This window comes from Syngnathus scovelli, chromosome 8 (genome assembly GCF_024217435.2).
Source record: "Syngnathus scovelli strain Florida chromosome 8, RoL_Ssco_1.2, whole genome shotgun sequence".
Lineage (NCBI taxonomy): Eukaryota > Metazoa > Chordata > Actinopteri > Syngnathiformes > Syngnathidae > Syngnathus > Syngnathus scovelli.
The window spans coordinates 14,230,755-14,343,786 of NC_090854.1; the positions used below are offsets into that span (position 1 = coordinate 14,230,755).

Below are 113,032 nucleotides of genomic sequence, written 5' to 3' on the forward strand. Positions count from 1 at the left end.
ATTTTTTTTTTCCCCAAACACCAGACTTTACACCAAAGACATGGAATTGTTTAAACACGGTGTGAGGTCCAGTCTTTCAGTGCAAGCGTGGGAACCGTGAACCATTGTGTGTGGTGACCGCCCTGCCGTGCCTTCAATATGTCCTGCAGGTACAAGCATGACATAAGGGAATTCTCATCACGACTCCGGTCCAATGAGCTTCAGGTTTATTCTGCGGTTCAAACGTCTGATGTGGGTTAGCAGCAGTGTGGCATTACTGGGCAGCTTTTGGAACCGCAATTGTGGGCAGGTTGAATTAAGAACAGGTCTTTGGATGAATGTGATGGAGGACAATCCAATCGTATGTGTGAACTTGACAATATAAATCATGCCCACGTCTCGCTTCAATACACTGTGAAACGTAATTACAAAAGTAGTATTTTTTTATTTAAACATACACAACCATAAATAAAAAGAAAATCATACTGACAAAAATGTATCAGTTGAAATTTGGTACGCTACTATCTTGTGGAATAAACAATAAATCTACATCGCGAGTGCACACACAATTGTCAAAACGGAGATACATAAATATGGAATTAGAGCTGAAGCTCCTGTGTTTTTAATTGAAAAAAAAAAGCGTGCCTACTATTTTCTAAGTGCTGCATAATGAATGCTGTAGGCATAAAATATACATGAATTTTTTTCCTTTTTTTTTTACAGCTGAAAAGTCACTTTAACAGTGACCCGCCTCTGTACTTCTATAGCTAATAAATAAATAGTTAGTGCATATTCCCATTTACCTCACTGTCGAGCCAAATGAAAACCGAGAGAAAAATAAGTTAAAGACAAACCAAAGTCGATTTGGCTCGTCCTTTTTTAAAGAGTCTTTTCATGTCATTCAAGAACAGACAGTCCAGCTATCTGCATCGCTTGTTGACCGTCACACACAGGAAACCAACCGTGTTGCTTGTGGAAATGCAGTCAAAAATGTCATCATTTGAGACATTCAAATAAAAAAAAACAAGCCAAAGTCGCAGTTGAATCAACCAATTGTGGTTTAGAGTAAGGGATTGATGTTGACATGGACCTCAATGTTCCAATTCCAACCAAAGTGGCTATTTGTCAAAATGACACCCCGCCTCTCAGCCAAGGTGACCTGGGATAGGCTCCAGCTCACACACACGTCTTAATGATGTGAGTGAGAACATTTAGATGGGCAATAAATGTTAAATTGACATCATAGGGTTGGCATATTTCCGAGGTACAGTATCTTCATATACCCTATTGTTTGATTTGGGACAAAAACGATATCTGACATATGACGCAGGGACTGTAGCAACAAAATGGAATACTCCAGGCACAACTGTTATGGAGTCAGTGATTTGTTTGTAAACGTGGACGTCAAGAAGGCACCTCATCTGGCCCACCTCGATCATACCCTCAAAAATCTTTTTTTTTTTTTTTTTTTCAGGAAAACACTGACAGCTGCGGCCGAGGAATATTTTGGTCCGGCTGATGTTAAAATGCAAACAGATGCTGGATCAGCTTCAGTATTTCCATGATGACGCTGATGAGTTTCTTGGCCAACATCTCCTCACTTTGCGCCCTTTGTTGTCTCATCAGTGCATAAAAACAAACAACAAATTAAAATGTGAATAACATGAGTTTAAAAAAAAAAAACCTTGAAAGTATCCAGCGCTACATTGGACCGAGTCGAGCGTGGTTTTGTTTGTGGCTATGTGGTGAAACTATAAAATGCACAATATCAGTGGTTCTTTGGGGTCACTTCAGTAGCATGGCGCCGTCCCAAGCGTCAACATTTTCAGTTACCCAACTTAATGGCCCCAAAGTACGTCCCCACTCCATCGGGGTCCAGCATCCATGCGTTGGACACAGTGACGTATAAGGCGTCTCCTTGATCCAGCCAGAGGCCTCGGCCTTGCTGGGCGCAGTACATATTGTAGCTGGAGTTGTCCCAGCGCATGGTGCTGCCCGTCTTCATCAACAGGTCCGCTTTGCTGTGTTTATTAATGCGCTCGTGGTAGATGTACTGGATGAGCTGCGTGTTGCTCACGTCCATGTAGGGCCCGCCGCTTTGGCCTCCATCCCCAGGTAAATCGTAGTAGCGGAAGCAGGTTTTGGCGTAGACGTAGTAGAAGCCCGACTTGACCACCAGCAGTTTGCCCTTCTGGTAGTCCATCCTGTGACGGTACCCGTGCACCTCGTCCCAGTCGATAGGGATTGCACTCGGTTCACCCGCTGCAATGAAGGAGAGTGGTTTAGCGAGATCGTAGTTCAAAATTTGTGCCCACTGGAAAAGCTTAAATCAAAATTAAAAGAAACATTTTCCCTAATCTGCTCAGACAACTGTCAGGGCCAGCAACAGAAGATGTTAAACCTCTTCAATATCTATCATTCCAAATAATGACCAGCTTGGGTCAAGCCTCGTGATCAGTGATTGTGTTTGTCCTAAAGCAGGGATTATCAACCTGTGGTCGGCGGCATTCTAGTGGTCCGTGGTGATATTTCAGGTGGTCCGCGAAATTGGAAACGGAAAGTAATTATAACATTTTTAAAAATAAAATTGATTTATTATTTAGAGGATTTATTTTACAGCTAATTTTGTGAATCATTTACCCATCCAACTTATGTCAAATTTTGCAGAGATTCCCAAATTAGACATACAGATGCAAATAAATAGCCTTGATAGGTATATATAATAATATTCCGTCAAAGCAGTGGTCCCCGAGTTGCTTCTTGGTTATAATGGTGGTCTCTTGGACAAAACCAGTTGAAAATATTTCTACTTGGCAGCCATCAGCATAGGTTCAAAAGCTTAGTTGCCTAAATGAGTTGTAGAAAAGAGCAAAAGTGTAGGCAAGAGCTGCTTTGGGACTTTTTTTTATTGCTTCTGCTGACTAAAATTGTTTCATTTTGTTACAGTTGGCTTCAGTTCTTGTATATAAACACTTAAGCTATTGTATTTTCGCAATCTGTTTCCTTTTAGAAAAAGCCAGAAGAATCATTTTGCTGTTAGGCAATTATTGGAGCGCAAACTGTAAAATGTATTTCATAGTAGTCCAACTAGTCATTAATAACTGACACCATCTAAAAGTAATTTTTAGGAAAAAAAAAAAAGAAATAAAATGAGTCACACAATTGAGTTCCATGCACTTCTAATGAATGAAGAGGACTCACGCTTAGCCAACTGTTGATGCACCTCGATGGGAAGGTGGGCGGAGGGTGGGCTCTCCTTCTGGTTCTTCAAGCGTCGGTTTTTCTTGGGAGCTCTCAGCGCGTTCAGCACCGGCTCCGTCTGTACTTCCTACCGCAAAAAGTCAACCAGACGACAAATTGTGACAAAGGGGCAGGGAAAATGTAAAACGACAAACACCAGCAAGACACCCATTCTATGTTTCACCACAGCTGTCATTTGGAATAATCATCAAGTCTTTCAATGCGTGCACTTGACGGCAGTCGAGACAGAGCGCGCACACACACTGTCTAGTTCAGTCCAAACATGGTTTCCAAGCAAGTAAACAGTTACCGCCAACTCACAGCTGGCTTGAAAGCAACAATATTTATCCCCTTTACATCAACATAACTTCAAAATTGTCTCGTTGCTGGCTGGTGATAAGAAGAAAAATGCGGCGTTGCCATGGCGCTGAAGGAGATTCCGATATTAGTGGACGAGCCAGGAGACAGTTGTGTCCCCATTTTGAATAATGTAAAATACACAACTGTTTTTTATTTTTTTGTATGGATTGCCCCGGGCCTGATTTGATTCTGGTCTTCCTGAGAAATGGATAAAAGGAAATTAATGAGGAGGTGTGATGATTTACTGTCAATTCCTGAGAAGTGTTGGCAGGTAAATTATCTTTCTAACCACCTCCTGAAGAAAAAAAAGGTCGGTGGACTTCATCCAGTAAAAGTAACGTTGCCATAGACTTTGGAGTTCAAACCGACATATCAGTATAATTCTAGATACCCTTGCTCAGCGACCATCAAAGGATTAACTCGGTGGCCGGTTTGCGTTCTCTTTGTCTTTTTACAACCCGGACAGAACACCTGGCTCAAAGGGAATGAGGGAGCTGGCAGTGAAGGAGTGGAAAATGTTTTTCCACAACATAGAGCAAGTGCCAACGGCAAGCTTGGCGAGAGATGTGAGGTCCAAGTTCCTTGCCATGCCATCTATCACCTGGAGGTGCTGATCGCTTTGAGGAAAAAGCCATAAGTCAAAAAGCGAAGCAGCATTTAGCGGGAATCTACGCAGGTTGAGGAAGGTCATTCGTGGAGCATCAGACGACGAGAAAGCCGAGAGAGCGCCATGAAAATTTTGGAAGAGCTGAATGTCACTGCATGGACATGAAATGACAGCTAAAGAAAAAGCCAGACCGTGTCATTTTCCTAAATAGTTACTATTTTGTTTTTACATCTCAATATTGTAAGTGCTTAATTGATCATTATAAGACGGATGCACAGGATCCAGAATGAGCTCACCAGAGAGACATGAGCTCATTCCGTATCCCGTGGGGGACAAAACATCCAGGCCAGACTTGGACATATGCAAGGATGGAGTAAATATGCTGGAAATGGAGCAGCCAGGTAGGATGAAGACCCAAGAGGTGACTTATGGATAAGCTGTTGGAGACTTGGAGAGGCAGAAGATTCAAAGGACAGGAAGAGATGAAATGGAGTGATTAACTGTGGCCACCCTTGAATAGATTTCAGGAGAAGAACCCTGAAGCAACCCTGCAGTGTTGCCACAGAGAGAAGACATGCCAAATGAGGCAGACATGTTGGCACATGCTCAGTTCTGATGTTAGCATTCACTATAGCATTAAACAGTCAACGTCCATAAGATGCAACTTTGAGTTTATTTAACAGATTTGCATCTACAGTAATCACATGAAGAGAGCTCGTCTTAGGCCCAACCTGTCCGTTTTGTCTCTCCACTATGGTTTCAAAACCAGACTAACGACCAGACCACCCAGCCTAGCAATCTCATGTTGGACCTTAATTGCAACGTGGGTTGAGTGTTGAGCATAGACATTGACTCATCCTTTCAAAAGAAATTCGAAATAAACGCCCTCGTTATAAAATGACGGACTAAGCTGGAAATATCTTGTTCTAGTTTTAATCGCAAATAAAGAAGCTGGCAATATCCCTTGAGGTGGATATTAGGAATTTACTGTCTTGCATGTATGCAAAGTCACAATCGGATCATATACTTGTAGCAACAGAAATTGCCTTAGGGCTCCAGTAGAAAGGTATGAAATTCATTCCACAGAAATATCCATCATTTGATCAATCACCAGCGGCTATTGAGCATCCGGGTCCTCAAACATTCAGCGCATGTGTATATGATCTCCATTTTACAATTAGTTCAACTCTGTGGACATAATAATAAAAACTGACACTTTTGTGAGCATATCATGTCATAAAGTTGATTTTTTTTTCCTCAGCCACAGGCTACTTTCATAATAAAATGACAGAACTTTTTGGCGGGTAAAGCAAATACAGGAGCCATAAATTGTCTCATCATTTCAGGTGTCAACAACATAACCACATCCCTCCAGTTGCTGATCATGCCCTTAAGTCAATGTATTTATCTTGGGATGCTTTCAAATGCTGATTACCGCTACCTCACTTTGATTTAAGGCTGTGTTGCTTAATGCTTTTATGAAATTTAATTTAATTTGATATTTATCTGAACATTTTAAGTCTCGCCAAAAACGTAACATTTTAAGTCTCTCGAAAAAATCCCAAAAAATGTTTTTGCTTGATTTATTTAGGGTTCATAAAGAGAGTGTGCATCATTTCTTTGCATGGATTACTGGTTAAGATCGTCTTCTTTATCAGGAACTTCTTTTTTTTTTTTTTTTTTTTTTTTTTTTTTTTTTTTTTTTTTCTTTGCAAGAAATGGCTTTTTCAAGCTTTTGGTGGGCTTTTAGTGTTGCAGTATAGCATAAAGCCATTTGTTGTTTTGGAATGTACTCTCAAACAGTTTTGTTTATCTCCTTACTTGCTGTTTGTGTGTTTTCCAGTTTTTGTTTTCATTACAGTGCCTTCTCCGGAAATGACTAACAGAGTGGCTTCTGCTACCTAGTGCATTGGTATGGACTTGTTTTTTATCCTTTTGATTATATTTTTGATGACATTTTTCAATAGACAGGGCATTTTTTTTTCATTTGTACTTTTTTGGCCTACAAATATTTTCAGAGCAGTCTTTCTTCAAGCTTTTAATTTGCCTCATAGTTCAGTGTTGCGTTTCCCCCGGTTTCTTTGGCAAGTAATTACCAACCATTGGCTACCATGCAGTATGTTCTTTAAAATGAGCATGCACAAGGCGTTGGACTCACTTCAATGGGCCGACGTGGAGCAGTGGTCAGATCTACCTGGAGACAGACAGGAAGAGGAGACAGAAGTCAGTGCATCGTCACTCCTCCTCTGAGAATGTGCTTTGACATTTATGTAGTTGAATAACTCTTTAAAACATTGAGGAAGTCCAGATTGCTCGTATCAGTGTGTGTGTGCGTGTGAGCAGTTAGTTTCCAAAGTTCACCCAGCATTCCCAAGTAGCAGGCTTAAAAGTCAAAGTGATTTGGAGCGTGGTTCTTTTTACACGACTGTGTCAACAAGGCTTTGGGGCTTGCACACAATGAGGGGAAGGGAAGAAGAAAAAAAAAACACTCCTCGTAAAAAACGATGTGAATAATCAGAGCAGCATTCTTGCGCTCGTCTCCAAGATCTCTGGGAAAGTCGTGCAGGTGTTGACGGCAGATGATGGTCCAGTGCCAGACTGCGTCTTTCCTGACTCATGTAAGCATGCTCCCCCTGTCATCAGCTAGACAAAGCCTCTGCGCGTTCTTCTGCCAGAGCTCCACCTCGAGGAAGAGTCTGACTCTGACTGGTATCCCAACACCATTCCAAACCAGTCAAATTAAACACAGTCACTCTTCTTCCTCTGCTGGCCTACACCCAGCAACAAATACTATGCTTATACAAACAAAGTATCTTCAGTTTGGGTATAAATGCCAAGTGTATGTCAGAAGTACTCATATTTCTTGAATATGGCTGTCAGATGTGTTCTCTCCACCAAGCAGTCCCAACTTCCATATTGTGGTTAAGAGCAGGTCATGAACCTGTGAGCCTCACGACCCTCAGGCCCAAGCCAAGTCTTTGCAGACTGAGCTTTCAGGCCAATCCCAGTTTTGTGATTTCTCAAGTTACATGCAGGATCGCTGATTGAACCGATTAGTCGACCAGAATCAAGAACAACAGTTATGATGTAGAGCAACACGGGACTTTAGAGTAGTAATGGCAGTAATGTTTTTTTTTTTTTTTCGGAACACTTCTTTGACGGTGAAGCTACTTTAGATAATGCATGTTACATAATCTAAACGGCACAAAGCTCTATTTTCAATATTAGTAGTTTAGTACTTTTAAGTCACTCATTCATAAAACATATTACAGTAGATGACGATCAATATACGCATCAGAGGTGTGAAAACATTTGTTTGCCACATTCTCAGATGATTCACACCATGCTAACCACTATCTAGCCTTGAGGCTCATGTCGATGCTGTTTTAGTCAAAGTAAGCCAAGATTATTAAGACTATTCCAGGTCGTTAAATTAGAATTGCGTAATTTTGCCGTTTATGACGGCTGCTTTGACATCTTATTGTGCCTTTACTCTTGTATCCAAAGATTTCTAGCAATACATCTTTGACAAAAAAAAATTAAGTGGGGTAAATTACATTCCAGACGGCAACTGCTGAAAATCCGACCATAAAAAAAGTAAAGTACCCACAACAATGTATTAAAACTTAACACCTATCCTCAGTCTTTCACTGTCAGGAAACAGGAGACCATTGTATAACATCACTTAGCAAAGAAAAAATAAATAAATAAAAAGACTCTCATTTGCAGTCCATATAAGGGTCAAAGTGTGCATGCCACAAATTGTTTATTCATTACTCTCGTTTAAAGTTGACTGTATATTTGACATCTTCGTACATTAAATATTGTGTTTTTAAACATCATTTTTCCAGCCAAGCAAGCCACATATACAATTAAGTATGTTTGGATAGCGCATACCAGAAAATAATAAAAATAAAACACAACTTATTTATACAGTAAGAACTATTTACGGTCCAATCCAATGGACATGGTAACCATCCTCGCTTATTTTAGTGTCTGATATGCACACTTGCACTGCTAGAGTGAGTTTGTTTAAAGGCACTCTGCAAAGTGTTTATGCAGAAGATGAAGTGAAAGCATATCATTTCATAAACACACTGAGCGTGAGAGACCAGCAGAAAGTCATCCGGATGCTTTCCAGGTGAACCCGAAGCACCCTGACACAGCTCAAATGTGGTCTGCTCCTTTTTGGCTTGTCTCAACACGACCATCATCCAATTGCCCAAAAACCACCACAAAGTCTCCAAAAAAAGCCGATCGTGGCACAATGTAAATATTATTGTAAATGAAGCAATGGGCTTTCATAATGACCTGACAAAAACAAATGAGGCGTGAATTTATTTTGTTTATTTTTTCTGCTTTTAATGCTTTTTTTTTTGTACTTTGCATGTTGGAACATCTCAAGTTCTTCTGAACTTTAAGGAATCTTGTTTATACTGCACTGCTTATCTTGCACATATAAAATACAAATAACATCTGGCGTGCACAGTCAAGTGGAAACATCTGCGCGGTGCAAGATGATATGTTGGATATTTTTATTTATTGATTTAAGTTCCGTGTAAACGGCGGAGCATATGAAACAACAAGCTTAAAAGCATGCCGCTTCCTTTCCTTCTTGTCAGCTTTTATGACATTGTAAAATTGCGCAAGCGATTTTAACTCCACTGCACAAAACAACCGACTTAGAAACAAAAAAAAAAAAAGGGGCAGCAGCTCCTTACCTCTTGCAAATAGCCCGTCAGGTGCAGCAGGATGGCCACGCTGGACGCCACTTGGAGCAATCCCATGATCAACAAGGTGCCGAACAGGAGCGACCGGTGCGAGTGCTCCGATCCGGCCGCCGGGTGGAGGCGGTGGTGGCCGGCCTCCACGTCCACGGTCGTGCGCAGGTAGCCTCTGTACTCGTCATGAGCGGCTGCCATGCTCCCGTGCATACGTGCAGATGGGACTCAGTGGACGCGCTGAAGTGAAGCAATGAGAGAGAGTGCGCGCGTGTGTCAGTGGTGAAGTGGGTGGGCTGAAGTATACGCACAGTAAGTGCGAAGTGAAACTCCCCCTTTGCTCCTGTCTCACTGGTAAAGCCGCTGCTTTTAATCCAGGTGGAGCTCAGAGAGTGAGTGAGCGCGCTCCAGGTGGTGAGCCAGTCCTTATCGCAACCAAAGGAACACGTGACGCACCCACTCCCTTTCGCGTGTCCACACCCTTGGCAATTTTGCGCCCTAAATGCATGCAAATAGTTATTACAAAATCGGATTTCAATTTGGAGTTGGCCACATTTGGCTGCACATATAATTTACACCTAAGAGGGCAACCCAGCATCAAATCCACTCGTTGTTAGTTCTAGAGAAAATGTGTATGTTATCAGAACAATTTTATTTGGGTCAAATTCTTCTCAGAAAATTTCTTAACGATATGAAAAAGTCATATTTTCCAGAAAGGTGTACTACTCTACTACTCTCGCAAGAATAAAATAGTTTTCTGGTGGTGTGGGTTAAGAAAAAAGTAAGATATTGTTTTTTATTTTATAAAAATACTTTATTTTCGAACGAGAAATTTTCTTAATTTATGGAGTAAATCGAAGTAATCTTACAGGAATATCGTTTTTTTCTTAGGAAAATGAAAAGTAGATTTTTCAATACCTCCAGGACTCATATTTGGAGCGTGTATCAGGAATTAGTGTAGTTCAATGACATCAATCTCAAATTAATTGGCTATACCTGACCTGTTTGTTTAGGCTATACACGTACTCGTATTGGAAGTGTTTCGATTTGCTGCATATCAAAAATAAAAAAATGATATTGTATCATTAAACCATGCAACATAAAAGCAGCCTATGACAACAAGCCCAATTGCAGTAGCCTATATGTTGTTGCTATCCAACAAAAATCATGTCTGAAAACATTTTGTCCCCAAAAACAAAAGTAAGTTTTGTTGTGTGTTTGAATAGCTCACAGTTGGAGATATGTACATCATTTTAGTGGGGCAAAAACTTTACCATGCTTTTTGAAATTACTCACGTCAGCATGGACTTAAATCAGGTTTTCCAGGAACAAGTTATTTTAGGCAGAGCAGTTGACGAAACGAAGCGAGGTTCCAGACTCCCCCCACCTACAGCACAAACCCCCTCCCCACACACACACGTCTACCACTGACCAATAAACCTCAAGGCGTGATGCTCGTTTAACACTTTCTAGCTTCATCAAACCACGCACACGATTTGGGTTATATTTACATGCCCTTTTACATCACATAGAGGTCGTGATTTTTTTTTTTTTCAACAGACCACCGTTTTGGAGCTGCAAGTCCTCCTGCGCTTTGGCGAGGCCTCGGTCCTGGCACCGGCGCTGGATGTGGTGCTGTGGTGCCGTCTCCCCGTCAGGGGGTCGTTAATAACGCCGTGAGAACCCGTGTTATTTTGCATCGGGTTGCAGCTATTTACTGCCAAATCGTGTGCTGCGTCAGTGAAGAGCGGGTAGAGGGCGGGGTTGTTACTCGTTGGGTCGGCGCCGATCTTTGACACCTCGGGCTAGAAAATGGATGAGTGGAGTAGGAAGTTTGGGACAGGGATTTGGGAGTTATCACATTATCGGGCTGTCAGCATTTGCGTTGATGATCTTTTTAAGTCCGTCTACCGTGTTAAAACTACCAACTTGGTCTTGGTGGGTGGGGTTAGTGTGCTGTGATTTGTATCTGTCATGGATGTCGCATGGGTGTGCTATAAGAATGGAGAGACGCAATCGTGAGGCCACCATATCGAATCTTTTTGACTCCTCGCCTATGCCTAGAATTTCCGCCACCCTCACTGGAAATGAATCTAACACACTGCCAGCAATGCAGGCCAAACTCTGGCTCTGGTCTTTCAGGGACCAAAAGGTCCATACGTCTGGAGAGTCCACCACAGGACTCCCTGGGGAACATGGCCGAACGCTATTTCCAAATCAACAAAACACGTGTAGACTGGTTGCCGATTCACGATTGAGTGTAGTGGCACATATCTGATGACAGGATGATGTACGAGTCTTTGATGAGCTGAAAGGTTACAAAAGATAACTTCGCCAGAATAAGGACACGCTCATCTTAAAAGAAGCCCCCATTTTTTTTATCCTGCTTTTTCATCAGATGAAGAGGCTTCATAGAAGAAGTCACGGAGGCCCATAAATGTGTCTCATCCCTCACTCCCACATCCTCTGTGGTAACAGGCCCACTCCAAGTCTTCACGCTACACACACAAACACTCAAAGGATCATCTTTCGACACGCTCGAAGCTATTGCCTCCATAGCAACGCCCTTGTGCTGCCCCCTTTGTTTGGTCCTCCACCATCCCATCTCAGCAAAATATCACATGAATCTGCGGTTTAATCAAAAGGTTATATTTGAATCCAGGGGATGTTCCGCTCATTGGAGGGATTGGCTTTCGGTTCATTTGCATGGGCTGGTGAGAAAGAAAGAGCTGACATTGTCACTATAGAGGAAAACATGCCTGAATATTGTATCGCGTGTCACCAACAAAGCGACCCCAAGGACCTCATGAAGCTTATGGACCCGTTTGAAAGAACAAATCCCCAATGATAAGACAATGATTTTCTAGTACTGTAGAAATAATCAGTCGAAAATCTGATCATTTGAATCAACTGTTGGAAGAGGTAAACTTCCAAAGCAACACCTCTTGCAAATTGGTCTTCATTAAATCTCAACACAGTATTAAAATTAACAAAAATCACCAAGTCTCTAATGCATTTTAATTTAGTTCTAAAAAATACTCATGTGACCAGACAGCCACAGGGAAAGTGAACTTCATGACGTCAAGTGGAACACTGCCAATATGCCCCACCCCCTTCTGTCTCCCACATCCGCTCACCCCTCGCTACTTCCTGTTTGCTCCCCGGCTTCCTCTCACATTACGCACTTCTTTGTAACATTATTCCTCGAATTCGCTTCAAGCGCTTAGCTTCAGAGTGACTTCATTTAGTGTTTGATCATGACTTGTCGGTACTAAAGGTGATCTGTTGTCATGGAAACCAATAGAAGGAAGAATAGGAAGAGAGAGGGAAACACACACACACATAGTCCAAGTGATGACATCAGCTGGATCTCCCGGACTTGACCTCCCGCTTCCCCGCTGTCATGAAGGAGGTACGATGAGGTCATCAAAATAAAGGCTCTGTCCAGATTATTCACATTTACTGAACAGACACAACAGAGCCTTTTATTTTGATTTCTTCATTTGTTGGGTGTCATGCAATACGTTACTGATGATATCAGAGTCATAAGCAGAGGTGTCAGCCTGCCCGCCCGCCGTCCACTCTCATCATCTTCAATGATTCATCCCTTCCCTCCTGCAGGGAAACTCTTATCTCTCGCTCGCTATAACGTTCTCCACCCCGCCGCTCCCACGCTGCTCTCTTTCATAGCGCCAGGGGGTCATACACGCACACACACACACACACACAATGGAGCACAGTTGATGATAGAGTTGTAATATAAAATTGAAGTTGAAGAAGTGAACAGGATGAGCCGTGTTAAAATTGAATAAATGAATGAATAAATGAATGAATTTATCAATCAATCAATCAATCAATCAATAAAGGGTTATTATCAACAGCTCTGCTGATGGTGGCAATCCTCATGATCACCACTGACCATTTCAAGCCAAGCCATACTGTAAAAAATCTGCAACTGGCTGGTGACCAGTTCAGGGTCAGCTGGGATACGGTAGGTTCCAATTATTAATTAAATCACGAATTAAGAAATTTGCCCGAGAGAATAGTTGTGCTATTTTAAAGCAAAAACAGATTTTAAGTGGTTCCAGGTTTTTGCATACGAATAGTTTGGAATTGCAATCATGCATGGCAAAAACAAAAAATCCCTAATCCAAAAAAACAAAATACTTCCACCAGATATCGTAAAAACATCCAGTAATTAATGTTGACGAGTAAAACAAGAAAGATATGTCATACAACATTTTTGAGGTAACTGGAGTTGTAGTGCGTGCAATTTGGTACCATTTTCATCTGGTACCCCAAAAATTCCACCATGCCAAAATTTTCCACCAGACATCCAGTGATTCATGTCTTAAATACCGGAAACAAGCCTAATGATCTTCAGTGATGTGCAGTCCCAGATGTTTGCTGTACGTGAATTAAGAAATAGAAGACACATTGTTGAGATAACCACAATGACCAAACCTGAATGTCCCAGGCATGACAGTCGACATGCTTGTTATTGCTCACAACAAAACTAGCCGCTAATGCTAATATGGAGTGCTAGGCATTTTGTATCTTACCACTGATCATCAAACTTGCGCAATTTAGCATTTCAACTGCCAAGAGAAATGAGTAAATGTATTTTGAGGGGTCATTTCAGGTTCTACAAAACAGTGTGTCTGTTCTCTCAGTTTCGCAAATCTCTCCATTCATATATCCGTCAAGTTCTGAGTTAGATGATCAACGAGGTTCGCAATAGACCACAGATTTTTGGCCTATATTGTAAAAGGAAGATGCCTATTGTTTTTGAAGGGCCATAATTTTACATAAAGCACTCTGACATGTTCAATTTTCTACCAAACATCTTGAAATTGTTAAAGATTACCCGGGGCTCAAGGGAGAGGCTAACTGATCATTTTCAAAGCAAGGAGGCTATCGATTGCATGGGTGCTCACCACCGATTTTTTCCCAACTTTTACTCAGGGCTAATGGTTCTACTCCAAATCAAGATGGCTATTGATTTTGAAGTATACTTGTCAGGGAATATCATTTGAATCCTAAAACAGAAGATACAGTTATCTGATAACATTCCTCATCGCTAATGAGCGATAAAGACATTTTGCTGCGGATGAAGATGAATAATTCCCATCCTAATTTTACTCCGGGGATGAAATCTATCAGGGTGGCGGGAAGCTGAGGTCAATCCCAGCTGACTTTGGGCGGGAGCGGCAGATGTTTCAAAACACGCTTGAAGAAACATAGACCCTGGAATCCCCCCGCACAAAAAGTGTTGGGATTGAATGGAATGGGACGGAATGACGTGAGTGAGTGTTGCTTTGGTTCGTTCAGTGGACCTCCAGGAGGAGAGGAAGAGTCGTGGAGTCAAGTAATAAATGCTGAAAGTGAGTCAACTTTCAGGGATGATGTTTCCAGATGAAAGCAAGAACCATGTTCATTTCGACTGATACGCATTCCAAGATTTGTGAGGTAACTGGTTGCAACTTGGCGGTGTCTTTCTGTTATAAAAAAAAGAATTTCCACATGACAGCGTCAAACTCTCAGGGAGTGGTAAAGCAAGATTAATGGTTATCTTGCTTTTACCCTTACAAAATGTAAATGTTCGAATCCCTTATTTCTTCTAAACATAAATGTAAGAAGTGTCACAATTACATACTTTGGACATTCAAAACTCTGCTTTCTTGAAGATCCTCTTTCAAATGTCTCAAGTGTTTCCTTCTATTTTATAATATTAGTTTTTGATTTCATTATGCACTTCAAGATGTTTGGCATGAATAGAGGAAGCGTCTTGACCAAATATTTTGCTCCGAATATTTTCTGAGACTGATGTCCTTTCTGGAAACAAGAAGGCTATTGATGTAGAACAAGAGAAAATGGTGAAAATGAGTCAGCAGAAGGTCATCCTCCCCCTGCCCCTCCATCGCTGCCTCCCTCACTAATTCATCTCGATTCTCACCTATTAAGTGTGTGCTGATGAAAGGCGGAGCACATGGCACAAAACAAAGGAGAGTTTCTTCCAGGCGAGGTAAACAAAAGGCCCGGCCGGGATGATGTAGCCGGTTTTCCCCTCCGACACAAAGCCTCGCTCACAGGAATCATGGATTCCACGGACTTGACTCAACCGACACCCTCTCCTCCGCCCCCCCCCCCATCCAGTGGACTCTCCCAACAACCCAGCCGTTTGTTGCTGTTGGGTGGGAAGTGATGTCAGCAGGGGATGCACCACGCCAGAACCCTGCCTATCTGATGTCACTGCGTTCATAGACGACAAGACACAACACGGTGGGGCCTCTCCGGATTGCTGACTGATGATTTTTTTCGCTACACAAAGACTGACAAGCACCGCAAATGCATGTGCGTGTATGAAATGAGTGGAACGGCAAGATAACCTTATAGTCTGAGCGACATTCCAGTGGTTTTCAACTTGGATGTCAACTCGGATGAGAGCTTTTCTGCGGTTTCGCGATTCCGACTGACGCAACGTCAGAAGTAATAATGGTTACCGGCGAAAACACACCAACGTGATTTGTCTCGCAGAGTATCAAGGCTATGTATGCACTGATAACATAATGTGACCACATCTAAAGCCATGGGGGAGTTTGACAGGGGATTAAACCTAAACGATTACATTCCCATACGACTAGACTGAAAAATATTTTAGGAGCATTCAAGTCCTTAAAAGCTGGCGGCATCGCTTAGAACTTGTGGAGCAACAACATTAGGGGTGGGGATCTTTGGGCAAATTATGATTCAATTACGATTCAGGGACGATGATTCAATTATTGCTGCATCTTTGATTTAATGATGCACTTTTTATACAACACACATTTTTATTTCCCTCAATAGTACCAAAACTTTTCAAATGTGACGGCTGAAAAAAATAACCTATGGTCCCTGGGCTTCTTGAGATACTTCTTATGTCCACCACTATATTAGATGGAGTGGTGGTTTCCTCGCCTGACTGATAAAATTCCCAATCAGCTATCACTCATTTCAACATTTCTTTTGCAAAGTATGCTGTGATTCTTAATTTTTTTATGCATTTCTCCATCAAACTGTAGCACTTTTAAATTTGGCTGAAATCAGTTGTACTTTTTAAAAATCCATTAGTACGGTTTGGAATTCTTGGCCTAACATGGAACAACATATTGTAAGACATTAATTTTCTCTTCCACTTGACCTATTTAGGCTCTATCCATCCATCCATCCATTTTCTGAACCGCTTAGTCCCCACGGGGGTCGCGGGCGTGCTGGAGCCTATCCCAGCCGTCATCGGGCAGTAGGCGGGGGACACCCTGAACCGGTTGCCAGCCAATCACAGGGCACACAGAGACAAACAACCATTCGCACTCGCACTCACACCTAGGGACAATTTGGAGTGATCAATCGGCCTACCAAGCATGTTTTTGGGATGTGGGAGGAAACCGGAGTGCCCGGAGAAAACCCACGCGGGCTCGGGGAGAACATGCAAACTCCACACAGGGAGGGCCGGAGGTGGAATCGAACCCGCACCCTCCTAACTGTGAGGCGGACGTGCTACCCAGTGCGCCACCGAGCCGTATTTAGGCTCTAGTCAGTTCATTTATTTGCCCATTGATAATTCTAAACCAGAACAAACAACGACACCTCACAGCATTTCTGAAGGTTTTTGACAACACATTTCTGAGCTATCTTGTTTCTGGCATTAAAAATATATAGAGTTGAAAAATCGAACAAAATGGCAGAGCACTGATACTCCAGGACAAGTGATACGCTCGACAATAATCAATAAAACTATCAAAACAATGATAACGTTTCTCGAAAGACAAATTGAGTGAGGATGAGGGAAATATCACGCCCTCTCAGAATCCCGCCATCGGAAAAGTAACCTTCGCTGTCGCCGATGGGAAGCCGACGGTTTCCCGCTGCAAAGTGTTTGGAGAACAGCCTTGGAATCATAGCTCGGAACAGGGGATCAAACGGCGGTTTCCCACGGAAACGCAGGCCGCTGTTTTGTTGACCCAGCTGTGCACCCTGGCGCCCTCCCAAGCGCAAAAACCTTCTCGCCAGATTGCAGCGTCATCCGATTCCCCCGCCAGTGCTCAGACGAAACGGACTCTGGAAACTGGAGTCAGGTGTTGGGGAACCACCAAGACACTTCCAATGTACCTCAGTGAAGATTGTGTAACCATCTGGATAGTGGATCCTGAATTCTTACAACGGCAATTATACAGAACATTATTGGGGAAACAATCTTGAAAGACGCATGTAGTACGTCTTTTGTAATCATGAAACACATGTACCAACATGACCTATTGAGATTATCGGTTATAGAAAATTGATTTTGCAGGACTATATTTTTTATGCAGAAAGGAGACCGCAGTCGAGTCCTCACCTGCTCTCAAACTAGTAGTCCAAAGAAACTTTCCCAGATTTAAGCGGATAACTGGTCACAATATTGCTTAATGGAGCGCCGTTGCTCATCCCACATGAGGTTTTTGTTAGCCAACAAGTACATGACACATGTCACTGGATACGCGTTGGTCTTATAGTGGTCAGTTTAAAAGTGACTCCAAGGGAATAGATGATGACTGTTTTGGATGGTATTCAGTGGAGGACATGTTCAATTTAAATTATAATTTAAATTAACAATTCCAGTACAATTCACGATTGCTAATATCCATCCCGCTATCTTTGCAGCATGAATTTACAAGTGGTTAGCATGTCTGCCTCACAGTTTCTGTGCTTTGATTTTGGTTGCAAGTACTCAAGCTTCCTCTTTAAAATCATGAATCCTAAACAAGACAGAACAGAGCACATTTAAATATATATTGTCTTGCATTTTATGGGGGGGGGGGGACTTTTAGATCAGAACCCCCAAGCATTGTGTCACACCTGTATACACCTACTGTTATTGTACTTTATGGAATGTTGGAAGGAGACTCAAAGTCTATGCAAAAAAAAAAAAAAAACTTTAATTTGAGTTTTAGTGTATAATGCGGATGCACTGAAAGAAGTGTTGTTGCACTGATTTTTTGAGTGCATAAAAAATGTTAAGTGTCTATTCAAACACTTTTGACTGTGGAATTTAATTTTTAAATCATTATCTCATGTATGCAGTTACAGTAAGAAAAAAAAAATCAGTGCCTTGCTCTTAAGACAGTTCCAATTTTATTACTATGTGTGGGATGGAGCTTGACAGTGTGCCTTCTGTGTCACCATTTAAATTATTTGTCAGACACATTCCTCGCCTGATGCATCATCCCGAGGTAGTCTGCAATTTACCGTTTCTACCTTGTAGTCATTCTTTTTTTTTTTCTTCCTATTTCTGTCTCCCTTCCCACTTTGTCAAACAGACACTTCCATTCATCAGCGTTAGCTTTTTACACGTCGTACGGTAATTCTAGTTGTCAAATTACACAGCAACTGACATGTTGTTGCTGTCTGTTGTTGAGACCACCTTTGATATAAGATCATAATATGTTTTGGCACCTGTTGGGCAGACAACTTTCTCATCGACATACTTTTACATGCAATTACAGCATACTTGACAGCAGTGCACCAATATTAAGTGTAGTGGCTTTGGAATGACAAGCAACAACAAGCTTTGCAATAAACCACTTCACAAACGCATTCCCAACGGGATTATGTTTACATTCAGTTGGGTTCATGTCGGCAGTTAAAACTTGGCATGAATGCGGTTCATAAATTTTAACACCTTGATGGATTCATTGCCAACTATTTGATAGCATTCAACTATTCTCTTTTATTAACCCTTAGAGTATATATATATATATATATATATATATATATATATATATATATATATATATATATATATATATATATATATATATATATATATATATATATATATATATATATATATATATATATGTACATACATATACATATATATATATATATATATATATATGTATGTACATACATACATATATATATATATCACACACACACACACACACACACACACACACATCCCTGTGATTTTATCCGTTTGATAAATAAAAGCAAAACAATTGCCACATAAGAGCTTTATTGTCCGTTTTTTTTAAATAAAACACTGATGTCAAGCTTACAAATGTGAATTCACTATTCAGAATTGTCACAGAGAACACTATACCGCACTCAATGTGTGTGTACGTGTATATATATATATAATATATATATATATATATACACACACATAAAGATATATATTTTATATATACATATATGTATTATACATATACACACACGTGTATATTATATATATATATATATATATATATATATATATATATATATATATATATATATATATAATTACATACACTATATATATACACACATACATACGTATATATATTATTCATATACACATAATTTATAAGTTATTAAATATCTTTATTTGGCAGAATTTAACAAGTAAGTTGGAGTAAATACAGACTTTGTGTGTGGGTGTGTGTGTGTGTGGGGCAGGGGGGTAGTACACAGTGGATTACAACAGCAGCAGCTATTTTACAAAATTTTGCAGGTGCACACCGAGCCTCCAGCAAGCACAAACACAAGCTGGAATATTAAGGGAATAACTTTGTACACAGATATTCTGACTCAGCCTTACTGCAAGCTTAATTTATAATACTTTACGCCATCTTCATAGTAAATACAGTGTATTTTTTTTTCATAGTGCATTTTGTGTTATATTTTTGGCGTAAACAAAGACGAGACAGTTTTAGATTGATATACTTAAAAAAAAAAAAGACCATTTTGGTCAGCAGCCTATAGAGTTGAAGCAGGGACTTCAGGCGCTTTCAAAAGAATAGCTCGAGCCATGCACGTGACGACAAAACGACAGCTGCAAAGCAAGGCTTATATTACAGTGTCTCCAACAAATGTATATATTGGAAATATGTCTTCGCTGTCCGGCAGAAATCTCTTGTGTACAAATTTGATCAAGTTCACATTTTTGCACAACCCAATACTATTAGTCAGTACTCTCATAGGCCTGCCTTTTTTTAAAAATAATAAACCAATATAAAGTATTGAAATTAATTTGCTCACTTTCACTATAGGTTTGTTAAATTTCCTTAAAGTATCAGTTAAGAAGAGGATTCTGCCTGACAGCGACGTGTTGGTTAAATGATTTGGGACTTTGTGAGGTTTTACCTGTTTTTAGAATTGCACGTGGACCATATCAAATGCTCTGGGGTGGGGGGGGGGGCATACAAGGCCCACGGGCCACAGGTTGCCCATCCTTGTCATCAAAAGTGCTTCTAAGTGGTTCGGCTGTGGCTGTGCAAGCAGATGGAATCACTCGGGGAAGTTGTGGTCGTCCCTCCGTGATATGACTTATCTATTCATCCTGTGTGTGTGGTTAAGATCTACGTTATCTGCGTCAATAGACCTTCCACGATTAGGTCACAACATGGATGACCCACTCTGAGGTAAATTTGGCAACATTAAAGCCACTAATGACTTATTTAATCTTATGGCCTTGGGGGGAAAAATACTCTTAACATACTGATTCACCTGGTAAACACAATTCACACTGAGATGGGCATAATCAATTACATTTTTGATTGATCCTTAGAACTCAAGTGTGTGGAATGAATTAATTGTGCACTACATGAATGTAAGCATTTGATTCCATCTTAACTTAAAGGAGTCTCAACTAGTCTTAACAGGAGCAGGTTTGTAATCTAAATGAAGCCTTGACCGTCATCATAAGCTTCCACGTTTGCTATCTAAAGAAAGTTATATTTCTGTTTAAAGAACATCCAGCATGAGTCTGTCATCTAAATACTGTTCACTCTTGAGGTCCATCTGAAGTTTAAGCAAGTGCTATCTTAAGTCTAAAATTGTTTGCAGTCTAAAGAAATCCGAACATGACTGTCAAGAAGTCGCTTTGGCCATTTAGTCTCAACTTCGAGATTCTCCCATATAAATAATAATCAAGGAATGGAGTGATGCTCAGCCCTAATGGTGATTGTTGCAAGGCAAGCCACATATTTTAAGATTCAATTTAAATATAGGTGGAGGAACCTCCGCATTTTTGTTCCCTGTTGCTGTATGGAAACAAAATTAACAGGTTAAATTTCACCTTTGGAGGTAGCAGTAACTTGAGGCATGATCATTTATGCATCTTGAACATTGATGGCGTCCGCGTGTAAAATCACTTCTCTTGCCCTATTGTAGTGAAAGCAGCTGCTTATGCATAAAAGGCAGAGTGGCAGATCAATTCGGAGGCATTTTTTTGTGGTAGTTCTATGTGAACGAGGGTAAATGTTTCAAATAAAGGGCATGTTTGAATGGGAGTGGAGGAAGTAACAACAATAGAAATACTTCATGGAAAGAAATACAGGTTTTCAAGATGCCTCCTACACTGATAATGTTCGGGTGTGGTGTTCCTGTAGTTTGCGTGTGTTCCTCTCACATGTGGAAACACCAATGCAGCCAAGGTGAGCCGTGGATGTGATGACCTCATGGGGTCTGGCAGCCATGGGGATCCCCAAACAAAAACACACATTAGGCTTGTTCGCTCTCGGTTGCAAATCGCTGCGCCAGGAACAAACGGGATGGGTCCTTCGCCTTCCTTTTTAGGAAAGTGTGAGATCGTTTGCTAGATCAACACGTGCAAGGATACTGGAACAATCAAACAGTGGCGAAATAATACGTCATACGTGTCAGGCTCTCAATCAGCCCTGACAGCGCCCTCTGGTGGAAAACAGCGTTGGTAGCGGTTTACTCAGAGGAACACTATCTAGATATTTTAGGTGTGCTCTAGCAGCCACTTGAAGAGGGGAACGCGGTGAGACTCTCTTCCCGACTGAGGGGTCTCATCTCTGGGCTGAGCTTGGCTCTCTTCACAGTAACGCAACAGGAAGTGAAGCAGGTCTCCCACCCTCCACTTCCTCTCACGCAGCCTTTGGACCACAGCCGGCAGCTGAAACCACACCAACAATTTCACTTCACTAAGAGTCAAACACTTTGTGTTTGGAAATGTACTAATAGAAAATTCAGGAACTGGGGAGGCTCTGGGGATTTGCGAGAATTGAAATTGCATTATTTTTCCATGATGTTTTTTTGGCAGGATGCACAACACTGCTGCTCTAAAAACACATCAGGTAAGCATTAGCTGCTTTTCTTGGGGGGTAGAAATAATTGAAAGTCAGTTTTTGATAACCTATCTTTGTTACCTGCTGGAGCTCCTTGTCGGGACTCAGTTGGATCATGGGGACGCCGGCAATGGAGGCCGCCAGCCACTGCAGCAAGCTCCTCAGCTGGGTGTCGAGGGTCACGTGTTGAGGGCTCCGTCTAAGTTTGCGGATGTCTGAGTTCAGGATCATCAACAGAGTCCTGGAGGCTTGGACCTGTGTTGTGTCCACACACAGAGTTCCTGCAACATGATGAAACACCAGAAATTCTTTAAATTCATTAATATTTACCCGTCACATTAAAGTGAGGTTTAAAATGACAAGTTGGCTATTAGGGGGATCTGAGAAAAGCAACAAAATGACAGGAAAGAAAGCAGAATGGAAGAAATGATGCATGCATCAGTGTGGTGCAACCACGTCAAAGTCTTATAAATCGCTCATCATTCGACACCGTCACCTCATGACCTAAGACAAGATCATCTTTATTACTGTTCAGAGAACCTGTTTACAACACGTGGAATGACTTCACTTTTTTTTTTCATTTATTTGAGAAGTGACGATCATGTTCAACTGTATACACTTATGTTTTTCTATGGAAGATTTTAAATAGACTTGAGCGGTTAACTATTTAAGGGAGAGTCAATCTTGAAGAAATAAAACAGAACCTTAAGTTAGAAACTTAAGAGGTAACTTGAAATGTTCAGAAATCCAGGCATGGAAATGCAATTAATCTGCTCCTTATTCTGTGTATAATTTTTTTTTAATCATAAATATAAATGAGACGTCGTATCGTCATTTCCAAAATTTGCTACAAATTTCATTTGATCTTTTTTTTTTTAAATCGTTTTTCTGATTGCCTTGCTCACGCTATCACCAGCGAGTGCTTTCTCATTTGTCTTTATCTGTGCATTTCATACAGTAGGTAACTCACTCTACTTCAAATAGTCTCAAAACAACATTTAAAGGCAAAAGAATATAAGACACTTTAAAAAAAAATAACAGAAGCATTTGGATTGCACAAGCAGAAAGAAGCAACATCTCGCAAATGTTATTGGAAGAACATTTTCCGACTCCAAACGTAGGCTCTCCGGGGGTCTGTATTCAAAAGATGAGACAGACCCCATCAATTTGGAGGACGCGTAGACATTATAATCATGTGTGAGAGGAGTGCGTAGACGATGAATGAACGAACGTCAGTGTGTCTGACTTGTACTACGGGGGTGGCAAAATCCCCTGCTATGACACACTCAGACAGCATGGCAGGCTGACGTACACAGCCCAGATCGGAGTCAATGCGGATGTCAATGAACGCTGAGAGTAGACTAGACTCAAATTAGAAGCACTTGGCCCATTCATTTATCAGTGCTGCTTTTATGGCACAATGACTAATGTTTGAATGAATGAAGTGGATGAAGAGGGGACTTACCACTGGATTCCTCTTTGACCTCAGTTTCTTTGTCCTCCGTATGGTCACTGTTGGAAAAGTTACAATGAGATTGCAAACTGGTTACCATTGAGAGTGCAACATTTTTCCAGTAAGCTTCCTGTTTACTTAAGCTATGGTCATGTTTAGGAGGAAGAAGACGGTTTCTCAACTCTGAAAATTCTCAAACCACTCATTGTGTCAGAGAAAGAGATTTCAAACCGGCTTGGACTTACCAAATAATGAGACTTATTATAATGTGACTACGCTGGCTCAAAATATGAGGAGAGAGAGTTTTTGTTGTATGCATATTTTTTTTTTTGTATTGGTACTTCTTTTTAGTTTTTGGAACAGATCAAGGGACACAGAAAAGGAGCACTTACCGTAAATTTCAGACTATAAGCTGTGACTTTTTCTTTGCAAATTTTGAACCCGGAATCACGAGTTTTAGCTGGTGCAGCTTATAGTCCGGTGTGGCTTATAGTCCAAAAAATACGGTACTTCTGTTGTTTCTGGCATTTTTTTTTTAGCATTAAAATTAAACAGTTGACAATACACAAACGTTTAGCAGTCAAACAGCAATGATCTAAACAAAGCGTGATTAGGTCGAAACAGAAAATTGTTTGCTTTGACTGTCAGGCAACTGAATAAAAAGCAATTTAAAAGACGCTTCTAAAATCATACAGTAGCTACTTCAACACGTGTTCACTCAGCTGATAGTCAGCTGCGACATTTTTGAAATATATTTTTATATTTGGCCCAAAAGCACCAAAAAGAAAAGCTCAAAAGAAAGTTCCATTGTTGGGGTATGGCTGCAGACGACGACCCAACTGGCTTTAGTTACCAGAAACAAATCAAGTAACATCTGGAGCTAGTTCCAAGGGAAAGACATCAGTCTTTAATGTCGGAAATTGCAGGGGGGGAAAAAAAGCAATGTGCAATGGCCACGATGTGCGATATGTAAAAGGAAAGTCTTCATTGCGTGAGAATGTCACTGCAGTATGCAATCAAACTGTCAGCGAGTCTGTCAATAGTTGAAGAGATGGGGAAGTGCTCATGCAAAAACACCCGATTACAATTGACTTGGGATGAGTTTCGAAGGGTGACACGTCGAAAGGCCCTTTCAAAATTGAAACGAGGAATCAAAGTGCATTCTTCATGGTTTCTGAGGTTGTATCAGATGCATAACTGGGCTGTAGGGAAAGAAATAAGGCTTTCAGCCTGGAAAGGTTTAACATCCGACACTCTCTAAAACTGCTCTGTTTTGCGGGAATTCCGTGTGTGCTTAAGAAATGACGATGTGAAAAGGAAGATCAAATTATGGCAATCACAAAGCTATGACAAAAACATCTATGATCCTGTGGTGACTTGACTCTTAGCCTAATACCTCAATCCAAAGGGTGTGAAGGGTTGATGAGTATAAAAATAGTCCACACTAAACCAAACAAGGGGAAACACCCAAGAGCTATTTTGGTGTTGTCTACAAACATCATCAAAACACCAAGCGAGGGATTCCCTTTTTAGAAAAATAATGCTGAGCTGCAAACTGTCAAATCCAGGCCACTGAGGTTGTTCAAGTATCTGTGGGTGACTCGCGCTATTTTTTTCCATTCGTTTGCCACCGGTCTATTTCTGGGTTGTGATGCACCAACAGAAAAATATTTTGCTAACATTCTCCTCTAATAGGCGACATTAATCATATCTTGTTGTTGTAGCCCTCAGGCAAATACACAGCGGAAAAATCTAGACTCTTTTTTTTTTATGAGCAAATAGAGACAAGTGGGAACAATTACAAATACTGTATATGATTATAGCTTACAGTATTCCCAACTGTCAGAGTGCAGGTATATATTTAATTATTTGTGGGGTAGTAGATTGATAAGAACTTGTGCAGAAATTTAAATTCCAAAGGGGTTCACATTCTTTTTTCCTCCCTTCGTAAATATCAGAGTAATATTATAGAGCAAGTCAAGTCAAGTCAAGTCAAGTCAAGTCAAGTCAAGTCAAGTCAAGTCAAGTCAAGTCAAGTCAAGTCTATTTGTCACTGTGTTAATTCCTTTTTGCAGGAATTGCTAAATCTAAATATGACTATTTGATGGTTACTGACCTGTCTGAAGGCGAGGATGACATGTGTTCTTCAAAAGGCTCCCCCTCCAAACCAAGACTGCTCCAGCTGCTGCTGTTCCCATTGCTGCTAGAGAGAAGAGGCCAGTGATGTACCACTGTCATAAGGCTATTGACAATCTCAAGACGGGTTGTATTATAATCCTCATTATTTCATGAATATTATGTTAGTGTCTTAAATAAAAAATAATCTGTGTAGTTAGAGTGGCTACTTTAATTAAAACTGCTTCAATTAAGCTACATACTGTATTTTATTCATGTCGTTAGACTGGATGACATGGTGGGAACATTTTGATTTCGTTTATCATCATGCTCCAACACCCTTTGAGGATGAATTCTATTTTTCCTTTCATCTGCTAAGCGGAAATGGTCACAACAGGCTTTTAAAGGGAGTCTAATGAATCACACATGGTGGTGGACTTTGTTCCTGCAGAAACAGTGCCTGAAGAGACAAAAGCACTCCTTTAGACACACCTTTTGAAAATATTATGATACATTAACTCAGCCTCCTTGACAGTCAAGACACTGTGTTCCTTCGATATCTTGGGAAAGGATCTCATTGTCAGGTTTGCTTCCATAGAGATCCTTTTGACAAAAAAAAATTGGCAACTGGTGTGAGAACATGTCAAAGGACGAATAATCAAGATTGACCTGATCCCAAAATCTCTCTGGAATTTACAGACATTGCAGACCCCACCTCCCATCTAAAACCACATTTGCTTTCAGATACATAAATGCATTAGAACTACAGCGACATGAAATCTTTTAGATCTTGGACCACATATATGTTAAAATGTTCCAATATAATTGAATAATTTTAGTTAAATAACAGGAAATGGTACAGCAAAGTCCAAGCAAAACTATATATAAGATTTTGAGCTCGAAGAGGGAAAACACCCTTTTCTGTTTTGGCAAAAAAAAAAAAAATCTGGACCAAGATGAAGCCTTTTGTTAAAATGTTGAGTGCTTATCCCAATTTTCAATTCACCATTTAATACTATGATGAGTTGACAGACATGTACCGTGTGCTGCCAGACAAATCTATGCTAAGCATAATTTGGAATATACATCATTCAGAATGTATACCTGTCACTAAGGTGTAGGAAGCTGCTGTTGTCATCTTCGAAGCTCAGGTTGGACCAGCTGCCCACACTGTCGTCCCCGACACTCAACTGCTGGGATACAGTGGACTCTGCGGCTTCCCTGCCCTGAGAGCTGCATGCAAAACATGGTAAATTGATCAAAACATAAATGTCAAGGTAGATAAATATTTTATTAATCTTTAGTGAAAATATTGATGAATACGAATTATTTTACCATGAGTTCTGGAAAAATGTAACATGGGAAAAGAAGTGCTGGATGGTAGTAACGTTGACAACAAAACACAAAATGAGGGTGCTCAATTATAAAAAAAAAATTATCCTCCTTAACAAAGCCAGGTAATTAATGAAAAACAACAATAACTAATAATTTGAATTAAATTTAAATTAAATTCAGTCTTCGTACCTGACACTGGCTGATTGGCAGACGTGAAGTGCCGAAGTCATGATCTCAGCAGTGAGGCTCTCTGCGTAGCTGGTTCCATCATGGCCGATACCACTGTCCGCGTTAAGGCTTGTGTTGCTCAACTCGCGCTTTGCCTTCTCCATCGCGATAGACACCATCTGCTCTGCAAACGCCGACCTGTGTTCCAGGTCAATATGGATTTTAGGAATCTCCAGCCCAGGGACACGCTCTGGCCTAGTCTGATACTCTGGGCACTTTCTCCTCTTCTGCAATATAGACTGGTGGTGATGCCGACTAAGTTTGGTGCAGTAGGGACACTCCGAAGCTTGACAATAATGGCAGGTCTTCAGTCCATCTGAGGGACCAGGGGCAATGCCTTCAGACAGCTTTTGGGTGTGTGAGTATCTGTCTGGGTCAGGAATCCTCTGATGATCTTGGGATGAATGCCCTACCGAAGCCAGGCTCATCTTTAGAGTGTCATTAACAATTTTTCTTGCGTAGTGCTCGATGACCTGCATCATCTTATTGTTGAGGCCAGGATCAACTAAGCTTCCAGTGCTGTGGTAATGTCTCGCCTTATTGTCCTTGGAAAGTAGAGGACAGGAGAACGAGTTCCTAATCAGGCTCTCTGTCATATTTTCAAGTTTGGATTTCTTATAAAGACAAGAGTCAGTGAGAGACTTTGGGAGGCGTCCAGATGATAGACGAAGTGTTTGTGTGACATCACAAGTGATATTGTATGCCAAAGATTCTGCAAAGTTCACCAAATCAAAGCAGTCTTTGTGTCCCTGTTGTTCTCTGCAGCAACACTGTACGTCCTCACAGGAAGGACAAACGACTGAGTCCACCATGTCCTTGGAAGGTGAGACCTCACTACCCGATGACATCCATTCATCTGGTAACGACTTTGAAGGACGAAGGCGGGAGCGAGAAGATCTCTGCTTAACCTTGCGACTAGCATGAGCCAAACCTTGTTTGATTGACCGGTAGGCCAAACGACTAGCATACTGATCGAGGACTAACTCCCGACTGCCTCCCTCCTTCTTTAGCACCCTAATGAGATAGCCGGCGTATTCGTCGGTCACACTTTCGCAGCTGGGGTATGTCGAGGACAATCCTGAGCTGGAACTACTTGACATTGAGACAGGTGAGCGAAAAACAGAAGATAGCAGATTGGTGGACCATTGCTCAGCTACCCTTTCGACCCTCCAGTCCCTGTTCTGATCTGTGCCGGTAAGAGAGTTTTGTTGGTGGTGATGCAAACACGCTGATCGAGGACGATCAATACTTCTTCTGGGAGAGCCATGATATGAGCACTGTTGGACCGAGCTCACCATCTTCTTCACATCATTGATGACTTCCCCAGCCACCTCCCCTGCATACACCCACAAGGTGTTCAAAGTTTTCTCTGAGAAATGAGCCACACTGTCACGTCTTCTCTCATCCATAACGTTGGGTTCCCCAAATTCATCACCAGCTCCCAGAGTGTCCATCTCTGTTGCCATTGAAACTATGTGACAAGCCAACTGCTCTGCATAATGGAGAGCTTCCTTGCTGGAAAGCCTGCGAGAGGACAACTGTCTCACTTCCTGTGGTAGACCTTCTGACTCAACTGATTTGTTGGTGCCACTTAGACTCGGGTCTTCTGGCAATTCTTCCTCCTCCTCCTCGTCCCCATTACCATCTACCTCTTCGGAAAGAGATCTCATCAATTTTAACATAAACTCGGTCTTGTCTGCCTCTGGGCTGTTTTCCGTTGGACCAGGGCCAGTCTCAGGGTGATAGTGTGGAGTTGGAGGAGGTGTAGCTGGGGAAAATTCTTTGGCCAACTTGCTTTTTAATTTCTTGGAAAACTGCTTGATTTGTTTCTCCTTGGATACTTCACTTGGCTGCTGGGGGGTAGATGGAGGAGTGCCAGGTGTTCGACCAGGTTTTTTAACCGAGGTTGGAGATGCTTCATCCCCGGGGTGAGACATCTTCTTTTGTCCAACCTTCTCTGTATTTGGCACATGCAAAGTGTCCCTTTGACTAAGGACTGCCTTTGAAAGGAAACCAGCGCAGTCATCAAAACTTTTCTTCACTTTAGAAGAGCTTACAAGCTCACAAGCTTCAGTCACTAGCGTGTCCACCATGTTAACAGAGAAGTTTTGAAATGGTGACTTTTGATGGGAGCAGACTTTTGCAGAGGTGGTCGTTTGAGTTTCTTGGCTGCAGATGTGACTTTGCATACATGTAGTGTTATTTGAGGAAATTATTTTAGGGCTACACTGTGAGGTATCTGTTAGGCTGGAACCATGATGGTCTTCAGAATCTTTTAGACAGGAGATAGCTTTTCCAGCTTGGGGAACGGGGATGCAGCTGGCCATGCCTGACACAGTGAAAAGAGCATCCTTTACTTTGCAGGGGCCACTCTCTCCCAAGGTCATTGGAGCATCTACTGAGGTTGCATTGGAAAGCTGCTGGTTAGCAAAAGTGCTGCTGGTGTGGGCACTCAAATTCTCAGAACTAACGTAACAGATGTTGTCTGGAGAAACACTGATGGCTGCTTGGCTAGTAAAGGCAATTTCAGCCTGAGAGAGCTCGATGAACGCCTCTTGGATAACCGACTCGGACAAGTCTGAAGCATAGGAAGTAACAATCTCCTCCTCCTCTTCTTCTCCCATGTTCTCCTGGCCAAAAAACCAATCACTGGAGGTTAGAGGGGTCGACGGGTGAGAGAACTGACACACCTCCATAATACCTTCGAATATCAGCTCTTCAGCTAAATCTGCTGCAAACTGCGTAACTGTGCTATGGAAGATCTGCTTTTTTACGGTCAAGAAGTCTTTCAATGCAGCAGATACCGCCTCCCCAACCAGGAAATTTGCCAACCCATTCACCGCTCGCTCTTTCAACACATAGGCCTGCCGCATGCCGATCTCATGGAAGGCCATCTGAAATACTGAGGAGGTGAGTCTCGCAGCTAGGTGACACAACGTGGTGGTGCAAGTAGACACGCCTTTTTGAAGGTCCCGCAAAGCACTGCCCAGGCTCATATCGACAAGGTCAGCGGCAAACCGCTGAATACCGTCCTTCAGAGACTGGGATGTCTTCTGCAGCTTGGCCACCGTTACAGTCTCCTGGATTTCTGACAGCCTCATTGTGTAGCCTGAGGGGTTGGTGAATTCCTTGTGGCAAACACAACTCAGATTCTTGTTGTCATTAATGTCTATTGCGGATTGGTACCCGCAGACAGATCCAAGAATTTCTTTCGAGAGACTGCTGGCAAAGTCCGAGTAGGTCTTATACAACGAGCAGAGATCTTGAGGTTTCCTTAACTCAGTGCTGTCGCTCCCATCCTCACTTCTTTTCCAGAAATATTCCAGCACCCCACTTGAATCGACCAGAGGAATAAAGGCAGACGAGCTGATGGGACTGAAGAGTGGACCACCGTTGTCCTCAGAGGGACTCTGTACTGGCCGTGGAGAGTCAGCCATGTCAGACTGAGGTCCGTAGGGGGAGCCTGGTTTAAGAGGAGTGGGTTTTTTCACATTAGCCGGGAGAATTGGTTGATCAAAGCAGTGAGGATACATTCCCTTTGTTGAGTAGCCTTGGGATACATATTTGGATGCGGAACCACCAGTGCTAGACTCCGTGGTTTTAACGTGTGTGGTTGTCCCACTTTCATTATCCATTGGAAGCGTCAGAGTGCCACTCTCTGAACTGAAGTCGTCCAGGTCATCAAATTGGTCAAAGCTGTCAAAGAATTCACTCACTTCAGAGTCAGAGTCTTCCACCCTCTCTCTGGGACCTCCTGGCACCTGAGGGATATCCAGCTTGGCCAGCAAGCTCTTTTGGTAGCCCACCTCATCCAGGAAAATGATAGGGCTTGGGCTGGAACAGTCAGATTCTTCGGATTCACTGTTTTCAATCGTTGATGAGGACAGACGAGCTCCAGGACTGCAGTAAGTCCATTGGGTATCCATACCTGAACACCTCTGCACTGTGACAGAAACCTCTGGGCCCGGCTTGTGCTTGGCTGCAATTTTTTTTGAAGATGAACTTGTTATTATGCGGGAACCTGATAGTTCTTTTCGTCTCTTGTGGGCGGGCACCGTCTGTGATGCCACATCATGTCTTTTGGAAGGGCGATAAGCTTCAGGTGTCCACAGCAGAGAAAAGACAAAGAGGAAAAACAAAACGTAAGATTAATCCGCTATTACACCAAGGTTTTCAAACAACTTCCATTTTCTATCAGCTGCTAAGATCACATCCATCTCTATATAAATCTAAATTAAACCTTACAGGGGTTCTCTCCCATTTCATCCTCCTCGAGATTCTCCAGCGCAGTGACAAAGTCATCTTCGATGGATGAGATGGACTGATTGGTGTCGTCGTCCTCCGACTGCCCCGCCTCGCCCCTGTGGAGGCTTTGCAACTCCAGAGCGTAGCGGACGCCGGCAACGTAGCACCCTAGAAGGCCTGTCAACGATGTGACGCTGGCTGGAGGTTGCCCACTGACACCAGGGTTGTGACGTAGCACACACACGGCCTTTACCCAACACTGCATGTTGAAGGTTTCAGGGGAAAAAAAAAAGTGTTTTCTAAGTTTAAAAGGGGACTGGTACTGGATTTGGCTATTTTGCATGCAGTGACGATTCTTTTCAACCTACTTGAAGCCTAGTGTCCCTGTGCTCTGCCAGTCTAGGAGATTCTCTGAGCAACTGAACTTCATTATTTCTCAGGCCATGAATGTGGAAGGTTCTGAGCATCTCGCACAGGCCAGCGGGAAGGGATGCCAAGGCCTAAAAGAAGGACAAAACACATAGTTGTACAATAGATCTATTGACTGTCATGTGCAAACAGTTATCCCGATTACGCAACATCTCAACCAGTAGCTCCCTTTCATAGACATGTGAAATTGCTTCATCAGAGCCACAACAGAATCACACAACATTTTGTTCTGCTTTGATATCAGTTGTTAGTGTCTGACAGTTTAAGATAGATGGGTAATATAATATTTACCACAATGATCTTCATATCGCCAACAACCGAACAACATTTTGCAAATATTTGGTGGATGACATCATACGTGCCAGTGTGTGGTGTGACTTGTGTGTTAGGCCGACTTCTAAAAAAAGATGGCTTGGACAGGCAATGTGAGTTACCAATTGTAAGAAAGTATAAAAGTACCTGATCCACAGCATCGTCGCCTTCACTCTGACCAGGTAGACAGACAAAATGAATCTGAAAGAACACAAATAAAATGGTTCGTATTAGCTCAGAGCATTTAAATTTTCTGCATGTGTATGGCATGTACTATAACTGCATGGGACAAACCTCGGTAAATCTTATGCTGTCGCTGGATGGGAGGTCCAGGTTGATACTGCAAAGATCTTTTTTGCTTCGCAAGAGGCTCTTGACAAACTGAGCTCCATTGTCACGCACAGTCTGCACACATAAGTGGATGGTCGTGGTTAAGAAGTCAAATGGTGAAAGAACGAACAAAACACAAGTAGTAGTTACCAAGTCCTGATAAAGTGTGCTGGCAGGATTTATTCTATTATAGGAGTGACAGATATAATTATAGAAAATAGCCTGGGTCAACTGTACAATAAATAAACAGGTTGTTTAAATTGACTGGATAGATTGGTCAGTCTTTTTGTTTCTGTTTTTTTTTTTTAAACTCACTGATTAACGATAAGCCCTAAAATCCTGATTGTGTAAGGCCTACATTTAAGGGCATCTTAAAATGTTGAAAGCCTGCCAGTTTTCATAAACTCATTCCCCCCCCCCCCCCCCCCCTGAAAAATGGGATAAATTCTGGTCCCTCACCTCTTTTCTGACAAAGGCCTTGGACTTCAGTGGGGCTCCCCGAATACGAGCACAAGCATCCATGGCGACCAGGGGAGGGCTGCTCACCTGCAAATAAAAAGTGTCCGTCGGAGGAGGAAAATATCCCGAAGATGTGATGTGAATCAATTCTAACATCATTACATATTTCTTCTTAAAATACGTAATGATGTGTTTGAAGTTAGAATTGATTTTTGGTTTCATTTTTAAATGCAAAAACATTTACACCAAATTTTTTGGGGGCTGCAGTATTACCTTCAAATTAATTTGTTCCATTATTTATAAATATTTCAGGAATAATGGTACAAGCTGCAAAGTTGAATGTACTATTGTCTTAATTGTCTTTATTATTAATTTGGACATTGACAAAGCTATAAAAGGGATGTTGTTACACCCTGGCCTCATACTGACAGTGGATGCTGATGTTGTTTCACTATCGCTTGAAAACCTTGCATTGCTAAATAGCTGTCATTAGTCATATATACACATTACAAACAAAGTATATTTAAAAAAATAATAATCGGGTCCATCTTGGTGTTGACAGGCTGTCAATCAAGTGAGCTAGCAGGGATGATAATAATAGGCCGCAGCTAGCGAGCGCAGTGATGTCACCCCAACGCCACAATTTGCAACTTGAGAGAAGACTAGCGTCATCGCAGACGTGTCAGCAAAGATATAAACGATAGCGACAATGTGAAAAATATCGCCATGGGCATGCAAACATGTTATTTACCTCTGGAGCTCGGTGATGTTGTCAGACTACCAGCACTGCAGCACCGACGCTAACCACTGTGCAACATTTGCAAACAGAAAATGAGTTCGGTATTTTTGAATACTTCCCCTTGAAGGCCAACACGAATGAAACGTTGTCGGCAGAGTTCAGCCTTATGAGACTAGTGAAATTATTTTAACATCATAAAGTGACACAAGGTCGAACTGCAATAAATAAATGAAACGTGACATCGACGTTGTTGTTTTTTTATATAATGAACGAAAAAGTCATGTGAGAATCACTTTTACAGAGTTCTTTAAACGCAACTCAACTCCCCAGTCCCTGTGCAGAACTGTGTCTGAGACATCGTCAATCGAAGGCCGATAAATGGAGCAATGAAACCACACAGTCCCTATTAATACGTAAAATAATTTTAATTTTGTCAAAATTAACTATTTGGTACTCAGGACTTAGCTTGCGACGGTCACATGAGCAGTGATTGGTTGTTACTTGAGCACTCTAACATTTTGAGTGGACTGCAAGTGGAAAAAGGTGTAACTGCAATTGTAATGGGAAAATATTGAAAATATCAAATTAATGAAAAAATATCTTTACTTGTAAAAATAGCCAAAATGAGTAAAGTATACCTTTAACAACTTTGTAATTATTTATTCACTATAATGACATTTTTGAAAAATAATTATCACTTTGCTATGAGTAATATAACATACAAATTTATTTATTATTAATTCATCTGTTTCTTTAAAATAAATAAATAAATGTGACCCTCGAACACAAAAATCTGCCGATCCTTGCTCTAAGCCAAGGGTCACACCAATGTGGTGCCCATGGGCATCAGATAGCCCCCAAGGACCTCATGAGTAGCCAGTGGGCCTGTTAAAAAAATACCTCACCAGTGATGGAACATTGGGATTTCCTAGGAATGTTGAAGTGATTAGTTGAAAATGTGCACACTGTCAATTTACAGAAATATGTTGCATATTTATAGGTATCAATTTCCTAATTGTGAGAAAAAAATTAACATGATCAATGCATTAACATAAATAGAATTATTAATAATTGCATAAAGATTATTTGAGCAAGTGTGTACCAAACCGGTAGCCCTTCATATTAATCATTATCTAAGAAGTAGCAAAAGGTTGTTGCCCTATGCTTTTAGGTGTGATTGTGAATTATTTGCAAACAACAGTATCCCATCATCTTTCATTCCTTAATCCTTTTGTGAATGCATGAATTGAACATAAATGGCATCAAAAGAACTTGCAAACGGCAACAAATGTATTGATTTAGTCTTTTTTAATGGAAGAGAGATATGTACTGTATAGGTGGCCTCTTGTAAGGCACCCTTGCAAATTGTACAACAAATAGCTGAACCATGTATTTATATCCAGAGTACAAAAATACACATCTCAGTGACTTCAAATCCGTATATAATAAATATAACTAATCATGCATTTTCTAACCATAAAAAGGCACAAAAAACAGTCACTTAGTAGTCATAAAAAGTATTATTATTATCATTATTATTATTAATAAACTACTTTTTACCCAAATCATTCAATATAGCAATACGGGTGACAGACAACATTATATTCAAAATGTGAGATAACACAATGCACGCATATACCTTAGGCAATAAATATTTTTTAGATGATTTATACTTACAAATTAAAACCGTAAACATAATGTAAACAAATGAAACTCCCATCACTGTTTTTTTTAGCCTTATGACAGGTCCTTTTGCATGATTGGTTTGGACAAAACCAGGCAGTTTGCAGCATTATTTACAGACAATATAGAAAGATGGCAGCTTCCACATGGTGAGCGTTTGCTTGCCTTCGCATTGAGACCAAAACTCGGCAGACACTTTAAATGCATACATATGTTGAGAATTAAAGGCAACTAAACCACAGCAATGCAACATGGAAACTGAAAAAAAAGTCACATATAATTTTGTAGTTTTTATCTTTGGCCTATACTGAATAAAATCTTAATTCTGTGAGTCAGTGTTCATCACCGCACTGGTAAATTAACAACAGGAAGAAATGTCCTGTCAAAAAAAAATAAAACACCATATATGGTGTTTGTACTGTTTTAACCAGAAATCAATTTGAACGCAATTAGAATACATGGCGACCCTTTTTATGGTCTCTCTGTATCAATGACTTTCACCTTTTTGCAGGTAGATCTGGAACAAACAATAAACGATAAACGGGGGGCTCACTATGTTTGATAAAATATGAAATAAGTGAATGAGGAAAGAAAGCAAACAAACAAAACGAACAAACAAACAAAGCTGTTGGACAATTGTAATCAATTTGGCCCCATTTTAGAGGATAATTCGGAAACTAAAAATCAGAATAAAGCATATTAACATGTTTGGCAACTGTAGCAATATCTTAAAGACACAAATTACATAATATCTAAAGTGTTGAGCCTGTCCACTCTTATTGACTAACGAAATCCAAACTCGTCATGGAAGCACCGCTGGAAGAAATATGTGTGTGGGGAGGAAGCTGTTTGTGCGCCATTAAAAACGTGTCAAAATATTGCACCACCGTTCCATCACGACAGCATTATCACCATCATGCACGAGACAAGTGTCACGCAATTCATGCCATGTCAGTCACTTACTGGAGGGCAACACTTAAGAAACATGGCTTGCATACACCGGTATACTTTACTGTAGAGCTAGAGATAAACTGTATTTACAATCTTACCTACAGAAAGAAATAATAGACCCTGTAATGCCATCTGTTCTAAAGAAACTAACATTGGTTTAAAAATAAAAAAAGGAAAATGCCTACCCACGGTGTTCTGCAGGATAACTTATAAACTTTCTTTGTAATAAAAAAAAAGTATTTGCATTAGTGTTTCACAATTTGCAAAAAGTTGAGGTGAGCTGTTAATCATAGAGCATAAGAATTTGCACTTGCATTAGAATAAAAAAATAAATACTGCATTTCCTCATATAGAGACCGGGGGCAATCGTTTTACTTAATTGGAGAAGGTACCACACATCTAGGGGTGATTTTAGAAATATTAAATACTAAATGTTAAAAAAATCTATATGCACATTACATTACAAAATACATATTTTTTTGTTTGGCTTTAAGATGAAATACAAAGCACCAATTAGAACTCGATGTTTGTGGTATGCCTGGCGAAGAGACAATTTGGTGACAGAAAGTTGATCAAAACTTAGGGTTTGCTCAGACAACGTCAAAGTGCAGGCTCAAGGTTTAACGTGAATTTCCTTGGGGCGCAGACATGCCATGGTACAGATGTGCGCTTTGTCATTTTAAGGCAGTTACGACAGCGTGACTAGCGCGTCCCATTTAATGAAAATGAGAGGAGCTGATTTGATTGGCTGTGATAGAGGACAGCTGTGACCATTCCCACATCGGCGCAGACCTTCAGATACAGCTTGAGAAATTACAAACACAGAGTCTACGATCTGATTTTTTTTTTTTGGTCATGATTGACAAATTCTTAATTCTGATGCCATGTCTGTTCTGTCGGGTTCATCTTATTCAAGCAGAATTGGCAATTAATTCGGGCACGGTGTCTATTTGAGGAAATACGGTAACGAGCAAATTGTTCCCCCATCTTTAATGAAAAAGGAAACCTACTGGTGAGCGCCTGTAAAAAAAAAAACTGTTGACTTTTTCTGTAACATTCGCTTTGGTTTCCCATATTTTCCTCCATGGCAAACCATGTGGACTTTTGTCCCTAATAGCTTTAAAACCTCCAAACGATATCCTCCTATAAAGCACTGTTGAAGCTAAAAATAGTCAAAAGATATGGCACTCAACGCAGAACTTTGACACATCATCGTCATGCAAGCGAAATAAACGAAAATATCCCTCACTCAGTAGTCACAAATGGCACCGCTAATACTGACTTGTAGAGTTAATTTGTTCAAGTGTTACGACAAAACTTGAAAACACTAAATCATGCAATTAAACCTTAAACGAGCAAGCGTGGAACATGCCGTTGTTGAACGAAGCACCGGGGCTCCGAAAACTTTTTTTTTTAAAACAATATCACCCAGAATGACATCCCCACTCATGGAAGTCCCGCTTTTGCTACAAATTTGTTATCACAAGTCGAACAACAAATCTGTTCAATTGCATACCTGTGTGTGTGTTTGTGTGTGAGACATATGGTTATTGTCAAGGAAATGGCTTTTTGTGAAATTCTTCACACCCTTCCTTCCTCTTCCTCAACCGTGGCAACATGCTTCACGGATGCGATTGCCATCTTGCCCAGTGAAGTGAGGGGGAACATCCCCTTTTGAGAAGCTTCTGCTTCCAGGTTAAAGATCGACCATGGAGGCCTTGGCCAGGTCCTTAGTTCCCTGGAGGATTCTCTTCATATGACCCACTTTCGATATCCCCAGATCCTGCAGGATCAAAAAAAGAAAAAAAAAACAGCTGTAAAAACTAAATTGTAAACAAAATAATACATTTGGATTAAACATGTACAAAAATGACTTTGACAGGTGGGTGGTGCTAAACTGCAAAACATTGAGTCATTATGTGTGGATGGAGCATGACAGCAAAATTTGACGACTTTTCTTAAATCAAATCAAATCAAATCAAAGATTTTACTGTTTATCTGTTTATTACCGCCCCCTACTGGCAGAAGTGTGTCATTCACTCCTGACACTTGACACTTGGATTATTATCCAGGGGAGCTTGGGAGTCCTTAAATTAAACATAATGTTGACAGAGTGGGTTATAATAGTTTGGTATTACAGTTCATTAGAGTTCATTTTTGTTTAAATTACTTTTTAAAATGTGTTTGTTAGTTCTTATTTTTGTGTTTGTCTTCAAAGGCCTTTTTTCTTATTTTTTTAACAGCCACTACTTTAGTCACTGGTCAACGTACATGAGTATAATATTGCCGTTTGATTATGATTTTTTTTTTTTAATGGGGGGGTATTTTATGCACAAATTATGCACAGGATTTTACAGTATTTGTATGCCAGCAGAGGAAACACTGTGGGTGAAGCAATGTACGCAAATAAACTAAGCCTAAAGATATATTTTTGGAGTTCTCAGAAAGAGTACACACTTGGTCCCCCTACGAGAAATTTACCGAGCATTTAGTTCTCAGAATCATCACAGAGCTATAGCGGTTAGTATGCCTGCTTCACAATCACGGCACTCGGTTCTAATTTTGACTTTGGTTTTCCTGTGTGGAGTTTGCATCACTTCCCCTTATTTGCGTGGGTTTCTCTGGTTTTCTTTCATGGCCAGGTACAGAAGATGCTTCTGTTTATTCAACAATTCATTAATTATTGCAGATGAATCAATGTTCAGTTGAAGGTTGTTATTTTTTTTTTTTTACAATACTGAGCCTTTCTTGTGGCGTTAGATTTCGCATAGGCATCGATTAGAATTCACTTAAAAAAGTGAAAAACATTTGTTGATAATTGTGTTTGTATTCCAATTTAAAAACAATAGAAAACAATGCAACATTTTATAAAGATTGCCCAAAATTCAGCTTTTTTTTTTTGGTCTGCAACAATCTACTCCCCCAACATTAGCATGATACTGACATCAGAATAAAAAAAAATCCTGAAAATCTTTGTTGAAGTCTGAATTTGACTTTCACAGTTACATTGTACAAAGCAACACCATTCAGCATTCAACCGACACCCTGCAGAGGAGCAAACAATTTTAGGTCGAATAAATCTATGAGGAACGGCCACACCCCTAAAATAGATTTACAACTGTCTGAGATGTCAGCAAAGGACTACTGTAGTTCCTCTAGCCTGAGTACAACAGCAAATAGGTGAGTTTCAGTGACTAATAGGGGACAGTTAAAAAAAAAAAGTCTTAACTCCTGACTGAATCCTGTACTTCCTCTTAGTCCAGTCCTTTTTTTTTCCCCTCTCGTAAAACTTGAAATGTCTTTTCCACCAAGCGACAGTAAAACAGAGAAAAGCCAGGCAGAGCAATGCAATGCAGCGGGACAGGGGAGCCATTAAAGAAACACAACAGGAGTACAGAGGAGTGTTGGTCAGAGGACAGAACAGGCTGAGGATGCGTGTGTGTGTGTGCACGTGTGTGTGTGTGTACCTTCAGGTCCCTCCTCTCCAAGTGCAGCAGCTCCGAGCCTCGGATGTCGTGTCGGATGAAGGTATCCCGGTACTCTCCCAGACTCAGCTGCTCCAGCCACACACCCACTTCGTCTGTGCCCCATCTCTCCACTACACACACATGCATGCACACCCACACATACACACAAGCACAGACCAGAGCAAAGAGAAGCTCAGAGTGCCTCCCAAATATGCAAAAAAACTGCACAAATGTCCCCCCCCCCACACACACACACACAAACATGTATTTCCTCAATCAGTGGCTCCTACTTGATGACGCAATATTTAAGAAGAAATAAACGCCTTCCACAAACAGATACCTTGAACTTCACCATCGAAATCACGTTATAAGCATCATTCCGAACTTATATTGTTCATGCCGACAATAAAGAGTTAACGGCTGAGCCCGTTTGTCCTACATTGCTAACCAAAACAGCAACATGTCTCTTAGCATGTCAACAACCTTGCAGAAATTTTTACGCCAACGTGCAAATTAGGTCAGTGCGACGCATTTGTAATTTCCAACTGAATTGTCATTTTTGTTTTAATAAAGGACCGTCTATATGAGGAAATACAATATTTCATCTCACACACTTAAACAACACACACACTGTGGTGTATCACTGAAGGGGAAAAAAGGAATCATATGAACAGAGCATGGGAACAAGCATTCAAAATGACAGAGCAAGAGTAGCGGCTGCTGGGAGGAAAGAGGGGCTTCCAAGTGGGGCCCGTGGGCAAACATGCAGAGGCTCAACACAGAGGAGGAAAAAGTAGAGAGGTGGAAATACAGCCGAAACAATTCATCAATACAAGTGGCAAAAGCTAATCTGAGCTGTCTTTCAGCTTCTTCCTCGTCTGCGACTTTATACTTCTGCTGATGACGTTACACTCGGAGTAGGAGCAAGGCATCACCTTTGAGTTTGGATGTAAACAAAGAGCAAAATCGACTTCTACACAGATCGCGTAGAACAAGGAGCTGTGACGGAACATTTATCAGCTTTTGTCGTTTACACAGAATCCAGGAAAAATGTCAGTGAGAGAGTCTTGTGAATTCATTAGCTCACCCGATGTACCTGTAAAGCCAAAAAAAAAAAAGACTACCTCGCCTCATGAAGGGCTTTAATGTGGACTCTTGACACAATTTTAATGACCTGTCAAATCTGGGGTTCAAACCTGGTCTCCACCCTCCCTGTTTATCACTGAGGTACAACTTAATGGGGAGAACGATATCTCCGCCCCTTCTTTGAGTGCCGCCTTACCTGACTGCGGGCTGGTCTTTTTGGCCGCCTTCTCCTTCTTGAATTTGGGCACTATGCGAAAGACGCCACCGCGACTGTTCCTCTTGCCATAACCCAGAGAGTGGTCCTGGTACACAAGCACAGTCAACCTATAGCCTTTCATTGAGCTCCTCTGCTCTCCCACAACACGGAGCCATCTACTGTTTTCACGCTGTGCTACATTTTGTTATCAGGATTGTGTGTGATGCTCACCTCTTCATCATTGGGCTGCAGAATGTGGTAGAGCCACGAGATCTCTTCTAATTTTCCCAGCTCCAACTCCACACTCTGTAGGGCACCGGAAAGCTGTTCCTCTTCTGGTGGGTCCAATTGCTACCAGAAGTAGATGTATAAAAATATTTAAATATAAAAATATATGTATACATATTTATATTAGATGTCAACCAATAAGCCTTACGTAATAATAAAAAAATAAATAAAAATAAAAATAAAAATAAAAATAAAAATAAAAATAAAAATAAAAATAATAAAAATAATAATAACAAGAAGAAGTAAGCCTTGTTTACACACCAGTGAGACACGACCCACGAGAAGTGATTCAGTCTCGTTGTACAAAGCCTTGACGGTGCTGGCCACCTCTATTGCTGTGTTCCTGGACAGACTCTGTAATGTGCATAAACACCACACTTGAAATTTACAACAGAATTTGAAAAAATTAAAGTTTACCAAAAAAACTATAAATTTAAATTAAATAGTTTTATTTAATCTTCTTAATCTTCTTTAATTTAATATTTACATTTTCTTAAAGGCCATTTTTTACCTCTGGGAATTTAGGATGTGTTTTGTTGATGGCGTGTGATGCTGCGTTCACGGCGTGTGCCAACTCCTGCTCCAAGAGCTCGTTGGTTTTTGCAGCCTCGCATATTCTGTAATAAAACGAAGAATATGACTGAAAGTTAAAAAAAAAAAAGCAAACTTTTGATATGAGCTGTACTGTATTATATCATTTGTGTATAACTACCGCGTGATGAGCTCTTCTGCGGCCCGGGCGCACAGCTGCAAGATGGCGGCCTCTTCTTCCGAGGCGAGGTCGACAGATTGCTGCGGGTAGAGGTGAGGCCGCAGAGGCGGCTTGTCATACTTCAGCTTGTCCTCCCACGACTTCAGCGTATTCTCAAAGGCCTGCATAGGTGAAGAGAGGACACCGTTAGAAGACAAACTTCGACAGCCATCCAACCCTTGTGAGTTTCCTCACCCGGTCTCTGGTGAGCATCTGCGCTCTGTTCTTGTGCTGGATTTTGATGACCCCTGGTGGCTGGATCCACGCCTCACCATCAACTTGGATGGGAACGCCCTCGTCACCCAAGATGGTGATCTTCACTGTTCGGCACTGATTTGAAAAGAGTACTTTATACAGACATTCACTTTTGAACCACATATGTAACATCATTGATTTCTAAACGATCAAATACCTTAAGTGGTGTGAAACTTTCATTTGATTAATTCATGCACATATCTTCTTACACTTTGAGTCTCACCTGTGCTATGCGGTGGTGTTGCAACTTGATGACCCTGGAAACAGCCATCTGCATGCTTCCAAACACAGCCACCACCTCCAGGATTTTATCATCAAATGATGGAGCACAGAAGATCTGCATGGTGTGAGGGATTAACAAACATTGACAGTCGGTCAAAAATATACAGAAGGCGCGGCTTGGCGTTCTCACCAGACATTGTCCATCAAAACTAAAGGCACATATATATTATATACATTTACATAGTTGTATTTCTTGTCCTATTTGTTTGTGTACTGGGAAGCCATGACCACTAGATGGCGCCATAACACATAGCATTTGCACTGCATCTAAGCGCCTTAAAGATGATAAAATATCTTAATTCATATTTTTTATTCATTATACTTTTTATACTCAGGAAAAATGCATTCCCTTTACTTCCATCAACTAAAAGTAAGCATGTTATATGCATGTTAGGTTAATTGAATACTCTTGGTTGTCCAGAGGTGCGAATGTCAACCAGTCAAGGACAATCACGCTTCTTGCCGAAGGAAAATGGATGAAAGGATATACTAAATAAAACGTGAATTTTGTATTTGAATATTTCCTCACCACTTTTTCCACAACAGCAGTTACATAACTCCAAATGTTATAGAATGTGTGTGTGAGTGGGTCCAAGGTTGACATGTACGGGGGCTCACTCAAGGGTATGTACGAGTTTGTGTGTATGTGTGTGCAAACAGACACTCTAGAATAAATAAATTTGACTTGACTTGAAATGCTAGGAGCTTTAAAAAGACAAACATGCCTATGCTGTGACTCTCTTCAATGCTATCAGGGTCACATTAATGCAAGAGCATGGGAGTCCTGCCAGATTTTGACAACTTCCCTGACAGATTTTCCATTTTCTCCTCAGTGGAACATTATTTGGAGTGGACTCACGTCATCCTCCTTGGTGCCGCCCCAGAAGTTGGTCCCGCCGGCATAGCTGGGAATGTTCAACACAGCGATGCCCTGAAGACTGGGCAGAGGGATGTATTGGCCGTCACACTGGGGGAAATAAATTCATTTCAGGCAGAGGTTTTAAAGATGTCGGGAGCAATAGCACTAAATGTTCTTCTGTGTCTGACCTCCAGCTGGACCTTCTGCTCAAGGTTCTTGTAGGTCCTCTGCAGAAGCTCCTTGGTTCCCAAGACGCCGTACCACATCATGTTCTTCGTGCGACTCCTGTGACGTAAAACTATCTTTACAACATTCCTCTGAAGACAATATGACATTCTAGTGTTTGAATCATAAATCTGAAAATTAATCAATGCTTTTGGACTGCAGTTGAGAACACGGCCATGGAACTTCCAATCAGTTTCATGCTGGAGAGTCACAAGTGTGTCCAATATTACAAAATATATAGAATTTGCTCACACCTGCATTTTTCTGGATGTTCCTCTCTCTTGTTGTTGAACTCCAAGGAGATCTTAGCGTCAAGTCCGATGCCAAAGTAGTTGTTCATCACACATTTCTCCATGTAGCCCTCTCTGATGGAGTCAGATAGTGAACTTCTCATATTTATTCACACACGTATGAGAATGAGATTGAGTACTTACAGTGAATCCAGGTCAGGGTCAATAAAGGGGGTGGCACCGAAGGGGTCAATGTTGGCCAGCAGCATCTTGCTAATGATGGAACTTCCGGCAATCGAGGCGGCCAGGCCAGCCCTAAGCCCTACACACACAACGAGGAAAAATATAAATAAATCTGTTAGCACTGATTTGTTAGTAGGTGTTCGTGCATGTTAGCATCTACCTATGTTATGTCTAATGTTTTTTGTTTTTTTTAAAATACTTAAGTACAGGAGTTGAATAAGTATTGAATATTTGTAATTTTTGTAAATTTTAAAAAGTGAATTTCAGTTTCTACATAGGCATATTTTTGTGTGATTATAGGTAAATTTATAGTTAACTGCAGATGCAATCCAGGTTAGCATATTTAAATTAGTGCAGAGCATTTACATATTCGTGCATGTGTGTGTACCTTTGTGTTTTTATTTGTGTTCATTGCTTATATAAGTGTGAATGCTTCCATCTAAACAGTTTATACGCATGCGTGGTGTGTGTGTGTGTGCATACCAGGACAGATAATCCGTGTGTTGAGCACGGGTAGGTTCTCCTTGCTGGTGGTGAAAGGTGTAATGCTGAAGGAACTGTACGACTGTGTACTGCGACTCACCCTCCTCTCTGTGGGAGAACACACACTCTTGACCGCTATTGGCACACACACAAATGCACACAAGCACATACACAAAGGGGGTCACACTTCTCTTTACATCTCCAGCACTTAGACACCTGCATTTAACAAAATAGATTAAAATGTGCTTCAAAAGTCCCACAAAAAATCCAAGAATATTTTACGAGACTTTCATAGGGGACTTAACAAAGACATAGTTTGTTTTTAATATTTCTATATAAATACTTCTGACTGTTAAGGATATTATTATGTTACTTAAAGCATTACCTATAAAGATAATAAAGCTTATTATGACAGTTTGGAAGCGATTCGTTTTATTTAGATGTACCGTTTCCCTTTGAGGAAGAAAAAAAAGGAGACAAAGGTTTGCCTGATTCCCTTTCTCGCATTCTACTGGCTGCAAAATGAGTGGAAGGAAGGAAGGAAGGAGGGAAGCAGCTGTATGATAAACAGGAAGAACTTCTGCCCCAAAGACAATAACACATCCTTTGGGCCACACAACGGCGTGAACGTGCATGCACTTATTTATATTTACAACTTAATATATGATTCTCTTGCTTGATAATAGATGAAAGTGTCGCTTGATGTTTAATGTTCTCCTTAGTCTGTTCCATCATGAATTGTGAGTGCAACGTAAAGAATGTTGCTCAGAAGTGTTTTCACGGTGTTGAATACAGATGGCATTAAAGTTTAAAACGTTACAGTAGGTGCGACAGGAAAACGCAACCTGCGTCAGCTTTGGAGATGATCGGAACTCATTCCATCCACGAGAGGGAAATGCTAAATGCTGTTATTTCCTACTGAACCTCACACAATGTTTTATGGTGTTATTGTGACGAACATCTTGCATATGTCTTAAAAAAAGAGAGATGTTTTTTACGGTGACAATAAAAAATCTTACGTGCTAGGGCTTCCAGCTCCTTGGTGTCCTCATCCTTCTCGCTGTCACGGTTCTCCTCCTCACTGTCCTTACGGAATTCCAGCGGGGAAGTAGGCTCGGATTCGTCCGTGTTGGCATTCTGCTCATCCACCACTGAAGATACAAAATATTTTTGGTTGATATTACTACAAAAAAAGTAACATTAATATGATATTTTCAGCAAGTAAAAGTGTGATGATAACCATAGAATCTGATGTTAAATTTAAGGAATTGGCTGCTCACTGCAATATAGCAGGCACACAATTTGTTTTGCTCTCAGATGCTATCCAGTGATGCCTATTCCAACAATAGTGCCAATAAAACACCACTAGATGGCAGTATCGATCACTTCTCACACAATTACCCGCCTATTACTTTATTTCAGTTACATTTTAGGTGAACTCAACTTGTGTACGATAGTTAAAAATATTTCAACGTTACCTCTCTCGGCCTGTTCTATGATCTGCCGCAAGGCTTTCTTTAGACTGTTGGCCCTCAACATCAGCTGCTCCCGACTTTTGAAGAGTGCCTGCGGGAAAGCGCCACCATTTCCACCTTTCTCCGTTTCCTCCTCTTCCAGCTTCTCCTTCAGCGCCGTCAGGCTGTCCTCGCTGGCTGTCTCCTCTTCCGGTTTCTTCTCATCGCTTTCCGCCACTTCCTCCTCTTCCCGTTCTTCCTCCACGATAGGAGGAGTAGCGTGAGGCAGTGGAGGCAGGGCTTGACACTCACTGTTGAGCGTTTGGAGGAGGGAGTCCAGTTTCTCGTTCAGGACGGCACACTAGAAGAAAGCGGCATACGAGCAAAGTGAATGTAACCGATGTAGGTGTACCTAATGTTATGAATTTTTTCTTGACGCACCTTGAGAGACATGGAGTCACACTCCTCCGCGTTTTCTGTGCTTTTTTCGTAGGCTTTCCCAACTTTGGTGACAAAATCTTTCACTGTTTCACACAAGATCCTGAAAAAGAAACCTCTGCATCAAAAAAGCTGAAAATCAAGATACACTGGCATACAAAGTGAAATAAATTATTCAGACAGTATGGACTGTTTAAATATTGAATAAAGAAAATGTGGGGGGTTACTTACAACTTTAGGTTGCCAAATTTGATTAGTTGCCTTAAACTTATCCCTCTTAAAAAGAGTACTAAAAAAATACGTTCAAAGGTAAACCAAAAGAATATTTGTTTTGGTTTGCACAACGACTGCACTACAAATTACATAATAATAAAGAGCTCCAGTTGCACCATGCTCATCACGACCTAATGGTCGCTGGCGCCGACCTGGACGTCTCAGTAAATCACTTACTTGGCAGAGGAGATGACCACAGAGTGCTGCTCCGAGTTGAGGATCTTGGTGAGATGAGCTGCCACGGAATCTTCGTAAGCTGAAATGTGAAACTGGAGTACACGTAGATGATCATGTGTAATGTCTTCCATTTGCGTACATTTTTTTTTTAGTAATGCCGCATCGTACACTACCTGGCAGCCGTCCGCACCCTCGGGCGTGGTGGGGCAGCTGTGCTTGGGAGGTATCTTGATCTCGTAGGTCATGATGCTCCAGCGGTCCAGCATTTTGGTGCTGGCGCGCTCTAACTTCTCCAGGGTCTGCGGTAACTGCGTGTCGTCATCGCATGACGGGCCCCAACCCAACACACGCGCCAGGTCGTTGCCCGTGCCCAGCGGCAGAACTCCCAGCTGGCACTGGAAGGCATCGCAACAGTGATGAGTTGACGAATCACAGCACAATTTTGTGCAACTTTGCGTTTATTTATTCAGAGCCTTAATTGTGTAATAAAACTGTCTCATGGCTGCCACAAAAATAAGAGAGCAGCCCAACACTTTTATAATTGAAGTAAGTTGGCAACAAAGCACTTTTTTATATTGGATTAGGCAATTGTGTGACTAAATGAAGCTTCTCCCTCATTTCAAGATAGTTATTTGGCGTCGAGATGCTACAAGATAGTGCCAAAGCAATTATTTTATATTAGACATGGCTTCAGCGCAAAATTATTAAAATTTTGAGTGGATAACAAGAACTGAGGACGGCCAATAAGTGGGCTTCATTGAACTCTTGAGGCTATAACTAAAGGCAAGTGAAAGCAAGGCAGATTTTTTTTTATACGGAAAAATTGAAATAATTGGGAGTTTTCTGGTTGGCTAAAATGGATTAATAGCATCTCACTTAATTTTGGAAAAATGACATTTTTGAAGGATCCAAAGACATCCATCAGGGAGCGACCTTACTTAGGGGCTTTTATTTGCACAAACACATCTTTCGTGTTCAACAAAATTGAAGTTAGGTCAAATGAAAGTAGAGTTTAAAAAAGTGGAGTTTAAAGAAAACTACAAATATTTTGGAGTGAAGCATAAATAAGCCACGTCATCTGAGAGACTGCTGACGTGGCTCTTTAGGTGCTGCTGTTTTGTTTAGCAACAGTATTCAGCAGTTAATTACACCTTTTATACTCCCTACTGGGAAAATCAATCAATCTTATGATGACAATTATTTCATTACCTGCTTGTGTAGGTTGAGCTTGTCAATCTCAGACAGCACCCAACCAACGCTGCCGTCACCGCCGCATACGAGTATTCGGAAGTTGTCAAACTTCTGAAACAGACGGAGACTGACAAAACAGAGTATGATCATATTATTAGAAATAGGATTCTTTTTTTTTATTTGATAAATATTTAATGTTATATTTAATACCTTTTGACAAATAGTAAACCGTAGTTTTGATAGACACTTTTATTATTGGATTCTATCATGTGCCGGTGTAAACTTAAAGAAGGGGTCTTTGTCATACTCACCCAAGGTGCGGGCCGCCATTAACCAGGTCAAAGACTTGTGCTGGATTGAGCAGCTGCTTAAAGCGCCGCAGGAACTTGACTCCTTGGTTGTCACCACTTTTGGAGTTCACAAAGACCAAGAGGGGACTAGCGCAGGACGGCGGACAGGTGGCCTTCCAAAAGCCTGGTAGAAAATATGTAGAATAGATGAAAAAAAAAAAAACAACACTTCATTTTACTATTCTTATTTAAACTCTTGAAAATAGCAAAAAATGAAACAGTGATGTTGAAAAACATAACTTTTATAAAGACAGTATGTTTATATTTAATTTTAGTATCATGATGTGTAAATGTATAATACAATCAATGTGTATATACTTCAGTAAAATCTTGGAATTGTAAAACATCAAATATAAAGTATACTTGGACAGTACACGTGCACACACACACACACACACACACACACAACCGCAATGCAACGTGAATGGTAAAATCAAACCATCCATAAATGCGCATTGTCCCGTGCAGAGCATCCCGAAACATCACATCCCTAATATTTAGACTTCCACAATAAGCACTCCACTGCTGGTGCTTTGGCATCACTTCACTCAAGGATGGATGGATGGAGGTGGGGCTGAGAGCAGAGGGAACGAGGGAGGGAAGGGGAAGTCACGATGCTCCAGCACGTGCTGCCCGTTTCCCCCGCCAGCCAATTACGAGCAATCCCCCCTGCATCGGGGCACACGGGGGCCCTGGCACGTGAGAATGTGAAGCGAGAGAGAGAGCGAGCGAGAAGGGATTCAAAGTGACTCACCCACTTATATCCCCTTTTACCCTCCTTCCATTCATCCCATCATTCCTATCTCTGTCGCTATCGAGCAATTAGCTGATGCTCGGCTTGTGCGTGTGTGTGTCTTTGTCTGTGTGTTAGACGGTAATTCAATCTCATTCTATCAGGTGGTGATTCCCATTGAGAAGGGCTTTGCTTAATGTACGCTCACACACACACACAGACACACACACACACCTTTAGACAGACCGACAACACCCACATTGTATTATTGTGTGTTATTGTATTAGCAATAAGGACAGCATTTAATTTTATTAATTTATTAGTTAGCTAGTACATCTTTTTCTTAAACTTATCAACAAATAACCATATTGGCTCAATTTATTTGTGCTGCTTAACATTAGTTCATTCAACAGCAGAATTTTTATTCCTGATTTTATTATTTTTTTGTATTAAAATGTTTTTGATGCGTGCAATTGTATTTACTGTTGAGTGTACTGTATTTGTGACAGAGAAAACTCTAGAAATGTCCACACACTACTCACAAAGAAAAATTACTTTGATAAAACCCCCCCAAAAAAAAAGAAACATGAGAAGGATGTGTTAAACTTGTGCATGCGTGCATTGCCTACCATCTGAGTCGATACTGTTGAGGGCAGTTGGAGGGATGATGGAGACTTTGCATTGACCTAGGGGACACTTGCGAGGGTAGAGGTCCATGCAGGCCGTGTGAACCTGGAATCACACACGGATATGTTTTAAAATCAGAATATTGATTTGAAAAAATATGGAGGACTGCGCTTGTTCGGATATATCATGTGTGGTATAAGCTCGGTCTGGGAGGACACGTCTCTGGAGGATCTAGATGAAGTGGCTGGGGAGAAAGAAATCTCAGGATTCCCTGCTTAAGCTGCCGCCCTTGCGACCCAACCCCGTATCTGCCACTTCATTTATTCATGATTTTTTTCACGTATTTTTCCCGTGTGACAGATGTCTTACCATGGCTTTGCACCAGAGGCAGCGCCAGTCCTGCAGTCTCAACACACTGCCACATGTCTTGTCGCACACGGCACACTTGGCACTGACGGGCAGGTTGCCCTCCAGCCATTGGTGAGGCATCGCAATCTGTTGGTCACACATCCACATTTTACTACCACTGCTGAATATTAGCATGTGGTCAGCATTTTCAAATAACTTACTATACTGTAATGTTATTTTTGTTTTATAATGACTGATCAGTGGATTTCACACATCCACACTTACCCCGTCCTCATCTTCAATAATGTCCTTGCCAATGGAGGCCAGCGTGGTCCATTTGCAGTTGTTAGTGGCTCTAACGGCGCAGCGTTTATGGGCCTTGAATTTACACACTGAAATGACCCCAAAAAGTACTATCATCGCAATGTGAAATACATATCAAATCAGGGTTGTGCATTCTTTTGCATCTGCTCCGAAATTTTCAATGCAATAATAGGCCACGTCATTAGGTACACACACAGAATCTAAAAGCATCCAAAGCATGAGAGAGATTTAAGATTATATTTATTATTGTGGTTGTAGTTTTCAGCGGTGTACATTTTGTATGTGACCTTCGCAAGCGGAGCCCTGAGCAGATGTGATGTCAACAGCAAGTGGCAAAATACATTTTTAGAGGGTGAGCTATAATTTCCATAACCTTTTTTTTTTTTACTTGGCAATTGTTTTTAACTCGTTCAAATTCGGCAGGCTTGCTATCAATATTCTTTTCTTTGTATGTCAAATGTACATGACTTTTTGTTGTCTCTTTAGAGGGCACTTAATTAAAAAAAGTATGAAACCCTACGGTGAGATGCAGTTAAGAAAAATATTCTCATCAATTGTTTTATGCATGAAGAGATTGCGCAACACAAGTTGAATGTGCACACCCCAGGCTGAAATAGTCATGAAATATTCATAGAATGTTTCTCATAATTTCTCATACAGTTAAGCTGTATGAATGGAACACTGACCCCCCCACCCCCCACCCCCCACCCCCCCACCCCCACCACCACTTCCCAAACACACATATGCTGGTCATTAAGTAAACTCAAACAAATCTCGTCATATCTGGTAACAGTAATCAATGTTTCAGTCTAGTCAAATGCTAAACAATGTTAGGAAGCATTAGCTGAGCATTAAGGCAATAAACAGAACATGATAGCCAAGGCATCCTTTCTGTGTGGCACTGAAATGGAGACGTGCTTGCATGCGTGTGTGGTTGTGAGTGTGTGCATACACAAGCGTGTTTGTGGCTGAGGAGCACAAATCAATCTCTGCCTTGACAGCCGGCCAAAAAAATCGAAAGGAAATCCGAGTCGATGATTGCTGCGAGACTTGTGTTTTATGTGCTCCTGTCACTCTCTCTTTCTAATTCTCTTTCTCTTCCTCCCTCCCGCGGTGCGCACACACACACACACACACACATACACACACACGTAAAGAGCTGCTTTCAATCCATTACCCTACAACACAATGAATGACAGTAAATAGTAAATAACAATAATAATAAAAGCTGAATCAAATGTGTTTTTATCTTTTTGGCCCAAATGAAGTTATACTAACCATATGAAAAGGCGCATAGATAAAATACTGATGGATGACTGACTGACCAGTACCCGCCATGTGAACCAAATCTAAGGGGAGATCTTATTGTGCTCATTAAGTTCTGCTTCCTGTCACTGACACTTTACACCAGTGAGGAATATGGCGTCACTGACGTTATTGTCTCCTGGCGGGTTGTGTTAACGCAAAGAGACGTGTGAAAATCACATGTCGGCGCTCATTTGGCTCATGGTGGCCAGCGTAGAGACAAGAGTTTACTGCAGGTCACATTATTTTTAACTTCAAGACAAACGTTTTAAACGGTACGTGCAGTAAACCGCATTGGAAGAGCAGGCGCAAAAAGTCCAATCGAGGGGCAACACAGCGTTTTGGGAAATTGGGACAGAGTCCTTCCGCCAACTAGTGAGTAATGGATGGCCCCGAAAACGCTTTAGAATTGCGTATAGATGTCACAAGATAGAATTCCTTGAATGAATGGCAACACTCAATATGTAAATGTACTCAAATGTCAGGCACATGTCAAAATGACCCCATGAGCATTCTTCTATTTATTTATTTATTTATTTATTTATTTATTTATTTATTTATTTATTTATTTATTTATTTATCATATTCTCCTAATTTTTATTTATTTATTTATTTATTTATTTATTTATCATATTTCTATTTTTTTCTTTTCATTCGTATCTTTGTAAATGAAGAATTCATTGCTTAGGTTGCGCATGTGTACCTAATGAAGCAAGTTTTTATCGTTCACAAAAACACATCGTTTTTGGTGGCTTACTTGACAGTAAACGTGTATTTTGGCATATGTTTACATACCTTCGCAGGAGAGGCCGTGAGACGTGACCCCAGACAAGCTATCTTTGCAGACGTTGCAAAAGGTGGGCCGTGCGTGCGAGCAGGCGTACCAGTTGTGCATCCCTGAGAAATGTTCCACATTAAACTGAGCCGTCTGGCAAAGAAGAGGTTAGAATAGGTTGGCAGCACCGGGATAGCGAGTCCAAACAAACAACAAGGCAAGCACAATGCACATCATTGTCCAAGTTTATAAGTGAGAACACGGGATGGGCATCAATCGTCAATTAACTGATCATTAAGAAGTTTGTCTCGACGGTAATATGAAATTTGATGTCTACAAGTCACTACAGGGTCAAAACCGGCAGAGACACTGTTGATCCACTGTCAATTAATTTGCTGTGGAAAATAAAACAACATGATATCATCCGTGGGAAGCTGAGCTGAATCCATGCCGCGCTTAACTCATTATTCTGCTCAATACGATGCCAGTACGGAGAAAATAGCTCAGAAAAATAAAAATGGATTCACTAACTGTTAATTTTCCACATAGGCAATTGTGAAAATGTAGTCAAATCGTTCATCTTAAAATTATTTCAAAGAATAGAAATACAGATGTTGCAAAAAAGAAAAAAAAATTGTTTAAAATGTTTAAGAAAAATAAGAAAATTTGCCATTTTGGACCAAATCTATTCACTACAGACAGACAGCACTCTAGTCTTTTTACATAATTAGAGTTCCAATTAAAGACTAGGTATCAATAAAATCCATTAACCTTGTGTGTCACTAAATCATGGTGATTGGATGAGTTGAAAAATAATTTCTGATATAGTTTATGCATCTGCTTTATTGCTATTCATTTTGCAAACTGGATTTTTAGATGTCATAGCTGTGTACAACTTCAGCAAAATCAAAGAGAGTGATTCAATTCCAAAGTAGACACCCTGATTTCCTAATAAATCAAATCAAATTAGTGAGTGTCGCCATGCTCGGCGACGATTTAACAAAATGGACACCTGTTCAGAAGCGCATCCTCCACTGGGCATCCTCAAATTGCATTCACTTGAAACTCGCTTTGTCGCACACAGTCACAATTCATCACTGTTGACATCTTGTGTGTGCATGTGTACCCCCTGTGCAAGCTCTGGGGGGGGTTCAGCTGCATTGCAGTACAGAAAACAGAGTAGGATGCAGGAGGGGGGGGGGGTGCCCTTATATAAGATTTCCCTCCAAAAAACACAGCGCTTTTATTTTTTGCACTGTGCTTCGCCAACACTTTCATTTATTATTCAAAACAAAAAAAACTGCCTCATCAACAGTGTCCCGCAATGAGTATTAAAAGTTATTGTGAGTTGTGGAACATGGCGTATTATAGTCATCATGTGCGTTTCGATAGATGTGCGATTGTGTCATGCTGTTATGTCTGTGTCAATAAAAGTAGAGCCCACTGGATAGCATGAATAAATTCTCCTTACCTCGTAATGCTCTCTGGACTGGACGGACTTGAGCGAGCTGATCCAGTCCTCCATCTCTTTCCGGTTCTCGGCACAGAGAATGAGCCTACGGAAGGGGGTGATCACCTGGAAGAGAGGAGGAGATGAGGAGACGGATGCTTCCCTCTCCGCCGGTGCGACTGAGCGGGGAGAGCGTTCGTCTCTGTCTTTAAGGCAGGGAAAAAGATGAGGAGCCCCCACCTCCCTCTCTCTATCCACCTCACCATCTCCCTCTCTCTCCCTCATTAAGGCGTGTTCTCTCATCCCCTAACACCTTCTTGAGTTTGCTCCAGCACTTTCCCGCCCTCCCTCTCTCCTTGCTCTTAGCGGTTCACATCGCTCTCGGCTAGATATGTGCTGACAGGCGAAGAAATGCAGTAAAGGCTAAGAGCTTCCACCCAGCCCCTTGTGTGTGTGTCCGTGTGTGTGTGTTTAAAAGTCTCCCCGACAGATACGCTACACAACCTCTCAGCTCTACATCACTTATTAATGTGCTCCCTCATCCCATCACCTTCTTCATCTTCTCAAAAAGTAAACAACACAATGCCATAAACAAAAAAGAAAGAAATTCTAGAGTAGCTGATTTTAAATTCCCTTTGTAGTGAATTCAGCTGAATTGAAAAGGATTTGAAATCCTTGCATTTGGATTTCATTTGTTGAACTCAACGTCCCAACTTCACTGGAATTGCTGTATCAATAATACTTTTGACGTTCATAAAGATTTCATATGTTGTTTTTTTTCCGCCCCCAAGAACAAGATGGTTGTACGTCAACTCAGTGGACTGTGTCTGGATGTTTGTCATGCATTTTAAATAAGTAGATGAAAGCACAACGGGAAAAGTTGCTCAAACTACCGCAGATGTAACACAAAATCATGTCAAATCATCACAATTTGCAATATACTCTTGAAAAGTAATTTTTGCACTCATGAACAAAACACAACGATACACTTCTGTCGTTTAATCACCGTTAGCAAACCAGGCTACGACTGTCCCCCTGAAGTGCCTGATTCTGCACTGATGAATAAGCGCTGCCACGGTCAGAAAAAACAGCCACTCATCAATCACCGAAATCACGATTGCAATCTATCTGGCCCAGGAGCTCCAATCAATATCCACTTACATCTGGAAACAACCTGTATGTTCTATGTCTGTGTGTGTTTGTGTTCTCATTGCCCTTTAATTGCCCTCCAAGCTAACCGTGTTAGCATTTTCTATTGTTTATTGGGTAAGTGGAGACCACGACTTGCGAATTACAGAAAGTGCATGGTTTTGCATTTGGACGATATCCCACATCAGCCGTTTTCACAATATCGACTATTCAAACTATTAAAAATGAGACCATTTCAAAAAAGCGTCAATATAATACTTGTGGTTGTATCACTGACCATCAAATCCCCTCAATTTTGGTTAATGATAGGGTTGGATTAGAAATCCTCCATTTTTGTGGACTTCACCGAAGTCCCTTTTTTTATCCATCCATAAGTGAATATTTAACAAAAACAGTGTCGTGTAACCAAGAGAAAATTAATCAGCCACAAGTTTCCTCTGGAAATGCACTCTATTCATTTTCTGTTAAAGCTGACCTCAACTCTTCTTTGCCGCAAGAATATGGAGTAAACCATCGGTCTGAATAATTGTGCAAACATTTCTGCAGACACATTTTCAACATAGTTCCTGTAGCGATAATAGTAAAGTGCCTGAATTCTTTTGTCCACATAGCGTTCATGATTTTCCATGGGACAACACGATCCAAAATCACTCAGACACACTTTAGTCTGGTGTTCCTCAAGGAAGTGTTTTAAGTCCAATCATTTTCTATAAGGGTTGGACCTTCCTTTTCCACTTAGTAAGAACATCAAGTAAAAATCGTTATATTGGTACACGATTGCATGATTGTTACAACAAACATTTCCACACACTAAAATATTTGAGAAATTCTTCACAATAGTAGTTGCAAAAGGGGGGCCCCACTCTACATTTCGTAACTTTTTATTTACTGTCCGAATACATATGTTCTGTTGTGATGTTTACTGTTAGGCAAAGGCATGCATTATGTCATTGTGTGTGTGTGTGTGTGTGTGTCCTGTTTTCCCTGCTGGTGTTGGGTTTAAGAGCCGGTGATTGGTTGCCGGGGGAAACAAGAACAGCCGTTTCCTAACTTGGCTGCAGGCATCCCTCAAATGAGGAGAACCTCCCTTGATGGCTGACCTTCACAACTGCAAGTGTATTTGTATATTTGCGTGTGAGAGAGAGTGTGTGTGTGTGTGTCTGTGTGATAATGTGATGAGGAGCCTCATTACTATCGACGGCGAGAAACTACACAACACTGATGCACGTGCACAAGCCTTAAGGTGCATTTCAAGAGGGTGATGGGAGCAGCCCACGCTTATCCAATCAGAACGAGTGAGTCAGTGAGAGGAGGCGGATCTTCCATGTCGACTTTGTGATGGGGATTCGGGTTTGGAGGGTTGGGAGGGGGCGTGAGCCCTCCTTCTCACATGGACTGCAAGGTGCTTCGTCTCGGCGCCGCAGCAATGCTGCTTCATTAAGTATTCACACCTCATCCTCCTTCTACAAGGCTCCCCGTTGGGCGCTGATTTACATATTTAGGGGCTAGAATAATCCGAGACACTTCTAAATATTTCAATATCATGTACAGTATATCGGGGAGAGATATCAGAGGACTCCAGTGGGTTTCTTTTTTAATTCTATATATAAAGTGCTGCTGAAGGAAACGGGTTGGTGTTTGAAGCTTGAATTTGGACTTCCTGTGTGGAGTTTGCATGTTGACCCTGTGCGTGCGTGGATTTCCTCCAGCTACTCACTGTTACACCCACATTCCAAAAACATGCATGTTAGGGTAGTAGACTGTTCTTAGGTGTGAATGTGAGTTTGAATAGTTGACTATATTTGTCCAAATAATATGTGCCGTGTGATTGGCTGGCGACCAACCCAGAGTATTCCCCGCCTCTCGCCCGAAGATAGCCGGGATATGTTCCAGGACATCAATAACCCAAATGAATAGAAACGAGATAAAAATTAATGTACGTGTATGTATGTAAATGAACAGACCAATGTTGTGTGTGTAGGTAGAAGTTTACATCGCTTCTACATCTATAATTGGCCATTTGGAGACTGTAATTATCGACCACCACATTTAAAGGTAATGAAAGAAGCTGCTTTGAGTAACCATGATTGAAGTTAGCTGTGACCACTCCCACAGATGCTCAGCCCTCCCTTGCACAGATCCGAAATTACTAATTTTGGCTCTGTTCAATCTCCACCCAGAGATCACACGTTCACAGACTGGTCAAAAAAAGAGAGAAGAAAGAAGTAAGCTGGCCATGAAAAGCAAAAACATGGTCTTTTGTTGCACAAGCATGGACAGCAGAAGCAATGTTTGGTGCATACTAAATTAAAATAAACATAAATTTCTTCCTGCCCATTGCAATCAAATCAGTCATACAAATCAGTGCCCTTCATTCAAAAGACTTTAAGGGAAAAAAAATTGAAACATTTTTCTAATGCCTTTAGCTCTGACACATGCAGCACATCATCCTAAATATTTTCATGGCACCTTCCAACCATCTCATGACTCCAGGCAGCACCCACCTGCACGGCAAACGCCGGTACTCATCATCACAGGAACGATAGACGAACAGACAGACCACAAGCAGGAGATCTTTCTTGGTCCAGTCTCTGAAGTCTCACACTCACCACTGCCCCCACCTAGCGTGACTCTTGATGCACGTGTCTTCGACCCCCGCTCGGCACGCCGTGTTACCTTTCCACAGCTCAGGCAGCCACACACTGCAGGATTTCCCACCCTTACTCATCCCGCCTTCCCCCTCAGTTGTAGCCCCCACCAATCACACTTTATGTCCTCACACTGGAAACTGCCTTCTGTTCTATTTTGGGCTTCATCATTATCTCCCACCCATTTTAACGAGACTCTGATGGTGAGCCGTCCATCTCGATACTCTTTGGCACGCAGGAATTTTTATTAAGCCTACCGCACACATTTGAAGACACCCTCACACGTGCCGCAGCTACTGTTAATCTCATTTACGGATACAGTCGAGGATAGGTCATTCCCATGCAGACATTTCAAGGCGCATGAATGCTAAAAATAGCAGCACGCTCTCCTCGGGGTACTGTTCTCCTAACAACAACTCCTCCTTACCCCCGTCCTTGTTTCTTAATATAGCATCACCCAGGATGAGTGAAGACATTTTTAGAAGCTGTTTTTTTTTTTTTTTTCTCACTGCTGATATTTTAGGTTTGTTACATCATACACAGTGCTTGCTTCCAGGAAATGTCAGCTGTGATTTCCCCAAGTGAAGATGCCATGAATAATCAAAATATCTAAAAATATGCCGGTAATATTCAAACCCTTTTAGCGTAGGAATATTTTGATGGTCTTCATTTGCATTATCAAGCTGAAATTCATAAAATTCTCTGGTCTACACAAATTTATTATCATATTACAGTGATCCCTCGCTACTTCGCGTTTCGTTTATCAAGGTTTCACGATATCGCAGATTTTTTTTTCAAATTAAAAAAACATTTAAAAGTCAAAATAAATCTTCTAAATTGAGGAAACGTGTCTAACCTTTAGGACAATGTAGTGATACTCCATATGTTCGTTTACATTCCTTAAGAAGTCCGTTTTCGCGTGTTAGCACGATCACGAATTAGTATCTTTCCGCTATTTTAACAATAACCAAAATTCTGAAGGCAACCTTCCAAATCTAGACATAATCTCCCATTCAGAGGATGTGGCATGAGAAGAAGGTGAACTCACCGTGAAACTGTTGTTGACATTCTTGGTACTGGACTCCGCAACGCTGGCATCTGACAGGTCCACCTCATCAAAGATAAGTGACTGCAGGAAAGGTGAAGACAAGGGTTAGCATCTATTTTCTTACTCAATGCATTGAATTTAACATTTTGACAGTGATTTCTACGGCAACAATGAAATGTCTTATCATGGGTAAAGCAAGGCAGACCTGGAATGGGGTGAGAATGAAAGCATTTTTAGATGTGCACTTTGTCAACTAATCCAGACAAAAAATGGATGGCACTATTTTGGAGGTGCTATGTGGCACTTCTAATGGCAATAGCACCTTCTGTAGGGGTGCCATAAAAATAGATGCAGCGCGCAGCCGAGCGTCTTCACTGTGATTTCCGAGCGAAAATAACTCATTTGAGCAACAAACAGTCAAATATGATAAAGGGCTTGCCATGGTTGGGTAATGTCTCATTTTTTTAGACTCTAGGGAAGAACAAGGACTTTGGTGGAATTCGTCGAGAGATTCACTCTGGCACGGATCCACACAAAACTTTGGGTTGCGAAATGGTTCATAACAATATATTACTGTATATGAAAACAATGCATTGAAAACAAAACTACAATGACAGTAGAGCAAAAATCTCCATCACGTCTCTCTAACTAGTTAGATACAAAAAAAATATATATGTCCCATGCCAGTATAGCGAGAATATATTTATGGCTGCAATGAATGATTATTTTATTAATTTATTAATTTATTAATCAATCCAGTTAAATCGGGTAAACCAGATAACGCATGTTTCTTTTTTTTAATTGCTCAATTATTGCTCATTTATCGTTGCGACTCTACAAAAATATATACTATATATATTTGGATATAAACTGTGTTTTGCAGTTTAAGTTCATTTGCATATCAATATCAAATTGAGAGTCTTGGTTTTAGGTTTTCACTGCACCATTACCTTAAAGCAAGACCAAACTGTGTGTGTGTGCGTGTGTGTGTGTGTGTGTGTACCAAGCTTCCTTCCGCAAAATAAAAAAAACACCCGGTGTTACATTTCATGGCAGGCGCTCAGTTTCCTCAGGTTTGTCAAAACAGTGTGTGACGGGGGTTGTAAGGCACTGTAAGGACACCAAGGGCCGACCACATTCATTCATATAGCTCCAAATAAGACCAAATGATCTGGACCTTTTAAGCGATAACTCACTTTGTTTGTCAGACAGGAAATGCGCTTGACCACATAATAGCCGTACAGCAAATCCACTATGTTTTTTTTCTCTGTGGTTGCGGCAGCAAAAAGCATGTATTAAACACCAAGGACATATTGGCAAGCATCCATTCTCAACACCGCTTATCCTGTTCAGAGTCGAAGGGGGTTGCTGGAACCTGTCCCAGCAAACGAAAGGTGGACTACACCCTGAACTGGTCAGCAGCCAGTTCGCAGGGCACACATAGAAACCAATAACCATTCACAACCACATGCACACCATCAGAGACAAGCAATAACGTGTATTTGGCTGATAAGGTGGTGTCCATCAAAGCAGCAGCTGGACATCAAGCAGGACTAGGAGATGACGTCCTAATGTGTGTGTATGCATGTGTGTTGGCCAAAAAGTGCCAACCCAAACACCCCGTTACGCCGGCTCATGGTTGCGTCATACTTAAGTGTATTTGTATGTGTTTTATGGCTTTTTACAGTCCCTTTGACACTCCCAGTCACACACAAACTTGTTTCCACACTAATAACACACACGAGCACACAAAACTGTCTTGAGGGAAGCTGTAATGAAAGCTGACAGCAATAGTGGACAAAAGCAAAGTGTTCCAGACCCTCTATAGCACCAACATATGCAAAATTCGGAGGCCACCATGTTATTTTAGACATGCTATAATGATGGTGCAATATTGAGTAAGATTGAACGGGCTTCAGAACACGATGTTCGACTTCCGATCTAAAACTGAAGATGGCTGCCGGATAAGCAACATAGCGCACAAACAATGGAAGCCTTAACTTATTTTGACTAAAGATTATGTGTATTTCCTACCGAAACTGGAATTAGAGCTCGACTGATACTGATTCAGAATATCCAGTGCAAAAAAAAATTCAATAATTGAAGTTGAATCAACCATAAATATATTTTAGTTACTCATGTATTGAATGTAAATAGATGGATGGCACTGGTTAGTATATTTGCCTTACAGTTGGTGTAGGATTTGAGTCCAGCGCTGAAACTTCCTGGGTGGGTTTTCTCCAAAGACATGCATGGGAGGCCGACTGACCATTTTAAATTGTCCGTAGATGTGATTGTGAACGACTGTGCCCTGGCGACCAGCTCTGGGGGTACCCCACCTACTGCCCAAAGACTTCAGCGCACCCGAGACCCTCGTGAGGCTAAGCGGTTCGGAAAAATGAATGAATTTATGAATGTATTAAATGTTGCATTTTTTTGTTTTTTCTTTGCATGCATAAAAAAATGATGCTGTATTAAATTCTAAGGAAACACAATTCCTTTCATTAAAAATAAAATGTATTTGTGAATGTATGGTTTATGGGAGGGCAAAGTTCTTGCAGAAAAAAATGTAATGCAAAGTACGGTTGTTTGTATTTGAATTTCTTACTGTGCAAAGTGAAGGACTGTGATACAGATTGTGGTTTTATGCATGCAAAAAAATGTTGCCGGAAAAAATCTAATTCTAAAAAAAAATATAGTGCTTTAGTTTTCATATGGTTCCAACTAAATGTTGAACATCAAGTAAATATTTGATGTATCAGCCAGGCTCTAATTATGATGCATTAATGTCATATGGAAACACATTGAAGCCATGATTAATCAAAGGTGGACCCCATGATGTAACTACACGGCACTAGTGCATCTCTACAGGTGATGAGCTTAAGGCTGTACTGTGCTGACCCGAATTCTCACTAGGCCCTCCTCAGATCCGCTGGCACCCAGAGGTGGGGGTGAGCGCCGCGCGCCAGTCCAGCACACGGACAGAGCTCGCCAGCATATGCGGCTCCGGGACGCCCGGCGCAGCGCTCGCTCTTGCCAGCGGGCCAACGCGCTGCCGGACTAGCACGCGCATGTACATGGACCGGGAAGTGGTGGAAGGTAAAAGTAAAAGAACATAAGAATATTGTGATGTGATGTTCTATTCAAAAAAAAAGTTCATGTGATTTAGATCAAAATAATAATTGTAAATGTAGTATATACACAAATTAATACATTCAGGATAAACGTATGATTACAAATAAATACATGTGAAATAATAAAAATAAATGACTATCATAGCAATTGTAAAATTGACAAAATAAAACTCGCAATTGAGTAAAATACATTGGAAATTCTCTAAAACATCCACACATCCATTCGTGCTTTAACTTCTGGGTTATTAAAAATACATACTAATTAATTTCAAATATATGCCCACAATAATAATACAAAAACATATATTCGTACAGCCTATCATCCACAAGGTTGATCTCAAAATTACAATTTGCAAATCTGGGACTTCTGAATTCACTGCAATGTGTCACATAGGAGCCAGAAGTCTGTGTTAATCTAAAAATATTTTCTTTAGCTGAGGTTGGACTATTACCAGACTAAACAGATTGTTTAGACTTTACCAGACTAAACAGATAGTCTAAAAAGCTATTTATTGAAACAACAAAGATAGAATGTGTTAATGTTTGTGAGCCTGCAGGTACTGGAAGTGCTGATAATTTTTTAAAATATTTTTTTCCTCAATATGAAAAGAAAAAAAATAGCCAAACTACTATTATTTGCATTCTCTCATCCAAATGGTGGTTTGACGATTATTTGTTTATTAATTCAAATGTACATTACCTTTGCATCTTTGGCATAGTAGAGTGTCCGGCCTCTCAGCTTGAAGTAACGCTTCTTCCACCGCTGGAAGGAGCTGGTCTGTTTCAGCAACAATCCTTCCTTTATGCTCGTCTACAGGAAGGGAGTGGAAAGAAAAAAAACACAGAAATAAAAAACTGTTTTAAGGTCCCATGTGGTGCAAAAGTGCATCTTGCAAAACTCTAACAAATATTAATATATTAGTATTCAATACTGATGATGTAAAATTTATGCAAAGGCACTAAAGAGGAACATACATTGTTGAATGAATGAATTTGAAACACAATTTGGAGTCAGATACATTTTTTCAAGTGACAGATCTATATAATGTGTTTTTTGGCAGTCAAACATCTGAAACGTCATCAATTAGGTTCGCTTAAAATACATTCGAGTCAGCTTCCGTCAGACAGAGCTTAGTTTTTTTTATTTTTGCCATCATCGCCAAAATGACGGGCCTTCCATTAGCCTGACGGAATGCCTCTGGGCTTGTGTTCTTATCTCATATCTGCAGTGGAGCAATTTTGGGGAAATGAGGTGAGGCTTTTCCATCTCATTTCATGGAGACGTTACATGGCTGAATTACTATCACCACAAATGTCCACTTTATGTTTCAAGTGGGATTAAATCAAAGTCAAATATTCCTTACAAGAACATTAAAAACATCATCACGTTCTTCTGCTAACTAAACCACAAAAGATTTTTCCACCAGTCAGAAGCCATCATCACATTTTCACCACAAGCATTTATTAGTGGCTTCCATGTTGGAAGGGGTGGACGATTGTTAAGATGAAAACAGACGGGAAGACGGAAAGCTTCCACAATGGCAAAAATACGAGATCCTGTCCTCAGCAATCAAACCGTCTTTGAAATTCACAACCTTGTTATGTGATGCCGGCGACATGCACTGCAAACACATGGCTGCACGTGGAAACGATAAAACATGCACACTGACTCAGGCATACACATACGCTGCAGAAACACACACACACACACACACACACACACACACACACACACACACACACACACACACACAGAGGCTATTTATAGCGCAGGAAGGCTGTTCTTGGAGGGGGGAATTACAAACAGAGACGCAGGCCTGAAGCTGACATCCTGCCCACCAGCTGTGTCAACTTAAACAGAAACACTGCAAGCAGATGCACAAGTTAGCATGCATCCAGCAAGCTTTCGTGTAATATGAAAATTACTACCATTCATTTCACAAAGATTGTGAATATTATTTTAAAATTGATCATTTGTTTATTTATTGTTTCGGTAAGGGCACATCTTACCGAAGTCTGCATTCTAAAAACCTCTCACGCAGAGCTCCATGTTGACACAACTGATTAGACGACGTCAGTTCCAGCATCTGGTCACGGTCTAACGTATAGAAAAAAGGACTGACATTTGCTTTTAATGCAATGGAGTGGGAGAAGTTAAATTGTGTAATTATTTCCCAACATGAAAGCATAACTGTGGAGAAGTAAAATTGTGTAATTATTACCCAACATGAAAGCAAAACTTTGTGGTACAACCAATGTTATTCCTTCAATTAACTTTGCGTCTCAAAATAAGAAATTTGACTTTTGATTAATATTTGACATTGAATATCACCATTATAAGTCAGAGCCGATTTTCTTCAAACTTATTTGTGACTGTAGTTAAAACTGGTCACTCGTAGTCAACCTTCTCAAAAAAAAAAGCTTCAATGATGTCACAAAAGAAAATGATCAAAGAAGCTATAATAAAATGTTAAGATAATCTTAATAATTATATTAATAAAACTTCTTAATAATTAATTAAGATTTTAAAAATTCAGTTGGTTTTGACAATCCTCTCGATCGGTTTCATAATTTAACAACTGTATCAATTAACAATTGTCGTGTCAATTTCTATTCAACATTATCTTACAATTTCCAAAAAGTGGGTCAATTTTAAAAGATCTTTGGCACAAGAGATCATATGCTGAACTTTTATAGGACCCAAAAGGCGATGAAGGTAAAACGACACAAATTTTCTTCCATGGATTGCTTCATGTTCTATTTTTAACAGATCTCGCTGGCAAGTTGCAAAACCATTCGGCCAAGAGCCGCAAGGCCTGTGATGTTGTCTTGTTTTGTCAGAAAGAAAGAAAGAAAGTGAAAACAGTGCAACGGTTGTCAGCCAATGTTATGGTAATTCCCCTGCTCTGTTTTCCATTAGCACTGTTGATGGCCAAATTCCTGGATTAAGGTGAAATACCTCCAATGTGGACTTCCCTATAAGGCCTTCTTTCCCGCTCACTTGCAACCACAATCAAAGCAGGACCGAGGCGCTCTCGTGGCATATGAAGTCATCGCCCAATTTAGAGCCCAATGAAAAATACTATAAATCCTAAATCTGTTTTTTTTTAAGAGTTGCTGCCTGAGTTTTCGCTGTCCTATTCGAAATTTTCGATTGTATATTCTATTGTCCAAATTTGAAAGACTCATCTGGGATTATTTCAGTTTAGTGAGCAACTGAGATTTATTTAATTTGCCTGAACAGTACAAAGTAGTAGATATTTACCTGTTTTTGTTATTTTCAATGAGAAAATCTGTGCTTTCAAGTTCAACACACATCATGAGAAATATTTAACCAGTTGGAAATGAAATAAAACCTAATTATGCCATCAAAGCCCAAAACTTTTCATTCTGACCAGTCAGAGCCACACAAATGACTTTAGCTCTAATTGGATGTTCTACTTTCCCCTTTTGTCACTCCTTGGCCTCCATAGTTCCTTTCCTTGTCTCCATCTACTTCCTCTCGCCAAGTAGGCCACAAGTGATCTTTAAATAGCGCTACCGCTCTCCTCCGTCCGCTGGCTCGCTCTTCTGCTAAATTGTGATACAGAGCTCAAGTCCTGTTGCAGAATAGAAATGAGTAACCTGAGTGCTGCGCAGCTTCCGCCCACACACACCGCTTGGCTACCGACAGCTCAACAACACACACACACACACAAGTTTGCACACAAACAACCCTGCACAATGGACAAAGGCAATGGCGGCTCAAATGGATCCAGCAGCTGTGGTTGGTCAACGGAAAGCTAAGTGGACCAGAGAAGCTCGTGTTCCTTTTTGACAAAACGCAGACAGTCAGTTTAACGAGGTCGTCGCATACACGGGACTTGACCATCTATGAACTTCAGCTTGGCCAAGCCACAGTCAACAACAGACTCCATTACGCTAATGGTCCCAACTGTCTTACCTTAAAGCTCCCCGAGCTTTGTGTGCTAAGCCAATTACGATTCCCTGTGGTCCCTATCTGATTAATGAGTTTGCTTTAAGAAAAAAAAAAAACCCTATCCTAATCTAGCCACTCATCTCTCAGTAGGGAAAAACAGAGCAGAGACTCTTAACTGCCTCTGAATCACTATCGCTGAGAAGATCCCGATTTATCAAACGGATCAAAAGAATATTAGGACACCTACAAGAACCAAATAGGTGCCTCCACCTCCAGCACTTTCCAGGAGACCCCAAAATCTGCATATTTGTTCAAGCATTAACAAAGTGAGAAAGCAATTTTTGACAATCATTTGCAACGATAATATCCACACACGTGGATTGACCAATTTAGATCTGTGAAATATTCACCTTCCCCGGTGGTGAAAGGAAGTTCTTGCATAATCCAGTAAAGTATAAAAAAAAGTTTAAAGAGGAGCAATCATTCGAAAGGGCAGTTGTCTCATAAATGAACAAAAGGACGATTTAGTTGCGGAGTATCAAAGGCTCAGAGAAAGACCCCATTTTCTTTCCTGTTAACTAATATTTGCAAGAGGCCTGCAGGAATCTGGAATAATAAACAGCAGGACGTGCACAAACGCACATATTCAAGCTACAGTTAAGTACATTTATGTATGGATCCCAGCCTCAAATCACATCCTACCCATTTTTCCAGACGTACTGTATACAAAACTGCAACTGTGGCAAAGAAGACAGTTTACTCATCTGTCCCTCAGATTATTGGCCATGTGGAGAAGAAGACACTCAGTCATCATTCCATGCAGTTAAGACTCCATTATGCATCCATTATGGACTCATTTGGTTGGCGAGAATGCTGCGTTTGTCAAGGCAGAACAATCAAGTCTTTTACAGATTTGCACTCTTAATCTGCTCACTTTCCTCAGGCATCTCCTGTGGCTATCTACGTATACACACGCTGTCCTTCCCGATGGAAGCAATTGCAACTGTGTACCCCGTACTCCCACGACATACTAAAATGTCGCCATGGTGATGAGAAAATTACAACAGTGTCGCCGCGAGGGGGTAATTCCTCTGTCTCCAACGTCTTTTGTGTAATATTATATGTGTACGTCTGTCAAGAAGCTATTTGGATTTGTTGGCGTCGCCAAGGCCAGCAATTTACTCGCAATTACCTCAATCGGATTCACCACCAGCTTTGGAAGGGGTCATTGCTTCAACGACAAACTGATTGTATGACACCACGACTTTGGAGAAGGGTGAGAAACTGACACATTTCTGCATTCAGTTGTGAGGTCTTTTCTTTTCTCAGATTCAAGCGCCTGTGCATCTAACACATGGAAACAACACTAGTCTATAGCACAGGTATCAAACTCAAGGCCCGGGGGCCAGATACGGCCCGTCACATCATTTTATGTGGCCCACGAAGACAAATTGTGCATCAAATTCATTAGAATTGCAAATTATCTTTACTTTTAATAATATACTTTTTTTTGAAATATTTGACCAGTTTTTACTTGTCTGATTTGAAAACGAATTATTTATCAGTTTTGTAGCTTTTACTGTATATAATATGAGTTGCTCATACATTTATTTGGGTTGACAGTCATAATGGCTCTCCGAAAGAAGCTATGACTACAATGTGGCCCGCCAAAAAAATGAGTTTGACACCCCTGGTCTATAGCATAGGTGTCAAACTCAAGTACCAGGGGCCAGATACAGCCCGCCACATCATTTTATATGGCCCCATAGACAAATTGTGCATCAACTTCATGTGTCAAGTTATTGTCTTCACTTTTTAAAAAAATACAGATATTCCTAGCAACTTTTGTTACCATTGATCTTTTAAAAATATGATCTAATAACAATATCTCTGCTTTGAAACGTATTCATCAGTTTCTTGACGGTCATAATGGCCCTCTAAAGGAAACTATGACTACGATGCGGCCCGCGACAAAGATGAGTTTGACACCCTTGGTCTATAGCCACGTTTCCACCAAGCAGGTCACCAGAAGTCATCATGCCTGTGGAGCCCAAACACAGAAATTGTGCGGTCAAAGGGGCATAAACAATCAGCCTTTGTAGCCTGCCTTTTGCCCAAAGTTAGCTGGAATACATCCCAGATCCCTAGCACACTTAACAAGATAATAGCCTAGCCAATAATTGGGCGAAAGGTCTCCTACAAAACAACAACAGTGATCACAAAGCTAAAATTTTATGTGGGAGAAGGATTTTTGGGGTTTGTCTTAAACACAAGACCATTTGATTGTGACTAGAGGACATTGTAGAACAGTGGAATGAACCCAGAATTTGAATGAAATATGCGGGGGAGGTGCAGCTGGGTTAGTCTCGGGAGACGTGGCAATAACGGGTGTGGTTGACATTCATCAACAGATGTTGAAGGGTCTGGACATTGTTGGCACTGACAGTTGTTGCATGACAAATTGGGGAACGTGTCCTTCTAAGGTAAAGGTTGTATTTTATTAAAGTGCTGTAGAACAGTGGAACGTCTTTAACCTTCTTGCAATGCTCGGGGACCAGATCTCTCTGGTTAAGGTTTGGAATTTTTTGGACTGAAGGGGGACTCGAAATACCAAAAGACAGCACACAATAGGACAGGAATACCAGACACAGACCCCAGAGAGTTTTGTTCTTAATTTATAGTGGTTGACAAAAGTTAACAACTAACCAATCTGGATTAATATAGCATCTTATCAGCATGATCCCAGTCCCCAATGTGTGTTTATGTTCTCAGTGTGCCACTCCAAAGTAAGGTACAGGAAATGCACTATATTTGTCAAATGAGGTACATCTAGGACACAGGTGTCAAACTCAAGGCCTGGGGGCCAGATACGTCCCGCCACATCATTTTGTGTGGCCTGCGAAGACAAATTGTGCATCAAATTTGTGTGTCATTATTAGAATTGCAAATTGTCTTCACTTTTATATCTTTTTTTTAATATTTGACCAGTTTTTACTCATCTGATTTGAAAACCAGTTATTTGTCAGTTTGTTTTGAAGCTTTTACTGTATATAATATGAGGTGCTCATATATTTATTTGGGTTGACAGTCATAATGGCCCTCCGAAAAAAGCTACGACTACAATGCGGCCCGTGAAAAAAATTAGTTTGACACCTCTGATCTAAGACCATGTGACTGAGGAGAAGTTGGTAGGAAACAATCGCATAAAATACAGCTTCATGGCCAAGAGAGCTTGCTGGAAACTAATCGTAAGTGTTTTTGTATTTTGGGGGGATAAAAGCCACATAAGAATGGTGGGGAACGTGCAAACAATACATAAGGATGATTGTAAAGCGGGTAAACAACAGGGGGAAAAACATTTTTTATAACTTTGTTTTCCAGTTCGCATATGCAATGGTTTTGTAGCATTCTCAAAATTTGAACCAAATGTCCCCACAGAGAAGACATATCAAGATAATTACTAGAGGAGCCCCACTGTGCCATGTGTTCCCATTCACCCGAAACAGCTGTCTTAATGACGCCAACAGCAGCTACCAAGGACATGGTTGTCTGCGGCAACCGAAGAACCGGAAGACGGACGTACAGTGGACAGCAACATGGGGAAAAATGGACACATGCATGTGCACCAACACACACATGCACACATACTGTCCAGAGCTGAGCAAACAATCCAGTGGAACAACACTCTCTTGAGCGTACAGACACATGATCCATTAGCAACTCTCACACACACACACCTAAAACAACCCCACTGACCCATACAACGTTGTGTTAGCACAACGTACCAGCAAAGACTTTGCATATTAGCATCATTTAAAAATTGTAAATTCTCACACTTCTTGAGCTGGTCCTTAAATTTCTTTTTGGGGATTAGAAGATGACATCTTTTTAAATTTTAAAATTAAAAATATTGGAGCCATTGATAATTTTGATTTATAGAGTAATGATTATGTTGTGCAATTGGACATTATGTAGAATCATTTTAATTGTACGGCAAAATATATTGGAATAACTGTTCCACAGCAGTGTTCTTTATAAAATTTTGAAAAATATGAATATTCAGACAAATTGATCTGGAAGTATTCTGTTGGTTGGAAGCTCTGCAACTGGTCGTTTGTTATTATTCGTTATCAAATGTCATATTTTCGTCTTCCAAATCAGAATTGCTCTTTAACCAAGCAAAAAAGTAATATATCCAAGTACTCCATCATTCTTCAGAATTTTCAGGATCCCAAATCCTAGAATATTTCTTAGCTGGAACCCTACAATCAACTCTCCCGTTCAATAGTCGTAATTTTATTTTGGAGTCAAATCCTTGCTTCAGAATAAACAGGCAAAAAATGCTCCTCAAAATCAGAAAGTTTCAGATTTAGCAAAAACATTCCTCAAAGAAAAACATTGTTTCAAGCCTTGATTTTAAATCAAAGGTCAACCAGCATCCTGAACCAGATGTGTCCTCAAATTGAGAGGCTGTACAGTATATATTGCAAAATGATTGATTTCAATGTAGAACTGTTTAATTAGCAAATCAAAAAAGCTTTCCAACAGGTCCCAATTGCAATGACGACATTCATGCAACTTTTTTTTATTCCACACGTAAAATTTAATATGCACCTCTTCCGATGTTAAATAATGTAAATGGCTTGAAGTGGAACAGTCAATAATTAAGTGGATCCATTGGCGTGGGAGTGCAGCGCTCCATTTCAGTGTAGAAGATAAGTGGGCCAAGGAAGCTTAGGTGACCATGCGGAAGAATTAGTAACGCATTTGCTTACCAATGTCTGCGTCGTGTCACACACACACGCACGCACACACAAAGTAATAACTCTCCCATATAAACATGAAACTAATGCAGCACAATACATGCCTCTATCTTTTTTTAAGGTCATTTTTTCATTGTAATAAATAATTATTATTTATAATTAAGAAGACTTTTGCGCATGATAAATGCTGCGCAACTTGTCACACATTTTTCTGCGCATTTAACCGAAAACATTGATATCATATTGTGACCAGCCACATTATTAAATACAGTACACATCAACAAATTCTTATACAAACGCATCTGTCTTTAGAAATGGAATAAATTCTCTAATTTTATTGCCACGCTTGAAAAAATATGATCCTATTTGATTTCAGAGCATCTAATGTAATAAAATGATTTGCAATTTGAATCATGATCATTTCACAACAGGCATCATAATTAAAATATTTTTTTATACATTTATTTATTTATATTATATTTTATATCACTCTTATCATGCTACTTACTGTAAATATGTTTGTACATCCAAGCCTGTAGTAGCCTATAGTTTAAAGTAAATATAGCCCAAATTATGCTTGACTGAAGTTAGTACATGGCAGCTACCGTAATTTATGTTTACATTGAGGTTACAGTGCTTGAATCGAATAAAATAAAATAACTAATAAACAATTTTAGAGTAACTGTGCACATTCCTCTATTGGTAGCCAAGCACATAATGACACCCAATGCAAAAAAAAAAAAAATCTGCCTTTACAAAGATAACTGTTGATTTGAATGGCGGCTGAGATACCAATTGTATATCAATTTGAGATATCAATTGTTTATAATTTAATTTATTTTATGTTTGCACGCTGATTTGCCTCGTACCTTGCTTCTGATCTGTCCTGAGGTGGACACTTTCCGGATGAGTTTCTGCGGACCCTCCTGCTCCACCTCGCTGTCAGACGATTCGTCCGCAGCAACGGACACCGAGACTGCGCCCACCTCATGGGGATGGATCCTTACCGCAGACGCGGGTCCTTTATCCGGCTCCTGTGTGGGGTGACAAGAGGAGCCGAGGTTATGACCAAGTGGCTTCGGCTCGCTCCGCCGCTCCCTTCCGGATTCGGGGGAGTCTCAAGCCTGTCATCGCTGTGGAGGCTGGTGCGAGGGAAGACCGACACCAGTCAAGAGGAAACACCGTTATTGATCATGCAAGGCACTCTCCACGCAACACCATGATAACACGAGCCCGGTTGTCATTGTTATTTTCATTTTTGGCAGCGAAATAATAAAATGATCACTTATAGAGCCACAACTGGTTCGATGGGCTCCGTTAAGTCTTCAAGCTGAAAAATCAGGCGAAAAGCAAACAGAAAAGTATTTTAAAGTGTGACATAATCACAGTTATTTGTTATTACTTGAGCAATTGTCGCAGCACTGAATGAATAAAAGTTTTTTTTTTTTTTTTGAAAATACAAAATATCGCTTGCTTGACTAACCAGCTCCTCCCAGGCAGGGCTGCGGGTGTAATGGCAGGCATCCTCCATATCCGCGTCTCTCTCTGTCGGTCCTCTACTGGGAGACAACACGCCAAGCTCGCTCAGGAGGAGGACGACTTTACGCTGCTTGGACGGCGCTCATACGCGCACCGAGTGGATCGAACGACAGATTTCCTACCTCCTACCTCCGCTCCTCCGCCCTCCTCTTCCAAGGAACCTCCACAGGCACCACGTGACCCACGTCAAGCGCGCACGTTCGGGGCGAAGTGCGTGTTTTTATGACGTCATATGGCTTGACGTCCTTTCCATATCTGCGGACTGTAAAGATAAAGTTGTTATCGTGATATCATTGAAATATATTTCCTAACATCTGAGTCTAGAAAAATGTAACTTTTTAGTTCTGAGATTGTTACACATTTCAGGGGACTTGTCATACTAGGGTAAAAAAGATAATCACCTGTTTTGTATTAAAATATTTTTGGTTGTTACATTGAGTCTTAAGTTTTTTTTTTAACAGATATTGTCATTGTCATTGTCTGTCTTTGTGTATTTGTTATTTATGATTATGTAAGTGAACTGAATAGTTCTGATTGCCACATTTATATTGAAAAAACAGTATGTGCTGTATTGTCAACCTAAATGGCGTTTCAATTAAAAATATGTTTACAGATAGAATTTATATATAAATAATATAATGGATTAAACATTTACTTTGTTGTAAATGTTAAATTTATTTTTGATACCCAATTTACATAGGCCTGTAAATGTATGTGTTTTTTATATTTTAGGGAAAAAAATCCGGTTAACATTTCAATCTCACATCGTGACAGTGACGAATACTCGGAACTGTCTAATGTTATCATCTTGTTTCTACACGAACCTCAAAACCCACGGACATTTTAGTCCGACCTCAAAATCATACCGTCTTGCGTAAACAATGAGGTGACATGTAACAATCCTGTCTAGGGCAAACAGCAGTTGCTCACCTTAGTTTATTCATCTGTGAATGTCAACTTTGTATGACAGCGGCGGCTGCAACATCGATTAAATATAAATATGCACCCGCAGTTGTTGTGCAGCGGCACAGCTGCGGCTGTTGCTGCCAGGAGGATGAGGACTATATTGGGTGCCGTATTGGGGAAAGATGGCTGGATGTGGAGAAGCCATGAGATCAAACTCCTTAACACGTCCTCAGGTAAAGTTCTCAGACAAAAACCAAACACATATAAACGTCTTTAGATGTTAATAGCAAACCAACGACAGTTTGGCAGTCACTGTTATTACGTTAGCAATGCTGTACATAGCCCAACCGCTTAACCTTATAGATATTTTAATTATCAAAGCATGCCAAAAGTGGAATTAACTCAATAGATGGAAGATGTGTTTGCTTTATTGCAGTAATTGTGTCTGTGCGTGTGTGTGCGACAATGCTGCCAGTTGTGTTGACATTGTGTCTTTGCAGGTGACATTGTGAAGATAGGGGATATTTCCTACAATCTCAAAACCCCTCGCAATCCTGAACTGGTTCCTGTCAAACACAGTATGTAAACTTTTGAATGAATACGAGGCAATGCAAGAAACAAGATTGATAAGTTTGCCTCAATGTTGGTTGTTAGTTGCAGACGTCCTACCCCAGGCTGTTGCGCAGCATCTGCGATGGATCATGCAGAAAGATCTTTTGGGTCAGGACGTTTTTCTCATCGGACCCCCAGGACCCTTGAGGAGGACCATAGCAATGCAATATCTTGTGAGTATGCTTGTACAAATAAATACAGTAGAGTCTTTCAAGTTTAATGCTCAAGTCTCTAGCCTGGAAATCCAGACTCAGTGCTGTACCACGATTAAGTCTGGTGAGTTGACTCATCAAGCGCATCGCCGAGGCAGGGCAACCCTGAGCAAACAGTGAAATAAACCAATCAGCGAGGAGCGGACATGACATTGGAACCTGTCAACCAATGTCTCCTTTTGAGAAAATTGCTTCCTGTGCATATAAAAATGTAATTTTGGCTATTTAAAACTGAGTAATGCCAAACTATCCTCTCTCACGCAAACTATTTTGAATGAGGATGGCCACCGAAGACGTTGCATACATCACAGCAAATAAAAAACTTTCCTTGTTCTTGAAAGGAGTTGACCAAACGAGAAGTGGAGTATGTCGCGCTGTCCAGGGACACCACAGAGACCGACTTGAAACAAAGGAGAGAGATCCGAGCGGGAACCGCCTTCTACGTTGACCAGGTAGGCCGATGCTAGTTTTGTTACCGTCGTGAGTATGGTGACACCCAATGACTCTACTAAATTCACAAACACGGCGAATTAAACTATTTCTCAGGCTCGAAAATGATGAAGGGCCTGTTTGTGGGCCATAAGACGCTTGACTAGACTTGCTTTGGCAAATAAAGTTTGGCCCGTATTTACACATTTCTTACTTGCAATATCTTTCTATTCATGACACAATAATGAAACTGGAAAATACAATCAATAAATACAAATAATCAGCTGTCATTTTTGGCTTGTTCCAAAACCATGTCGTGCGTGAGATTCATGTCAACTTCTATATCGCACTGTGCAATAGGAAGTGATGCAAAATTTTTGATTCTGCACATCCGGAAGTGATGCAAAAGAATACCACAAACAGACAGAACTAATTTACTTGAATTACCATGTGAAGAGCCCGCTATGTCCCTAGGCCCTCCTAATCTCATGGAGGGAGAGGAGGAAATTACAAACTGTCCACTATTTACTCACAAATAACATGAGAAAATACAGCTCACTTTCTGAACCACAAGCACTTGAAGTTTCTCATAAAGTGTGCATAAAATGATAAAGTACATGCAATAGACAGTTCAACAACTTGCAGTCAAGTGTCTGCCTTTTAGACAAGAATAAGTTGCATACTGTGGTGAGACCGCATGAATCGACTTTTTCTCAACTAAGTGATATGCTTCTCTGACTTCCTTCCTGGTTGGCTCTTTGGAACCGCATAATGTGTTCTGGTGTATTGAACCTTAACGTTGGACCCAATAAAAATAGTAAAGTGTTTGCTTTTTATTTTTTTTATATCTTTTCCTCCTGCTTGTGATGTATTGCTCTCACCTCCACAACATATTATGTGTGCATAATTTTAAGATAACAATAATCAGCAATTACTAATCTGAAGTGAAAACTCCCTTTTTAGCATCATCAAGACCCAGTGTGACCAAAGTGGTTTCCTCTTTAAGAGCACTGCGGAAAATCTAAAGTGAAGTAAAATTGTTCTGTATCGGATGCTTTTCACAATCTTGATACTTGGTTTCACATTCACTGAATTGATTTAGCTATAGTGTTTTTGTGCATTTCACAACATAGTTTTATTGATTCAACCACATAATGGTGTGATTGACTGTGGCCAAAACTTCCCTCAAAGAAAACCAAATCAAATTGACTTGTACTAATGTACTGTGTGTATTTTTAACACACACACACACACACATGCAAAGTTTGTAAAGTTGTCATATTGAATGCTTAAAAGAGTTTAAATTGAAGCGCTAGTAATACAGACACATTTATCAAAAAGGGCAAAATCACAATTAAGTTTACTGAACCTTTATTTTCAAACTAGTGTGTCACGTTTGTTAGCTGGTGGCCTACATTTTCTGAATAAAATTTACAAGTCTGCTTTCTGAGAGGACAATGAGACGATGTAACATTTGAATGAGATTTTGTTTTTTAATCCTAACTTTTCCGCAACACTCTCATCTCTTAGCTGTTGTGTTTTGTCACAGCAGTGTTAGTCTCATTCAATTTTGGACTTTTTTTTTTTTTTTGTCATATGGGACAGAATCGTCAAAAGAAGAAGTGCATGTAGAGTTTGAGGCAGTCTTTGTTTTGGAGTGAATTGCATTTCAGGCGGTGAACCAAATTAGCGGGGCTCCGTTTCCACCCTCCTTTTCCCACTGATGTGTATATCACGTGTTGGTTTATAATTAAAACAGAAAAATGGCGTGTTCATCTCGCGAATATCTTCACCTTCCTCCCACGTTTGCCTCCTGATGAAACCACCTGTCTATGCTTGTTGCCAGGGAAACAGCCCATGATAATTATTTTTGGTCTCTGAAGCTACCAAGAAGTTTCACACCCATCATGAGTGTGTTGATCAGAATTAAATCAAATGCGTGTGAGGAATTGTTGATGTTTTACCAGAGGGTGTGTTAAGTGCACATTCCAGGACGTGTTCTAAGATGTAGGCGCAATTTCGAAAGGAATTGTAGCATGTGAAATCATGTGAACTAGAAGATCTAGTCCTCAGAGATCCGTGCTCATTTGGAAGTCCTACATTCACCCGGAATGGGTCAATCCCTGTGCTACCGCTCGTACGTTCTTTTCTAGCAGCACCCCCAACTCGCTAGTTGGTAGTTATTAGCCGCAAGGATAGAATCGTTTTTCTTTTTTGGACTCCTCCAATCACTGCTCACCACTTAGCAGCCACTTATGTTGGGCATTCACCCTGCACTCAATTACAGTAATAAAAAGCTTGCCATCGCCACTACCGGTTTCATTGGAAAGGAAGGCATCTTGAAGTTAATGGCTGGCCGGGTGTTTATATGGATTTATTGGATACACTTGGCTGTTGTTAGTGTAACCCACGCAACCTGCAATAAGCCTCTGCGCTCCACGCTGACCCTGTGTTAAGTGACTCTGAATGAATGCCACACTCAACACGAAGAAAAGTGTCATAAAATAAAATGTCATCCTGGTTTAAGTGACATTACAATAACAATTTTCTCACAGATAATAAAACAGATTTATATATATTTTAATATTGTGTTGTTCCAATGGCTGGGGCTACTAAAAGGTCCATGCACGAGGCGTTTGAGAAGTTCCAGGACTGATGTCTCAAAGGCATTTCAAATGGAATGGAAAAATAATTTATAAGAAATAAACATTTGGATTTGAGTTTTTCTGGGGATATGTTTCACGAGCATCAGGCGGAATAATTGCATTTCCTCAACCTTACCTTACAAAGTAAAAGAAGTATCTTTCTGCTGATAAAAGCATGGAATACTATTTTTACTTGTGAAAGGAATTAAAACTCTCTGGACTTTCCAAGAAAATCATCATACCCTTAGATAAGGTTTTTGTGCTGCAGAAAAGATCAGGTTTGTTCCGATAAAAGGAAAATCAAATAGAAGAGAAGAGTTTCGGTGATGCATTGTATTAAGAGAGCTAGGAATGGGCAAGTACCGATACTAGGTATCAGTATAGCCTTATCGTATTAGGACTCGTGACATATCAGCCGCCCTTTTGCAAATGTTTTACGATCAGGAACCAGAAATTAAAAAAATGAAATATAAAATTGCCTTTATGAAAATCATTAGATTGCAATATATAGTGTTTCTTTATCGTTTTCGGTATCGGTCCTCGTGTTTGGTATCGGTGCTCCGTATTTGTATCGGGTGTATCAGTCAGTCCTCAAGAATTGAGTTCTCGCTCTAGTATCGCTCTAAAAAAAAAGTGGTATCCCTAAAGTAGCAATTGATGAGCATCTGCTGGTGTCTCTGTAGTCCCAAAAACCTCTCAATGCAGTATCCCTCAAGGGATACACTACTTTGGCTACCCCAAATCGCTTGAAGATTTTCCAGGACAGTATCTCGAATTGGTCTTAGCAGTCATTCCTGCATTGGACCCATAAAGGTTCCCACTAGTTTTATCCTAGTTTCAAAGCCAGTCTCGTGTCATGTGTCATTTTAGATTACCAAATAATGGTCTCATTACAGTGCTGAAAATGGACTCGGAGTTAAATTTAGAACATCCTGGCCTCGCTATAGTCGCTTTTATGGCTCAGCTCCGTATGTGCATTACACGCACACCTAATTATATGCGTGCTAGCTCTGCGGTGATCCCAGACTGCTTAAATTTCCTGCCTGCTGACGTCAAGAGGCGCTTTTGGTTTTTTTTTTTGTTTCCAGCTGAAAATGTGCCCACACACACGCAATGTAAACAAAGAGTTGACCTACAGCCTACATTTGGTGGCAAAAAAAAAAAATAACTTCTTGAGAGCACATTCGGGTTTGATGTTTATCTACATTCCTGGTGACCAAAAGGGAATGACATCATCTTCATTCATTTCGTCTTAGTGCGCCGTCAGGGCAGCCACTCAAGGGCGAGTTCTGCTTCTGGAAGGTTTGGAGAAAGCCGAAAGGAATGTTCTGCCTGTCCTCAACAACCTGCTGGAGAACAGAGAGATGCAGCTGGAGGACGGACGCTTCCTCATGGCAGCTGAGCGCTATGACAAGCTGCTGCAGGTCAGAACACCAGCACACTTAAAACATTGTATATTATGTATGTTATGTTGTCATACATTATGATACGGAAACTTAAAATCAATTCACAAACCCATCTTAATTAACTTTTATTTATATTAGGAATGTTTGATGTTTCCCCAACCTGTAGGACCACACAAAAGAAGAGCTTGACAACTGGAAGATTGTCCGCGTTAGCGAGGACTTTCGAGTCATCGCCCTCGGTCTACCTGTCCCCAAATACAAAGGTAACCCGCTGGATCCTCCCCTCCGCTCTCGCTTCCAGGCCAGAGACATCTACTATCTCCCTTTTAAGGTACGTTCATGCATTCTTATTTTTAAATTAAGACCAAAGGTAAATGGTACCCATAACAAAACTTTATTTGTCTTCAGGACCAGTTGGAGCTGTTGTACACGGCAGGACCAAACATAGCGGCAGAGAGGTGAACGTTCTTAAAATAACTTTAAAATGTAGTTTGATCGAAAACCACATTCCACTGGAATTCAACATAATTGTTAACAAAGTCGAAGATTACGGAGGATTTTTATTTTTTGGAGGGATTGGTCTCTCTCTAGTCGTTTCATTTCCAGTATTTATTATGAATTAAGGCTGCCCAAGGATGGCGATGGAATCAGCAGGTTGCCGCCACTCTATTTTGTCTTTAAGGAATCAAGACATATTGTTAATCAACATCATCACCTCCACCTAAGGCTCGAAATAAGCGGATTTGCTTCACATAATGCGACGCAAAATTAGCAAAACTGAAGATCAACCGCCAAGACGTCCCATGAAGCTCATACATATGACACACACACATACGCGCTATTGAACTGTACTCACTACTCCCTCACTTTGTTTATGTGTCAGGGTGTCCCAGCTTCTATCACTTGCCACCACACTGTGCTCCCAGGAATCATCTAACCTTGGCCTTCCTGACTTTCCCGTGGACAACCTCCTTTATGGCCTTAATTTATTGGTAAAGGCCTATTTATTAAACCTCTGCTGTCCACCTCTCTGAGAAAAGTGTAAATGAGTATTTGTCTTCTGTTGGTATAGAACGTTTTCCCCATGATGTCATCGCAGCAGCTGGTCCAGAGACTTTATCCTTACCATAGCATGTTGGGCAAGGACGGGTACAGCGCTGTGGAGACTGTGCTCAGTGTAAGATATGCGTCTCTTTCGATCTTTCTGTCTCTATGTAATGTTTTAGGCTTGTTTGTCAGACTGATGCCTGCACGAGTCGTGAATTTTCTGGCTTTTCCACAGAAATTTGAGCTTCTGGATGGCCGCGGCAAGACATCGAGCAGCTCGGTTATCAGTGCGTCCAGAACAGCAGGCTTGGAGCACTATGCAGATGTCACCTTGCGCGTTGCAGATAAAGATGTTACGATTCAGGTTGATATATATATATATATATTTTTACAGTACAGTTTTTGTGGGAAAGGAGAGCCTCCATCGCCACACACTTGTCAGATGTACTTAAATTTGAAATGTAAATGTTCTGCAGACACACACAAAAATCTCCCATTACAAATCCTAATTTGAATTTTTCCCAATTATTTTCCTATTGTCTTTGTAGCGTAGAACTGGATTGCGTAATGATGACATTAATCATGACTTATTTTTACCTTAATGATGAATTGTATAAAATGGATATCGTTTGTATTCATATTATGCCACTGTTGTAAAACAATATGAAAGCGATATTCTGTATTTGTTGTAAATAAATCATCAGGTCCCTGCTGGCACCAAGGAGCCACGACCACCCAACAGTAGCCCCGCCTTCATCAGCACCCCCAGCCACTCTCAGCTCATTGCTGACATGGTGCAGTCGCACATGGTGAAGGACATGTGTCTCATAGGAACCAAGGTACTCCACGCACACAAACAAAACTGGGATTTATTCCGAACAGAAGCCTCAGCGTGATCTTGTGTGTGTTCCAGGGTTGTGGCAAGTCAGTGATTGCGAAAGAGTTTGCCGAGATGCTGGGTTATATCATCGAGCCTGTAATGCTCTATCAGGTAAAAAAAATACAACAGTGGGGAAAGGGGTTTCAAAACTTGGAGGCAGTACATAGTGGGACAGAATTTGTTTTTGTGCATGTAACAGGACATGACGGCCAGGGACCTCCTCCAGCAGAGGTTCACGCTCCCCAACGGCGACACGGCGTGGCGTCCGTCTCCGCTGGTCACTGCTGCCATGGAGGGCAAGCTGTTGCTGCTGGATGGTATACACAGGGTCAACCTTGGCACACTGGCTGTCCTTTCGAGGTAAGACCAACATTTATCACTCACGTCTGTATTGCAGAGAGAGCAAACCTTCATCAATGATGTGTGCTGCAGGTTACTTCATGAGAGGGAGTTGGATCTATATGATGGCACCAGGCTGCTGAGGTGGGATAGATACCAGGCACTAAAAGAAGAACAAAACTTTACAGATGAGCAGCTTAAAGAGAGGTAAACGCATCCACAGATGAAGAACAAAAAAATTTGCGTGTATGCATGCAATTGCACATTTCTGGATGCAGCGCAGGTGGAAGCCCAGGAATAACTGTTAGCTTCAAACTCATCTCTGGCGTGATGATGCTCAGTGCCCGCTTATAACGCTCCTCCCCCACCAGTGTAAATATAGTCCAGTGCTGCGTGGGTGTCTCTCTGGGATTACAGTCACGGTCCTCTCTGTCTTCTTGAATCAGAGGCTTATGCAGCCAACTGTCGAAAGCCATACTCTTCTTCATGACATTGATTGGCTGTGGCACACATGCACGCACACACGTTCTACCTCAACACAGCAGCCAAAGTGTCATTGGTATTTGTCCTTCCAGGTCAATCTTTGCCATCCACCCGTCGTTCCGAGTGCTTGCCTTGGCCGAGCCTCCTTTTGTGGGCGCCGGTGCAAGCAGCAGTAGCAGCAAAGGTCAGCAGTGGTTGGGGCCTGAGTTGCTCACCATGTTCATGTACCACACTGTCAGCCCGCTGGCCCGAGCCGAGGAGGTCGACCTCCTGCAGGGACTGGTGAGATACACTTAGCAGTTGTCCTCTGCAAGAATTATTTGGATTCGGAAGTATGTGGGATTATTACACTTATTTTAGAAATGACTATAGATTTTTTTTCGGCTGATTAAAGCTCCTATTCACGTGACCTCTTGTTTTTATTTCACTTGGCAGTCTCCTAATGTTCCTAAGGAGGCTGCTGAACAGCTCCTACACCTCACGCACACTCTGCGACAAACAAATGACCCCACGGTAAGTGTGTTTGTGTGAGTGTGTGTGCTCGCATGTGCCAATGTGATCTGCGTCACTTATTTGCATATGTCACCAGGCACAGTCTCTGGCCTCCTCCCTCTCCACCAGACAGCTGCTGCGGATTTGTCGCCGAATCTCTCGCTACCCCGAGGAGAGCATCGCCCACGCTGTCAACAAGGCTTGCCTCTCGAGGTGTGCTCAGGTTTCATGCACCAACCCGTTTGTGCACTTTAATTCCTATAAAATGCAGATTACCAATTTAGTTGTGTGTTTTTAGGTTTCTTCCCAGTTTGGCTCGCGGCTCTCTCCAGAAAAGCCTTGCCAACTGCTCCATAGAAGAGACTCCAGAATCTGAACACACACGTGACTTTACTTGTGCGTTGCAGTTTTTACATGCAAAACGTTATACTAGGCTGTTGAGATGTCATTCTTTTTTTTTTCTTCAGGTATGGTCAAAGATGGTACGCTCACTATCGGCAAGGTTTCTGCTCCTGTATACAAACCCAATGAGAAAATGAAGGTTCCAGATGTGCTCTTCTATGATAATCCCCAGGTAGTTTCACAGTCACCACTCCAGCATTGATAGATAATCCTGGCTATTAATTCATTGATTGCAATTTTTGGCTAATTAAAAGACTGAAATCATTGGTGTGAAAGTTCCACGAAGGAACAAGCTGGATTGATATGTCCTTAGGCCTAGATTCCCCTCTTAGTAATACTTGTTCTCTCTCTCTGTACTTGTTCCACATAATTTGGTGCCATGTTGAGAATTGAATTGAGAGTGGTTGTTGGCATCATGTGTGAGAGCCAGGAGTGGATGTCCTACTTTTTTCATCAGTGACCTACTTTCGTCCTGTCTTCAGAAAAGAACAAAAAGATCACAAAGCAACATATTCATTTTTTCGTAGCAATTTATTTTAAGAACTCATAATGTCCTAGTTTTTGTTTTGTTGTTATTTAACAGTCTGTTCTGTGTCTGCAGCACATCATGGTGATGGAGGATATGTTAAAAGACTTTCTATTAGGAGAGCATCTCCTCTTGGTCGGTAATCAGGTAAGCTTTATTCCTGATGAAGACAATTGTTGCTAATTCAATAACATCTTCAATATTAACTTCACATTGAGAAGCCACTTCTGAAGATTCTTTGTGACAATGATTGTCAGTTATGTGAGAGGCAGTTTGGCATGGACAGAAGACTTGCAAAACTCCTCTGACCCTTAAGGAAACCTTGAACAGCGAGCACTTCCTCTGGGAGACTTTGTTCTGTCAGTTTAGCTTTCGTGGGCCGGGTTAAAGGAAAGAAGAGGAGATGGCAGCCAAAATATGGCGGCTTGTGTTAGCGCAATAATAACATGCGGCAGCGAGTGGGTGAATGTGTCCCAAGCTTCGACATTAGCGGCTGTCAGAGTGCCGTGCAAGACTTCTGACAGGCAGGTCACTGTGGGAAGACAGTGGGACTCCCAGAGAGGAGAGGAGCCCCCGTCACAATCTGTTACCATCAAATCAGAGGGATGCCTGCATTTTTTTTGCATTGCATGGAATAGAAAATATATATATATTTTTGTTGTCCCTTTTCTTTCTTAGGGTGTAGGTAAAAACAAAATAGTGGACCGGTTCCTGCACCTTCTGAACCGACCCAGAGAATACCTACAATTGCACAGGTCAGTAAGAACAAGGTCTACTGGCATCACAACTATCCATAAGCTACTGGGATGCCACCTGACTGAAAGAAAACGTTTCCTACTTTTACCACCAAAATGCCACAGCGGAAACAAGATGTTTTAATGACGCAAGCGAAAAGTCCCCCGCTGCAGTAGCTAGCCATTGGCTCGGGGCAATAAGGCTGCTTGGCCATCAAGGACTACCTCTCTGGTGGCTGCAGAAATGCCATGTGTTGCGTTGCAGGAAAGTCAACATTTTTCCTGGGAGAATAAGCTACCATGATGAGCAATAGATTAACTTCTCTATAAGGACCACGACACGTAATTGGCTGACATGAGGATTTTGAAATGTGAACAATTTCATGAGGATCTGATTAGTCCAGTACCCCAGTTTCATTTGATTCGGCATAATCACTTCATGCAGTCGAACACGTGTTGCAATACAGGAATTGATGAAACATCTCAATTGAATTCAATGAGATTGATGGATTTGCTGATTTCTCATTTGTTGTTAGTTTCTCTACGCAGCAGAGGTCAAAATTTTTTGAAAGTCAAAACGGACAACTTAGTGGATGGACATGATGACCCGGTTAGTCAAACTGACTGTAGAAGCTAATATTAGATCAAAGCAGCAAGGGTAAGAGGATGTGTGTGTTTGTGTGTGTGTTTGCCTTTGGAAATTGGGAATACAAAAATATGTGCGTGAGTATGGGTGTATACTGTGTACTGTATATTTATTGTGCGCGTGTGTGTACGAGCGTGTGTGCGTGCCTGCTTTTGGGAGACTGAATCTCTTCAGAGATGTGGCTCAGAAAATGTAAAAACCATCCAAAAAGGAAAGTAGGACAGCCTCCGGGTCAGCTAGAAGAGAAAGAGGCGGGCAAACTTAATTTTGGAATGCCCATCGGGAATTAAGGTGGTCGGGTTGTAATTTGATGTAATATTTTTAGCTTCCTGACCTGATGGACTCAAATGTAGTAGTGGCCAACTTAATGAGCTAGAGGGAAAAAAAAGTTGAGAATGAACGGAATGTAATACTCATTTTTAGACAAAACAAAACTATTAAGAATATAAATTGAGGTACTGTATTTTTTAGACTATCTGGAGCTTAATATGGTCAAAAATTGCGTCATAGGGGAAATTTAATTGACAAAAAAATCGAGACAGTAAGAACAGTAAACTCAGACTCTCATTCAAAATCCCCACGACAGCCAACAAGTTCTGTTTGGATTCAAAACGTCCACTTCAAATAAGCTAGAAGACTGAAAGTATTCTGGATGTATTATATTATATTGTGTGATACATATGTTTACTGCAGAGATACGACGGTGCAGACACTGACACTGCAGCCTTCAGTCCGAGATGGTATCATCACATATGAGGACTCGCCGCTGGTCTGTTCCTGAGGACTTTTTTTTTTTCCAGTCTGATACGTCTTATGTACTGTTGAATTTCCGGAATGCTTAAGTGACTCTAACATGGGTGTGCAGGTCAAGGCCGTGAAGATGGGGCACATTTTGGTGATCGACGAGGCCGACAAAGCTCCCACGAACGTGACCTGCATCCTCAAAACCCTGGTGGAGAGCGGAGAGATGATTCTGGCTGACGGACGCAGAATTATCTCGGGTATCTCAAATACATTCTACACGTCACAAGCTGGGGCGCATTCTTGACCCAGTGACATCAATGTTTGCTACCGGTTCATTGAGTTGATCTCCTTAGATCCACTTGAAGCCAAGGGGAGAGCAAACACCATCGCCATGCATCCAGACTTCAGAATGATGGTGCTGGCTAACCGACCGGGCTTTCCCTTCCTGGGCAACGACTTTTTTGGAGCTCTTGGTAGACACGAGTGCATTGCAATTCCACACTGATCTATTTGTTTGGGGATTCCACAGTACAATATACGTTCACATTTTTATAGGCGACATTTTCAGCTGCCATGCTGTCGACAACCCCAAACCCAGAGCTGAGCTGGCTATGTTGAAGCAGTACGGCCCCGATGTTCCTGATACTACTCTGGAGAAGCTAGTCGCTGCCTTCGGAGAGCTCCGATCCATGGCTGACCAGGGCACAATTGCCTACCCCTACTCTACACGCGAGGTGGTCAACATTGTCAAGCATCTCCAGGTAGGAAGATCCCCCAAAAACATTTTCCCCGTCCATCATTTGTAAAGCTTGATGTGACCTTATTGCTCTGTTTGTGAGCTGCTACAACCATTATTATTTATATTATTAATATCATGTTGTTCAGATACACCCCCACCTTCAGCATGATAGGACATGGGAATGTCTTTTGCTCACAAAAGTGCAGCTTTAGACACTGTTATGTGAGGACAGTCTGAACAGATATGGGTTGTTCAGTCTAGAAATGCTTATTTTCTCTCCCTCAGCTTGTCAGGAGGTGTAAATAATGCACATTATTTCAGCTTGAGAGACCACAGAAAGTACCAGAAGAGCCAGTGGGATCAATAATTCAGTGCAAAAGATTTCCCCACTGGCCTTGTGTGGCATCAGACTCACAATCATTTGATGCTCTTTAATTAGCACTTCATTGTTTGACATCTATGTAGACTGCCCCCGAGTCAATATGTGCTTTGCTTCTATGCTTTCAGGTATTATTGATCGAGCATCCACTATGTCTAGGCCCAGTATTGTAAATAAATACGTAGAGATGTGAGCTATGGTCCAATTATTGCCCCCCCAGAAGCAGAGTTGTCGCACTGGTTTAGTTTTAATGAAAGAAAATGACTCTGGTTTGCGAACATGAGTCTCCAATCTATTTTAGACAATGTCATCGTTAAATTGGGGGGGGCAGCAGCACATACCAAAGCTTGAAATCGAAGACGAACACAATTTGAGTATGTGCAATCTTGTAGATGTTTTGCAATCTTATGCTCCCAAGTGGTTTCCTTCAAAATATTAGAAACGCCTTTCACAATACAAAGTGCAGCCCAACTTGTCAAGACAGAATTTATGATAGTCGTGTGTTTGTCCAACAGAAATTCCCCAATGAGGGTCTGGCTAACGTGGTGCGGAACGTCTTTGACTTCGACTCATATAACAAAGACACACGCGACGTCCTGATCGAGGCACTGCACAAGCACGGCATCCCCATCGGAGCCAAGCCCAACGCGGTTCAGCTGGCCAAGGAGTAAGGCATCGGGAATGCGCTCGCTGTTCATGACACTATTTACACTCGCATGCTCGTAGTGCCATTCTACCACTGCAATAACAAATATTACATGGTGGGAATTTATAGCGTCTCTCCAACACACTTGCGACCCAAATAAGAATAAGCGGTATAGAAAATGAATCGACGGATAGATGCAAATCATCTCTTCACGTGCGGTGGAAGAATTTCCTATTTATTGTCCTTCCACTTTGATAGCGCAGTCGAAAAAGATGTTCAAAATTCTGCAAGACCTTTATTCGCCTTTTTAATCATATTCCCTTACTGCACATTCAGAAATTAAAAAGAAAAAAAATCTATTAAGGCAACTGAATAATTTTGTTCAATACGCTAATCATCATGGTGGACTAGTAAAATCACTAAGTCGACTAATTTGTCACAAACTCTATCGTTTGGTGTGTATAGATCGGATTGTAGATAAAAACAAAGAATACGCTGCGTGGTTATTTATTTCAACCCATGATGATTCTCAACTGTAGAAATGTATAACCTTCTGCAGTAAACCTTGATGACATTTACAATGTATTGTACAAGATGTATTTATAATACATTTTTCATGAAGTTTTTATTTGGTATGCCTTAAACTCTGTTTTTGCTGTTTTCAAATGGCACTAAATATATATGAGGCTTCAATGAAGTTTCTGCATCAATCACACTCTTGAGATAATACCTCAATCCTTGCATTATTTAACAAGACATTGACAACAAATGTGAAATTATGACTTTTAAATAAAGGAAAATATTTGTTTCTTCAGTCTACTGTGGTTTTATTTGGAACTGATTGTATTTTATTTAAACAATAAAATAAATGGGGCAGAAACAAGTATTTTCCTTCATCAGTCATGTGATGTATTAACAAGGACACAATTTGATTTGTCATTTTATCAATAAGCATCTATGATTGATACAAGTCTCTTCATAAGAATACAACTGGAAATGCATGTAAAAAAAATTAACTTGATTGAACTCAGTCGGTGTGTTGCTTTTGGCAACTAGATTAAATGAGTACCCAACATTTACGCTTCAATTTCGGTAGGCGGGGGACACCCTAAACTGGTCGCAAGCTAATTGGATGGCAGACATAAAAAAAAAAAAACAATCACACCTACGGAAAATTTGGAGCGGTCACTCTGCTTACCATGCATGCTTTTGGAATGTGGGAAGAAATGGAGTACCCACACAGGCACGGGGGGAACATGCAAACTCTAAACCGTTGACTATTACGTTTCATCTCTACCTGCTATTTGACTCACACAACACCAATTTGAACTTTTACTCCAGGTTGCCCCTGCCAGAAGCCAAGATGACAGGATTCTGGACGATAAATCAACAAGGCAATGCCCGACGCAAACTGCTGTGTCCTTCTGAAACACATCGCATTGACATCAAGGTAAGAAATCAGCAGATAATGACATTTATGTGATTATTTAAGACCACACACAAGTGGTTGTCGGCGCTAACTGTCTCATTTTGCCAGGGCCCGGTCTACCTGCGTATTCAGGCCTATCCATGCGACAGGCAGGAGAGCCGTGCGTTAAGTTTCAGCGAGGAAAAAGCCCACTGGCAGATTCCCATGAATGAAGTCAACATTATTTGTGATGTCACCACCAAAGATGGTAATGCTTTGATTCTGTTTTTTGTATTTTTTTGTTTAATCAAGGAATTTACATTTAACTGCCTTTACTTTTTTTACAATGTTGTTTTATGTCTCATTAAAGTAATGTGACGCCACTGAGCAGTGGACACTATTAATTCAGTCCCGACTAATTTATTGGCTCAACTTGCTAATGAAATTAAATTGGAAGTTAAGTTTACTGTGTAATAATTGCAAAATTTCACTATTCTACAGAGTAGAATTATTCATTTTCCAATTGTTAATCAAGCAATATTCTCTCATTGTCAACCTCTAGTATTATGTATTCTGGATTTAAGAGCCGCGAGTATTCCTTAAAGTTGTGGAGAACATTTCTCCCCCCCAAAAGATAGTTAGACTATTTAATAACTAAGCTTGGACAGACTCTGGCTCCATTCCATGAGTTGTGGTTGATTGCCAAACTGATTCATGCCTCGGTCTGACTTCCTCGTGGCTATTTTTAGACATCTGCTGTGCCGAAATCAAGGGATGTGACATTATTTCTCAGAAAGAACGCTGAAATCACTACAAGCAGACGTCACAGCATAATTGCTTTGTCAATGAGCCATATTTTTCCCTAAAATTGAGAAGAAAATATGAAAAAGCCCCTTCGTCTTTCTGTAACTCTATTGAGTTAACGCTCAGGAGCTGATTCATAACCTTTGACGTTGTTTGCTTTGCAGACACCATCTACGTGGCCGCATGTAACCCGGTGACACTTTATTCCATGAAGGAGCGTGGAGAGGCCATCCAGTGCGTGGAACTTTACGACATCTTCCCTAAGACCATCAGTGGTGTCTGGCAGCCCTTTGTTACCGTGGCCCCCTTGGGAAGTCCGTTAGATGGGCAGGTGGTGCTTCACGAGCAACAGGTTGGCTTTCAAAAACCAAACAAACCTGTGCCAATGAAAATCTCGTCTTCATTTTACGCTTTTGATATTTTTGGCAAGCTCAGCTGTTTTAGATCCGTCTTTTCTTAATCTTAGCCTTACATCAATATCAAACGTTTTTGACGATATCACAAGTCTTTGGTTTGTGTTGCCGATAGCCAAAAGAAGATCTCCAAGAAAATTTAAACAGGAGTATGATGGGAACATTTGCAATGTAAAAAAAAAAAATGCCTGAAGAATCAAGGTGTAGTCTTCAAAAATCTCAGCCTGGTACTAGACTGTGATTAAAAAATCTATCTTCTCTTTAAATGTACAGTACAGGAGGTGTGAGACGATAGTTTACCTAACCTAATCTTCGTAAAGTCCTGTCTTTAGTCTAATAGCGTTTAGTCTCAGGTGACCCAAATTGGATTTGTGGTTTCAATGCTGCTCATTGAGGGAGTTCAGTCAATCATTATAGGTGTTAGCCGAATACCTACTATTAGAAGTGACCTGGTAACCTCCACTTAGAAAGGCTTTACTACGAACTCAGACTAGTTGGGAAACTCTTATTTCCCAACTGGGAATCCTCCAGAGACAGGATGATGAACATGACATGTCCTCATTCTGACCACTATGAACTGGACAAGAATTTGTGTTTGTCAAGTTTCTTAAAATAGTGAGCCATAATTTGTGATAAGATCTCGTCGAGTGTGTGCATGTACGTTTTTTTTGTCCGTCTACAGCGTTTCTACAGCTGCTGCTTATTAAGCAAATGGGGGTGAGGGGGTATTCTAAAAATACCACCGTGATGTATCATAGCACGTCGGTCCAGAGCTGAGGAGGTCCAGACAAAATAAAGTTCAGTCACTGGTCACAGAACCTTCAGATCGAAAACTTATGGTCTTGGAGATGCTGATGACTGCTGACGAGTAACTAATTGTATCTCTGGTAGCACGGCACGTAGTAGCTAAGCACATTTGTGTCATAAAGTTCGAATTTTGTAAACGAGCTAATGACAATTTAGCATTATGCTTAAAACAATTACAAGTTGTGCCTGTTGAGTTATGAGCATTTAGTTTGGACCGCTTTATCTAGAGTCTGGGTTAGATATCCGGGTTAGTTCTGAGTCTGGAAACGGGACACGATGGCTTTCATAAGAGGCCACTGACTAGATGAAACTCAATGAAGACACAGCACCCTCCAAGCTATATTAATTTTCAGTTAGAGAGCGCCTCCTATAGGTTGCACAAATGAAAAATGACCCAAAGCGCAATTGTGTATTTTTTTCTTCTCCTTCCTTCTTTTTCCTATGCGTGTGTGCTGATTTTGAAATTCACGTATAAAACCATGCATGTATGGATTTGACCCCTTTCACTCGCTCTTTTCACCTATGAAAAACTGGAATAATATTGGATACTATTTACATTGCATTTAAATATGCTTTCTGGAGTGATAATAAATTTTCTTTCCCCTCTTTTCAATCAGAGTAATACAGTGCTCCATGTGGACATGGCCACAGGCGCAGTACGGAGACTCATGTTATCACCGGACAGCGAGGTGCCTCCCAGCAGAGCTTCTAATTGGTGGAGCAGTAAAGAACCACAGGTCAGGGCGAATCTTCATCCTCCTCTGTCATGTACATCTATCTAAAGAATCTATCGCCAGTGTGTACTCAATGTCTGAAGGTGCTGAAATATTTGTTTTGTAGGGAGAATATAAAATGTGCCGTGACTTTGCCCACAAGAACTGGTTGCTCTTCTACAAGACAGACGGGTTAGATGATGGATTCCTTTTGCCTTGCAATACATTTTACTCTGCTAGACTGTATTTTTGGAGATGCTGAGATAGGTGTTTGTTTGCTAATATAGCAACCAGCTGGAGGTGCTAGATGTGCTGGAGGGCCAGGTTCACACCATCTCCCTGCCCATCAACCTCAAATCTGTCTTCCTCGTGGCAGAGGACCGCTGGCTGCTGTTGGAGAGCAACACTGACAAGTGCGTATACTCACACACGACTCACACCAGGCCCCAACCTTTTTTTTTTTTTACCTAATACAATTATTCAATGTCTTCCTCTGCAAACAACCTTCAACAGGAAGTTCCTGCTGACCAAGCCCATGCACATGGGGGCGGAGGACTCAGGCGTGTGTCAGCTGCACAGCATCAGCGAGGACGCCGTCAGCTCAGGCCACGGCGTGGCCACCAGTGCAGGTACTGATCCGCTGTAATGAAATCAAAGAAGCTCGGATGCTTTTGTGTCTCGTCCCATTTTGCGCAGATGTGTTGTCAAGGCCGTTCTCAATAACAGCAGCCAGACAGTCTAATAGATTTGAACAGCATTGACAAGACCTCTTAGCTCATCTGTCCGCAACACTAATGTCGAGGATTTGTGTCGCTGTTACTGGGAACAAAATGTCAAACAGCCAACATTCATTGTAAGATGGTCATGATGAGTCATTGTAATGTTCGAAGCTCAATTTAAGATGGATCCTCACTTGGATTGATAGGCCTGCCTTGCAAGTGGTGTGCAGGTAATTATCACAAATTATGCTGTTTTAAAAAAATAATAATTATTATTTATTGATAAATAAGAAAATGAAAGTTCATGCCACACAGATGTGAAGCAGTTCTCAACTGAAATGCAAAGAGGCATTCTTCACTTATAAATCCAATTTTTTCCTTTGTCAGATAACGCGTCCGTACCCCAGATGCTGTCATGTGATCAGCTTCCCAACGAAAATCTCAGTTCTGCCCTCAGCCAAAAGATCGTCTCCCCGAATCGCGTCATGGCTGACACAAGCACCTTCGCCCGCATCATCGTGGGCTTCCCGGACCTCATGGTGACCATTAATCACGAAAATGATCAAACGTAATATGGTAAGACATCTTTTAGTCTGATGGTTCACGTCTGGCCCAGTCTCCCAATGAGGTGTACAGCTTTAAGAGGGCAGTCGATCTAGCAGAGATGAACAGCAGCAACGGTGGCGCACACATGTTCCTCCGAGGTGGCCTGCGGACCACTGCACCCAAACAGAACAATTGCGTGAGTCTGCTGTCAGCCAATCAGGTGGTCCGGGCTCTTCCACCGAACAAGGTGCCCCTGAAGGAGATCTACCCAAAAGGTTGTTAGAGTTCACACTGTTTTTGCACGTGGGTGTCTGACACTCACAAACTTAACTTAATGCAGCGACTTACTGTTTCGCCCTTAGATGTCACCCCTCCGATGACAGCAGCCTACCTGGAAGTGACTGATCTTAACTCTAAAAGACTTAAATATATTCCTGTCCCGAGGTAAGTAAGACACATTGTTGAATGTGAAACGACCTTGTAGACAGAAATGGAGATTCGAGTTGTGCTAATAAATTAGCTCAATATATAAAGCTGTTTATTATTTGGTAGATTTTAATAGCAAAAGAATGAACAGTTTGACATTACAAAGTATCACAATCAAACAATAAAAATGTAATGATATTCTACTTTCAGGTAAAATTTCTGGATTAGCCTAAAATGCATTGTAACCTGCTTAATTTGACGCTCTCCACATTTTTGAATGAATGTCCAAGTGATATGGATTCTAATCTAGGTTTTGTGTTAAAGAGACTTGTGTCAAAGAAGAAATTGTATTTTGTGTTTTTGAACCATATTGATGATTGACTCTCAAGATGTAATGTGTTCATACTCGGTCTGCAAAACTTGTATCAGTGCATCACTATCCCTGAGTACAGTACTTATTACAGATTATATAAAGTATGACCAAAACCCAAACGCTCTGCACTGTCGTGGTTTGCAGGTCAATGTCCGTGTCACCCTACACTGGTTGGCTGTCCAAGATGTCAGAGACTGATGTCCTGATGGCGCCGCTCAGCACGGGCGGCGTGGTCACGGTGGACATGGGCGGTTACGTGCGACTCTGGGAAACGGGATTGGACACGCTGCAGAGATCGCTGATGGAGTGGAGGAATATGATTGGCTCTGAGGACGGCAGGCCGTTGCAGGTAAATACTATGGTCATAGACGAATTGATGAGTTTTTGAGTTATGGGGCGTAATTTGGTCAAACGTTCAGTATTTTATTTCAGTCTTGTATTGAAATATTCCAAGCCTTTGTTTCTTTTCTTTTTTTTCAACTTAAATCATATAAACCAAGAGTATTCGGTTACAATTTTCGGCTACTCTCCCAACCACTGGGTATTACGGTCATATTTGTCATCGTCACTTAATACCACCAGGTGGCAGTGCGATTTTGCAAAAGAGCTCGCTATATTTAGCTCCAAGAAAAGATTCTCAGGCAGAATATATCCCCCAGCGTTCCAGATTTGGATTGTTTCCTGCCTCCCAACATCTATTAGCTGGTGTGAATGAATGGGAGGTCTTTGTGGTGATGATGCAACAGGCCATGACCCTTGCTATATTGATCTGTAGACTGAAGCAGCATTGTGCAGGCGCCCACATTTTAGAGCACAGACAGACACATTCTTCAGATAATGTCGACTTCCACATGCAACACTGTCTGAACAGCTGACCACAGATCAGCATGATTGCTTCGGACATACAGAGCCTAAAGAAAAACATTTGATTCCCCAAAAACTCCTTTAGCAATTAGAAAAGTTAATAAACACAAAGTTAATATAAAGTCGAATCAATGGATGCTCTAGAAATTAAAATAAGTCAGCGTTACAAGTTGATGTCGAAATCAAAATAAGACATCAACAAGAACTAAGTCAAGTACCTTAAGAATAGCAAAGTGCGATCGAGGTAAACTAAATGTAGTACGTGCAAAAAAAAAAAAAATGGCACACACATGGGCACTCATACAGATTCTTCAATGGTCGCTTCTTTAATGTGGGCACACCACGTCAAGTGCAGACAAGACAGACAGCCGCTGTGCTTGATGTTGACTCCGGACAAACAACATTGGCTCTACTGTATGTGACTAACATAGACTCTCTATATACTTCTCACCACACCGTTTACATCCCTCACCACCATACCAGACTACATCTACACTCTGCTTTGAAAAATGTTTGATTTTTGGAGACAAGCTTAAACACACTCAGAACCAGACTGCAAAAAAATTGCAATCTTCAGCAATCCATTCCCACCCACCCCCGAGTAAAATTATGGTAAAGAAAGGGCATAACTAGGGTAAAACTAATCTCATTTAAGATGCATTTTGGCATACTGTAAATCATAAAACAACAAATGATTACATTACATAATTTGCATATATATATAACTCATACAAAATGTAATATCCCTCCGATGAATATTTTTTAATCCAACCTTATTATAAATTAACGAGCTGACCAGCTTTTCTAAAAAAGTATGAGATTTTTATTTGATTGATTTTATGGTAGTATGTTGCGTGCCATTCATTTGCTGGTATGCAAATCTAATCTTTGTGCCTTTTTCACGAATAGTTACGGAAGTCATGTGACTTCTCGCGTGCCACGGTGTGGCATAACTGTTCCTATGACGCACGCTTTCCCTAAACCCCTAAGTATAGCATTAGTCACCCCGATCCCATAAGCCCATTGACGCCCCATTCTTAAATTAGGAAACAGGGACCCCCTCGAATGAATGAACCTGATTTGACTCTTGACAGATAGGGCAGGTGGTTTGAGGCATGTCTGATGATCTGGCCGGGAAATGCTCATGTGCGTGCGACTGCGCGTGTATGTCAGGTGATCATAACCACAATGTCAAGCCTACTTCCAAGCATTGCTGCGTATCAAGGCAGGCATGTGTGCAGCAAAGCTCATGCTCATGCATCACTCACATACTGTCCATGGACATGGTAGCAGACAGATCATATGATGGAGATGAGGCACCTCAATAACACCTGCTGAGAGGGGAGGGAACATCCCACTGTGCACAGAATATGGTGAAGCAGCAACCATTTTTTAAATGGGGAGAGGGGGGTCACTCTCACTTTTAATAAATGTTCTGTTTACCGTAATTTTCGGACTATAAACCGCACCGGACTATAAACTGGACCAGCTAAAACTCGTAATTCCGGGTTCAAAATTTACGAAAAAAGTCCGAATATAGTCCGAAATTTACGGTAAATTAATTTTGCATCACTGGGTACCCTTTTGTGGTATTATCACACATAAAAAGAAGATAAAAAAAATTAAATAAAACACTTGTTCTACGTTTATGCTGTTAAGCGCTTCAAGCTGATGTTGCGCGATTCAGAAATTTGTCTGGAAAAATATATTTATCTTTAAGAAATTTCACAAAACAGCCCATAATCTACATGATAAAACATCTTTTGAAAGACATACACCTCACCATTCCAAATATAAATCACAGTCTCTACGAAGTATGAAATACATATGTGAGGTTGACTGCATGGCTGCCAATTAGTATTCAAAAGTGTGACAGTTAGAACGAGAAATAAAGGTCATCAAGACAAACCTGTTCATATAATCTCCTCTGTATAATCTCATTTTGATAAATACCGACCGGCCGCGCTAATCTGTGCTAAATATAGCAAGCTCTACTGATACAGATACCGCGTCTCACGAGGTTTTCGTTAAAGGCGCGGCATTTTGAAACAGATAGTAAGTTGCTGCTATGTCATGATAAGTCGCGTTTCGTGACTAGACCAGCAAAAACAGTCGAGATAATAACTCACATGGTGTCTGTGTGTAAGGAAATTCCGCAATACTGGGGGTGTGAAGTTAAACACCTGACACTTGCTTAAGTCAGTTAATTTATTGCATTAAGAGTGGGCCTCTGTGGAAAAGAGCTTGAGTTGTGCCTATAGTTCACCTTTAGTCGGCTCTCTGTAAAAGTGAAGCTTAATAAAAATTTACTGCTTTTGTTCAACCTGTGGCATCTTGGTGTCAAGGAACTATGACATGTTGAATTAGGGGAGTTTTGTTTAGACAAAATAGTGCTTTGTTACCATGTTGTCGAATCCATAAGCAATTATAAAAAATATTTATAGGACTAATTCTCAATAACTCTATCTTATTTACAACTCTGAGTCTTTTTAAAAACTGATTTTGTGATTTAGCTGGTTTTTTCCCCCCCTTCAGATTACTGTTCAAAGGGACAGTGGTTTGGATGTGTCTGCCCCAAAACACGGCAAGGTGGACGCCAACAATGCACCCCATGTGGGCGGAAACCAGTGGGCAGGTGGCACAGGTGACTAACCGAGGCACACACACGCACACATCTTGTCGGAGTGTGATTGGCAGCCATTAGAAAAGTTAGACAATGCAAACTTCTGCAACTATGAGGCAGACGTCCTGTTCTTTTGTGATCTTTCCCTGCAGGAGGTCGAGACACTGCCGGGCTGGGTGGCAAAGGGGGCCCATATCGCTTAGATGCGGGACACAAGGTGTACCAGGTTTCCCAAGCAGAGAAGGATGCCGTCCCAGAAGAAGTCCGCAGAGCTGCTCGAGAAATGGCGGAAAAAGCTTTCAAAGACAGGTGGGGCACTTTGTATATTTGTAATATCCTAAAAATAACAACAAAACCTGTTCTGTGCACTCGATTGTTGTGCAACATTGCGCTGAATTTAATTGGCATCATCGATTGATCTGTCGCTTGCCTTGCACGATGACCTCGCCGTAATTTAAAAGACGAGTGTGAAAGAATACGTGTAGAATTTGTGAATACGATGAATAAGGTGCTCCTTAATCTCCCACGAATGGGTGAAATGCCACCTTCCCCGTGTGCGTGCATGTGAGCAGGCAGCCGAGAGGACACCCTTTTCAGAAGCTCAACCATGAAGGCCGTCTCTGTTCTCTCAGTTTTGTTCTCTTTTACTCTCTTTTACCCCCTCACCCACTTAACCACCCTCCCAGCCCCTGTCCTCCCCCTGATTATCATGACGCACAGTGATTGCCTTCATGAGCTCCTTCTGTGATGATCCTCTTCTGTTTCGCTCTGTTTTATCCATTTCCCCATCTTCTTTCCCACTTCCTCTCCATCTTTCTGGAAAAATCGTGTCACCGCATGCTCTAATAATTGTTCCCTCCGCAAATACGGCGAATGAAAAATGGGATTTCTTATCCATTCATTCATACATTCATTCATTAATTCATTGTTTACTCAGCTTCAGGTTAAACGTCAACCAAGCTACGATCCGCTCATTTTAAACTGCCTCCAGTCGCTAAGGCACACAGGCAAAAACAGGCTTAGGTATGCTGAAATGACAGAGCGCACACACACACACGCAAACACACACACACGCAAACACACACACGCCTTCGCTGTGTTGACATGCCTGCCAAATCTCATCCGTCATTCCCTTTTCAAATTAAGACAATCTGCCCCCATCAGCATTAACGGTCCATGTTTTTATTTGAAAAGAAAATTGGAAGGGCACCAAAATGTAAGGTATTTTTTTTTCCAACGGCTTTTTTCGACTTTTGCATACAGGATCAAATTCAAATTGATTGACATGAACCTGCAGCAACAGTGAAAAAGTAATTCCGATATCTCAGATCATTACATCATTGTTCAAACATTTCACGGTCATCGACTGAACTGATTTGCACTCTGTTGCTAATCAAAACAGCAACACCCACCCCGGCAGGTAACTCAGACGAGACTTACTGCACGTTATAAATAAATTCCATGTAGACAGATGATCTTACGTTATGCGGTAAGGGCAAGAAAATAAAAGTTTCAGTCGATGCTGCTCTGCAATTCTTTATTCTGGAGAGCTCCCATTCACAAATGGACATTCATTTTTTTAACTGCAGCACCCATTTGCTAAGCAAAACAGCAGCAACTACAGCCACACAAAAAGAAGGTATGAGGTGGCACCTTAAATATAAATGTGTGATCAGTCGAGTCTGACAAGTGGTTGCTGACTTTTTTTTTTTTTACCTTTCTCTGTAAAATAGTCCTTGCGGCATGACCAGATTCAGATTTCACTAATAAAGTTACTCTTAAGAAGCATTCTATATTAACGACACATTAATTTTGTATCTAGCTACTCTGTAATGAAAGGAAACTTGAACTTGGCCTGAATTTGACCTCTCCACGCAGAACAAATGCACGATTCTCGCCTCCTTGAAAAATAGATTGTTTTGGTATTTAGTGTCGGTAACTCCACCTAATTTTTGTGGTTGTTTTTTTTTTTTTATATATATACTATATATATATAATTTCTCCCCTTTGAGCGGAACTAGGCATTTGCTTGCCTTCTTTGCCGTGTTAAATATAATCCAAGGAATGTGGAAGAAATAGCACCAGCCGCGGTATACACACAACACACACACACACACATGCACTCACTCACATACCAGAGGAATGTGTGGAGGAAGCGGCGGTGCCATGCTTCTCTCTTTGTGGGCTCAGTGGGATGTGGCAGGGCGACAGTTGCTACTCTCAAACCGTGTGGGATGACTAGTAAACAAGTTCCATCATAGTTGCGAGCTTCCGTCCAGACACATTAGCTCATAAGACATTCAACATCCGCTCTGTTATTAAGCACTGAGTGATTCCACAAAAGGGGGTTTCCTATATTTGTGGCTTTACGGTACAATGCTAAAATCAGATCTGAGATTTGTAGAAATCAATTTTTCCCACGGTCAGTTTTGAGTGACACCACCAAAGAGGTTTTAATGTGACTTTTTTTTTTATTGTGGTTGAGCACTGCACCGCATCATAGCTGTCCCTAATATTTTGATTGTTAATCTCAAAACGACCATTAAATTAAGAATTACTCCAAGCACCCTTCAGGCTGGGTTTTTGCCTTGTCGTTATCGTAATGTCTTCAGTCGAGACGAGGTATTTCCTGGTTGGAACGCTCGTGGTTTATTGTCTGGCTCAGTAAATGTGTTTGTGTGGTTCGTGCCCGCAGCGTGCACACAAATATTGTGTCTATCTAACCCCTTGCAAGAAGTCGCACATTGACAATAGACACACACACATACACACGAATACTGTACGAGTTGTGACACGTACTTAGTTACAGTATCTTCATATCTGTGTACCTTTGTGTGGTCACAGTCTGCTTGTCATCACATGTTTTGACTACACACACACTCACACACATCTGGTTATGCAAACACTGCAGGTAAGAAACTTAATGACCCCTGAAAAAGGATTGTTAGTAAGTAAATCTGAGCAAGGCTGAAGTATTATCAGTTTAAAAATGAAATATGAAATCGTATGTGGCTCTCCATAGGCTGAAGGAGATCGATATGAGCGAGTACGACGCCACCACCTATGAGCGATTCTCCAGCGCTGTCAGGAGACAAGTTCAGTCCCTGCGAATTATCCTGGACACTTTGCAGGTTTGCTGGTCATCTTTAACTTTTCTTACATGCTACTGTGTCTAACCAGTGAGGAATATTCTAGAACAGGGGTGTCAAACTCATTTTTTTGAAGGGCCGCATTGTAGTCATAGCTTCTTTCGGAGGGCCAGTATGACTGTCAAGCCAAATAATTGTATGAGCACCTCATATTATATACAATAAAAGCGACAAAAGTGACAAATAACTCGTTTTCAAATCAGACGAGTAAAAACTGGTCAGATATTTAGAAAAAATAAATAAATATTAAAAGTGAAGACAATTTGCAATTCTAGTAATGACACGAATTTGATGCACAATTTGTCACATAAAATGATGTGGCGGGCCGTATCTGGCCCTCAAGCCTTGAGTTTGACACCTGTGTTCTACAACATTCCTGGAAAACCTTGGTTTAAAAAAAAAAAAAAAAAGTCAACAACACAGGCAGCCAAAATGTAGTAGCGCTGAAATGAATCATGTAAAGCTGCCATATTGGCGTTCAAGGAAATAATGTCTTTTTTTGAGGATTCGTGCAAGTACGAAAATGCATGTGTGTAGACTTGTGTGTCACATAAGAATGATTACAGAGCGGCCATGCTTGCTCTATTATTCTCCGACCAGGTGTGAGGCTCTTTGTGTACACCTCGTGTGTGTGACTCTTCTTTCCATCCAGGTGTTTTCCAGCGACGGCTTTGAACGCCAACAGCCGTGCTTATTCTTTGTCCTCGTCACCGCCGGTTGTTAATATGAAGGAGATTACACGCGCGTGTAGCCATGAAGTCATGTTATTTTTATCGTACCTGATGAGTGACTGAGCGAATACACACACACACACGATATGAAACATTCCTGGAAACCTTTCAACAATGCGTTGTGTGTATGAGCTTTAGGGAATCCCCCCCCTCCATTCTTTCAACACCCAAGAAACTTTGCTACATATAAGCACCTGCATGAGAGATTGTGAAGGCCACATAAAGTGATCCAGCACACCCGCAACCTTAGCGAGGATAAGCAGTACAGACGATGGATGGAGCTGGTTCTTTTTTTGTGACTGATTTCCTTTGCCTCTATGCTATAGCAAACTCTTGCTTCTATCTTTATTTTTATCTTTTGTCCTCTTGGCTGTCAATGGTTTCTGTGGTTGCATCACATAAACAACATTCTTTAAAAAAAAGCCCAAAATATGTTTATTTTCTGCAAATTACAATGTGGTTTTTTTGGGGGGGGGAAAAGGAATCTGGAACTCTTCTCTTTACATTAAAACAAAACTATTCAGAGTAAATACAGTAAATTAAATCCTTATTTTATTACGATTATCAGTTGAGTTAACCGTTCTCTGCTTACGTCTTTTTTACATTGTGTTGTCATCCCAGAATTTGGAAAATAGTAAAAAAGTATGTACTTAGTACATACCAGGTATTAAAAATGTTTTAGCCCAAAAATTGAATAGTCAAATAAAGCACAGATACTTGGACCTGAATTAATTGCCTAAGTACAGTAAAAAAGTATTTGTTAATTTCGACCACTGCAACAGTTCGACTGATGCATTCTAGTGTGGCCTTCCGTTGTCACTATTTTTGAGTGAAAAAAAAAAAAAAAACACGTGTGTGTGTTTGTGTGTTTTCCAGGCTAAAGCCAAAGAACGCCAGTGGCTAAAGAACCAGGCTCTGGGAGAATTGGACGATGCAAAAATCATCGATGGCCTCACTGGTGAAAGATCTATATACAAACGCAGAGGAGAACTAGACCCTGAGGTTAAAATTATTTTCTTTTGTTTTTTTCTAAACCACCGCACCTTTTAATACACACACACACAGTTGACCTTTATGTCTCGGTCTCTAAATTCCAGTGGTATATGTGAGATTATTATTACACCCTGGCGTTCTTCTCGGGCGTCATGTCTTCTACTCTCACGCATACTCATTGAGGGATAATTATACAACCATGTCATCATGTATTGTTTTTCTGTCTCATTTAGCTCCAAGATTAAGTATCCCGATGAGTTTTTTTGTTGTTAGTTATCGACTACATGTTTCTGTGTCATGCGTTCACAGCCTGGCACGCCGCAGGAAAAGCCCAAGCGTCTGCGTGTGCTAGCCGACGTGTCGGGAAGTATGTACCGCTTCAACGGCGTAGACGGCCGCCTGGAACGCTCTATGGAGGCCGTTTGTATGGTCATGGAGGCTTTAGAAAGCTATGAGCACAAGTTCAAGGTGAGAGCGGTCACACCCTAACATCCTGTTTGCATTTCAGCGTTCCTCAGGGCAATGATCTAGACCCACCAGTTTTCCCTTTTCATAGCGGGACTTCCAAAGTAGGATAAAATCTTCCCTGAGATGGTGGTTGAGTTTTTTCCCATTGGCATTTCTTGTCGTAGGAAAATAATGTACTTGTAAAAATGAATGAATCCGCCTTACAATTTAAAAGACAACACATGATAATGATTGAACTCATTTTTGTGAGTTCGAAATGTAAAAAGTCTAAAAAAATGTTAACAAAATGTCACATTTACTAATTAATTCTACATTAATTAACTGTAAACTAATGTGAGGTTAAAACTGAAAATTGAATGTTTTACAACACACTTAACATTACATGGAAAAGGACAGAACATCTCAGTAGGTTAAAACATAAAAAAGAATTTTTTGAGAATTTTATTTAATAGCACATTGTTCTGCCAGGCAACTGTACAAATGCCATGTGGTCTGGGAACGGCCTGGCCATAACTTCTCATATTAGATACAGAACATAACATCCTGAACTGAAATAGAAGACATGCCAGGCCCGACCTGCTCTTATATAAGATAGTTATGCTGGAAACCTGACAAGTATATGGAAAGTATGTTCGCATTTGACGAGGCTGAAATACTCAAGTGAGCATCATATGGCAGCTCACCGAACCACAACCTGGCATTGAGATTCATCCTTGGTGCCATTCTGAGTCATGGTGACGCCGTTGCAAATAGCAAGTGGTCCCAAAGTAGCATTCATTTCTTTTTTACTGTTAATAAAACTCATCCGGTCTTCTCTTCTTGACCACAGTATGACATAATGGGCCACTCAGGTGACGGCTATGACATCGAACTGGTCCGAGTGGACAGAGTCCCCAAGAACAACAAGCAGAGGCTGAAAGTTCTCAAGGTAGATGTTAGCAGGGTTCGATTCCGACTCCCGGAATGGGAAATATAAATTATTTTTCCTGTGCTTTCCCTCCATTATTCCCTCCCTTCCGCTATAGACTATGCACGCCCACTCTCAGTTTTGCATGAGCGGCGACTACACGCTAGAGGGCACGGCGGCCAGCATCAAGGAGCTGGCGCGGGAGGAGGCCGACGAACACTTTGTGGTGGTGCTGAGCGACGCCAACCTGGAGCGCTACGGCATCCGTCCCGAACGCTTTGCCCAGGTCCTCACCTCGGACCCCCAGGTCCACGCCTTCGCCATTTTTATCGGGTCTCTGGGCGACCAAGCCGAAAGGTGAGGAAGGGGGTGAATGCAAGATTGCAGGAGGCTGACGGGAGGAAGGGTCAATAACAAGTGTTAAATGGAAAAATTGAAGGTGGTGGCTCAAAGAAACAAGTTTATTAATCATTAATTGATGAAGAAATAATTTACAACACCTTGCCAAAGTTCAACCACCTTAACAAACACAATTTAGTTCCAACCTATTCCGGCCTACCCTTTCACTCTGCCCTTACTTTCAAATTGAGCTTTGGTTTTTAAGTAGAAGCCTGTGGTTAGGGTTTCAAGTTAGGGTTTAAATCAAGAACTTGTTCTTCAAAGTCAGAGAATAAGCCGGTGTTTCAACCTTTATTCAACCTTAGCAGTTCCACTTTAAGTAATACAGTTGGCTTTATTGGCTTTTTGTATTGTCACACTGTCCAAAGTTGGCCTGGCAAAACCACTTGGGGTCCCTAAAGGGTGCAGCTAGATGCACAAGAGTGTGTTGACTGATAGCTGAAGAATGGTTGTTTCCAGGGAAGAAGAAAACAAAGCTTTGTTTCTTACTGTCCAAATGTCAAGAAGAAAGATGTCCTCCATTGTTGTTTCCTGTGCACTTCCTCTTCTTTTGTGTTCACACAAGACTGAAAGATTGCTTGGACTATCTTGTCGTCATCCATTTAACATACAAACATTCGACTGTTGTGTCTTTTTTTTGTGCGTCAGACTCCAAAAGACCCTTCCAGCTGGGAGATCCTTTGTTGCTATGGATACCAAGCAGATCCCCCAAATACTGCAGCAGATCTTCACATCAACCATGCTGTCCAGTGTCTGAGTGATGGTTCCTCTGACTGATCTCACACACATGCACAGACACAAATGCTCACTAATTTATTTTTGCAACCCAAAAGTCAAGTGCTCAGATGGCCAAGCTTCTCGGGAATGAGCGAGGAATGCCCCACCTGAGTGAGGACTCGCTTTCAAGGCGACCGCCTCGGCTCAAGTCCTTGGCCGCCGTGTCAACACGCTCGGGCATTTCCCCTCTGGCTGGTCGTCACCTCGGTCCTGCAAGGAATCTGAGATCTTATTTCATGGTCAGACCTCCCACTCTGTTCCCATTTAGTATCACTGTGACTTGTTGCAATGTGCACGACTGTCAACTTTTCAACAAGTGCCACACATTGTGACGTTTTTATTTTAGATTAAAAAAAAATGGCGTAGCATTAACGGTTTAAGTGACTAATGTCAAAGAAATACTCAATATTTTGAGTTTTGTCATGATAACATTCTTTCTCGGGAGTTACTTGTTGCTAGGCAGAGTTGATCACAACCCACAGTCCACTTTCTATGGTGCTCGTCTTAATTAGGGTCACGGGGTGAGTTGGAACCTTTATTGACACATTTTGGTCACTGCTCTGGGTTCAATATCAAATACTTTTTAACAAAGTGCCGTCAACATCACACTTGCCCCGAATACAAAATCACCACTGCGTGCTCTCAATTAAGTCAGATTGAGTGGATCAATAGAAACACATTCGTTTTGATTTTATTTGACCTCATGAAATGTTTCTCAGATTTGAACTTTTAAAGGAGACCACAAATGAAGTCATGTATATCAAGGATACACATACAGTATATTGTATGCAATTGTACATATTAATTTCAGTGATAGTAAATACAATAGAGGATTTTAATAAAAGAATCAGTGTTAAATCATCATGTTTGTTTTCTTGCACTCCACTGTATTCATTTGGCAGCAATGTTCCATTTTCTTTCTGCACTAAATATATTTCTCTTGGAAGTTAAATGTGTTTTTTAGCTCGAAGAAGTAAATCAAGGACACCGTCACCATTGTTGTTGTTGTTGCTGCAGCGATGTGTTCATTGCCGACTTGGACTTCAAAGTTTCCTGTGAAGTGGAAAACCGACCAACCTAAATTAAGGCGAGTTCATTTTATACGGTGGGAAAAGAGCTTTGGTTGATAAACATGCCAATAATCTGTACCACTTTCCTTTAGCTGTGCATTATGGTCATCAGAAACCTTGACATATTTCTGAAAAATGAAGCTTAAATTATATAGCAAAAATCTGCCTATGCATTGGGGGGAATTGAATAAAAAACATTTAAAATATTTCGTTTATTTAAAAGGAGGGCATCCACGAATATATGAATGTGCAATAATGCAATTCTCTGCCGAATTTTGTTTACAATTTCAAGAACAAGAACCAAAAAGTGTCAAATACACAAATCAGTTTCTAATGTCATTTTAAACTGCTTTATCAGCTCTTTTCTCTTGAAGGTTCCGAGCAGGAGAACACAAGCGGCCACTCAGTCGACCTTCCCAAACTACTTTCATCGGGAATCTCCCATAATGCAGCTGTGTTCTCTGCTACCGTGACCTCTGGCCAGACGGTAATTACAAAGTGCTTCACTTTCTCTTTTTCCTTCCTGCACCATATCATTTTATTGACGTGATGTGTGACACTTATTTGGGGAAAAGTCAGCCACTGTTTCCACGTGTGATTCCGCCCAGACGGGTATGTTTGCTTCAGATGAGTCAGTTGTTTAAAAAAGAAACAAACTATTTCAAGGGCGATGTCATCACATCAATGTGGCACTTGTAGCATAAAACACACACATAGATGGCGACGGTCTTCACCGCACGCTTGATTGATTGATGGCGCTGATTGAAGGCCCATGTCACGGCAGCGCAGCAGGCGAGAGGTGGGTCAAGGGGCATTGGAGGAGTGGGGGGGGTAGCGTTACTCTTAGCCAAGCAGGGTGATTGATAGCCGGCTGTCAGTGTGCTGGAGTTCACACTGCAGGAATGTTACGACGTGGTCATAAGATTTCTCAACCATGCGTGTGTGTCTGCCGGTGTGTGTGGGTGTGTTGTATGCTAGTCATGTGTCAGAAGTGCATGGAGTGTCGAGTCAGGAAATCAACCCAAAAAAAACAGAGCTGGCATTTTACAGTCTGAAACTTTTATTTATTTTTACAGCCGCAGTTCATGAGATTGAGCTTTCAAGCCATAACCTTTACAGATCTTAATTTGACCTCTGAACTTGAATGCACAAATACAATTGGTTCGGTAAAATTTGCAGTCCTTTTTACGTAACCAATACGATTCCTGATGCAATTGGAGTTGGTATTTAAACAGACCTCGATATCATGCTGTTCACATTTCGAAATCATGAGACTGAGATGACACCTAACAACTTTCAGATCAGTGGTGCCTTGCTATTTTGAGGCTTTAAACATGATGTTCTCACAACAGTGTCATCAGCAGGTTGCTGGAAGAGTCACAGAAAGACATATTGGAAATTAAAGAAAATTATTTTAAATAATGCTCTACAAAAGATCCTTCTTGGAGAACAGCAAGGTGTTCCAAAAAATTCTGAAACTACATATTGAAAGGTGTCAAATTAGGTTTGCCTAGAAAGTGTATTTTTGTGTCACTAAAATTTAAATATCTTTCAATCTCATACATACTTTTATGTCATTCATATGTATCTACTTGAACCCAAAATGGAAACTTCTGTAGTAGCTCCTTGTCCCTTATGGTGCAATAGCCGGTTAGCAAACAACTGATGTCACGTCTTCATTAACTTGAGAGGAGCCTCGTACACTGCCCTGCTGTCAGAGCCAAAGAACCTGACACTTAGAAATGCGGACCTTCAGACGCCTTGGCTGTGGCTTTTTACACCGTTTGATGCCAGACATGTTTGGGCAAAGATATGATCACAAGAGTTATTCTTCATGGCATCACCCGTGATTGATGGCAGTGTGCTGCAGGAGTTGCTCTTCACTCAGTGTTTTCATGGCCTTTCAATTCAGAGAGGAGGACACAAAAAAATATTTGGATTATGTCATTAATAGTCATTTAGCTGTTGTTCTCTTTTTTTTTTTTTCCTCATGATGCAATGTATCTCCATTACCAAAGCTTCCAAAATCGTCGGAAAATGTGAGTCATCACGCTGTGGTCAGCAGAACAGGGCAGGCATTAAATCCTGTAGTCCCTGACAACTAATAAACATTGTTTTCTTGAGGAACTACATCATACTCACCGTCTTCTTATAAGCAACTAATATCGATTTAAAAACTTCAGATATAAAAAAGAAAAAAAAATCACAGGCTTGATTTATAACACGCTGACAGGAAAATCATAGCTCCTTCGGTCCAATTCAATGTAATTTTGGCTTGTGGTGCATTTTTCTGCAGCCAGTCTTCTATTTTCAATATAGTATGTGCACAATGTGATTTATTGGTGGGCCAGGCAAAGCATGTACAGTATGTAGATCCTGGTGTGTAGGAGGACACAGACATCTTGGCCTCTACTTACATGAACTTTATTTCTAGCATCCAAAATGATAAAATTTGCTAAGACTACTACCACTACCACCACCACCACTACCACTACTACTCCTACTACTACTACTACTACTACTGCTACTACTACTACTACTACTACTACTACTATCGTATTTTCCACACTATAAGGCGCACCGGATTATAAGGCGCACCTTCAATGTACTATTTATTTTCTGGATCCAAAGACAAATATTCCAATTGTATTCCAGTTTTGCAAATTCATCATTTTCGGGTATTTCATTCGTTTTGGTTCGTGCACCTGACCTCAAAATATTTGTAAAAAAGAGTAAACAATAACAACATTAAAGTAAAAGTACAGACAAAATGCAATTCTATAAAGAAACAATTTTCAAAAGTCAATGCTGCAGTCAGCTGGAATGAAAAATGTGAACGCTCACTCAGCTGGCGAGAAAAAGAGGAAGCTGCATTCATCCAGAGAGGTATTTCCTGTCTGGTGGAGCGATTAGGTACGAATGGGAGCAAAAATAATTAGCTATTATTTTCCCATGCACTGTAAAGTGCCAAATTAAAATAACAAAAATACATCAGTACTGTTCCTTTTACATGAAATTGTGCAGCTCAGCATCATTAAAGACAATGGGACGTGAGTTTGTTCTTCCTGAACTCATCACTCTTGGCATTAACTTCCTGGCCCGAGCGGAGGAAGTCAGTCAGGTCAGGAATTAAGTTTTCGAGCCGTTGCTATCTTGCTTTGAGACTATTCGGCCGGAATGTTGTCAAGCTGTGTTGGAAAACTACTCACAAACGTCCAGACAGCGCTCGTCATTCGTCATCATTAAGGTCATTAGTGACACTCACCTCAGGGCGGGCGGGGGGCTTAATGTCTATACGCCCACTCTTATTTGTGCTTGTGTGGAGAAAGGGAGGGGGCTTTAAATCATTCTTCATTGTTTGTCTTCAGTGGAATGATGTTGAGCTACCTGTGGCATCTGTAGTCTGGGAAAGAGACATAAGGGGGTTTTGCGGTTTGGGGCGGGGGGCGTGTGTTGGAATCTGCTAAACGCATCAAGGGCGGAATTCGTCATTCAAACATCAGGACATCACAGTGTAGCAATAAGGAGCCACGTTTTTTGCTGATTGTTGATGCTGGTAACTATGACAACCAGACCAGATGCGTACAATCAGCGAGTAAGCCTGTCTGTGATGGATGCTCATTTTGCGGACAGGGAATGGAGGATGAGAAGTTTTTAAAAAAAGAAGGACGGACTGGGCAAGGGCAGAACTGGGTTTTCGTCCATCCCTGTAATCGTCCACAGCCTGACTTGTGTGTTGTCTGCCAATAATTTTTTATGTTCACTCAGACAGTCTCACAAGTTTTGATGTTTTCTTTGTCTAATTTTGTTTGCCCTCCACAATTACACCACTTTTTGAATTCTCCCAAAAAGTAGTAGTAGTAGAAGTAGTAGTAGTAGTACCGTATTTTCCGCACTATAAGGCGCACCTAAAAACCTCAAATTTTCTCAAAAGCAGACAGTGCAGTGCGCCTTATAATCAGGTGCGCCTTATATATAGACCAATATTGAGCCACTACAGCAGGCGTGTCCAAAGTCCGGCCCACGAGCCAATTGCATATCTTATATATGGACAAAGTTTTAAAATGGGACATTCATTGAAGGTGCGCCTTATAATCCGGTGCGCTTTATAGTGCGGAAAATAAAACAAAATAGTTTGGCATAATTAATATAATTTGTAGTAATTTTGTATTCTAATACAATATTTTGAAATACTACGCAAAATTATATTTGTAATATTGGAATATACGATTGACAAGTTGAATTTAAGCACATTTTACTGCTGCTCACTTTGCTGCTGCTCACCTCAAAACGCTATATTTGCCTCAACTTGTTTGGCATAATTCACACTGAATGACATATACATTAATATATTTCAGAGAGGGCATGTCAAATCCTGTTTGGAAACCACAGGTGTGTCTGAGATAATAGAAAATTTAACTTGCAAGAGACTATCCAGCAATTTCTAACATGATAGTTACTTCTGCAATGAGAAAATCAGATGGATTAACAAAATTAACAAAAGAGAGTCCCCCTCCTCATCGTCCTTTCTTTGCGAACTTTATCTCAAGGGGGTGGTAGATGTGGTAATTTATTGCCTGAGAGAAAATTGACATCTTTAAAATGGGTTGGGACGTAAATCAAGGCGGTAATGGACAACGCAAAGGTTAAGAGGTTAGAAGGAGGTTCATCATTGTTTAAAGCAATATTGGTTCTGCACTTCGCCAAACAAAAATGTCTTACTCACAGGCCGGTACATTTTTTTGTTTTTTTTTACCTCTTTCCCGTCATGTACAATTATTAAAGTGTCATTTGTATTTGCAAGTCTTGGGACATTTTGTCTAACCAGACTTGTTTATTTACAAACTCTCAACAATTCAGTTCTAATTGGAGACTCAGTGCGGTGCCTAATTGACGAAAAACACAATTTAAGTGCAGTTGCTGTGATTTGGTCACAATCACTCATGGGGACCCCCGACTTGAGAGAGATGTCACTCATGCAGAATAAGAGTTAATTGCAAGGCTGGAGGGGAAGGGGCAACACCTTTGACCCGCCCCTCTAATCGACCATAGGCCACATAAATTAAGGGGGGAGGTTGAGTGAGTCACACAGGAGGGGAATGGAAATGCTGAAGGTGGAAGTTGTTTAAATGTACAGAATTTTGGCTGTGAGCACATGAAGGAGGGGAAGGGAGCGCATTATCACACACCGTTTTTCTTCTATTTCCTCTTCTACCCGTCTTGGATCTCATTGTGTGTCCCTAATGTAGTGTCTGCTACAGGTCCCTCTGTTGAGTTTGGGATACTACGATTTTTGAATACATGCTGCATCTTTTTAGAAGCTTCTCACACCTGCCTCTGAATTCTTCACATTGAGCAGGAAATTCGGTTGTTCATTAAGGACACGCCCACACACATGCAGCACACACTTCCCAGAGGCCAAAGTCTGCTCGCCAGGAGGGTGTGAAGCATCTGGCTGCTCAGGACACGCTCTCATATTCCAAGGCCGGGAACGTTGCCGTCCTTGGCTGATCCAAACCCTCATCATCATCATCAACCAGTCGCCACGTCATGCACTTCCTGTTTAGACATCCTAACATGGGCTGTTAGTCAGCTAGCAGATAAGACCGTGCTAGCCATGATTCACGTTGTAAAAGTCCACTGTCAAAGGTTTACGATTACTGTGAAGTACCTCAGATTTGCAATCGTGTTCTGCCTTTTAAGGAAATTCGAAGGAAAAAGAATGACTCACTCAGTTTAACAAAAGACCTCTGCCATGGCCAAAAATTGGATTGGCGACAAACATCTCCAACAATATCCACTTATTCTACCATTGAAGTCATTTTATTTAACATGTTTTTTTAATTTAACATTATACAATATAATTATTATGTTTTTCGGGGGTTACATTGAACCATATCACTTTCCAAGGATCTCCTACTTCACTCTTATGTTCTATTATTTTATTCTGAAGGGGTAATTCTTTTACATTTTGTTAAAGCGATGTTTTAATGTCATTTGAATTATATCGACATGTGCCTATATTGAAAATACATATAAGTTTATACATCTATTTTTTTATTTTCACTGAGTTACTAATTATTTGCTTAATTTACTGGTATTTTCGACTTGTTCAATAAGTTTTTTGTTTTGGGAAAAAAATAGTATGGAATCTGACATTTGTGCAAGGACAGATTTTTTTTACCTTTCCCTTCTATGTGGCTGAATTGACCTTGTGTCCCAATACTTTTGTCTGTTGATAATACATAACTGTGACCAACACAATATTGACCAGCGGCTCTTCACAGTCTGTTGATCATATTGCAGGAAGCTGGCATGGGCACATGCACATCTCTGTGTATTTATTTCAGCAAAGTTGGTAGAGAGGGAAGATTTTGAGCACGTAACCGGCTTTCACTCCCGATTCATCACACACGGCTCATTTGTCAGGGACTATGTCAACGCATTGTTTTGACACGTTACGTCTTCCAGGTGAGCCTTAAGCATCTAGTGTGCGGACAAAAAAAAATTAAGGAAATGTGGACAATATTTCTACATATAACTAAACTGAGGGGAAGTTGACTCATTCTGTAGACTTCCAGAGTACTTTCATAATCATAAGTGGAGATTCGGTTCCGTTTCTCGGTATATTTTGCTGTCACAAGTTTTTATTGTAACCACGGTGTCTATATAATCACAAAGGACGACATAAAGCCATTTTAGAAACATTAGTTAAGGGAATTTTTGGCCTAGTCGGACCTCAACTTTTCGAGCTGAAATGTTGGATTGATTCCGACTCAATGCCCCGGTCAGACTCTATGATTGTCTGGAAGGCAGTCCAACGTGTGGGCTGCCTTTTGTTATACTTGTACAGTTGTTTACGAAATTAAAAAAAAAGGTCCCGGTGATTGACAGATACTCCGTCCAAAATGCAGTTAGATATAAAATGTAGGGTTCACAGAGCTCACTGGACAGTGGATGATTTTCTTTCAATTGCCTTTTCAAAATTTGACCAGATCGGGTAGTCATCAACCTTTTGCCCTAAATCAGATGTGACACAAGAGTAGTCTTGGGATCGGATCCGAGTTGACACAAGACATGATCCTCTTACGGCGTTGTGGAATTGACGGTCCAGCCGTGCGTCTAAAACAACATCCCCGCTTGGCAGCCTTCAGCGGACATCTCTTGTTTTTGAGGCAGTGTTAGTCTTGGCAGCCCAAGGCTTGTACAGTACACAATCAGGGCTGGAAGCGTGAGAATGGCTGAGAGACTTGAGTTCAGTGAGCGAAATAGGAGAACCAAAGGAAGAGCACAGAGGAAACAAACACACATTTGGATATACTGTCGATTCGGACAAGAGGCCCCTGAAGACTGAAGTAAGGCTGAAGTGGGGCTTGTAGGACTAAGAGAAACAGATGTGTCCACAGCACAAGGACACTCAAATGCTCAATGTGGAGTAAACATTTTTGATTGTCGACGAATGCACTTTTTTCCAGAATACCACAGGGTACTGACTTGGACGGACAGACGGACGGACGGACGCAATTTTATTTGTTGTCTTTTCAGTTAGGCCACAGGTGTCAAACCCAAGGCCCGGGGGCCAGATACGGCCCACCACATCATTTTATGTGGCCCGCAAAGACAAATCGTGCATCAAATTCGTGTGTCATTACTAGAATTACAAATTGTCTTCACTTTTAATAATATCTTTTTTTTTTTTTAATATTTGACCAGTTTTATTTGTCATACATTTATTTGGGTTGACAGTCATAATGGCCCTCCGAAAGAAGCTATGACTACAATGCGGCCCACGAAAAAAATTAGTTTGACACCCCTAATTTAGGCCCTAATACCCCAAGACTATAGATACTAATACTTCAATTCAATACCAAAGGAGAATAGATGATGTCATAGGACACACAAGTGGTCATAGATGAAATAGAATACACACTTATCGGTCCTAAGTGTGTCTGCTCCAGCTCTGCAGCCAATATAGAAGCCAGTGGTGCCCCACTTTGCCTGCCCTTTGAACCCCAAATGTGGGGTGGTTACATCGGACGTGAGATTATTTCAGCCGCACCTGCTCTCACTGTCGTGTCCCCCCCTGTCTCTGCAAATAGATCCTGTTGCCACCCGAGTTACATAATTGCTTGTGTTGTTGAGGGGTTGATTCCTGTATGGCTATTTGTGTATGCGTGTGTGTGTGCGCATGTGTGTGTAAGCATCCCACCTGTCACTGTGGTGTTACATGCATTGTGTTACTTTGGGTCATTAAAGTGATGTAATGAAAGGTGGGACGGAAA

The 113,032-nt window shown here is 41.1% G+C and overlaps 4 protein-coding genes across 13 annotated transcripts; 1 reads left to right on the top strand and 3 right to left on the bottom strand.

Moving 5' to 3' along the window:
• Positions 1-20: 20 nt before the first annotated feature.
• On the bottom strand, positions 21-9,318 carry tnfsf11 (TNF superfamily member 11). The gene is made up of 4 exons (XM_049728168.2): positions 8,908-9,318; positions 6,345-6,380; positions 3,181-3,307; positions 21-2,241 (listed from the first exon to the last, which is right to left on the bottom strand). Exons 1-4 carry the CDS (start codon positions 9,118-9,120, stop codon positions 1,805-1,807), a joined length of 813 nt encoding a protein of 270 aa, XP_049584125.1. The 5' UTR covers positions 9,121-9,318; the 3' UTR covers positions 21-1,804.
• A 9,954-nt stretch (positions 9,319-19,272) lies between these two features.
• Positions 19,273-33,795, bottom strand: akap11 (A kinase (PRKA) anchor protein 11). 4 transcript variants are annotated; one of them, XM_049727970.1, is made up of 13 exons: positions 33,662-33,795; positions 32,911-32,997; positions 32,416-32,526; positions 32,269-32,322; positions 31,749-31,880; positions 31,381-31,639; positions 27,097-31,231; positions 26,677-26,805; positions 26,065-26,175; positions 25,574-25,657; positions 23,470-23,516; positions 22,086-22,285; positions 19,273-21,832 (listed from the first exon to the last, which is right to left on the bottom strand). In XM_049727970.1, the coding sequence occupies exons 2-13, from the start codon at positions 32,971-32,973 to the stop codon at positions 21,659-21,661; spliced, it is 5,499 nt and encodes a 1,832-aa protein (XP_049583927.1). In that variant the 5' UTR covers positions 32,974-32,997; positions 33,662-33,795; the 3' UTR covers positions 19,273-21,658. The 4 variants fall into 4 exon arrangements, with proteins under 4 accessions (XP_049583927.1, XP_049583926.1, XP_049583930.1 ...); XM_049727969.1 differs by having other exon boundaries at positions 25,574-25,660; XM_049727973.2 differs by lacking the exon at positions 26,065-26,175.
• Positions 33,796-34,940: 1,145 nt separating this feature from the next.
• Positions 34,941-72,504, bottom strand: dgkh (diacylglycerol kinase, eta). Of its 7 annotated transcripts, none has more exons than XM_049727659.1 (31): positions 72,416-72,504; positions 72,238-72,310; positions 71,624-71,788; positions 62,773-62,883; positions 58,939-59,019; positions 54,115-54,219; positions 52,664-52,796; positions 50,525-50,631; positions 50,261-50,386; positions 49,894-49,996; positions 48,493-48,655; positions 48,200-48,308; positions 47,164-47,385; positions 46,991-47,082; positions 46,544-46,643; positions 46,127-46,463; positions 45,668-45,799; positions 44,649-44,783; positions 44,127-44,244; positions 43,947-44,057; positions 43,656-43,752; positions 43,468-43,575; positions 42,550-42,663; positions 42,267-42,401; positions 42,033-42,193; positions 41,832-41,937; positions 41,582-41,674; positions 41,264-41,383; positions 41,033-41,138; positions 39,751-39,881; positions 34,941-38,066 (listed from the first exon to the last, which is right to left on the bottom strand). In XM_049727659.1, the coding sequence occupies exons 2-31, from the start codon at positions 72,283-72,285 to the stop codon at positions 37,980-37,982; spliced, it is 3,756 nt and encodes a 1,251-aa protein (XP_049583616.1). In that variant the 5' UTR covers positions 72,286-72,310; positions 72,416-72,504; the 3' UTR covers positions 34,941-37,979. The 7 variants fall into 7 exon arrangements, with proteins under 7 accessions (XP_049583616.1, XP_049583623.1, XP_049583619.1 ...); XM_049727666.1 differs by lacking the exon at positions 72,416-72,504 and adding an exon at positions 61,840-61,998 and having other exon boundaries at positions 72,238-72,406; XM_049727662.1 differs by lacking the exon at positions 72,416-72,504 and having other exon boundaries at positions 44,649-44,756; positions 72,238-72,406.
• Positions 72,505-73,134: 630 nt separating this feature from the next.
• On the top strand, positions 73,135-104,541 carry vwa8 (von Willebrand factor A domain containing 8). The gene is made up of 45 exons (XM_049727039.2): positions 73,135-73,432; positions 73,700-73,777; positions 73,854-73,984; positions 74,365-74,475; positions 78,354-78,521; positions 78,670-78,834; positions 78,912-78,961; positions 79,387-79,495; positions 79,576-79,680; positions 79,786-79,914; positions 80,255-80,389; positions 80,464-80,541; positions 80,630-80,790; positions 80,863-80,976; positions 81,345-81,534; positions 81,688-81,765; positions 81,842-81,957; positions 82,043-82,140; positions 82,212-82,318; positions 82,748-82,819; positions 83,351-83,427; positions 84,746-84,821; positions 84,918-85,053; positions 85,150-85,269; positions 85,352-85,557; positions 86,430-86,581; positions 87,902-88,010; positions 88,098-88,236; positions 88,937-89,124; positions 90,610-90,729; positions 90,833-90,897; positions 90,993-91,118; positions 91,219-91,334; positions 91,812-91,963; positions 92,041-92,245; positions 92,333-92,414; positions 92,914-93,118; positions 96,169-96,277; positions 96,409-96,565; positions 99,279-99,387; positions 101,013-101,138; positions 101,439-101,597; positions 102,427-102,525; positions 102,623-102,861; positions 103,552-104,541. The coding sequence occupies exons 1-45, from the start codon at positions 73,294-73,296 to the stop codon at positions 103,658-103,660; spliced, it is 5,715 nt and encodes a 1,904-aa protein (XP_049582996.1). The 5' UTR covers positions 73,135-73,293; the 3' UTR covers positions 103,661-104,541.
• Positions 104,542-113,032: the final 8,491 nt, after the last annotated feature.

Coding starts and splice junctions, on each gene's coding strand:
- tnfsf11 (XM_049728168.2), bottom strand. CDS start 9,120: ATGCACGGGAGCATGGCAGCCGCTCATGACGAGTACAGAGGCTACCTG. Junction 3,308..6,344: donor CTCCACGTCGGCCCATTGAA/GTGAGTCCAACG, acceptor TTTTTGCGGTAG/GAAGTACAGACGGAGCCGGT. Junction 2,242..3,180: donor GCATCAACAGTTGGCTAAGC/GTGAGTCCTCTT, acceptor CCTTCATTGCAG/CGGGTGAACCGAGTGCAATC.
- akap11 (XM_049727969.1), bottom strand. CDS start 32,973: ATGGATGCTTGTGCTCGTATTCGGGGAGCCCCACTGAAGTCCAAGGCC. Junction 32,527..32,910: donor AGGCCTTTGTCAGAAAAGAG/GTGAGGGACCAG, acceptor TTATGTGTGCAG/ACTGTGCGTGACAATGGAGC. Junction 26,176..26,676: donor TTCCTACACCTTAGTGACAG/GTATACATTCTG, acceptor TTTTGTCAAAAG/GATCTCTATGGAAGCAAACC.
- dgkh (XM_049727666.1), bottom strand. CDS start 72,285: ATGGAGGATGCCTGCCATTACACCCGCAGCCCTGCCTGGGAGGAGCTG. Junction 49,997..50,260: donor GCCTCTGGTGCAAAGCCATG/GTAAGACATCTG, acceptor GTGTGATTCCAG/GTTCACACGGCCTGCATGGA. Junction 48,656..49,893: donor CAACAGTATCGACTCAGATG/GTAGGCAATGCA, acceptor ATTTTCTACCAG/GCTTTTGGAAGGCCACCTGT.
- vwa8 (XM_049727039.2), top strand. CDS start 73,294: ATGCACCCGCAGTTGTTGTGCAGCGGCACAGCTGCGGCTGTTGCTGCC. Junction 85,270..85,351: donor CGACTTTTTTGGAGCTCTTG/GTAGACACGAGT, acceptor ACATTTTTATAG/GCGACATTTTCAGCTGCCAT. Junction 99,388..101,012: donor TTATCCTGGACACTTTGCAG/GTTTGCTGGTCA, acceptor TGTGTTTTCCAG/GCTAAAGCCAAAGAACGCCA.